The 133,503-nt window shown below is 44.6% G+C and overlaps 1 protein-coding gene across 4 annotated transcripts; it reads right to left on the bottom strand.

Annotated features, from left to right (window-relative positions):
* Positions 1-13,392: 13,392 nt before the first annotated feature.
* Positions 13,393-107,212, bottom strand: PAK3 (p21 (RAC1) activated kinase 3). 4 transcript variants are annotated; one of them, XM_009090330.4, is made up of 15 exons: positions 107,079-107,212; positions 42,136-42,332; positions 36,865-36,965; positions 32,131-32,284; positions 31,040-31,077; positions 29,683-29,814; positions 28,949-29,111; positions 24,498-24,561; positions 20,806-20,854; positions 19,040-19,152; positions 18,059-18,176; positions 17,599-17,698; positions 16,971-17,167; positions 15,193-15,330; positions 13,393-13,665 (listed from the first exon to the last, which is right to left on the bottom strand). In XM_009090330.4, the coding sequence occupies exons 2-15, from the start codon at positions 42,308-42,310 to the stop codon at positions 13,576-13,578; spliced, it is 1,632 nt and encodes a 543-aa protein (XP_009088578.1). In that variant the 5' UTR covers positions 42,311-42,332; positions 107,079-107,212; the 3' UTR covers positions 13,393-13,575. The 4 variants fall into 4 exon arrangements, with proteins under 4 accessions (XP_009088578.1, XP_050830359.1, XP_030084700.1 ...); XM_050974402.1 differs by lacking the exon at positions 107,079-107,212 and adding an exon at positions 95,035-95,056; XM_030228840.2 differs by lacking the exon at positions 107,079-107,212 and adding an exon at positions 73,956-74,023.
* Between the last annotated feature and the right edge of the window lie 26,291 nt (positions 107,213-133,503).

Here is a 133,503-nt window from a genome sequence, read left to right as displayed (position 1 = left end):
GGCAGGAAGCACCTGCAGAAAAATATTCCCGGTGACAGCAGTGAAGGATAAAGGGGGTGGCTTCTCACTGGCAGAGGACAGGGGTAGATTAGAAAGTAGGAAGAAATTCTTTCTTGTGAGGGTGGTGAGCCACTGGAACAGGTTACCCAGAGAAGCTGTGGCTGCCCTATCCCTAGAAGTGTTCCAGGCCAGGTTGGATGGGGCTCTGAGTAATCTGGACAAGTGGAAGGTGTCCCTGCCCATGGCAGGAGGGTTGGATCAAGATGATCTCTAAGATCCCTTCCAAGCCAAACCATTTTTCGACAATTCAATGATTATGATGATGATGATGATAATGATATGTTTCCACCAGTAATTTCTCTGATCAGAGAAGAATGGGAAAGTTGTTACTAATTTCCTGACCTCTAAAATTTTCCATAGAAAAAGCTATTAATAGATCAGTTTTATCTCACGTGTGTGTGTGTAACAAACCAGTAAAAGGTAAAACTGATAGCAGGTAAAAGGACTTGTGATAAAGGATGAGGAAGGAGTCATCATTAGGGGAGTTTTTTGTTCTTTGTTCCTTCTCAGAAACTTTAAATTACCTGATTTCCTGTACATCTGGACTTTGCCCAGAACAAACTACTTCACTGTTGTAAGGCTAAGTGGGTGTGATATGACCTGAAAACATACATAGTGTTGCGCTGTTGTATCAGAAAATAAGGTGGGCTGGAAAGTTCTGCTGATTTTATGGTAAAGTCAGCAGGAAGGGAGGAGGTTGGAGAGAAACTGTGATCAAGGCCTGAAGACCTAACACACAGCCAAAGTGCTGTGGTCCCTGTAGCCCACAGGGTAGCAGAGAGTATAGATAATGGCCCAAGGTGTCAGGTCTGGCTCCAGCCAAGAGTCATCTGATAACCTTGGAGGCTGCTGCTCCTGCTTTCCTCAGGAGCCCTCAGACTGCTGTCAGCAGCACAGATTTTTCTCTTATGGCTCTGCCAGCATGGCATCTCATATGCAAAGATCTCCTACACAAATGGCAGAGAGGATTAACCACCAAGTCTCCTCAGACCTCTCTGGGAGATGCCACCAGAGCAGATTCCAGCCAAGCAGGAGTCTTCCTTCCTCAGCCCTGTGATCAGCTCTGCTGTTTCTGCATCCCCAAGTACTCTTGGCTCTTAACACTGGGCTGCAATGGCCACCTCTCTTCCAGGCTTTCCCAGTTCTGCCTAAAGGACATACAGCTCCACACTGTGTCCTGAGGAAATAGAGACAGGATGCTCCTCTATGCTTACTAGATGAAAAACTCATCTCTCTGAAGTATTTTGCTCTGTGTATAACACAGGTGACTGATTTATAAATCTTCTTTGCCACCAAATAAATCATACTACCCACTAGGGTCCTACAACACAACTATGGGAAACAGTCTTACAAAAATCATAACTGTCTTTGAGAAAACTAAATTAATTAAGAAAGATGGGATTTCATTCATGTCTCATGAAGTACACTAACTCTCAGGTGATACATCTCTGGCTTTCTGGATTTAAAATATCCTTTTAGTTCTGGGAAAAAAGCCCCAAACAAACGTGAAAAGTCGGGGTCTGTTTTCAAAGCTCATGTAGTTATCTTCTCTCTGGAGTCTGGTCTAATGGCTGAGGTGGTGACATCATAGTCACCAAGCAATCCATCCCCAGGTCCCAATTCCCTTTTCCTCAGCTGACCTCCAGAAGAACTGGCTACCCTGCTGCCTTCACCTTGGGCCAGCTGGGGCCACCACTGATTGCAACAATTGCAGCTGGCATCACTTTTGCAGCTACATAAACCCAGTACAATTCTTTATTCATCCAGAGTTAGTAAACTCCAAAACCAAATTTAAAAAGCAAGTTAATCTGAATTGTGGTGTGCCAGCTGCTGTAGTCAAAATCACTTTCTCTAGAGGTAGAGCAAAAGCTTTGGTTCCTTTGCTACACATTTCCAGTAGCACATTTAAGCACCAGGTGCAAGCACTGGCTCTGCCATGGCATCAAGAGGGTCCAGGCCATTGTTGTACAGCAAGCCATTGCACTGCCAGTACTCCACAGCTCATTTTTTATTGTGTTCTGTAATACCTGTCAGGAAAACAAGCCTTAAGCTAAAGGATTCCAAATGCAGCTGCACCAAAGTACAGTTCAAGGAACTAGCAAAGTAGACATGAACTTTGTACTAAAGCACTCAGTAGACAGGTTGTCCTAGGGGAACTCACAGAAATAAAAGCTAAGCAATACAGTATCAGAGTAAGGTTCTCAGATGTGTGCTGAAGCTGTGTGAAAGTGATTGTGCTGGTAATCAGGTTTTACTGGGAAGATGGAAGGTCAGTGAACGCTTCCTGTCCCTGCACATCTCTCAGTCTGAACTGAACTGGAAACAGCTTGCTGTAACGATGGTCTCTGCCACCTTGAGAGAACGTGAGGATGCTCTAGATACAGTTGAGAGGGAAAGTGCACCTCTCCAGGGAGCTGGATGCAGTGCAGTGGGTGCACATTACATGTTAAGACACTGATCACAGAAAAGGTTGAAAAAAAGAGGCTGGGCTAGAATTGTCTTTTCTTTTGCAGCCTACAAACTGCAGAGCCAACAGTGAAACGATTCCTCCTTCTTCTCCGCTGGATGCAGGATCACTTTCTCTCAGTGCCCAGGAGCCAGGGGCCAGGACAGCGCTGGGCTTCGTCCTGGGCACTGTCAGCTCATCACAACAACCACACGAGGGTGGTGTCGGCTTGCCAAAGAAACGCACCGAGCCCAGCTCGAAACCACCCCCAGGACACAGCCAAGTCGGAAACGTCCCTGCTCCCAAATCAACGGTGTCAGGACAAAAAGATTTCCCCAATCTTCCCCTCCCAAGTGCAAAGCCTTCTTTGCACCCCACTCAAAGAGCGACACGAACTCCTTTGCCCTAACAAAGCTTTGCACTCTCCCAGAGTCCAGCCACCAACTTGAAAACAGAGCTCATGGAGAAAGCTGCCAGCTGAGAAAGCTCTTGCTGCCAACTTCAGCTGCATCCACCAATTTACCAGCACACATCCTGCTGTCAGCACTTTCCTTCTCAGCTCTAGGTACCATATGAAGCCTTCAGTCTCCCAGAGTCTGGATCCAAAGAGAACGGCAGCAGGAACTGCTCACACACTGAAGGTCCCAGGACAGAAAGCTCAAGAGCCTGGTGTTTGCATTCCCCCTGGCAGCTGAACAGCTCTAACCCAGAGAACTGCCTACTGGGAAAAGCCTCTAAATTCACTAAGAACATCCAATGTGTAGCTCCAAACTTGCTTTCCTTGCCAAAGAGAGGAACTACAAGCCCATCTCAAAAGAAACTGCATTCCCCCCTCTAAACTACAAAACATCCAGGGACTGATCCCATTCAGAAGTGCTGGAGCACTGGCACAGGGCATTACCCACCCAGGGTGCCAGATCAGCTGCACACCCAGGCTCCACGTCGCTGCTTACCTTGTCCCAAAGATGTGTGCTGCCAGAATTTCAGAAGGCCACCTCTGAGAAGTGGAAGCCACATGCCAAATTCCATCTTTCAGGAGACCACCTTCCTAAGATGGACACCAACTCCTTAGTTGTACAAACTGAGGCAGAGTTTCCACACTGACTATGCCAGGACAGCTCTCTCACTGCTGAGTTCCCACTCCGTTTCCTCATCCTTCCAGCAGGATGAGCTCTGTGAATCCCCTTCACCCTCCCCACTCTTCCCAGCCCACCCACCTACCTCAGTTAGGCTTAGGCTGAAGTCTCTGTCTCCTCTGGCAAACCAGTCCAGCCCCCTCTGCAGAGAGCCCCAGAGCAGAGAGCAGTCCAGACCTGGACCAGCTCCCTCCACCCATGGCATGGGTATTTGTGGCAGCTGAATGCTCCCTGTCTCCAGCTGTCCCTACAGGATGGCCCCAGGGCAGAGCCCAGCCAGGCTCCCACTGCAGCTCCTGGAGCTGGGGGCAGACAGTGCTCCCAGAGCTGAGGTTCATGGGGAACACCATTAACTTGCCATATAGTCAGTGCTGGCAAGTGTTGCGTTCTCATTTCCTGCAGCCTGTGGGGAAAACAGCTTGTGCTGCCAGGCCAGTGCTGCCCCTCTGGGCAGGGACAAGGCTGAAGGGCTTTCCCATTGCAGAGGAGCCAGCCCTGAGCCTTGGCAGGGCCTGGCAGGGCTGGAGATGGGTCTCGCCTGTTGCCTGGGACTCGCTGCCCACCAAATGCCCCCACGTGCCATGCTCTGCTCTACAGGGACAGAAGGGTCTGTGTGTGCAAGGGGCCCTTGGATGTCCCTGTATCCATGGACTGAAGGGTCTGTGTGTGCAAGGGGCCCTTGGATGTCCCTGTATCCATGGACAGAAGGGTCTGTCAGGGTTTCCATAATGTTGTTGTACCCATGGGTATGGAACGAACATGGAGACTGAAAGTGTCAGTCACGTTGCTTGCACACTCCTTCCTTTGTATACAAGACAAATCCATGCACACCCCCACGTATAGATATATTAAAAGGATAGGGATGGATAGAGATTTCCCCTAGATCTCTAACTTTGGCATAACTCACCTTGTGAGCAGGCAGCCACGGGATTTTCTTCCCAGCTCTGTGTGAGGTGTCCAAGAGCTGAAGGAGCAGCATTCAGCAGCAGGTTCAGGATTTCTAGGCAGGAAGTGGAGCTGATGCCCATCCACGTAACTCACTGTAGTCATCGGGATGGGCTGCTGGTTCCTTAGGAATGCGGCACGATGGAGACACGAGACTTGGAAAGATCCCAGCTCTCTGTGGATTTGAGCAAAGGGGGAGCAGCAGAAACAATCTGTGTCTGCTTTGGGGCAAAAGGTCCAAGGGGCTGGGGCGGGAGAGGGTGACCTGGGCTGGTAGCAGGTCAAGTCCTGTATCATGACAACATAGAATGGCACAGAACAAAACTAAAAGCAAGCACAACCACACTGATGAAGACTTTCTGATGCTGCACATCCTATAGGAAAAGCTGCTGTCACACAATCTGTTGGAATTTATAACTTTTATTTGCAATACTTTAGGTCCAAGTTTCAAACTGCAATATTTTTACACTCAAGACACAGTCATGCACAATCCATATTTCAATTTCCTATTGCTTCAACCACAATTTAAAATAACTTAATATTGGAAACAAAACCCAAAATCTTTAAAAAAAGGATGCTGAGGTCAATAAGATGGATCCATGCCATCAGCACATTTACAAAGTAAATAACTTAGTTCTCCTTTTAAAAAGATCAGTTACCTCTTAATCCAAAGTTACAGAAGATTTTTCACTACACATTTGTTTTTTGTTTTTCTCTTTCATATTTTTTCTATTTTTTCTTTTTTCTTTTTTTTTAAACAGATAACACGTCCTAAAAAAGGAATGTACAGCAAAATGAGATACATTTCTGATAAACAATGAAAATGTAGGCTCCTCCTCTGTTTAATTTTGTCTGGATACCCTGAAGAAAAAAATCTAGCACACACCAGCATAGGTGTAAACTGGTTGCTTTGGACTAAACAAGTTTAGCACTGGTGACATCCTGATCCAGTCAAGAGTTGCAGAATTCCTTTGCAGATCTCAAACCCTGTGTTTGCAGGCACAGCACCTGCAGTGCTGACGCACCAGTGCACGAGAATAACTCTGCTAATGTTCCCCCACAGAATTTGGGCTCTGCCCAAGAAGGAGGTGCTGCAGTCCTTAGCTCCTGGCTCCCGTGTGGAGCAGCTCCCTTCCTGCTGGCTGAGCTGCTCAGGCAGCTCCTGGCCCTGCAGGGCTGAGGCCTTTCCCCCTGGCTGTGCTACAGACGGATTTAGCAGCATTGATTAACGTGGGGATACACAGAGGGACCAAAAGCAGTTGCCTTAGTACAGCTTAAGCTCAAAGGTCAAAAATCTCAAAAGACAAGGTGAAGAGACTCCCAGGCTGCCTGTTTGCTGTGCTGACCCACTTGTGACCAGCACAGTTTTGTGTGAGGCAGAGTGAGAAAAAGGGGCAGCTCCCACTCACCCAGGGAGCCAAGGGACCCATCCAGCCCAGGGCTTGGGGCACTGTCAGCACCGGCTGCTTCAGCAACCAGTTCAGCTGTCACTGAAAGCAACAACCAAATTCTCACTGGCTCCAGAGGGAGCAGCAGCAGTGCTTGAATTTGATTCCTAAGCCTGGGGCAGGGCTGGACACACACAGCAGGCAGCAGCAAATGGACCTTTGCAAACCTCCTGCCATTATTCCCTCCCATCTGCAGCGGTGTCACACCAGCCTGAGGCATCTGGGAGCCCTCAATGCACTGACTTCAGATGGCAGGCCCTGGGCTCCTGGAGGTTTTGCAACAAAGAGAGGTGGGGGCTCCCTCCCCATACTGAGTTTCCAGATGGAAAGGCTGCTGAGACCAGGCAGCTCAAAGGACAGAGAAATGAGGGTCTCAACCACTTTATCTGCGCCAGTTACAGAGTCTTGAGTAGCAGCCACTGAGCACAGGGGGAGCAAAGGGCACAAAAAGAGGGACAAAACTGGTCAAGTGCTGAGACTGGAAAGAGTGAGACCTGGGAGAAGTAGCATGCTGCTTCATTCCACCCTTTGGAAAGCTCTTTCTTGCTTCAAGAAGGGCATGAAGGGCAGAGAGGCATGAAGGGCAGAGAGCAGGTTACACATAAATGATACTCATGTTTTCACACACTCACCCTGTCAGTGTTCTAGAAGAAATTGGATGAAATGTATTCTTCTCCCCGAGTCACCTTGTTTAGCATGAGCAGCTCAGCACTAGGAGCTAAAGGAGCTGAAGCCTTAGGGCACAAGAGCTGACCAAGAAGAAACTTTTTGATCAAAATAAAGTTGCCAACATGGACCTAGCTGAATCCAGAAGATAGGATCACAGAACTGTAGAACACTTTATGTTGGACAAGACCTCTGAATACCAGGGTCAGAACCTGTCCTAGTGGCTGGCATCCGTAAACCTGTACCACCAGGGAGTTGCGATTCAAAGGTGTGTGCACATGTGTCTGACAGCTCTTCTGATCTGCATTCATGACTGCCAACCCAGGCCATGGTGCCCAACCCTGCTCCTGCTGGCTCTGTACCGAAGCTGGGTGAGGCAAGTGCTGCGCACAAGCCTCCAGCAGCTGCAAAGATGGTGCCATAAAAGAGAGCAGAAGGTACCTTACACACAGGTGGTCTGCCTGGAAACTGTGCAGGGCAAAGTCACTGTGATCACAGGCTATTAAATCCATTAGCAGTTTTCAATATTATCAACTTCAACTAATGACACTGCCCCCAGTTTCCTCAGTCAGGGTCAGATTCTTACAGAACCCAAGTTCTGTGGGAGAATTGCTAAGCAGCAAGAACAAGGTTTGCAGGCTTTGCCCACGTGGCAGCCCAAAGGGCACTCATACAGAGCATTTGGGCATCCCTCCTCCTCTTTCCTGTAAGACCATTTTTTCTTTTGAGATAACTCTTGTAACCAAAGGTACATGCATCTGTTGGTAGGCTCAAGCCAGTGATGGTTTGCAGGCATGATGCACACCTAGGATTATGGCAATCAGCTCTAAACTGCATCCAAAGAGAGATGGATAAGTAAGATTCTTCAAGTTTCAGCGAGAAAAATAAAATTACCCTGTCAGCTCAAGGACAGACACAAGCAAAGAGAGGTTTTGAAGATCCCTGAAGTGCAAATGACACTCAAAAAAAGCTTGGATGGTTTCTCTTGAAAGACAAAGGTTATCCTTTTTCTGCTTCCTCAAACTTGGGATAAAATTGGAGATATTTACCTGGTATGGGGAGTGGAGAGGAAAAAAAAGGGGGATGAACACCTATATTTATAGGTCTTCATCAACCCATCATTAAGTTGCTGCACATCTGGGCATAAATGAACGGTCCAAGAGGAAGCAGGAACACCAGGAAGGTGTATGGACCACTGACTTGGCAGCACTTACCAAGGCAAAGCTGGCACTTGAGTGCATGTCCTGGGTGTCAAGCAAAGAAACACTGGCTCCTTCCTTTAATGGTAGATGTCACAGGGCTCTTTCTGGCTCTTTGCTCACTGGATTTGCTCAGGACTGGACTAAGAAATACAAATATTTACAAGCTCAGTGTGAGGAATAGTCAGTAGCCACACCAAGGATTACACACTGGTAATAACTGCTGTATGGACAATAGAGTACAGTGACATTTCCTACAACTAGAGGACAGGAGACAGGTACTTCCCTTCTCATGGTGACTGGAGTGTGCTTCATTTTTGGTGGCAGGACATAGGGAAGAACTGGCCAAAGTGCAGCCACAGGCTTCAAAGAAACTCAGCACAAACCCTTGAGTTCTTTTGTGTGTAGTTGAGTGGCCAATCATTAGCTAAAGATGAAGAATAAATATATTTACAAAAGCACTGGACACAAGAAGTGAGAATGTAACCCCGGTCCAAGTTTGGGATCCAACCCTGAGAGCACTGTAAGATCCACCCCTGTGCAGGTTCCCAGGAGTGCATGCAAGAGCTGAGTGAAATTTTACATAGGTATGGTTATATTTTTTTCTTTTTTCTTAAATAAATAAACTTTTCTGTGCTTCTCAAACTTCCCTGACTTTACTGCTACCATGCTTTTGTCCCAAAACACATTTAAACCACAGTGAGCTATTGGCTCATTTTCACATGTCTTCATTGCAGGGATGGGAATCATAATCAAGTTCTTGGTTAGGGTATTTCACTGCTTAATTTAAAAATGAAGACAATTAACCAATCTTTTAAAACTTTGGAATAAAAGTGTCTGAAACCCATTTTGCAACAGAAACAGACTATTTATAATACTTCAAAAATATAGATAACTAATTGCTTGATCTGAGGATAGCAGTCAGAAAACCCAAGGTGGCTCCAGAGATTTTACAGTATTTGTCTCTTTCTTTTCTGCAAGGCCAATGCTCTTGTCAGTCCTAATATACTCTGTGAGCCTGTAAATAATGCACAAGACTTGACCCCCCTCAGGACTGGATTTTTGTGGGTTTGTGTTGTTGGTTTTTTTAAAAATACTTGTGTCTTTTCTACATTTATTATCCAGGCTGGGAGGATACAAACAGAGCTGCCATCTTTCACTATCAGTGAGTGTGAATCAGCACCAGAGACTGTCCCAAGCACGGAGCCACAGGGATACTGCAGGTACATTTCCTACCTGTCACACAGTCTCAGCTGGGCAGGTACAGTCCATGCTCTAAACAGCCACAGCAGAGATTATTTCTGCTGAATCTTGTCTGCCTCCCAGGAACTGGTTTCAAAAGAAAAATCTCTAGATTTGCTGATGCAAATAAAAAGGAATATAGTATTTAATAAAATTAAGAGTAAGGCCTCTTAGGACAGCAGCTGTCTTTAAAAAGTCAGTGCCAACAATATTCTGTATGCTGAGGCATACACTGATTAGAAAAAAAAAGCTACCATTTGATTTCCTTATTTTTCATACCTGCTGTCTTCTGGAAAGTCGTGGTGGTGGGGTTTTTTTTTGAAGTAGAGATGCTGAAATACTTATAGGTAAAGGAAAAAAAAATAGGAAATTCCCCCCTTCCCCAATCAAATAGAATAGTTTGTCAACAGAAATATTTAGACTGTATGTCCAGCAAACATGTGCCATTACAAAGTGCTTTCCTTTTAAAGGATGGTTGTCTGTTCTTTTGTGGATAGGAAAAAAATAAAATACATACTGGTAACAGAAACTGTCACTCATTTCTTCACTTCTTACAGGAATACAAACATATTTCATCCTGCTGAATGCTTTACACATTGAGAGCAGCCCATCTCCAGCCCAAATTACTCTTTCGCAAGGAAGCTTCTCCTACAGACGCAGATCTTGAGCTGACAGACAAAAATGGGACCTCACAAGAGAGACAAAGTCTTCTTCTGAACAGAACAGAATCATTCATGTTGGAAAAGACTTCTGAGCTCATGGAGTCCAACCATCAACCCAGCACTGCCAAACCCACCACTAAACCTGTGCCCAAGTGCCCTATCTACAAATCTTTTTAAATCCCTCCAGAGATGATGACTCAACCTCTGCCCTGCACAGCCTGTTCCAATGTTTGACCATCCTCTGGGTGAAGAGATTTTTTCCTATATCCAATCTAAACCTTCCCTGGAGCAACTTGCAGCCATTTCCTCTTGTCCTATTGCTTGTTATCTGGGAAAAGAGACTGATTCCCTCATTGCTCCAACCTCTTTTCAGGTAGTGGTACACTTCTGGCTCATGTTCAGCTGCTCTCAACAAGCACTCCCAGGTCTTCTCCCATTAGGCACTTTCCAGCCACTTTCCCAAGCCAGGAGCTGCAGGGGGTTGTTGTGATCCAAGTGCAGGATCTGACACTCTGCCTTGTTGAACCTCATCCAACTGGCCTTGGACCAAAAATCCAGCCAGTCCAGATCCCTCTGCAGAGCCTTCCTGTCCTCCAGCAGATCAACACTCCAACCCAGCTTGGTGTTAGCTGAGGGTGCCCTTGATGCCCTCATCCAGATCACTGACACAGATATTGAACACAAGTGGCTCCAGCACCCAGCCCTGGTGCACCCCTACTGACAATCCCAGCTGAATGTCACTCCATTCCCCACGACTCTCTGGGCCCAGCCATGCATCCAGGTTTTTTTCCCAGAGAACAGTGTACCCATCCAAGCCATGAGCAGCCAGTTTCTCAAGGAGAAAACTGTGGGAAACACTGACACAGGGTTTATTAATTCCAGGGAGACACATCCATAGCCATTTCCCTCATGCCCTAGGCAGGTCATGCTGTTGTAAAAGGAGAGCAGGCAGGTCAGGCAGCACCTGCCTCTCACAAACCCACACTAGATGGGCCTGATCCCGTGGTTGTTCTTTATGTGCCATGTGATGGCACTCCAGATGATCTGCTCCATGACTTTTCCCAGCACTGAGGTCAGGGTGACAGACCTGTAATTCCCAAGATCCTCCTTCCAGGTCTTCGTGTAGATCAATTTGTGTAAATCATGTAAATCAATTTGCCACAGTCCAATCACATGGGATCTCGTCCTTAGCCAGGACCGCTGGTAAATGACGGAAAGGGGCTCAGTGAGCTCGGATACTCCTGCCCCTATTTACCTCCTGCTGTAGCTCTGGCCCAAAGTGGAGGAGCTCCTCTCGCTGGGCACATGTCCCACAGCTGTACTCATGCTGCTGCCACCAGGACTGGCCTAAGAGCAGGGCACAGCCTGCAGCTGACACCTGGCTGGCAGCCCAATCCCACCAGAGCTCTGTCTGGGTCGCTGCATGGTTTGTGGTGGGTGCAGGACTTACAAAAGCCATGGCTTTCTGTTGGGTGGACACCATTGCTCCCTGGTCAAGCTGGCAGGGCTTCAGCACCTTCCTGCACACCTTTCTGCACCATCTGCTGTGCCATCTGGCCTGTTAGCCTGTCCTGGCCACTCTCACTCCCCAAGGGCTTCTTCTATGTGGGGAAAGTTTGTCTGCCATTTATCCAGCTCCTGTCAACCACTGTTGCTCCAGCCGTGGGCTCCTGGTGGCTTCCTCAGCTCCTCCTGACGTTCCCCCAGTCCAGGAAACCAGAGCTGCTTGTCTCGGTGTGTTGTTTGGCCATCTGAAAAACTGGACCTGTTGTGCTCCCCAGGAAATGAAGAAAAGTTAGTTTCTACTTAGCTGTGGTAACTCAGGGAGGGCTGCCTCTGCCAAGGACACTGCGGTGGCCAGCGGGAGCAAGGGGAGCAGCAGTAAGGACACTTGTGACACTTGCGAGCGACACAAAGACTGCAACTAAACAGGATGCCAAAGCTAGACATGCTCCTGGCCTGATTCAAGAGCAGCCCAAGCATCCTTCATCCTGCTGGCCAGACACGAAGGCGGTGAGCACCTTAAAGGCTACTTAACCATTGGCAGGACCAGGCCAACGTGAAGATCTATAGCAGAAAGCTGTTTTACTGTGGGGGTTTTTTTGCTCACTGGGTGCATGTCGCTTCAGTTGCTGTTTTGAAGGTCTTGTATGAGTTGTACTCCTAAAATACAGCAACAAATATGCCATGCAAATGCTTTTACTGAGTGAAGCCACACTATGTCTTTCAGAAACAAATAAATAAAACACAAATTGCATACTGAAAGTATTTTGCTCCCTTCCAAATCTGCTGACTAGTCAAACACAATCCTCAGGCACATCCCCAATTCCATCTCTTGCAGGAATTCAAGAGCTTCATTGCGGAGTGCTTGCCATACGCAGGACAGCAGAAAGCAGGCTGGCCTGGTGCCTCCAAGTAATTCTGCAATTAATTCCACTTTGCATTTCACACCTTTGTTTTTGCTCAGTGCACAGCTCCAGGTTTTAAGGCGCTTTCTTCCAGAGCTGGCTGCTGCACTGGCTCCTGCAGATCTGAACTATGCAGGTTGTTCCCTGTGTCAGCCTCAGTTCCCAGGGCAGAACTCCTGTGCCTAAAGGATGCTCACCTTTGCAGGAGCCTGCAGAGCAGCCTGGTCCCCTCCCTCTCTGCTGAGAATTCCGCAGACACTAGGAACCCTTCCCAGGAGCTACAAGACAGCTGGGAGAAGAACAGGCACCCTCAGAAGCAACACCACCGCTCTGCCCTGTTTGCTCTTCTCTACTCCTGCAGAGACTCAGGATGGCCAATCCCACCAGGCTGTGCATTTCTCAGCATGGCCATGATTTCCCTGGAGAACAGCCCCCACCCAGTTTGGTTCTGAGACAGGAGGATTAGTCCTTCCCAGGAAGAGGCACCCACAGCCAGGCTGCTCCCTCTTGTAGTTACCAGTGCCTCTTCCAGCCTGGCTCTGCTGATGCTCAGGTTGCTCTGGGCTCTGCCAGGGCTGTGCTGGGGCTCAGCCCCAGGCACGGCTGGGCCCACTCTCCCCTCACATTGCTCTGACAGCTTTGCATCAGACAAACCTGTTCCAAGCACACCGACTGATCCTTCTACTGTTTCAGTTGAGTAAGACTCTCACCCAGGCAAAGAGATTGCAGTCAGGGGTATAAATGCAATTGGCAAGAACCAAACCACTACCCAGTCCCAGCTGAACGCCTTATCTCCACAGGATGGTTTGTCTGTCCCATCTTCATTCCTTTTTGGTTGGAAATGCAATTGCACTTTCTTCCTCATGTAGAAGTACCACAACTGGGCAAAAACTGGCAAGTGGGCCGTATTCAAAAGGCAGTCTGGAGTTGATGAATGAAGAATTGCCCTTCTCCAATTCTAAACCATACCAAAAACCCCATAAACACGACTTTACATCGTTAAGAAAGAACTGACAATTTAAAAGTGAATGTACAGCTTATTCACAGGGTGAGAAGGAAGGGAATCTTCCAACTGAATTTGCTTTACCTTGGAAATGATTGAGGCAGCAAAGCATTTTCTGTCATTACCTCTCTGTCCTTAGCCCCGATTCATCTTAAAAATAAATTAAGGAGCCAGAAAGCAGGAAGAAGACAAATTATAATTTTTTACTCCTTGAGGAACTGGGGTGGTCCTACCACCATGACTGTGACCGTTGGTTTGTTCATCCATCCATCTGTCCCGCAGCATGAGAGTTGAGGTTTTACAGAGTTTGTGTTCTCAGTCCTGCTCTGAGCTGGCAGGGCAGAAAGCCGACCTGCAGTGCTAGCGGCTGCTGTTCTTAATTGCTTCCTTCGCTGCAATGATCAGAGGAGTCAGGCTCGAGAGCGGCTTGGCTAATTTTAAAAATGGATGCTGCCCAAAGGGAAAGAAACAAGAAAGGTACCATTACTTTCCAAACTCAGTTCCTCACAGGCTCAACCGGGATTCCACTTGTTACCAGAAACACTCAGAAACAAGACTGCGGGGACCATCTGCACTTCCACCTTCATGTCCAGGACATTGCTATCACAGGCAAACAGGGCCCACACACCTATCAATCCATTTTTCCAGGTGTCTTCAGCTTGCTGGGATTTTTGCCCTGCCAGCGCTCTGGGAATGCTGCTTGCTGCTCCAGAGCTTTGTTCCTTTCTGGAAACTCAAAAGGCTCAGGTTCCCCCTTCCTAAAGACACAGACTGTGTTAATTGTCAAAAAGGATGTGTGTAAGTCCAATAGGAAACTCCAATACCTCTAAGAAATGTGTAACCCAGTAGGATTTAGGCTCATGTGTTTTCTGAAGACCTGTACTGAGGTACAGGTTTGCAGCAGCAAGTCAAGAGCAGGGACACAAGTGGCAGAGTGCTGATGGACTCAGCTCTGGCTCACAGGGAGAGCAGTGCCTACCTTTCCATCCCCTGGCCCTTCTGTGCTGGCTGGCACCTTCCTTCCCAGCAGGGACAGTCAAGTGGCATATTCTGCAGCTCTCTCTCTGCCATAAAACCTGGCAGCAAACCTCAAGCATCTTGACTGTGCCAGGAAGCAAACAGGGCTGGGACAAGTCCTGTTCAGCTTTACCTGTTTTGGGTGGCAGAAACCTTTAAAACTGGAGCTTAGTGGCAGAGACCTCTACGACAGGAACAGGAGGGACAAGCTGGGGCCCCTCTGAGGCTCACGGTGATCTCCCCACAGCCTCTTCCTTCCCACAGCCAAATCTCTGTCAGCTTGGCTGGGACTGCTTTTACTGAGTTCTTCTCCCACCAACATCATATCAGGCCTCTGTAGCTGGTATCATTCTACTTCAGTTCTTTTATCAAAAATTAAAACTGAATTTACTCCCAAAAGTACAAAACAGGGCCACAGAAATGACCAGGAGACAGAAAATATCTCCTCTGAGGAAAGGCTGAGAGGGCTTGTTCAGCCTGTAGAAGGGCAGTCCTGGGAAGACCTCACCTTGCAACTCTCTAATACTTCAAGGGGGCTTTTAAGAAAGTTGAGGACACATTTTTTAGGAGGGCATGTTGCAACAGATCAAGAGGGACTGGTTTTTGACCCAAAGACGATCAATTTAGATTTGATCTAATTAAGAAATTGTTTACAAGGAGAGTGGTGAAACACTGGTACAGGTTGCCCAGGGATGTTGTAGGTGGAAGTCCATCTCTGCAAGTGTTCAAGGTCAGGTCAGATGGGGCTCTGAGCAACATGACCTAGTTTAAGAGATCCCAGCTCAGTCAGACTAGAGGTCTTAAAGGTCTCTTCCAACCCAAACCATTATAGGACTCAGTTTTCATTTGAAAGCACCAAGACTGGCATTAATATGTGGGGGAGCCACTTGATGCCTTTATTTGCTGAGAAAAACTGATCCTTTGGACATCTGTTTCAGCTGCAGTTGCTCCCCATCATACCTGCAGGAGCTCCTTGGCAGACCCTCGCCTGTCCACGTCCATCTCCAGGCAGCAGTTAAGGAAGTCTCGGAACACGGCCGAGAGTCGCTCTGGGTTCTGCAGCTCCGGTGTCCCGTTTGTAGCTATCAGATACAGTGCCTGCAGATAAAGCAAACAGAAGACTGTTTCATTCATACCCAGAAATACTCACACACCCCCCATTTTTAAGTTCCAATCTCCACTGGAAGTTTCTTTCCTCACAGAGGGCTGGAGATGACTTTCATATATCAAGAACAACAACAAAAAAACCCCAAAAAACCCTGACGCAGTCACAGCTATTCCAGCATCAAAATGATCTTGCCTTGACAGCTGATTTCATTGCCTGTCTTGGTTAGTAGAACTACATCTGCACATTTTACTTCTCCAAGTGTTGACACAGCTTTACAGGCCATTTTTAATAGTCAGTGTGGTCTAAATATATTATTTCAAAGGATTATTACACAAAATGCATCTGTGCAGTGCTCACTGGTCCCTAAAGTATGGCTTCCATAAAGCAAAATTAATAATGTTTTTTGCTCTGTTCTTGATAAAAAATGGTTACTGGATGAAAAAGAAAAAGAAATCCATCAGCTTATCCTTTGGACAAAAAACCATAAATATTTGCAGTCTCATGTTCAACAGACATGTCAAGTTGCATGCACAAATATATTATGATGAAAAGGCATAACTGGGCAGACAGGACTCACCTTCAACTATCTTTCAGTAGTCTCTAAATTCGGAACCAGCTTCACTTATGTGGTAAAACTTTTAAAAGTCTCATCAGAAAAAGGAGTAATTCCATCCCTATGGTAACCCTCCACTAATTTTAATACTCAAGTAAATGCATTAATGACATCCCCATCCCAGAAACTGCCAGGCAGGAAATAGGAGGTTTTGGCAGCTGGACTACTGAAGGCTTAGTGACATGGAGAAAGTGGCCTGGGCTAGGAAAGAAAAATGTTCACTATATATTACAAGAAATCCAACAACTAGTGTGCGCTATCAGCTAAAAATTTTTGCTGTAAAAAGCAGTCTTGCTTTATAAGCTCTTCTGTTTGGAGGCAGCTGAGACCTCTTACTCAGATCTCAAGTATATCTGACTGTGAATTTGGTCAGAAATAGGAAATCCAGTTATCTTTTCAACAGCTGACCTGAGGCTTCTTGAGGAGTCCTAATCAACATTTCAGATTAAGGAAGCAGGGAATTTTCTGCATCCAGATCAACAATGCTGATTCTTTTCACCTGCTTTTACTGCCTTATACAAGGCAACTGCATTTTTTGCAAGTGAAATATGGGTTCACAGGAAACAGAAGCAAAACTGTGATGTGCAAAGGTCTCTGCTGGTACAGTGTGCAACACTCCACATGTGTGCCTGGAACCAAAAACCCCAGGCCACCTGTGCCTGCAGGTACAGCTCCAATGTCTATCATAAAAATTCCCCAACTGGAGAAGAATGGCACCTAAAAATTTTTGTCATTTGGAGATACAGCTCAAAGAGAGTTCCAAAAGGGCATGAGAAATTTCAAGCATCGCTGAAGGCCCAAGTGGCAAGTTTCTGCAACAGGTACATGTCACTTTGCCTCTGAGCTTCTCACAGTGATGCAATCAAAGCTACAGCAGATGCTGATGTGCTGTAGGAACATTTTTAGAAGTGGGCCTTTGTAGAACTAGTTCAAGCTGATGTGAACGGCATTTTATCTCATGGAAGACAAAGCATGACACGAATTCAAAAGACAACAGTATCTGATATTTCACCCTACCCTGAGAGGATTTTCGTTAAGGTAAGGAGGTTCTCCTTCCACCATTTCTATTGCCATGATCCCAAGTGACCAGATGTCCACCTTGGGGCCATATGCCTTTCTTGTTACAACTTCTGGTGCCATCCAGTAAGGAGTCCCCACCATTGTGCTCCGTTTACTCTGCTCAGGGGTGATCTGAGCACAGAAGCCAAAATCAGCTGAGGAGAAAAACAAATACCGTTAAAGCCAGCTTGAATTACAAAACCAAGCAAAAGAACCCCCCCTTTAAGTCTGAGAGTGCACTGTGGAATCTAGCTGGAAAAGCACCCATGCTGCATTTCCTCAGGGCTGTAGCCAAGGTAACGTGGAGTTGGCCACTTAAAGAAACCCTCATGTTTCATCCACTGGTTTTTACTTAATCACTTGAAGCTTTAGACTGTAAGTTCCTCCACTCTGGAAGGGCCATACACAAAGCAAAGCCACTCTTGACACCCTGTTTCTCTCTGGACCTCTCTGCACATTGCAGCTGTGCCCTCACAGCAGGGGTCCAGGTGCTCCCACCAGCACCACCTTTGGAGAACTGGCTGTCACTCAAAAGGAATCCCCCACCCCACATCCAGGAATGCTGCATGTGACCAAGAATACCTACTCAATTTGACAGATCCGTCCATCCCAAGAAGAATATTGTCACTTTTGATGTCTCTGTGGATCACTTGGTTGGAATGAAGGAAATCCAGGGCTTGCAGGCACTGATAAGAGAAAAAAGGAATGTAATGGTAAAAATTCATGACCTGATTTCATCACACGAGACAGGAAATGGTTTTAAGAGATTTCCCTTCTAGGGGAATGATGAGGAATGGCAGAACACAGTGCAGCCAAGGGAAGAGCTTGCTGCTCCAACATGTTACAGCCATGTCTTCCTAGGGAAGGCACATACTAGCTTTTGAAAGGGAAACATCAATTGTTGCTACAGGCTGTCCCCTGCAAACACAGACAGAATGACTGCTGCTGCAGTGCATCTGCTCTTTCTTTTCCATATAATGGCAACACCACAGAAGCAGAAGCATCACCTTGTCCACGCAAACAGAAGCCCAAGTGGGATCCCTCACCTCCCGACAGACAGCAGCAATCTGTCCTTCATCCATACAGGTCTCGGTGACAACATCGGTTAAAGAGCCTCCAGCCAAGTACTCCATCACCACCCACAGCTCATCACCAACAAGGTAGCTGGAAGGAGAAAACAATGCTGTGGAGATGCATGTGCATAGCCCAACTAATGAATAATCATAACCTACAACTGATTCTTGTCTCCAGGTCACTTGCAAATGAAGACAGAATAAAGTGAAAAGGACATTCCTTCTAGGCTACAGAGCTCTTGGAATCTGCACAGTGGGAAAAGGAGGTATCTTAGGTGACAAGCAAGGGAAAAATGTACTTTAGTAAGATAAGCAAGCAAAGATAAATCTGGAATCAGGACACATGCCACCAGCTAGCTCCTCATCTTAACTCATGAATTCCACCACTAAGCCCAGGAATGAGGCAACATAACTATCAAAGTTATCCATGGGAAGAGGGTGTGCACCTCTGAGGACAGAAGTTGGTCCAATGTTTGGAAAACCTTGCAAAACATACATTCAGAAACAGCAAAGGCCATTAAAAAACTGTCAAATTAGGTGTTTCTGGAAACAAGAACTTAGTCTTCCTGGCATCTCCAGCAATAGAAAATACTAGAAATCACCCAAAGGAAAGAATTTCTAGGAAAGAATTTCTTTGTCAGCACTTTGCACAAGACAGAAAATCTGATCAACTTTGAAAAAAACAAACACCAGAACAACAAAACATGGAAATACTTGGAACATGGAGCTGACAGACTGCTGTTTTAGTAAGATGTGGCTGGCTTTGAAAACAGTCTTCAAACTATGTGTGCCAGAAAAGACTAATGCAGAGCCAATGCAATATCCTCCCATCCACTGGATATGAGTACAGAAAGAATAAAGACCTCCATGATCTGCAGTGATCAAAGGTTTTTTTTAACCATTGGCCTGCAGTGCATAAACAAACATTCACATGATAATACCAGAACAACTTACCTGTCTAAATAGTTAACAATATTGGGATTCTTATTTTCCCTCATGACCAGGATTTCATTGATAATTAGTTCCTTTTTGGGCTGCTGTTGGAGATTCATTTGCTTTATGGCCACCTAAAATGACATTAAAAACCATTAACCTGAGTAGTCTGTTGCACAAGATCAGACTGAACATGCAGTGGACAGTTACATTTTTGATTGTATCACCTGCTATTCTTGATTACATAACAAAGCAAACACAGACATACATTACAGATGCTATTCCACAAGAAAAATAACAATCCTAGCATTTCCCAACTTCTGTAATTTTCATTTGCTCCTCTAAAGAACACTCTTGAACACAGTTTGCAGTTATTGTCAGGGTCTAAAAAGAAATAACCCATGCACTGGTATTTTATGGATATGCCCAGGGTTATAAGGAAGATTTAGAACATTTAGACCCCTTGATGACCCCAATTTAACTGTGGTTACCAAATGCAGCATGGCAGGTGTATAAGGAACCACCAGTAAGATTCAGATCTGAATCTCTTCTCAGAGCCAGAGAAGAGATCAGGTATCTGAAGCTGGATCTCCAAAGAGCAGCAGGATTCTCTTGAGACATGAACTAATCTGTTTTTCACTAATATGATCACTGTAATGGGCTGTCACTGAGACCAGACCAAAATACAACTGACTGCAGCAGGACTGAAAAACAAAACTGAGTCCAATACATGATTTCTCCTTAATTATGTCTTGCATTATACTTTATGACCATACACATGATGGAACAAAGGGCAAATCCTACAACTGTCTGAACCTGGGATCGAGACAAACAGGGCCTGAATGATGGCAGTTGCCTTCAGCTCATGGATGCCTTAACAGATTTAGTAATTATGAGTGAGACCATGTCCTTCTCAGACAGATACCACTGCCCTCCTTTTTTCTGGCAGTTCTATGAACAAATTCTTTCAGAAATCAAGCAATGTAACAAAGTTATTTATTCCTCACAGCAACAGGAGAATGTGACCACCTCCAGCGTTCTCCCAAGGCCTCTAATCACAACAGATCTTTTGATTTTACAAGCTGCATTGCTAACCAGTCTGTGGCACATGCACAGGCAGATTTTATGGTATAAAGGTACAGAGTTAAATTGTATGTCTAGACCAACATTCTCTGAAAGGCACAACTTTATGCCCAATGGGGAACAGAGACAGAACAATTTCTAAACCAATACATTTATACTGGCAATAAAAATTATCTACTTTTTATTGGCACAAAAGCTTGTTAGGATTTCTTAGCAGATTTCTCTCCATTTAAAAAAACATTCAGGGATAATGTAACATGGTACCAGGGTGGGATCAACAATACTGTGGAGAGCACCAACCTGTTCTGAAGACGGAGCAAGTAAAAAAATTCATCTCTTAAAATTGGACTTAAAAGCTATGGGTGAAGCATCCAGCCAAGCACAGAGAGTACCAAGGCTCTTATTGATTCTAGGAATCCACAGGCACCTTTTCAGGCATTTTTGAAAACCTCAGATCCAGTGTTGCTGGAAAGCATATGGCCACAGTAAGTGTTCAGTTCTGAGGCACAGAACCACACTGCCCTTAAAGACCTTTCACTGAAAAGCTGAAAACAGCAATGATGGATTTTGCCAGTTGACATTCATCCATGCTTCAGAGGAACAGCCTTTGCAGGAAAGCTCTACTGGCCACCCAAAGCTCCAGCCACAGCAGAGGGGAAAGCACTCAAGAGCTGCAGCATCTGATGGGATTTTTTGACACTCACCTCTTGTCCTGTGGCGATGTCAATCGCTGTATAAACAGTTCCTGAAGCCCTAGAAACAAAACAGCACGAGAAACTGAGAAACACTTTAGTCCCTGGAAGTGAAAGCCAGCCCAGACAGGAGAACTCTGTTGCCTGGAGTGTTTATAAGGGCTCACCCACTCCTCAGCCAACAGCATGGCAGCCCACCAGCCCTCTGCTATGCAGAGAAAACTGAGGTCCAACATGAAGAAGAGCTGGTGCAAATGTCCAGTGTACATGTCACATTATTCTAATTCAAAACCTAAGTGGGAGTGTCTACAAAAACTGGAAAATAGTATGTTCAATTCTTATCCATTTTGCTGTGGTGAATTTAGTTTTTTCCCCCTTTTCCTTTGTGTGTCTGTGAGTGTGTTTTTTCCATGAAATGTAACACACAATCCAGTTGGGCCTTCTCACACCTTTAAATTGAATCCATCTGCCAAACTCAGGCAATGTCACACAGTCACTCTGAGAACCCTGAACATATGACAGCCATTGGAGGAAAAGATCTAAATACAGCTTTCTGCAGCATGCAAGTAAACAATTTTCCAGCCATCCTGCAAGTTCACAGCTAGAGCAGGTTAAGGCATCTATTATTTCACACACAAATTGAGGACTCAGAACAGAAGATACTTGGAGAGCTTTTTTGTGTGTCAAGAACCGTAGGCAGCTGCTTCTGTTGAGTGCACCTAACATGGGAAGGACTCTTCATGGTGTCCATGTGTTGCTTCTGTGGCACACACAGGTTGTGCTCTAGAGCCACCAGAAATAAATAGTGTGCTGACCTGCAGACTAGACAGGGTAGGGTTTGGTTTGCCATCTGCCTCTCCTTCAAAGATGTTCTTCCCCATAATGACATAAAGGGCTGAAAATGCCCCAGTCAGAGGAAATTCCTTTGGGTTTCAAAGCATCTAGGGGCTTGAAAAGCCTTCCTTCTGAGCTAAACCACAGCTTTACACTGCCATCACTAAAGAAGCCCATGTCTGCAGGAACAGTGAGGCACTGGAGAGCCAGGGAGGGAATTCTCACAAGCAGGAATGTGCATCCTGCAAGTGTCCCAGTGATTGAAAGTGCCAAAATGTGTTTGCTTCTTCTCACATGATCCCCTGGCTTGCTTGTTTACCTGCAGGCTGAAATATTTCAGAAGCAGTTTAATTCAACAGAGACCTTATGTCTGCATTGAGAGCAATATTCTCATTGGGCATGCTATGCATTCTTTTAATATAAAGGCAAATGCATTTTCCTATGACTAATTGACAAGATTAATCCAATTTGTTTTTATAAGAAGTCAACAACATTTATTCAGAATTGCTAACACTGTGATGATTCTCCTGAGCAAAGTTGTATCAGGCTTTATTTCAAAACAGCTCCTGAAATGAGAATGCTTTTGGAATGCTCCAGGCATCCTACTTGTGAGGAGTTTAGATAAAGGTAATTTAAGTAAAGCTGTGAATTAATTGCAAAGGCTTTGCGAGTCTGCATCACAAACTTTTACTTCTAAGTAACTCATTTCTGACCAGTAACTTTTAATCTGTTCTGCAGCCTGGTGTTTACTGCAGTTAGGCAAGTGCCAGGACTCACCATTAGATCTGTGTCACTGTGATGCAGTGCAGGACTCACCAGGCTGCTCATGGCTCCATACTAATTTGTCTTGCTACAAGAGCTAACACTGCTTGAGCAAACACAACCTCTTTATCAAGTGCTAGTTAAAACTAAGTTTCCTCTGGTGTCAGCAACATTTTCAGTCCTCAGCTGGAGACAGAGGACAAAACAGGGACTCGGCACTCACCTGTTCTGCAGCACAGGCCTGCTGACTACTGTTCACTGCAAAGTGGCTGTAAAACCATCACAGTCTTTATTAACTTCCCAGCTGTATGAAACCATGAAGTGCAATGTGCTGGCCAGTTGCTTTTCCTCACATAAGCAGCTGCTCTCTACCTGCAGTTCTCTGAGCAGCCACACCTCTCCCTGCCTCGCTCTCACTAGCAGCTACTAAAAACCTGCTCACTTCCAACACCACAACACTTGCCTTTGGCAAAGCTGTACCCAACTCACTGCAGAGGGGGCAGCTCAGGAACTGGCACCTCATTAACTCAGCAAATCACCTGCCAAGGGAGTGCCACAGCCCAGCACTGCTGCAGACACCCAAACCCCAGCCATGTAGCACTTTAGGTGCTCCTGATCATCCTGTTTGATTACCTTTCTGATAATCTTTCTCTTTAGGATCTTTTCCTAATACGGTAAGTTGGCCTGCAGTGTTAGAGGCATGAGTTAGTTATGGCAGCACACTCCTCTCCAAGGAGGCTATGCAATCTTCAGGCTGTACTGAAAGCTCCAGGAAATCCATTTAGATACCCTTTCAGGCCACATACCAGCCACTTGTCTTTCCACCAGTTGTCAAGGCACCTTTGTACAAGCTCACTCCCAGGTGAGGGTGATGGTCACATTCTCACAGTGACAGCAATAATCTGCTACACACACATGTTTATTCTGCTCTCACTTGTTCAGCTGACACCCCTTTTCTAAGAGACAGGCACAGCTTGAAGTTTCCACTGACATTTTACAAATGACAGTAAGAACTTCAGCTTCGGATAGGAACAAAGTAGGAATTTGAGAAAGGATTTTTATACCATGAATGGAGCATAAAAACCTTCCCACAAGGGCCCTACCAAATCATAGAAATCTAAGATAAAACCTGCCAGAGAAAGGGCAGAGAAAGGGTGTGTCAGCCTTATTGCAGTACATTAACTATTCCAGGTTAGCAACAGGCTACTCTGAGCTCAGACCTCACAAACAGTTAAGGCAGAAAAACATCTCCTGATGCCAGCAAACAGCTTCTGTCCTACACTGCCAGCAGTGTCCTGGTGTTACACAGATGGTGCCAGTCCTCCTGGAAAAACACTGCCAAGGAAACACCAATGGTGCAGGCAGTCCACATTTGAAATGCAAGTCAGACACCTAATTTTGAGGTAAGTTCTTTTGTTCTTGCTTCCTCACACAGGAAATATTTCAAATTGATCCAATTTACAGTTACCAAAGCTGGATTTCAAAAGGGAATGGTTTGGGTGATTATTTTCAATAAATTCCTAGAACCTGCAGGATCCACAAGGGATCTGCCATGAGGCAGATGATGTATTTTCCTCTGAAGTGTATTAGCACTGTGTCTATTACTGAATTTTTGGGTTTTACAACCCCTGTTAAAAAAAAAAGCTTATTATTTAATCTCTGGTTTCAATTTCAATAACCACCAAATGTGGTTATAAGCCTGACCAGTGAATATTGTTAAAAGTAAATATTTGAAATAAATATTACTGAGAGCCATCAGCTGACAGCTATCAGGTGGTAAGTTACTCTTTTAGGTAATAATGTTTTTTCTCCGTTCTTCAGCACAGTCATATTATTTTGAGACATACAAAAATGATTTCTCCTAAGAGAATAAGCAAACAAGAGCCACACACTTGAGAGACAAGAGATCTTTCAGGCCTTTCTCCTTGCTGCAGATGAGATTCTGTCAGCATCAAGCTGCCTTTCAATTACTTTTGACCACAATTACAAATTCTGATCAGTACTGAGAGACAGGAGGATCTAAACCTGGTCATATCTGAACATGTCTGGAGGTTGCCTATCTTCATGCCGGCCCATGGTTTTGCACAAGTAACTGGGATATGACTTACCCTTGGCCAATTTTTTCAAATCGAGTGTATTTCTTCTTGGGATCTCCCACACTTACAATGCTCCCTGAAAGAAACAAAATGCAAGATTCTCACTTCAAACCAGAGATTCCACCTCCCAGCAGACCCAAAATGCAGCCCCACTGTCTGGGGCTTTGAGCCATTTGTGGTCAGTTGGGTAACAAGAACAGCAATACCAGAGGCAGCTCCACAGCACAGATGGCCTCCATAAACACTGATTTGCTACAGTCCTTTAGGGTTACCCTGACAAGAAACTAAACACAAGGAGAAACATTCAGAACAGACAGAGATCAGAAAACAAGAGGCACAAATGCAAGTGTTTGTTCTCTACAAACATTAAGGAAAGCTGGAACATCAGTGCCTGTATTTTCTTGGGAATAAACACACTGTGATTCAACAAAAGGTTTACTACTTCTGAAGATTAAATGTACCTTGTGTTCACCTTTTTATGAACAGGTGCCATTTTTGGAACAGGAAGAGTATTGCAAGTGCTTCCAGGAGAGGAGGAGATCATCTCAACCTTTCAGCAGTTTGTCAAAAAAATGTCTTAATGTTTGCAGTGAGCAGCATCTCATTTTACCATCAAGAATGCTGGGGTTTCAGAACCAGAGCCCCAATCACTGGTTTCCAGGCTAAGTTCTGAGGACATCCCTGCCCTGCACCATTTCAAGAACCACACTGCTGGTTTTCAATGTGACACAGCCCCACCCCTCACACTGGAGTCGCCCTCTCACCACCAGACACTCACTATGCTCATGTTCTCCTGAAACCAGCAGGGTGGGTAACAAGGACAGCAGTGCTCCTGGGGCACAGGTGTGACACAGACAGCTGTCCAAAGGGATGCTGATCCTGAGCCCAGCTGATATGATGCAGAAGACAGATCAAACAAGGGGCTGCTGCCTCCCAGAAGCTCCATGCTGCAGCAGTGGGATGGTCAAGTTCCACATTGTGAGCAGGTTTACACCTTCTCATCTCCTACCCCTCCTTCTAGTCAGCTAGAAGGGAGCCCCAGAGTCCTCTAGTCATGTTCTTCTCTACTGAAGAGTTATTTTGTAGTGAAGACCTGCTCTAGAGAAGCAGAATGAGCTTTTCTTTATGCCATGTGTTTCAGTGAGATGAAACTATGAAAAGTTCACCAGGTTCTGAAGGTTCCTCACTTGGGCTCCCAACACACCAATCCACCTGACTCTTGCTGGTTGGCACAGCAGGACAGGACCACTTCAGGGCACTTGAGACTGTGTGGGCATCCCAGGCAGTAGGCAGGCTCACCCTGCCATCAGCCTCCGGTGTTCCCAGAGCACTGAGCAAGTGGAGTGGGCATGTGGAGCAAAGGAAACCTCTTCTCCTGCAGTTCCCATCAACACTCTTGCCAAGGGCTGCAATATTGCTTTAGCAGGGAGTGTACCAGATGGGGCTGCCCTGTCTTCCTACTGTGCTGGCAGGCAGGATTCCTGGCTAGGCATCCAGTCAGATGCCTATCTGGATGCTGAAGACCTCTCTGTTCCATACAAATGGCCTGGACAGGAGGAAGAGGAGTTTGTGACTAAGTGGGAATGGTGCATCATCTAGTTTTGTTTTGGATGCACAGGTAAACAAATATGTGTCTGTATTTGTAATACAGGGATACAGCCAGATCAGTCAAAGGAAATAAGTTGCAGATCACTGAAGTCTTTTCTTCTGAACTCGTCTTCTTAAACTATTTCTGTAATGTATGTTCCAAGCTTAGAAGACATTTGCACTGAGCCACCACCTCAGGCTTCATTGTTTGCATTCTATCAAGGAAACTACCAGACCAGAAAAACCAGTACTGCTTATTTAATTAAGCCTTTCGATTTGTTTGAGTCTATCAGATTTTGGCTCCTTCATTAGACACACACAAAATATCCTAATTACTGCTTTTTTTCCTTCCCATCAGATTCCTGGCATCTCCAAATGTGCAAGGTGTCAAGTAGGGCAAGGTTTATCTCCAGCTGTCAGCAGCATGAAGTCCACAACGGGTGACGGGGCCACTCTGTCCCACATCGGACTGTCTCACACCCTGTGGCTCACAACCCCGTGAGCTCTGCAGCAGTAAATCAAACACTGCTCTAATTCTGTGCTGGACAACAGGGAAAACACTGTGCTGCCAGTGCCTGGCTAGGTGCTATTTTCAGCAAGTTAATGGAACGGTGTATCTACTAGAACAGATATCAGAAGTTCATGGAAGTTCATTCACTTCAGAAAAGAATATAGAAAAGGATTGAAGAAGAAAGATTTTTAAAAATTATTTTCCAAATTTGTCACTAATTTTGAAGTTCAGATTTCTAGAGTTTTTCCTCAAGACTTGAGAAGCTGCTTTTCCAAGGTAGTTGTTTGTGGCTGGTTCCCTGTACGTAAGCCAATGTACATCAAACATTACAGCATTAATATCAACAAAGTGACAGGTACACAGCTCCTACTCAGACAAGCACTCCCTGCTCTGGACAAAAGATAAACCTATCAGCTATTTTGATGTCTTTAAGCACTTTCCTTTATCAAGTCCTAAATTAAGTGGATAAGAAAGCTGAATTGGGCCAGTTCTGTTTTATAGTTATCAGTGGAACATAGTCATGATTTCATTACAGACAGGATTTTATTTGATCTTATCTCAATATTACAGTCTTTACTCACTAATAAAACTCTAAAAGCTCTAAAAGAACTCAAGCTATTTCAAGCAGAAAAGAATTATGAAAGCAATTTTAGATAAAAGAGGGCAGAGGACATCTTCCTAAAAGTAGCATAGAAAGAGTTGTGAGGGAAGTAGGCAAGGTGGAGCAGTCATGTGAGTTAAAATAGAACAAGCACCACACTGCTTAAATATAATTAGTTCAAGACCCTAATAAAAAAGCATCATGCCTGTTTTCAGATAGCTTCATAAAAGCACAAAAATATTTTCATTGCCCACATCACAATTTGCCTAAGGCAGACATTCAGACCTTGCTCACTTGGTAGCAAATTGTTAAGAAAGAAAAAGCATGAAAGCATGTAACATTTTAAAGATATAACTCCCCAAAACTCCAGAGCTCAATCCCAACCTGGCATATACAGCAGCTTGAATAAATGATAGACATACTTGAGCTCATGGATGCAGGGTACCTGTAGATCTAAGGGGGGGAAGCCTGCAGCATCAGCTGAAGAAGCAGAATTCCTCTCTCTATAAGCTGACATATCTGCAGGTAACCACCTGCTCTGGAATTTATTTCACTGTGCCCTCAGCTAAAGCTATTGAATTTATCCCTTGGATACTCCCTAATGTCAGTGAGATTCATGTCAACCTGGTAAGGATGCAGGAAACTCTGTGAGCAGCTGAAATCTCACAGCTAAGGAAGGCTCCAGCCTGTGCCTTCACAGCAGCCATCAGTGGCAGGGCAAGTATGACAAGAAGGTTGGGCAAAGGCAACCACTGAGGAAAAACCACAGCCACACAGCACTCTATTACAAGCAGTTGCCTCCATAAAAGACACATTATTGGCTTTGTGATCTGACAGAAGGAGGTGTAGATCAATCTGCTTTTTTTACTAACAATTAATGGTAGACACAGAATAACCTGGCTCTGCTCTGAACCCAACCATTTAATCTGAGAACACTGCACTGGCAGCTATCACATGCAAGAAGCAAATTAAATTGGTTGCACTGCAGAATCAGGAAGGGCTTGATGTGCTTCAGTAGAGTATGATGTGCACAGGGGTTGGAGCCAACAGTCAGGATTCTGACAGTATTAACTGGCTGGGAATTAGCTACGAAAAAGTGCCATGTTATCTGAGGAATATATAGCAGATGCTCCTTCCAAAAGAGAGCTCACTGAAAAAACTGTAAAATTCTTATAAAAACAAACTGCAGAATTAGGAGAAGCAATAACAGTTATGAAAAGGACAGCAAGAGAATACCTGGAAAATGTGTAACTGTCTCAAAAAAAGCTCACTGAGGCTGAAGGCACCAGCTTAGTGCTGCAGTTGTCTACTGGTAAAAAATCACACACCAGTAAAAAACCTCCCACAAACAAAAACCCAAAAACCCAAAAGATTTTTGCAAAGTATTTTGACTCCAATGAACCATGAGAACTTAGGAGTCTAGAGAGAATTTAGGAACCCAAGCATTCTGGTTCTTTTGGCCATTAGTACACAGGAGTTCCCTATGTCATTCACTAGGTCACAGTCTTTTCCTCAACCAGAAACAATCTCTGCTTTTGCCTTAAGCACAGAAGGAAGCTCAGGCAAACCCAACCCAGTCCCAGCTGCCCTCAGAGGCAGCAGGAACACCCCAAGTGTTCTCTTGCTGCCTTAGAGCACAACAGTTTCTGTAGGGAGTTGTAAATGACTCTGTGACACTAAACTGCGAGAAACATTTGGTACAGCTAATGCTGACACATGCAGCAAATACACTGCTCTGGCAGACTCAAAACACCCAATACATACTCAGTTTCTCTAGGATCTCCTCATCTGTCATCTTGGATTTTTTTCGCTGCCGGTCTGTGTTTCTGTACAGGGTGTTTGTGTTGGAGTTTTCAGGCTGGGGAGTGGTGGCTTCTTTAGCTGGTGCTGGTGCAGCGGCAGGTTCGATAACAGAGCGTGTGTAGATCTGTGAGGAGAAATTATTTTGTGTCAGAAAAGTGGCTGGCAAAAATCCCCCTTAGGAAGATCGTGTCAGCCACATCCAGGACTCTAAAACTGCTTTTGCTGTCCACTTCTCAAACTGAACAAGCAAAAATGAAAGGTTACGAGTTCATGGCCAGTTTCACGTTCAATTTTCATGGACTTGCTGATATAGTCCATGGAGATGGCCAGATACCTCCAGAGGACAGTGTGTCCTATGTATTCTGGCAGGCTATGAACTGCATCTTTGGACTGCTATCACTGCTGACAGGGAGCCTGCAGAGCTGGACAAAGTGGCTCATTTTCACACCTGTAGCATTAAAGGACATGATGGTACCTCTTACCTGATATAAGAAGAAAGCCATGGCCCTCACCAGAATCCCAGGAAAATGACATGAGAATATGAAAGTTCAAACCCGATTTTCCCAGTGTCAGTGGCTGGAGTGAAGCTCTGTGTCATGACAGGACTTCCACCCAAGCACCTTCAGTGCTGTCTGATCACAAACTTGCAGCTCTGCACTGCACCAAACACAGACCTAACCAAAGCTGGCACTTACTGATTTTGTGTGTTCAGGCCGTGGGGCGATAACAGGTGGAGGTTCATTGTCATCTTCCTCCTCTTCATCATCTTCATCCTCTTCTTCAGACACAGAGGGAGCCAGAGGAGGTTCTGATGCTGTTTTTGTGCTCTGTGGACAGACAGTGCTGTGAGTGACAGTCTCTATCCTGGCACTTTGAAGCTCTGATAGCTACCTCCACCCTCAGTCTTCCTAGACATCAGAGGCCAATCTAGACACGCACATGCTCTTATGGGCCTAAGTTCAACTCAGCACAACACTTAAAGGTATAGGTGCATTGAACTCCACCAGTCCTACCTGCTGCTCAGAGGCAGGGGGTTATACCACATCATCCCAAATTTGCTGGTGAAACAAAAAAATGAAAATGCACCTTCTGAATTTTTCACCACCTGCTTTAAAGCTGGCTACAACAGGCCACTTGGAGAACTGACACAAAGGCATCATTCAAGATATTCACATCTGACTGTCACTCTCTTTAAAATGCCATCCCCTTGGTCCAGTAGAAATACCAGTAAGGGAAGCCCAGAGCAAACAGGGAGAGCTGAGTCTATAATTTTGGAAAGCTGTCATGCCGACTGTCTCACTACTGCCTCTGTCTGCTAGACAAAAATACTACAGCATCTGCCAAGGCATCCATATCCACTGGAAGAGCTACTGAGAAGGCTTCCTCTGCCCTGGTGAACAGCACACTTCCTCTGAGAAGTGTGTTTTATTAAAGATAAGGGAAATGGCATTGATTGAAAATCTGAAGTGTGAATATTCAAAGATGATTTTCATTTCATTATACACAGTTGGCTGTGTGATCACAAACCTCACATGAAGCTGCTTAGCACTTTAAAATAAAAGCCAAATCCCCATTCAGTCACTTGCTATTTAATTCACTAACAATAACCCTAATAAATTTGGTCATGATTTGGTATTAATGTATATGTCACTCCTACGTCTCTGGGATTGCTATTGCAATCCTGCATTAATTAGAGTGGACGGTTGTTTAAAACTTTCCTTCAATGGTTCCAGTTAGTTACATATCAATTATTACCTTATTTATATTCAGTTATATATCCGGCTGTACTAAGGAGAAATCATGAAACTCAATAGAAATGGCATTCTAAATTTTTAAAACGAAATTAAAATGGGCTCATTGGGTGGTGCTGCATATTGTTGTGAATGATATACACCATGGCTAAACCAGCCAGCAATCTTCTGTCTGCTAAATAAGACTTTCACCTTTTCAAAAAGAACTCAAATGGAAAATGATAAATCAGCCAGGGAAAGCTCATGGCTTGCTCCACAGTTCTTAAACATTAAGAACATCAAAGGTTACTTTCCCACTCACCGAGGGATGGGCTTCTATGTATCCATGGGCGCTTTTATCTGCAATGAGCAAAAGAGAATGAACCAGATGCTGTTCAGAAAAAATCCCTGCCTGCTTTGGGGAATCCCACAGAACAAGTGAACCCAAACAGAGATCATTTTTCTTTCACACCATCCCTTCAGGAACAACAGCAAGGAAGAGAACAGCACAAAATTCCAGACTGTGTCTATTTTTTGGCCTGTTTGCCAGTAAATAAAGTAAATAGAAAATTGGTCAAGAAAATGCAAGTTGTTCTTTAACTGTCAATGCTTTTGTTCCATCCAAGAGCTAAAGCAGTTTTCTCTCCTTTTTTTTTCTCCTTTTCTTCCAGTGGTCTTTTTTTTTCCCCCAATTAATTGCATGCATTCATTCTCATTAGCTTGCTGACAACATTTCCACAGAAAAGCTTCCTCAAAACCCCCCTTAGCCATGGCAGCTCTATTCTGACAAAGCATGAGTACAGCTCCTGGGTTCAGGAGCACACATGAACTGTTATGACATCTGAATTTCACCAAAAGGGAATTGCTATTTTAGCACACAGTAAGTATCAAATTAGTCAAATCCTTTAATTATGAAATTTGGGGGAAAAAAGATGCTTTCTCTCAATCCTGGAGATAAGTGCAGTTTTTAGAAAGACTTCTGAGAAGGTTCTACATTTTGGAAGTTGTCTCGGTTGAACCTTCAAACTGAGGAAATGACAGACTCCACTGCCACAGACCATCCTGTGGAGGAAATGGAACCCCAGCAGGTGACACTCCAAATGCTGTCTGCACCCTGCTGGCTACTGACACCCCCTTTTTTAGCTGAACTGTTGACAGGCACTCTACCAAACTAATGCCATCTTAATGGCATTTTTTTTACAAAATCATGGTTAGTTCTGAAAACCTGCAACAAAGCAAGGTTACCATCTTAATGACCTTTGTAGGGGGGGGGGGAAAGGAGAAATGGAATTAATTTCCAGACTATCCCGCAATGAAGAATTGGTTCAGGTTGCCTCCTGACAACTTGAATGTTGAACTTTGCTCTGACTAATTTTGGAGCCTGACCTCCTCTGTTGGGAGACATCAACTTACCTCCTGATGTAAAGCTCATGTATTTCTGGTTGTTAACTGTTTCTTTTGAATCATAAAATTTGAGAACATCTAGAACAGCCTGTGGGTTCTTCTTCTGCTCCAGTTTTGTTATGTTGGAGGTCTGTAGTAGCCTGGCCCACTGCTCTGGAATGCCCTGTAGACGTCAAGTGGAAACAAAGTGGGTTTAGAGTATTTAAAATCTGCACCCTCACAGTTCTTTACTAAGATCCCATGCTTGCTGTAAGATTACTTGCAGAAATTTTGATTGACACCTTACAATTAAAATTAGATGCAATCATTTCTTCTCTATCAAAAATCTAGCTAAAACCAGGACCCAACTTTATAAAAATAAAGTAATGACTGTGAAAGGAAAAAAAGGGAATGAAACTTCTCTGGAAATCAACTCTGCTCTTCCATGGAATAATGATTTAAGGCTTAAGCTTGTTTGCCTGGTGATTCAGGGCTGACATAACAAGACTATTCTCTATTGGTGCACAACACAGTGGTTTTTAGGAGCTTTACACTGGACTTTTCATGCTTAGGAATGCAAACACATTTTGCTGAAATGATCACTGCTATCTGATTAAAAGGTAAACCCCACCCTGATACAACTAACTTTCAGTATACCAGGGAACACTGCAGGGTAAAGAATCTGCCTTTCAGCTCTCAAAATCATGACACTGAGGTATACCACAGCTGCAAAGGATGCCTCTAGATTCTCTACTGCAAACATACAGAAACCAGGGATTCATAAAACAGGCTGAGAGTTCATCCAAAGCTTTGGATGAATTCTTGGACATCTTATGGGTGAGGTGGAATTTGAAAATCGATCCAATCACTAAAAGCCCCAGCTCTACACTGAAATTCTATTGATGAGAACTTGCTTCAGTTATCCAGGATAATTCCAGCATGTCATTTCCCCCTTTACTGCACAGCTGACATTGACCAGCGAATTGTAGGGCTCACTGAAGGAAAAATGTGCCACCCCAATCTACTTCCATATAGCTTCTTGTCAGAAATTGTCCACAAAACAATGTGTGACATGGGCCTCCAAAGTTTAGGATTGATGAAAAAAAAGTGGGAAAAGCCAAGCAACAAATCTACTGCACACACATCAACCTGCTGCTGCAGTGCTATGACATCTCAAAGAAGCACTTGGGGCCTGTGACGCACCTCTGGGAGCTTCCCTGGGCACATCTGTGAGCCATAGAGATCTGGCTGCAATGGACGTAAATAAAGAAAGAAAAGAAAGTTAAAACAGGATGTGGGAAAACTTAGAAGGTGGCAGGAGGAGGAAACCAATGGGCCAGAATGGGCAAGTCCCATCTCAAATCAAATGGGAGTTAGGAAGTGGATACCAAATAGATCAAGTGGTAGACAGGCTACAGGAAGGCAGATTTAGGAAAACAGAAAAATCACAACTGTTCCAAAGTTTGGAAGCATCATTCCCCCTCCTTTCGCTTTTAAACAGTTTTTCTCTCCTCATAAAAATACATTCCTGAGAATGAATGGCAATTGCCTAGAAAAATTGCATGTGCTTTCCCCTGTCAATTTAAAACAAAAAAAGAAAAAGAAAAAAAAAAAAAGAGAAGGATCTGGGCTTTGCTGTTTGACTAGTTTTGAAGCCAGATTACCATTTTTGAATGGCTCTATGAAAATTTTTTCCAGGCCTGGGTGTTCTCCAGCCCTGAGATCACCATTTGACCAGTGAAGAGAGCAGATGGTCAAAGTCAGATTGTGAAATCTGGGAGGCTGTGAATTGCCACAACACAAACAATCTGTGTGTGTCAGACTGAAAATCAGGACAATTGTAAAGAAATGCTTGATTAAATTAGGAACGTGCAACTTCTTTGGATCTACAGCCACAACTTTTCCCACTTACTAATGTCATCATCTAGATGCTTTAAAAGTTTGGTGCATAACCACATTTTCTTCAAGGCTGGGGATGAGGAAATGGTTTCAAACATGCATGCCTTAAAAAAACACGCCCCAAAGGCCTGCTAACCACGCTGCCCTTCATTCAGAAAATGCAAATCCTTTTTCAAATAAAGGAACATAGAGCTCTAGCAACATGCTCCCACCCAACAGTTCCAACCAATTTTATTCTCTGCTTTAAAAGCCCTATTTCTTAGCAAATGTGGTCGCTCCAAGCACAGTGAAATGGAGATGTAACATTTTTTCATGAGGGACAACACAGGTTGGTGCTGAAGCCTGAAAGCCAGAACTCAGGAGCCCATGCAACTGTGCATTAGGATGCATCTAACAGCAATCAGGGGATGCAGCTGGGGGCAATGGTTTGGTGTCAGAAAATGGCCCAATGCATTGCATATAACCAGGAGAGCAGGCACTGCTGGCATGACAGCTGCAGAAATTCAAAATAAAAAAACCCCGTACGTTTGCACATTGACTGGACACTCCCATGGCACTTCCAAACTTTTGAAAGAGGCAGACAGTGTGACCACTAGACAGTGGGAATATCAGAACATGGTATGGGCTAGTGGCAGTCCCTTTGCAGGAGGTACTAACCACATGACTACCCAGCTGATACACAGGTTCTAACCAGGTTGGGACAAACCAAACATGCCTAATGTACTGTGTAATGTAATGCCTGCATCTGGAATTAGCTGGGACCAATGTCTAGTTCTTAATGGTGCAAAAATTCCCTTCCTTTGATTGATGTTGGACTCCACTGAGGACTACAGCATTAAGCTCTGTGCTGGCAAGCTGTGCATGGGAAGTCACCTGTCCCTTTGGTTAGTTTTGAACTGGTTACAGCTTTCTCAGACTGCAGCACTGCACTTCCACACTTCAGGAACAAGTGTAATTGCAAACCAGCACACATCTCATGTCCACTGTTTGGAAAAAGGTATTTAAAAAGAAACTGTGCTACAGCAACAAAGCTGGATCTATTTAGTCATGTAGAATTGATTTGCTCTGTGTTGGTGGCACCTGACAGTGAGAAAACCCAAAAGGTCTCTAACGCTAGTGGCTGTTTTGAAACACTGGTAGATAATAACAACATTCAAAATTATCCAAACCTTGGTCCTGAAATGCAGATAGTGAGTGCTTGTGCTTAAAACTGAAGTGTGTTAAGCCTGATGTCTCTTTCTGTTCCAGCTGGCAGGGACATAAACTAACCAGGACCCTGACCACCAGATTATGAGAGAAAATGAGTATGACCCATTGTGTTTGCCTGGAGTCAGAAGGAAAAACTCTCAAACACAGGATAGGAATAAAGGTAGAAGGCTGAAAGGAAGAAGAGATATAGAATAAGAACAGCTGAACATCCAGTTGGAAGAAAAAGGAAAGTGGGAAGGTGAAGATGGACAAGAAGTGATGCAAACACAAAAAGGAGAGAAACAAAAGCATAAAGTAACATAATATGATATGAAGATAAGGAGAATTGCACTGAAGATTAATCTGAACAATAAAGTGGCTACAGGGAAAGAAAGAGAGGAAAAAAATGAAAAATCAGGATAGACAGCAGGGAAAACACAATTTTAAAAGCTTTATGCAAAGCTTTTGATCAAAAATGACCACATCTGGGCTTTTAAAGATGCATTTAGTCAAGCCCTAGGGTTTGGCACAGGATAAAATTTGAAGTAAGATTTTATGACATCTATTTTAAAAATCCTAATTAACTAGTCCACTTATTTTAAATGTAGCTGTACTTCCTAATTACTAAGGATAATTCAATTTCACTACTCCTTTGAAGAAATGCTGTAATTAAATGTGTCTTTTTTTCTTCTACTGTTATTCCTATTGTTGCAACTGCTACTGTAGGACACAAAATTTCCAGCTTTTTGAAACATCTTTGTGAAACAAAAGTAGCAATCAAAGTAGAAAAATATGAATAAATCACATTTAGGGCTCAAATTCTGAAAATTAGCCATCCTTTGTCCAGGCAAATGATTTGTCCCATCCTATTTGGTGTATGCAGCCAGTCAGCACTAGCACAGTCCACAATGGTGATTGCTCAGTCTGACCACTCAGCCCATGGGGCACTACTGGTGGCAGCAGAGTTGCTGATGCTCCCTCTCACCTCCACAGCTTAACAAAAGGTAAGGTCACTGCCATCTCAGCTTCAAGGAACAATGGTTTCAGTACCCTACTAGTAATCAGAGAAAAAATGCTCTGAAGCCCCCTTCACACTTCAAAGAGCTTCCATCAGAATTGTTTTCCCCAACATTTTGTTGATATTCAAGAAGCAAAAGCTGACAGCTATTTTATTAATACATAAAGGCTAGAAACACTGATCATCTAGTATATAAAGATATTTTGAAGGATACTAAATTAAAATGAATAGACTTCCACAGTGCTGCAGCTTTCTGAGTGTTTCCAAGGGTTACCTGCAGAGCAGCTGGACTTTGCACTTGAGACTGGTTGTCTACTATGCATGGTGGGGGGGGAGGCTTTTTATGCCTTCCCAAAGACACTGAATAACCAACCCCTGTAGCAGCTTGGGGGACTGGTAAAAGCATACACCTACATTCTTCCTAATTTTCATTTCCCACAGACACTCTGCTGACAATTCTTGGAGGGAAAAAAAAAAAAAAAAAAAAAAAAAAGGCAGCCTGAAACACAAGTTAAACACTTCAAATCCTAAGCCCAACAAATAAAAGTCTCTTTCTTCACAGCCTGGCTGCTGTGATCTGATGTTTCTGGCAATAAGAGGTTATTTTACCATCAAGAAACTAGAAGTTCTGGTAAGCATGAAATACAGCAGTTACTTACTGTGAATTCTCCAGTGACGGCATCAAATCCCACATGAATGGTGTGTTCAAAGTCTGAAGGAAGAGAGATCTCAGGACGTTCCTTCTCTTTCTTCTTGTTGGCTGGAGGCAAAAATGTTAACAAGCACTTATTTTCTGAACAGCTTTTCATTTAAAACCTTTAATAATCAGGTGTGCTCAAAACCGTGCTTTAAAAGTGAAAAACAAATCAATTAACATCCATCCAACTTGAGAAACAGACCTAGGTTAACACAATACCAGCCTGACAACCCCTGTTAGGGAAAGTCTACAAGGTCCTATTTTATTTTGGTTTTTTTTCAGTCAATGTGACTGCTGTCAAAGCAAGCTATTAATGCAGTAGTCTTCTTAGGCTATCTCTAAACCAGTATGATTTCTATTTTCAGTTCTTTTTTTCAATGAGTTTTCATACCTAGAAACTAACTCCTATTTGACTTTGAGAAGTAAGTCACACAGGACACACCATGTGTGTCTGCTCACCAACATGGTTTGAGTCCATTTCAAAATCAGCCAAATCAGAGGAGAGGCTTTTTTAGATAACCATCTTTTTCCTACAGGTTCTGTGAAAACCAGCAGCTCATGTGGTGACTCCTCTTCCAACTAAAAGGCTGAAACAGCAACTCTGTTTCAGGAAAGACAGAATCTGCCCAGCAACAGAATCCCATAAATGTCTTTGAAAAAGCTTTGAGCTCTCAATTAACTAAGACATATGATCATAAAATGCAGATTTTATTAGTATCCAGATTTTTTTTTTTTTAATCACTCCACCAGTATTCCCAGAGTGTGGAGTATCTTACTAAAGCAGGCAGACTTGAAATCAGTCAACCTGCATTTGCTTCTCATCTCCCTCCCTCTTTACAACCTTTTGAAAGTAACATTCCAGGTGGATCCATCTCCTGCACTTCTGACTACTGACAAATGTCACTTCAGCCCAGTTTTACTGACCCTGATAAAGAATGAGTGGAATAAAGGTGCAGGGAAGCTGTCTTCACTTTCCTGCAGTGTTTTAATATTATGTTTGCTAGCTCCATAGTTCATCTAGGGGTCTCACCCAAGGCTGGACTCACTATGTATCAGCAGCCCTCCAGTTCAAGTTTGTCTTTGCTCAGACAGTAGCTCCATGAGGCCTCGATTTGCATATTTCTTATTCTACCTTACAGCCTCCTTTAAGACAAAGATGCTCTGCTCTTTGTACTTACAGTCTATCTGGAATGCTTCTCTGTGTTGCTGCATTTAATCCTCATTAAATAATTGTCACCTTTTATCTGTGCTGCACACCATTACACATTGTTCACCAATGAAATATTTTCATTTAGCATTCAGTAAAGATGACAGCAATATATAAAATACAAATGCAAAGGCCTTCCCCTTCTTTTATCACTAAGATGATGTTTAATTTTCAGGACACACGCCAGTTAGAAGATTTCATCTATGTGTAAATAACAAAACTGGCTTCTTCTACCTCATCATTTGCAAGATATTGCAGGAAAAATTACATTTAAGGACTATCAAATTCAGTTCAAAACAGCAGTCAAATCTAGAAGTGAAATAAAGGATTATATAAAAATGTTCCACCAAAAGCAGCATTTGTCCATTCTAGGATTGTCCTGCTGGAGGACAAGTGACCCAGCTCATTCCCCAAGATCTGGTTCATTTGCTTCATGGACCTGTGATATAACACCTATGGCCAAATGAATACACTATAAATGAATTTAATTTATAAATGAATTAAACATCTCTTTACTACACCCTCACCTCTTCCCAGTATAAAAACATTGATGTTTCTGTCTGGGCTCTGCAAATCATATCATTCCTATTTCACACAAGCTGGCAAAATGATATGAGAAGACATGACTTTTTTGAAGCACCTGACTTCACTGGATGCAAGAGGTTTGTACTGAACATTCCTATTTGATTTTCTTGTAAATGCCCTCCACAATATACTCCTGCTGCACAAAGTTAGCCATGAGGTATGGCCTCCACACCACCTCAGCACCTATTACAGGTTAAAACAGAACAAAGAAAGATTGTTCTGTTTTCCACAGTCTGCATCACCATCAACACCAATATGTTAAAAGAGCAGTTGCTTGGGAGAAAAATGTGATTCAGCTAAGTAGCAGTTTTTCTCCTGCTACTTAGAGGAAAGAGGAAGTGTTTGACCTCAGGTTTATGCCTTCCTGTTTGCTCACCTCCTCTTCAACTCACTTTGCTTTTTCCTCCATTCCCTCTTTCTTCCACTGCCTCTCACACTTGTCCTCCCATCCTCCTTCCTAACCTGCTCCTCCTGAAGCCTTGTCCTCTTTTCTTGCTCCATTGATCTTTACTCTGCTGAGTTTTCCTCCTTCCCTCTTTTCTGTTTTTTCTGTACAGGAGGTGACCAGTTGCCTAAAGGCCAGACTCTGCTCCCCTCTGCAGCCAAATCTAAAGCAGCTTCAATAGAAGTGGCATCATTCACCCAGGAACTCAACATGGCTGGACACCTGAGCTGTGCAGGTCAGCTTCCTCCTGACTTCTTTAGGCTGAATGCTCTACAGTGCCCTCATGGAGTCCTCAGTGCACACAAAGTGAATTTATTTCACAGCATCACAGGGGGTTTAATGAAAGAACAAGCCTGTATCACACAACTGGAAGAACCAAGTCATTTCTGCTGAGGTAACACCTCTGCTGAATGAAGCACTACTGCTGTCACTCCACTGTGGCTCCCAACACCATGATGACCTCTGAGGCAGGAAGACCAATTTCACAGCTCCAGCAGAACAAGTTCAGCTCCTTATTCCACACAAATTGCCTGCATGATACTGGAAACTGATTTCAGCTGTCTGTCTTGGCTTCCTGTCCTCAGGAACTGGGCTACCTTAGCCCAGAGATGAGAGTGAGAGGAGCTATGCAAGGAACATGAGGAGGTCAGGTGTTAGGGGAAGGGGCAGGACACTACTGCCTAAATGGTTTATTTCAACTGCAGATCCACAGAAGGGCTCCACAGTGCCATCACTGGCTTGCCAAAACAAGGTTTTAAACAGAAGTGCTCAAACTCTAACTGAAAATGCTGCACTCCAGCAGGGGAGGGACTGCAAAAGATTTCTGGTGCCCAGGCACAGCAGTCCTGACACATGCCACAGCCTTGGAGAGAACACACTGTACCATATCCATCCTCACATCCCTCCTGTCTGGGAGCAAATGAAAGACAACAAAGCTTCTGCAGGTTCAAGCAGAAATAACCTGCCATGGTGTTTTTGTCACATTCTAGTGACTTGCACCAGTGATGAACTATGGATTTAACATAGTGATGCTGCAAAGCACTGTACTAGATGAGAACAGACATATCAATCACCTTCTGTTTTATAAGCAGGAGTCTCAAAAATGTGTCATGGAGTCTATGAAGCACACACAGGCCAGCTGATACCCTGACCCACAAACCAACCCTGCAGTGAAACTACCTCAAGGGACTTGGCCAGTCAAGCTAAACTTCCTCCATTTATTATTTCACCCTACAAAATTAAGCTATAAATCTTACCTGACTTTTCCTCACGGTCACATTTAAAATCGTGACACTTGTATGTTTCCTAAGATTGCTCTGACTGGTAGTTAATTACATTTTTAATGTCACTGATCATTTCCAGGAGGAGTTCTGTCTAGGTCTCCCCTTCTCTGCATGCATTTTACACAGCATCTCCTCATTAAGAAATGCTTCCTTGGAAAGGGATAATAGCATCCTGCTAGCACTCAGGAGAAGAAGTGATCCAAGTCTTTCCAGGAATTAAGCAAGCTGGGAGAAATCTTCATTTTGGCCTTTAAAAAGGATCAATTGAAAATTAATTTTGTTCTCTGAAGGGGACATTTGGGGAAACAATCTGTAGAGTGAACCAGCCAGGTCTGCCTAAGAAAAGGGCCCATCCAGTTACAGCCCTCACATCAGAAAAGCCGTCAGGATTGCCCATGGCTGAGGGGAGGAACGGGACTGCCACTGTGCCTTCTACTGCCTGGGAGGAGTTTTGAATGCCAGACTATCTCCAGCTGCTCCACACAACCTCATGAATCCTCATGAACGGGGCAGCAGGGGTAAAATGGAGCTCCAAGGGAATGACCACAGTTCCATAGTTCTGAGCTCTCCTTGGAGGGACACTGAAGACAGAATCACTCCCGAAATCCAGCTGGACTTCATGCTGCTGACCACAACCTCTGAGTCCAGCATTTCAGCCAGTTTTCAGTCTACCTCACTGTACATTTATCTATACTGTACCTCACCAGTCTGTCTGTGAGGATACTGTGAGAAGCTCTGCTGAACACCTCACTAAAGCAAAAGTAACAACCACTGCTCTCCCTTCACCACCAAGCCTGTCACTTCAAGGTAAAAGGATGGTTCAGCATGAATTCCCCTCCACAAATCCATGTTGACTATTCCTGACCATGTTCTTATCCTTCAATTGCATAGAGTTGGTTTCCAGGAAGATCTTCTCTACCACCTTCCCAAGGACCAAGTGAGACTACTGGCCTCCTTATTAAAGACAGATTGACATTTGCTTTGTTTCCATCATCAGAAACATCCCCCAGTGACCCCCAACACTAAAAGATTATCAAGAGTGGCCTTGCAGTGACATCAGCCTTACAGGTGCAGCCCATCAGTTCCCACGGCACTAGAAATAAAGATCACTTCCCTTAAACCTGCAAATAAGCTAACTCAAAACACACTCCTTTCCACAAATGCATTTCAAAGAATGCAACTGAAACGCTGTTTACTGCATGTTTAAAAGACTCTCTTGCTGCATCCACACCTAGCAGGTTATAAACCAAGCCATTCCGTATCCACTTTCACTGCAAAAGGAACAAGCAAGAAGAGCTTTGTTCCTGTTCTTGGAATGTAAGTGCATTAAAAAAATCCCAAAGTGTCAGGCATATTGCTCTGTCACTTCTGTGAATGTATTTTCACAAGGACACATCCTCATCTCTGTATTTACTGCTAATGCAAAACAAAACCCAAAGGAAAGGATTCCCCAGTATAACTATAAAGTTATTTTTAAAAGGCAAGTTGCACAATGTGTGCACATTTTAGTGTCTTTTCATAGACAAGAAAGTAACTGACTGAACACCTCCTCCTCTTTTGAAATGTGTTTCTAGAGTAATTGGAACAGAAGGCTTTGGTACCATGGCCTGCAACCGAAACAGAAAGAAAACAGTGGCAGAAAATAAACACGAAAACCAATGACCAGCAGAAAGCCCAGAGAAGGAGCCCCCATCTGCAGTGCTGATACTTTACTTTTATCCCCTCCTCCTGGGAAGATGGAGCGCAGCCTGGCTTTCTTGTTCTTCTCCTCGGGGGCCATGGGGAGCGGTTTGGAGCTGTGGTTTAACGCTGAAGAATCGCGATTGTTGCTGTTCATTCTCAACGGTGGAGCTGGAGGTTTCTCTTCAATATCCAGACTATCTGACATCTTCAGCAGCCCTCACAGCCTCCTGCAAAGCACAACACAAAACATGCCTGTCAAGGGAGGATGCTAAGGCTGGTGACTTGGGCAGGAAAAGCTTTCTAGTGGGATGAGAAAATCTGTTAGAAGTCTGCTCTGAATAAGGTTGCTGCTGGTAAATAAACTGACTGGCTAATTCCTAAAAAGAAAGGTATTACCACTAAAATACAGATTTTTCTTTATCCCTGTGATACATTTTTGCAGTTTTTATTTATAACTATTTCCCTGGAGTTGTTTGCAATCCAAATTTTCCTCTCCAACAGACTTCCAAAGTAAAAGTTAAATGACTTACTGAAACTACCTGGCATTGTACTCAATCATTTTTTATTACGTAAGAAACAATATCCTCGTTGAGGGGATATGGGCAGCCAGCCACACTTCATAAAATTAACTGTTTTAAGACCCAAAAATAGAGTATAATTTCAGACAGATCAGAAGTAATGTGGGCTATACTGCACCTTTTTAAAGGTTATGATTCTACAGGCACCTTGTCTTCCATCCCCTAAAATCAATGTGGCTCCTTTTATGGAAGGCACATGCACATCACTGTGAATGTGTTCTGGATCTCTACTCATGCTGATTCACAAGTAACACAAGCTATTGCCCCCATCAGCTACTCTCTTACATTTACAGGGAAGAAACTTGGTTTTTCAGCTATGGAAGATGTAGGGTTTTTTCCAGAACTATCAACCAAGCATGGTGACTGTCACACAGAGGTCCTGAAGCTCCAGCTGCTCTTTCTTTGGTCAGGTAAAGCTATCATAGTTGAGAGTTTTTGGGGTTCTGTGGTTGGTCTTGGGTTGCTTTGGTTTTTTTTACTAGAACAGAGATTAACATTTTCAACAAACACATTTATTTTGATATAACTGTAACTTTGCCAGATTTATGGGTGGTACATTAATAAGAAATAATGAAATCCACATTGCCTTAACTAATGTTACAAGTAAAAGCTAAATGATCAACTGAAACTTTTAGAGACGTTCACTTCAGACTGTTTTTCATGACATGGGTATTTTAGTCTTTGTTACCATTTTTAAATTTTCACACATAAAATGATCACTTTTTAAAATTACTCGACTTACATTTTTAATTTCATCTAAATTAAATCCCAAAAAAAGTCAGAAAAAAAAAAGTCAGATTTGAGATTCAAAGCACCAGTCCAGTGAAAAGAACAACAAATGAAATAGACCATCACACCTCTAGTTTGCATCTGTCCCCAAATATCTACATCTCCATGGGATCCCACGGACCTGTCCCAAGGTCACACAGGTGAAAACTCTAGCAACAGCTGGGTCCCAGTCTTCTCCCTAGAACAGACAGCATGAAGCAGTGATCCTGGAGACCCTGATTCACAAACACACACTTGAAGCTGCTACTAACCCCAGCTGTTCACCTCCATCGGGGGAGCAGTTTGAATGAGCACCTTCCCAGCTGCCTTCCACTGGTTTGTGTTAAATCAGTGACTTGACCTTCTCCAGCAACCTTCCCTACAGCAAATTAGGGAGACTTCAAACAATTGCTCTGGTGGTAGATCAATGGGTGTTCACCATCCAAAGAGGATGTCTATCATAGGCTCACCCTGTGTCAACTGCCAGACCTCCACTACACCATGGGGCTGCTCATCTCCACCTGTAACTGCAGGTAACACTGAACCACAGGCAGCCATTGACCAGGTTGGCTCTCTAGGGCTTTGCCTTCAGGTCTAAAAGCCTGGAAAAGATCACACACTTGCGACTAATGGAGTAATGTATTGGAGGCAGCTGTCAGAGAGAATGATGTGTCTGTCATTTGAACCACACCATCTGGGAAAGAAAAGTGATCCTTCAGAAAAGCCATGGTCCCCAGCATGTGTCTGGTTCCCAGGAGAAGGCCCTGCTCACACAGTCCCACTGTCCAGGTAAAGATGTGCTCTGGTGATGGAGGAACGCAGCTCACCCTCCTGTAGAAGCACATACAGAGGCAGTAAAGTGCTTTCTATCACCCAGAAACAGCTGTAATTGTGCCCAGACCAGAGCCTGTGCCAGTGTAGTTTTCAAGTACAGACTAGCCTACTTACCTAGAGAACTAAATGCTTTTGTAGATTGAGGTCAAACAGTTAATATTCCTAATCTTTGTGATGTCCATCCTGAAATGCAGAAGGTTTTCTAGTAAGGAACGTGTTGGGGGGGGGGGGGGGGGCCAGTAATGAAAACAACTGTATGGTACCAGGGAGATCCACATGTGCTGTGGTTGTTATCCTGCTGAAGGGAAGGTCCGTGCTGCCCAGGTTTCTGTGCAGGGTTCCTAGCTTATGAAGCCCAGCAGAGACATCTGGACACAGCTCCCTGTATCTCCAACAATTCTCAAAGACAGGAGCTTCTGCAAGCAAGGCTTTTATTTTCTCTTTAAGCCACCTACAAATAGTTTTCCAGCGCCAAATACAGCCTTCCCTCCCAGGATGATCAGTGTGAAGCTGACCACAGGAGCACCAAGGCACATTTTCAGCTTGTTATCAAAAGTAAGTCAGTTATGTTGAGAAGCCCATTATAGGCCACAGTTTCAGCTGTCCCTCAGAATGGGATAACTGAAACTGTCACTGCATCTATTTGTAAACAATGCCAGTATGCTGAAATAGGTCCTCCCATGAGATTTCATCCCACAAAGAATACTATTAACAGTTTCTGGCCCAATTTGCCTATGATGTAATTATTTCCAAGATTTTGAAAGGAACACTATATTTTGTTCAGAGCTGTTTCAGGCTCAGTTTCAAGAACTGTACAAAGCTCTTTTATGCACTTCTAAACCAGGAAAAAAAAAAAAAAGCAGGGGAAGATAGCCTAGAAGGTTTAACAGCTGATACTAACTTTCTAAAGCTGGTCTAAATCAAGACTAAAGCAAACCACAAAGCAATACACACCAAAAGAGTTAAGATGTCAGAGGAATTTATCTGCTATTCCATTAATTCTAATTTTGAGATTTTTCATGTACCACTGCATCATGACAAAAGAACATTCACTATCATGTAAAACTTCAGATTTTAAGTGTTTTGTACTGATTTACTCCAACTCAAACTTAGAGAAAACCTGTAATGTATGGAGGGGCACTAAGATCTATTCAGCTGAGAAAACTCTCAGATCTACATTGCAGAGAAAAGTCAACTACAGATAGCTCAAGTTATACTCTATTCTTGGGCCAGGTTTCCCTGTCACTATAACAAGTCTTCGGTCCTGCTAGTCTACTTCTGACTAACTCCATCAAAACACACTTTCTGTCTATTGGAAATTACTATGGCATATCCATATATTCACTCCATCAAATTATGGCGTTATTTCTCTTTTTTCTTCAGGCATTTTTTAAAATTGTTTGGGAGTTTTGGGGTGTGGAGTTTTTTTGGTAGGTTTGTGCTGGTTTTTAAGCTGAAACAACACAGCTACCAGAGCACTTGACCCACCAGGGCCATGAGAGCCACCCAGGCTGTCAGCAGGGACAGTGTCTGGAGAGGCCAGCTGGTGCTCACCAAGAGAATGGAGTGCACAATCAACAGATTTTCCTCATCTCAGTCCTCAAGGACCCCATTAGTGCAACTAAGGCAGTGCTGGTAACCCTTTTAAAAGGAATTTGTAAGATAATCACACTTGTGCAACAAAGAGGACAGGTGACCAACAACTACCTACTTCCAGAGAAAAATCTTGTCACTGCCCTTTGGCCTTAAGGAAGCATTTAAAGAGACAGAGAGTTGTACCAAAATACAACAGTGTATTTGAGTGTGTTAGCTAGAGATTCCCAGCCAAATGGCAAAAGCTAAAATTAAATTCTCAGCCAGGTCACTTGATGACCCAACATCCATTTCCTTCCTCCTTACCTCTTCTAATCATCAGTTTTGTTAAGTGAGAAGACAAACATTGACTTTAAATATATGGCATTCAGTTTCTCTGTGACTCAATTCCCCCTTTGCAAAAGCCTGTCTCATAATATTTCTGCATCCAGTCCTTGACAAGCTAGGGAGGAGAGGAAGGAAGATATTTGAAGCACTCAAATGACTTCAAAACATAATATACACACAAAAGATTTGTTCAATTCAGTTCAAGTTCAGAGCAGAATCTCATGCTGGGCCTTGATCTCAGTAAGCTCTTCACCCCTGTGTATCTGGGGAGCACTGTGGATAGATCTTGAATAGCTTTCTTAGGTTGGCCCTGCTATTTCAAAGTCTGCATCCTTCAAACATGACTGGTTCCAATTAAAACTCACAAACAGTATCCTGTTTGCAGAGACACTGGTGTTCCTTTCCAAAGCTTCAGAGATACTACTGCTGCTTGTGATACAGCAAAACTGTCTCCAAGATCACTTGACTGGAAGGAACCATGCCAATTTTCAGGCAGCAGCTTTGCAAATGTAACCTGAAGATCCAAGGCTCACTCTTTGTTTATAAATATACTTCCTGCAAAAAGATATTTATTACTTAGTTGTATGGGCCAAATTTTGCTCCCAGTGATACTTATCCATTTCCAAAAATCAATGGTGATGTAACTGAGAAGGATTCTCTCCAGATATTGAGTACTGAGGCACTCTGTTCAGGTATTTACAGAGCATTTCCCAGTCCAGTTCAGCCCTGTATCTGCTCTCCTACATCTGCATGTTCACTTGCAGTTTTCTTACAGCTCATTCAAAGAGCAGATGGTGAGCTGGACAGAACAGACAGTCATGATTTCATTACTTTTGTGGAAGTTGTTTACTGTCTTCTCTGTAAAACTAGGATAAGTTAAAATACAATTCTGAGACCTTTTTGATAAAAAATGGCCACATTCAGCATCAGCTGAAGCAGAGACAATTCTGTCTGGGTACTCAGGGCAGTCTGTGCTCAGTTGCTTCCATCCTCAGGTGCCTGCAGACTGTGCAGGTGTGTGGGGCTGGCTCTGCAGGCAGGGCACACACAGCCAGGGTGCCCTCTGAATTGAAGACATCTTTTGTAGGACCTCCCCCACATGCACGTGGTCCAAAACAACCACTGCATCCCTTCTTCACACAACCCTGAAGAAAAGGCTGCATTCACACAAACTACAGAAGGAATTATAACCCTAGAAACAACAAAAACGCTTCCCTTTCATAGAGCCTTTCATACAACTGTCTCAAAGCACAATACAAACATTTGCCAATTAAACTTTCCCATTCCCCTCACAGCCAGGTAAACATGCTCTGAGCTGAACAAATTATTCAAACTGAGTAATTTCTTTGATGAATGTACTCTCTGTTCCTGTTTGCAAACACCCTGTAAGCAGCTTATGACTCCCTCCAATATATTCATTTATTCAGAAGTTATCCTCTGTACTTGCTACAAGCAACTTTTGGCCTCTGAACTAGCTGTTCATAAGAAGCTCTCTGTGTGGAGGGCACATTTTGAATTCAGGTTGTATCCCAGTAGAACTACCTTGGTCCCAAGTACTTGAAATGGAAACATCCATTCTGAGATGGGATGAACAAACTTCTGTTAGGAACTGCAGCCTTAAGAGTTTTACATAGTGACTTACTAATATTGGTTTAAAATTCCCTCTTGACAGTGTACTTGTAGCAATAATGAATACAGAATGTCAGTGAATACAGAAAGAATATTCATGCAGTAGCTGTGAATGTAATGCTTTTAACTAAACATTTATTCTAATTTAAATTATTATGTCCTTTGTCTGGACCTTGAATCACCCAGTTTAATTGCTAAGAGCTGGGAATTAAACAGTGGAGCTTGTCACAACTGATGGAAATAACCTGAAAATATACTTTCCCCCTTGCTCAATTAGCATTTGACAGCATTTTCAGTTCATGGCCTTCAAGGATCCATCTCCCCTCTTCAAACACATAACCTACCTAACTACATTTCCTTCCACAACTCTTCAACTCTTTTTCTGCATACTGCCAATGCAACCACAGGCAACACTTTACAGAACACATCTGGCTTTCATCTCTGAACCCCCCTCAGCACACCCATTCATGTGCTTCTTCCCACTGCTGAAGGTGCTGCTCTGCAGACTCCCAGCACCCTGGACCTGCTCCCACTGCAAAGGCTTCACAGCTCCTCACACAGCTCCACTCTCCCAAGTGCAATAGAACTGAGACTTGCCCAGTTTTCTCACTTTCCTGTACAAAGCTGTGGCTGTTCAGGCCATGGCCCCAAAAAAGCAAAACAGAATTACTTTTGCATAGTAAAGCCAGCAATGTTTAAAGTTAGGTGTATATTTAAGGGCTGTGCTTAACCAGTGCCTAATGTGAGATAACATGAACAAGGGTGCTGAGGCTTCAGCATAGCTGCAGGACAGGATGAAAGAAAAACTGGAGAAAATTCCTCTCCACCCTGCTGGAGAACACCCCTAGCCCAAAATATTTTCTTTGTGGGTGTTTTTTGATCACATCAAAACAAAAGCAATCCATTCAAATTGTGCTCCTGCTGGAATCCTGGCCACTTACTAAAATGATTGAGCTTTGGGATGGTTACATGACCTGGGAGGGGAAGAAGTGTGTGTACAGAGGGTGAGCAGCAGGGAAACAGCTTTCCCCATTAAAGCTTGTCCAGGCATTCAGTAATGACACACCATCACAGCACAGCAAGGAAAGGAAGTACATTCCTACAGGTTACAGAAGTGAGCACCTCACAGCATTGTAAACTGGTGACTATTTTGATAGAAAAAGTAACTTTACTTCGTATGACAAAGGCTATGGATATACTGTGATGATGCAGAAAAGCCAGCTGGATGCTTCTGCCCCTGAATGCCTTGGGAAGAGCCACCAACACCTCTATGCACTCATACCTAAACCCAGACAGCTACATGGGTATTTTTGTCACGTGTTTTTGAATCATGGTTTGACACAAAAAGGTTGTGCTCTAAGTTACTGAATCTGGAGACATGCCAAGACTGACAGAGCAATGGGCACTCCAGAAGCAGCTAAAGGAAAAAACAGTGAAGAATACCACAGACCAGTTTTTTTCTAATGTAGTAGGGAACATTTCTCTGGGATAGATAAGAAACTATGAAAAAGTACCTAGAAAAGGTATTTATATGCAAGGAAAAAAAAAAACCTAAACCCACTCCCTGTTTTGCTTTTTATTTACACAGCTGAAGGGCTCCACAAAGCTGGAAGAGATGTCTCAAAATCAACTGTGCCTCTCAAATATCCCACATTCCACAGGATTGAATCCTTTGCCCTTGTCTACACATGAAAGAGACTGTGTGAAATGAAATGTGGATTTAAACCATTGCAGATAGACTGAAGTAATTCTCCATATGGACATTATTATTTCTAGTTCAGAGCTGAGGCCTCAGGTTCACTTTTGTTCTCCAGGAGGACTCAAATGTAGACAAAGAAAAGCTACTCAACAGAGACACCAACATCACAACTGCCTCAATAAAAATTTCATTAACTTAATTCAGATTAAAAATGACCAAGACAAATGGCTTGAGTTTTAATTTGAATCAGCAATTTGGAGCTAATCTTGAAGCACTGTCCAAGATCAGGTATGAGATGCCATCCCTTACTGTAAGCTACAGACAATTAAAATGCACCAGTCTGATTCCAACCCACCTGACAGGCAGCAATCCCTCACCCCAGGAAGGCTCTGTAACAAACTGCTGGATCTTTGACAGGTTCAAGCTGAACACTTGTGGCTCACTTGGTTGATCAAAGCCCCAAAGTGGTCCAGTAACCCCAAATTTGGGCCTGGTCCTGGAAACAGTTAAGAGTGCAATAGTACCTTTAATTATTGATCTGCCAGGGTTAGAACAATACTCATATATATATATATATATATATATATATATATATATATATATATATATGGTGGGATGCAGACTCTCATTACATTCAAAGATCCCAACTGTTGCAACTCAGGACAAAAATTTTACCCCTTCTCTCATCTTATCTTTAAAGGCATGTTGAAGGTAAATCAACATTAGCCTAGACAGCTAGCAGGCTCCCCCACATGCTCCACCTATATGTGAGAAATGCCCAGGAAAAACCATGCTGTGATATTGCAATCCTTTGCTTTTACACACCCTGCATGCCCCTTTCTGCAGAAGATACAAAGCTCCATTACACCGATGCATCTGGAACCACATAAGGGCTATGTCATCACTTCCTGCTGTCAGGAATACTCTGCTTTCTTCTGTCAACACAGCTTCAGCATGTGCAGGTTGAACTGTTAGTTCTTCTGCTGGTCTTTGACAGCTTGTGAGTCTCTCTACCATGTTCTCCTACCTCCTATTTGCTCTTCCCCACCTCCTGTGCCTCCCTGGTGTGGATCCCTTTGGGTGTAGGGTTTATCTCCCAAGTTCCATGCACAGGACCCCACAGTGGGCTCTGTCTACAGTCTCAGCAGAGCAACATTCACCCACCAACCTCACAGAATCATCTTAAAATGGACCCAAAACATCCCAAGGCAGACACCTCATGTTTTATTCACACAGCCTGTCCTGTTGCAGCACAGGAAAGGCTCACAGCACTACAAACCACCAGCACAGGAGCTTGAATTTGGCCACTCTCAACCAGAGTTTTGATCCACAGCTACACTCATGCTAAAAACCAGCAATCAGGGCAAAGCAATCAGAGAGCCTGGCAGATGTAAGCTTGCTCCCATCACTATTCTCTCTCTTTTCTTATAAAAGGTATCAAAGGAAGGCTCTTTTTGCTTGGACTTCCATAATCAAAATTAGATATATAAAAAAGTCTTTTGGTTAATATTTTTGGGCAGCCTAAACTCCTACTGAACTCCAGCTGGTGCACTAAGGCTGCTTTTAATAAACCACTAGTCATCTTGCCTATTATGTTCTTAATTTTGTTTACATTAACAAAAAAAAAAAAAAAATCAGAAGTTTGGAAGAAGAAGGAAGAGTAAAAAAAAATAAAGGACCAGTTTCCCTGGTTTCTCTGCAGGTGCTGTTGCTTTCTCTGCTTTTCCACAGTTTATTCTCTGCCTGACACACTTCCAGAAGGTGTGCCATGATAAACACGACCCTCTGAACTCCCAGCCTCTCACCACTCCAGCCCACACTCACAGTGCTCAGCAGGGAAAGAGCCAGGGCCCTGTTCCCTGCAATGGTCCCCACAGGCAGGGCAGGAGCTGCTTTTGCCTCGAGAGGTGTGCAGCTCTCCAGGAAGGCAACAAGAGAGAAGGCAGCCTGTCCTGACTACAACTACCTGCTGATAATCCACTGGCGCATGGCTCAGCAGACCCATGCAGGCCAAGCCAACAATTACCACAGAACTCTGGAAGAGACAAGGAAGCAGCAATATAATGCAATAATTGAAACTTATAGACAGTTGCCATTTCTAGCACATTCTAGTCACCATTTAGCTCATTTTGCCTTTGCAAACATTAGCTGAGAAACTTGCTGTAGTAAAGAACACCAAACCCATGTACCAGAGGATGTATCTGACATGTAAAAGACTGAACTCAAGGCCACCCCAGGAGTGCTACGCAGAGTTGGGAGACAAATCACAAGAAGCAAGAAGCAAAAATAAAAAAACAGGGAATCCTCTGGGTAACAACCACCAATAAGAAGAGCACAGGATGGACTTGAAACCTCCAAATCCCACAAGCAGAGACATAGACCAACACCACACAAGGAGATTTGCTGTACCAATCTTCTCAAGGCATTATGGTATGTTTGGAAGGACACAGCTCATGCCTCCAGAAAGGAAAAGGCAAAGCCCAGGCTGTCACACGCCTTTCATGTGGGAGGTGAATATGGTCCAGATCTTGCATCAACTCTTTAGGGCACTAGGGCAGGAAGGCATCATATCCTAATTTACTTCCTCAGGGACAACATTTTGCCTTTTATTCTTTGCCAGGCCTTTTATTTACAGCTGACTAACTTCATATATCTAATATTCACCTGCTACGTTAGTGATCTTATTGTGCATAATGGCCTATCTACCTTGGGGGTATCATGGATCTGGAGCAGGCAGGGGGGAAATGGAGCAGTCACTGCATGCACTCACTCATTTCTAGTTGCCAGCAAGACCTTGCTTCAGAGCAGCAGGATAGGAAGATCAGGAGAACAAATATAAAAATGCTATTCTTAAATAGGTCAGGAAAGAAATGACACCTATATGCAGAAAGCAAAACAAGATTCACACACAGAATCTGTTATTTTCTCAGCTACCACAATGGTATGGCATTTTTAAACTGCTTAAACAGGGATTCAGCATTTAACGCTTCATTGATCAAAAAAATCATCTTCTGCTTCAGAGTGGAGCAGTGGAGATTCCTTCCTGCCTCACTTCACATTACAACAGGAAAACAGTTCACTGTCCTCTTATGACCTAAATTAAAAAAATAAAGGTGTTTGGGGATCTAGCCACAATTCCTCTGCACTTGTCCATAGCCTCCTGAAGAGAGTCTGCAACCACCAAGGTAAGGACTTGGAGTGGGAAAAAAAGCCCCCAAAGGTGGTGGCATCCAGGACACCTCAGCCTCAGTCCCTGTATGGGGGAGTACTTGAGCCAGCAGGGAGGGACTACTCTGATTTTGGAAATCACACATGCTACAAACACAGTTAGAGCAACCATCAGGGATTCACACTTCTGGGATTCACTCCTGTTCCAGCAAATTTTTGCCAGGACAAACCACTGACCTTCTCTTTACACCCGCAGATGCCTTGTCTACAGAACATGGGAGCACTTTTCCAAGTCACTGGTGCAAAAGGACCCAAAGCTTTTTAAATAAGCAGACAAGAGCCAAGATATTTCCACTCCCAACACACCAGGGTACTCTCATCTCAAGATCTCTGTCCAAAATGTGTAGAGCTATCTGCAACAGCTCCTGTAAAAGGGAACTGCCTCCATTGCTCAGTAAATGCTTCTAAAGCAGCCTTAGATCCTACTGCAAATCTGTACAAAAGTACCAACTCCCAGAGCAGCAGCTGACACTAATGCAATCTTGTATCAGGTCAAAGGTGGCCAAAATAAGAAACCATCAAAACGCACAGAAACAAGTAAACAAATAAAAGAGCAAGGGAAGAGGAAAGAGAACAACAATAGGACCCAAAATAGATTCCTTGTGTCACACACATCAGATCTATGGCATAAAAGCTTTGCAAAGAAACTTGTTCTTAAAAGAGTGCATCAACACTTACTCTGCTGCTGGCTGAAGTCTGCTACTGTCTGACACCCCTACTTACTATTTCCAACTTCAGGCTTTAAAGAAAACTGAAGTACATTAATTGAGGTTTTTTTGAGGCACAAAATGACAGCTGCATTGTTACATGCTGTAGGCTGAGAAATGGGGAGGACATCAGAGAAGCAGCACCCAAGAAGAGAAGCTGCCCAAGAGAACTTTAACAGCTCTTCTGCCCGTCTTTATTCCTCAGTCAATACAAACAAGGGAAAGGGTCTGGAGGTGCACTGCTGTCCCAGGCACAGATCCCAGGAGGGACACACAGCCTGCTGAGCCTGTGTGAGGGCACTGACACAGCCACAGAGGACCAATCCAGCTGCAGTGACACAGCACTGATGGCTCGTGACCTCCAGCTTGGCCAGCAAACACAGGATGAGAGGTCTCCAGGCTTGCTTCTTACAGAACCACAGCTGGAACCTTCAACAGGCCTGTGCCCCAACATGTCCCCCTCCCATGACAAACTCCAACTGATTTTTGGAACTGTAAAGAGCATTTCCATGAGGACAGAGACAGCAGCAAATCTGCTGCTCCTCAGCAAAAACTGCCACTTCAAATGGGTACCTGGCTACAAGATGCCCACACCCACAGTGAACAGCACAGGCATATTTCTTTCCAGACCCCACTCCAGAAGCAACAGTAGAAGCAATGGGAAGATGGGACACACTGCCAACCTCCAGGCTCACAGCACCCTCAGCTCTGCCTCATGACAGACCAGTGCCTGGAGCTAGTCTTCACCAAGGGACAGGAGCAGGGATCTACCTCTTGTTTTGTTTCCTTGCAAAACATATTGATAGGCAGACCATGTGCTGAGGGTACAAGCATGGGACACCTGCCACAGACTTCACAAATAACCTCAGACAAGTTACTCACTGTCTTTGTGTGTTCTTTGTGGTTCTGTGAGGAACTTGGCTCTTCCCCTTGCTGTTAATGTAGATAAGAGGTTGCTTCTATTTTGCCACATCTATCAGACTTTAAAGAATCTAATAAAGAGCCAGGTTAGTTTCAGAAACCTGAAAGCAATAATGTTCTTAGTCAGCACACAGTACATGTAATATAGAGTCAACAAACTGGATAGCAAGTGAAGAAGAGAACAAGAAAATCAAAATGCCTCCAATGAGCTGAGAAAACAGGAAGTACTGGGGGGATACCAAACCTCTGGAAATGCTAGATTGCTAGGAATAAAAGGTTAACAGACATGAGAACAGAGCCTTTACACTGATCTATCCTTGAGGAGGAAAAGACAAAAAAACTAGAGGTAAAATAATTTTACTAAGTGGCAGAAAATGATGAAAAATGAGCAAGACGCTGTTGCCAGGGTCAGTATCTAAAAAAAACCCAACCCAGAACAGCTGACATATTGTCTGATCTCAGACAAAATGAACCTGTCTAAAGGCACTATTGTTTAGGCAAAATCACAAAGCAAAGATTAAATGCTCTGGTTACAAAGCTGTGCATCACCATGTCTGTGTGTGACTGAAGGGATACCAGAGGTCCCCCAGTGAAATGGGTGACAGCCCCAGACATGCACTGTAAGAATGTGACTAAAGCAACCCAGGGCAAAAGGAGAGGCTGCCTGAAAACCCAGGCTCTGTGGTCTGCAGAAAGCACAGTACAGAGAGATATGCAAAAAGAGCAAGGCTCAGCTCAGAGCAATGGGGTAAACACACACAGGAAACAGAATGCCTTCACAATGCAGTTTATCCAGAATGTGAATAACAAGAGTGAAGGCAGTGCCTGAGGATGATCCTGTAGAAAGAAGGATCTCTGCAATAAAACCTCAGGAGACTCTCAATAGTCAGGCTCTGCACAAGACGCTGCCAGCCCTTCTACAGCTACATTTGCTGCTCTGCCATTAAATCAAAGATGATTCTGATTCCAGCTGGATTGTAGAGCCAGCTGCAGTGATAAGAGGCAATCTTAGATGGGAGAAATGCCACTGAATGCTGAAGATGTAGAATAAAAAAAATGTTCTGAGATCAGTGGGCAAATACAAGCTGTTGATAAAAAAGCCCCTCACAAAATCAGAGGTATTATGTATTATCACTTCAGCTTGACAGAAAGTGACAGAACCACGCACTGCTTGGTAGCAGGACTGTGCAAACATGAAATGATAAACACATTTGATAAAGAAATATTATCATTGTTATAGAAACTTGTGTCCCTGAAAGGCCTTAAAAAAAAAGAGGTTTCGATTAAAAAACTGTAACAGAAAAGGAAGACCACAGAATGGTCTAAACCAATTAAAAGCCACACTAAATTACAGGCCACAAAGACCAACCACGATCTAAGAATCATCACTGAGTGAACTTCTTCTCAGTGAGGTTAATTCCTAGCCTGCATATTTACATCTGAGGCCTTTAAAGAAAGTCTTGGAGCCAAAGATGTGATGAGCATCTTGAGCTGCAGCAGCTCTGCAGACTCTGAAGTCTGGGAACATCCGAGGCCACCAGCACACACTGCAGTGCTCAGAGCCAAGCACCTTCATCCCAAGGGCTTCTCTACAGCAGTGGGTGGGGTCAGGGCCACTGCAGGGACCTGGCCAGACATGGGTCCCTCCCCAGCCAAAGGGCTGCTCATCACCCCTCTGTCTCTCCTAAGCAGGGCAAGGCTGGAGGCAGCCACAGCCAGGAGCGGGGGACACAGCACAGCCCCAGGGCCTCTCCCTGAGCTGGAGACCTTCATCAGCCCTCGTCCTTCAGCCACTCAGAGAGGCTGCTGTACAAGAAGCTGTTCTGCTACTGGTTTGACTCTGTCAGCTCCTCCCTAATTTACAGCCTTGGGCAGATGCTTGCTTTTCCTTGCCCAGCCCTGAGGTAGTAAAGTTCTACATACAGCAGCTCACAGCAACACCAAGATGCCTCAGCAGCAAACCTAAGGAGAGCAAGTATGGAAAGCCAGTGTCCCATTCCATTTACCAGCTGATGCCTTACAGCTCACAAAGGGCAATTGCTCAGACAGAAAAGGAGCCAGGAGCTACATTCCCTGCAATGTGACATGTCCATGCACATCTTACTAGTCACCAGCACTGTCTGGGTCACAAGCCAGGAGAAAGGACCATGAAAACAACCCCATGAAGTACTTCCAAGGGATAATTGCCCCTGTTCTTCAAGAGCATCAACCTTCCTGGTGGTCACTAATAACAACAAAGACATGCAGAAAGGGCAACTTTACAGAATGAAATGCCCATGTGCCAGTGGAAGAGAGTGCATTAATACACTAAATTATCACCTAATTATAATGGGAGACTCCAAGTGAGTTCAGAGTGTCACAGACAGTAATGCAATACCACTGCCTTGATAGGCCAGGTCTCTGCCTTCTCTTTGCAAGACTACACGTCATGATACACCAGCCAGCACCATCCTCAGAACTTCTGTCAACAACATGCACCATTAGAGTGACCCTGTCCCCAGTAAAACAAGCTACAGAAAGAAAAAGTTACTCTTACTCCCCAGTCTTTGCTAGGACTATTTGACAGATTAGAGATCCACCCCACCACAGAGATACACAGACCTAGGATAGGAGAAAGCTAGAGTGGAAAACCAGCCAAGGATCTACTACTGTAAACGTTCAGAGTTTTGTTTCCCCCTTGTGATAAATTTCAGAGGGAAACTTAAGAGCAGACTCCAGGAAAGAGAATGACCACCCACCCTGTTTGCTTAGTCTTTATACCTGAATGAAAGTATCCACTCAATTTTAAGAGGTGAACAGTTTTTTAAAAATTAGTAACTTCTGGCACATCAAACAGCTTTTATTTTACTTGTCATCAGAAACAAAATAAACCAATAAAACCTTAATGTACTAGAAGAGAGAAAATATTTACCTTGCATTAAGTAAACTTTTCCCATGGTGCAGGCACAACTGTAAACAGGAGGAAATGTTAAGAAGAGACATGGCAGAAGCTGCTTGCAACTACACACTTCAAAGCCAAAAGGGATAAGAAACTGGATCTCCTTCCTTCAGGAGTAAAGAAAAATTGTCACAAAGAACCACAAATTATTTACTAAAGAGAGTATGGTACCACAGGGAAACAAAACAAAACCTGAAATAATCTAGATGCAGACACTTCTAGAGATTCAAGAGAAACCAAGTAACAGTACAGGGAAGACAGGTCTCTCCTTTATTATATTTAATTCAATTCTGCTTATGAGCATCGTCATTACAGCTAAAAGTGCAAAGATTTAGCACATTTCAAGTCTTATTCAATTTCCACCAAAGTATCTGAATAGACTCCAGTAACGTTGTATCAGATTTCTACGGGCCCTTCCAATCTGCGAGCTAAACACTCCTTTAAGGACTAAATGAATTCAGCTTCCTCGCCTCTGGCTGCCTGCCCTCTCTATGACTCAGACACACTTGGCCCAGCCATGAGAAGGGCTGCATTCCCTCTGCTCCCACCGAAGTCAAGGGCATCTCTCAGGCTCTGCATGCTGAAAACCAGGCTGCCTGCCACAGGAGCCAAAGCCAAGCTGCCAGCTAATAAATGCACAAACCCTGGGAGGACAGAAAGCGTGAAGGCAAAGCCTGTGGCTCAGAAGAGGCAGCCCTGTATCATTTTCTGGGCATGCCAGGCACATGAAGTCCTGCTGTAGCAGTGGGCACACTTCTCCATCTCATCCTGGGACCTGCAAGTCTAATCTGGGCTAACACAGGATGGTGCACATGGAACGAGCCTCTGCTGGAAAATGTGGGCCATCACATCACGGTTTATTACTATTTCACTATCTTCAGATCCTGCTCAGCCTGCAACAGCTCTTACATAAATTCAACATTTTACAGATCTTGTTCTGGTACTACTTCCCATGTTTTAAAATATTTTTATTCCATTGTCTAGAAAATATTTTTATAGAATGCTAACATTTTTGGCAACTAAAGTGTGATTTATTTCAGGTTTATGAAGCCCTTCACCAGGTACAATTAAGTAATTCCAGTAGTCTCAAAGGACTTCTGGAGTAATCAGTGAATTCTTACTAGACAAATCACACACTTGTCTGTAGAGCAAGGGCCAGAATCCTGGGCTTTCCACCTCTGAAAGTCTCGGCCTTTTAGCCTAAATGAGAAAAGGTACTAAGGGCAGGCTGTACACACAGCCCGTGCCACACAGAGCTCACCCTCAGCATTAGAAGCTGAATGAAGCTGACCCGAGCCAGCCAGAGCACAGGTACCAGTCTGCAAAGAGCTTACAAATTAGGAAATCAATGCAGAGAGATCAAATTACCATTACAAATGGCCCTAATAACTCTATGGATGCAAAAATTATATAAATTAACAAACAAGCCATCACCTCTCCCTGATACACACCTCGAGAGCCCAAACTCCTCCCCTTGCAACCCAGCATTCACCACCAGCAGTTTTAAGGTCCCCAGCTAAGAAATGCAACTGAAGTGCCCTGGTTCTGCCCCCTGCACACACAGCACCTAAGACATCAAATTTATATTCTGAATTAAATTGTACAAAGCATCTCCTGTACTCCATGGAATAGCAATCGCTGTCAGCTGAAAACAATGACAGCAAAATCATCTTTTGCCCTAGTGTACTGCTGCACATGTTCACCTTCATATTCTGACATTTAAGTACTTGCCTACAGGTCTAGGAGCAAGAGCAGCTGGTCACATTCCTAACTGAATACTCTCCTGCTATGTACATTGCTCACATCCCCTCTGCAGGTTTGCAGACCCTGACATCCCGTCCCCCAATCTTCAGCTACATCTCTTTGTGGCTGATTTCTTTAAAGAAATTAATTCCCCTATTGACATCCTCATAATTTCTTAATGGGAGCTAGGGCCTTTCAAACAGCCTTCAGTATCCAAACCAAATCCAAAAACCAGAAGGACTTTTCCCATCCTGCCTCCCTGTGCAGGAGCACAAGAGGAAATGCCAAGAATCAGATGTTCTCCTCTGCTCTGTAACTGACTTACCATGGGGACTCTGGCCAATTGCATAATTACAATGTGCCTATAGCCCCTCATTTCTCAGTGGCTACAATTATGCTGTAACAAATCCCTGGTAACCTGGGACTGATCCTGTGCTTCAGATTCTGCCTCCCTGAAGGCATCTGACAGGAACAAGCCATGCTCATGGGATAGGCAAAGCCTCTGACAGGAACTGGTCATTAATTTTTCAGCAAGTTACATGTCAGTGGCTTGAAAGAGAATCTTTTCATGGGAATACACCACTGTTTGGGAAGGCTTCATCAGAAGGATGTGTCTCTGGAGAAAACAGAGAAGGAAGAGCATTTTTGTTCTCTTAAAGAGCTGCTGAAGAAAGCCCAGAATTGGGGCTGGGAAACCTGGGTTCAGTGCAGGCACCAGCACTGTAGGTACAAGGCAGGAGATCCAGATTCCCCAGAATGATTTTTCCAGTCCTCCATGAAATCTTAATAGCATTTCTTTTCTCAAAAGCTTTAAAGGATCCTAGTTCCAAAGACAAAACTATTTCCTACCTGGCCCCACAACGAGGAGAGCTCAGATTCCACTTAGCTGTGAGAGATGCTGTGTATCCACAGATGTGTATCACAAGATGAGCTGTCAAGAGTCCAAGGATGTCAGATCTCCACTCTACTTCCCTCCAACAAAAAACCAACCTGCTGGCCACCTCCCAGGGATTCTGTGCAGATTATTAATTCATTAATGACTGGTGAGTGCTTAGAAAAGGTAGAAGGTGAGGGACTGCTGTTATTTCCCATTGTTATGATGGCGATCTCACATACATGCCACAGGCAGCTTGGATCTATCCTTTGTAGGAACCTGTGATGCTGGACTCAACACGAATCAGTTTATCCAAGCACAACATGTGAGTTATAACAAATGAATGATGATCTTGGCCTAGAACCTTTTAAAAGAGCTCTGGAGATGGGCACAGGGCCACACACTCTAAACATGCAAAGGCAGCCGTGTGACATTGCTGTGCCCTGTGAGATTCTTTGAAGCAGCCCTTCTGCCAAAAGCTCCTGTTCACTGGCAGATAGGAAGATGTCTCTGTACTAAACCATTTCTGTGTAGCATCTGCTGACTTAACTTAGAGTGCCACCAAAGGGATTTGGGATAACTTTCCTACTCCACAGCAACAAATGCTGAGGCAGACATTCTTGCAACTTGGCTCTAAGGATGAGAACTCCCACCAGAGGGGAGGGGAGGACCACCAGGACTTTGATCTACTGGAACTCATCAGCATTTCCTTCACCTCTTTCACCCAGCTGACAACATGGAACACACTGGCCAGACTCTCCCTAGAAAATTATTTATAATAATCTAAACTGCAATGCAAACACATCTAAACTCTATCCTAACTCTTTCAGCAGCCAGCACTACTTAGTTTGACAATCCAATTGCACAAAACAGATCAAGGCAAAGGCTGGAATTTGCACAAGCATGTTTACACTGGCTGTCTACACCACTCAAAGCAGGGGATTTATAAGCGAAACAGTCAGACTGCTCCCATTTTTCTGACAGCCCAGAACTTCCTTCCAGTACTTAAATGGGTTACAAGTCTTTGCAGAAGGTTTGTTTGCCCTCAAAATCAAGTTTCCATTCTTCCAAAGGCTGCATAGAGCAGAACCATGTATTCTTTCCACTGTCTATAAGAAAGCATCTCCAAGGTTGAAGCCCTTTTCTGAGTAACTGCCCTATGCCTGTGGTGATCTGAAAAACGTCTGTCCCAAGTACTCTTGAGAAATGAAATCTTGTGAGAGGGAAAGGACTTTGAAGGTAGCTACAGAAAGGAAGAATGTGTACTGGAAAACGGTAGAAATCCTGAGACCATGTTGTGATTGCAAATGCCATCTAGGATGCTACATCAACGTAAGAATTGATGTGTTATTAAACACAACTATTTTATAAACCCCAATTCTGTAAATTAAATGAAAAGCTGAGGTCAGACCACATAATTGAAGGCAGAATTTGCCCAATGATCATTATTTTTCATAAGGACTGTCCTCTAGGCTAGAAGGTGTGTCATGAGGCCCCAAGGGGGTTAACTAGACTAAGAAAACAGTACTGACAGACTATTTTTTTGCTGACAGTAATCTCCGTCAGGTCCTCTCTGTGAGAGCTCTGACATGGGCTTGGAAGTCCATTCAGATCCCGGAAGTTTAATTGCAAAACAATTCAACATAGGGCAAGATACACATCCTCTCTATCTAAGACTTAGCTGGGATGATGCCTAAAGTTTGTTTATTTTCACCTGCTCTCTCAATTCTAGCCTGGTTATATGCCTAGAAATTAAACCTAAAGGGCAGAGAGACAATGTTTTTCCCAACATGACAGGAAAAAAACCCACAGAAAACCTGGCTTCCTCTGAAGTATCAGGTCCGACTTGCAATTGCGTTTTCACTTGTTTTACTAGACCCATAAAACACCACTTGTGCAGAATGGGTGCAGGGGGAGACATCCCAAATACTGCTCAAAGTTAACAAGAGCATGGGTGAGCCCTTGAGTTGAGGGGAACCAGCCTTCTGGAATGTCACCAGCACAAGCACAGTGTGGCAGTAATTCAGGCCCTACCTTCTCTCTTCAGAGTGTGAGGCTCAGACATTAACACAGAAATGCAGCTCCACAGGCTGTGGGATTCTGGGTACCAGAAATTCTGCTCAGGCAAAGCACAGGGAAGGGAGAGCCCAGAGGAAGAGTCTCTGAGATGTGGTTCCAGCATCCACAGTTGGCCTAAATTTTACTCCATGCCAGGAAGCAGCTCCTTTCTCACAGATGGCTGCTGTTACAGAGCACTGACATCCACCACGGAGCAACTGGGCATGCAATATTAATGGCATCAATGAGAAAATTAGGAACCCACATCAAAGCACTGAAGAGTTGTTTTTATAATATTTGGCTTTAAAACTAAGTGCAAAAGGAAAGGTGTTACATTCAGCTAAGCATGTTTAGAAGACTTTGCTTTTAAGATGTGATTCTGCAACTTTTAAATACACACGCATATGCAGAATGTCCCATTAAAGATCAGGAAAACCTCCTGTCACCTGTAACTAACCAAATTACAAGTTACATGAAGAAACCAAAATCAATGCTACTCTGAAATTTAGCCTAGCATGGAAAAAAAGGTCAAAACTACCATAACAATTGGCTGCTGAAAAACAGCACTTCCCAGTCAATGGAAAGAGCTGCTTTGGCCATGGTTCTTCTCAAACATGGTCATTACCTTGGAATTTGAGTCCAAACATTCTCATCTGCACTACACTGAATACAACAGACTCAAAACAATAATCCAAACAAATTAGTACATATTTATTTGCTATAATTTTTCTAGTAACAGAAAATTATAAAAGAAGATAATCAATTAATCTAATTTAGAAATCTTCCCTTCTCCATTAAAACATTGATATTGGACCAAACTATACAGAGCCTACCTGCATCAACAGTCATAGATTAGTAGAGACAAAACATGGATGCAAATACTGTCAGCCATGTAATCTCCATAAGGAGACTCTTGCATTTGGGGATTTAAAAAATTGAGGACAAGTACAAAGCATAGAAATGTTATCTTGAGGATATAGTGGTTATTACTGGTGTCCCTTATGACTGGAGCAGGGACTGCTCAGCCCATAGCTAAGTCTCCACAGATGGGCACAGCCTGATCTGAGCTCTCTGCCTGCACTCTAAGAAAGCTGATGCACGTTGCTGCTCTGAGAGCTGCAAAAGCATGTAGTGCATCACTGTGCCCACACCAGCACAACCTGCAAGGGGTCCATCATAGTCCTGTCCTGCTGACAGCTATGGGTGTCTATCACCTCCAGCCTGGAAGACACATGCTCTAGCACTGCCATAAACCTGGCATGATGCTAACAGTCAAGTCTTCATGTGATTTTAGATATGTTTCTCTAATAGTTCTGCCACTTTAGCATCCACCCACAGAGAGGACCTGACATCTTTTTAAGTAGTTTGTTGAGACACTACAACTTGATGACTCAACTTAGTTATTTGTCTTAATCTGCAACAGACTCAGAGCTGTTCATTAAAATAAGCATGGGCTATTTCCCCCCCGAGCAGGTGGCAGATGGAGTCAACAACTAATACACCTGCTCTACTTTGCTCAGTTACCTGGTTTCATTTTGAAACAATCCCTGTCTATCTTCTGCTTCAGCCTGTCTTACACATGTGCAGCCTCCCTGCCTTCACTGGTGCTCAGGCCAGACAGTCTGAAATTACATCACTGGCACCTTGCTGCAGCTTAGATGGCATCACCTCAGGTTACACAGGACTGGGAGAGACCCACTGGGTCACCAACTACAGGCCCTGCTGTCCAGGCAACCATGTTACCTAATCCCTTTGCAAGTGAATCAAAAATAGTTATGAACCATATCTCACTGGGCACACCCCAGGCTAGCCATAAATGACATATTGTGGTGTAAACTGACTTGGGAAAAAGTACACAGACACATCCAAGACAAATTAGAAACTGCAACAAGCAGGAAGGCAGCTTAGTCTAATGGCCAGGGAATGAGACAGGCAGCAAGATGGTTGGGTCCTTCTGCTGGCTCCTGTTCTTCCCTGTTCCACCCATAGTGCCATTACTCCATCCCCCAGCTTCCTCTGGGCTTAGACCAAGATAACAACATTGTCTCCTTCAGAGATTGCTTTGAGCATCATGACAAAAAGAGGGGCACAAAAACGAAATATTTTTTTCCACTTAATCTCCCCAGCAGGTTTTTAAACCCCATTTTAAAGCCATCCTTTGCAATTCAGTCTGTGGATAATTTGCTACCTGCATCTCCATAAAGTTTAACCTGTCATAGCCTGACAAAGGTGTAATTTCATCCCCAGGCTCTTGACTTGAGACTGCGGAGCTTCTCTTTGTGGATAAAGTATCAAAGCAATAGCTCTGAGACAAGAGCCCTTTGCATTTCACAACCCACGTATTATTCTCCCTAAACACAGTTTAACTGGCCAGAATCTAAACTTTTTCTCTCCCCTCGTGCCTCCTCCCCACCGTGCACACAAACATAGATAAAAGCAGCAGACAGAGACACAGAGAGAGCATGGTTTATCCCACAGACAGGATTACTGCATCATGATGTAATGACCTTGTTCAGGAAAGAAAAAGGTTAGTTATATATCAGCCTGAGCTGTAAAAATACAGTTCCTTTTCAAAACGAGGTAAAATAATGTCCATTTAAAGTTATTCTTAAGAAAACATGAAACACTTGTCCAGCGAACTGGAGAGAGAAGGAGAGAGGAGGTTATCCCAAGTGGCCTCGGGATAACCCCTCTGCAGTCACATGTAACACATTGAATCAAACAAGTAGGAGTGTCCTCTGCTAAGTATGCATGGAAAGGAGTGTGCTGCTTTCTACCTGTTTGTATCTTCAAACATCCAAGAGTTCTTTCTGTACCCTACAAAGGTACATGGCAAAAAGAGCCATTTCTGTTTCACTGCAGGTGCAAAATGCTACAGAGCCAACTCTTTCATTTGCTCCTTGTGAAGACTTTACATTTGTACTTGTTTTCTTCCACCTCAGAACAACTGGAGGGAGGAAGGCCATATGCTGCCTTCATATGAAGCAATCCCATGAAGGAATAATTCAAGTCCATTATTCTTTCTTTTTAGACAACATTTAGTGAAGCTTTGGCCATGACTAAAACTCCAAGGCTGAGATAATCACAATTGTGACTACAGATTCCTCAAAGGGACTCATTTCTAATGAATTTTCAAATGCTTTGAAAATAATGTACAGTATTTACCATCGAAAACAGTAAAAGAACACTGCTGCTACTGCCCCACTACAGTACGCTTATTTCACTGCACTGTTGATATTCTGCTGGAGTGAAGTGCATGAAGTGAAATATTGCATAAAGCCAATATTTACCAACAGATACTACAGTTGTGAAAGTAATATAGTCCTTCGACATAAAAATAGGCTTCCAACAGGAAATACAAGGCATTTGGCAAGTCTTAGCCTGCCAAGGGCAACTGCTCCATGTCCTGTTTCCAGGACAAGAAACCCCTCCAGTTACTCCAGATTCTTCCAGTGGTGAATGCTGAGCTTGTCTGGTAAGTTTTCTGAGCCCAGTGGAAATCCTAGGGCAGACACAGAAAGCTCTGAGTCTGAACTGGCACCAGATACTTTAGAAAACAAGTGATTTTCATTTTGTTACAGGAATATGAGAAGGCCAAAATGCTCTATTTGTCAGCACACGAACAACAACTCATCTAAGAGCATGAATATTCTGTTGAAGTTGATATAAAATCAGACTCTTCCAAGGAAACCCTGCACTGAGTAACAGTGCCATGTGCCAACTTACAGTGCTCTCTACACGTGTATGAGACAGGAAATGTATTTTCTATAGCAGATGAACAGCAATGACAGCCTTCAGACTAGAGTATGGAATATCATTTGCATCAAATTCCAACCTCACAAGGAGCAGCCTACAGTATCTCCCTACTAGCTCAAAGACTCCATACAAAGACCAACTCAACATCATACATCTACTGCAGTGTATCTTCTCAATTAACTAAGGAAAAGTGTATTAGGCATACATCAAAACTGCATTGCAGCTAGAGCTGCCAATTACTTATGGCAACAGGGAGGCTGATTCATCTGACTGTATGTGGGCCTCGGCTGGAGTTTTCCCAAAACGCAACAAGAAAAGAAGAAAACCTCAGTGAACCTCCCCCCCATTCCCACTCCTTCCTCCCCCACAAATCATAGTCAAGAGGCCTGTGCTTGCAAAAGCAGCATTTCCTGGAGGATTCTTTCTTCAAATCCCTCCTTTTATAAATTCAGACAAAACACACAACTCAAAATCCATTTGCATATGGTATATAGGCATACAACGACACCTCTCCCAAACACAAGCAGAAGGCAATGCAAAGGGTCTAAAGCACCTTTAAATCCCCAGTACCCAGGGATCCCCTCATCTTCCACTCCAAATCTCACAGCATCCCGAGGCCACCTGTGTAGAGTGCAATGGCTACGTGACAACACTTGGCTTGGCACCAGCTTGCAACAGCTGAGCAGGGGCTGGGGGGCCTTGTCTTTCTGCTCACAGCAATCACAGAACAGAACATTTCTGCTAAGCACAAGCACATCCTGATTCCAGACCTTTTCACAAGTTTCCTGTGTCAGATGCATTTAATACCTAACATATCACAAGAAGCAATTCTCCATCCAACATGTCCCTCCTTCACTTTGTGTGTCTCAAATCAGCCATGTGGCCTCAGGAGTGCCAGAGCTCTTCTCTTCCTGGCACTGCTGGATGGAAATTGTTCTTATTAGTTGCCCTGGACCCATTTAGGCACCTACTAGCCTAGGTTTTCAAGGTTCCTGGCCACACCAACACCACTATTCCCCCACAGTGAGTTCAGGACACAAAACTTCAATCATGTTTACTTCTAACTGCTATCTTTCATTGCTCTGACAGCATCCTACTGATGACCTTGGGCATCTGACTTCATCCTTTTGTTTCCAGTGTGTTTGACATGAGTCAACCTGGCACCCAGACCCCCTGGAGCAGTCAGACCCTGCCGTAACACATCTCTGCATTTTTTCCAGGCCTGACTTTTAGACATTTGTTGTAGATCTTTAAAATAGTTTTCACAGAAAATATGCTTCGAGATCCTCAGAGTGCAGAATAATACTAGACACGTGCACCTACTGCTCACGGCCTTCTGGCACCAACATTCAAAATTCCAGTGAGCACAGAAGGGAGTCTGGGCTGCCTCTTCCATGGCAAGGGGGATCAGGAGTCAGACAAAGCCAGCTCCATAGATCACAACACAATGCCTCACCAGCACTGCAGGGCAAACCAGTGCAAGGTGTCTTCTGCCTAATGACCCCACCAACCAAAGCCATCAGTCTGACGAGAACTTGTGCTTTAGAGGCTGCTGGATTACGCAAGAGCACAACTTTTTCCTCTCCTTGCCCGAAAGCCAGTCCTATTATGGGCTGATTTTGGGATTATGTTTACCAGACTGCTTGTGGGTATACTGGCAGCTATGTGTAATTCCTGTTTCAATACACAAGCAATTACAGTCAGGATAGATGCAATCCTCAAACAGAGTCACATGTGTTCAGGTATACCCATGAGGGCAGACTCTGCCATCCTGTGGAGATCAGCAATGCAACCAACATGAAAAGCAGCTCAAAAAGTACTCAAGAATCAGGTATCAGACCTCCTGTGTCACGTGTGGGCCTGGGAACTTCATCCACATCCTGCTGTGGTCAGTAATGGAGAGGAAAGAGAACTCACCAAACCAAGGACTTAGAACTGGAAAGCTACCTTGTAACCAGATTCCTATTACTACATGAAGAAGACTGGCATTCACCTTGAGTGTCCAGAGTGCTCCACAGACCATGGGAGAAGACAGAGCATGTCCTGAAGATCAGGTTGTTCGAAAGCTCTGTTCCCACTACAAGTTATGGCATAGAAGTGCCCCCTAATTAGAGATGCTTTGTTGACAATTTACTTCAGAAACACACAAAGAGAGCAGAAGTTCCAGCATTTCAGTATCACAATAGATTTCAACAACAGTCCAGGACACAACCTCTGTGTGTGAACTGTCAATATACCGCAGAAAAGAATAAGACTCCACTCTCAGCTTATTCCTCCTGAAATGCTAACCATTATCCATTAGTGCCCCTAAAGAGAGGGATTCTGCATTCCCCTAGTGCAAGAAGAAGTGGAGAGAAATTAAAGGAGAAGACTATCTCCACAGATTGCCACTCTAGATACTTCCAGATATTACCCCACCTCTTTCTGGTCCGTGCATCCTACAAAGTACAAGGCACCTTCCTCAAAAATAAACAAATCAGGGAGCAAATTCTGTCTGTTTTAGTCTTTTGCTAGAAATCTCACTTCTTCCCAGCCTGAATTCTCTGGAATAAAGAGAGGAGAGTCATAGCACAGCACAGCTGTTGTACCCCACATCTGTAGGAAATGCCACCCTGAGCTGGCTAGGCTTGCTAAAGAGATCAAACGTGGTAAGCAGCTCTTTTCTGGAGCAGGCATCGTTTCAGTTGTTAAAATATTCATGTGCCAACAGGAGCTGTGGTATCAATGTCTGTCCCTGATACAAACAAACCTGAGCTTAAAGCCTGACAATCTGTGTTATGCAGAGTGGAATCACAATTAAAAGCATTTCCCAAGCCTCCATTTCTGCAAACACACATATGACAGCTTTTCTGGTGACACATCAAGAGCAACCCAAATCCAAGTCCACAATCTTCTGCCTGTGAGGGCAGGAGACGTTAAAAACAGCTTTAGCAAATGCCCAGAATTTTAATTGTGTGCCTTCAGTTTTTCCCTCTCAGGTTTACCATGCACCAGCAGCCCTGTGGTTCATCCTGGGGAGTGGCTGGATGCACCTGATAAATATGAGCTGGCATCTGGGCACTGCAGGTTGAATCAAGACTCTCTGCAGGGAAGCGCCTAGAAAATTTCTGATCTGGAGGATTTTCTCGTTCACAATAGGGAATAGAGAAGTAGCAGACAGAAAATGGAAAACATTAGGCCTTTCACTCCCCTCAAGAGACACAGAGAAGTACTTTCCAGTGCCCTTTCTAAATAGGGAAACTGATTTTTTGATGCTAGCAAATGGACAGAGGCTGGGGGGGGTGGGGGGGGGTTCACCTGCTGCCCCTTCCACAATACTGTCTGAAGAAATGAGTCCACCCAGGTGACATGGCAAGAAAATGCTTTAGTACTGTCCCCATCACATGCAGCGAACCGTGCAAACACCCTGCAGAGCAACACTGAGCCTGCTAGGGTGCCAGAGCATTTTCAACACTTGAGGATTAGGAAGGAAATGAGAATGGTTTGGCTCTGGAGTCTGTGCTGTACTGCAATGTTGAAATGGCAGTTTCTATCAGGCTTATGGGCATCTATGGCTGGACAAAAGTGACAATGCAGTACCTTGAGTTGTGGCAAAGTGAAGCAGTGCATGAGCAGCAAGCTGGACCACAGCACTGAGCTCAGTGGTCCACATGCCAGGTGTCACTTTCAGAAGTCAAAGGGTCACATCCAAATCTTTGTTTCCATTCCCTGAGAAAGTACACTTTTACCACCAGGACAATAAACAAACATGAAATTACCCAAAGATTCTTTGAGTATGTTTTGGATCCAAACTGCCTTAATGTGTACTTCCTTATTGTCTGATGGCAATAAGACAGTACATATGACCAGAGCAGAGCAAAGGATGTGTCCCCAACCTTACCTTTGCCATTCCCCAACTTTGACCCTTACAGTGCTGTATCAGAGCACCACACCAAGCCCCAAACCCAGCACATGGAGGCACTGAATACTATTCCAACTGTAGAACTGGCAGCACAGACTCCAGGGCAGAGACATGCTTTGCTCTGCATCACTCAAGACTCAGTCACATCTGTCGGTACACTACTAGATAAGCAACTGACAATAAAACTAATGTCGGGAAATGAGCACACTGAATATATAACAACACAATTTTACCCTTGAACACTTAATACACACAGCCATAACAGTAAGCCTTTAGAGCAAAACAAAGCAAAGCAACATTCATAGCAAAGGTTTCCTAACTGAGCAGGATATGCCCCTATTTAGGAGGGACATGATTTCCAAGACTGCCTCTGGAAGGAATGATACAAGACAGGACATCTGAGTACCTGGAGGTGCACCTAGCCCTGTGCTCCAAGAGCCAGACTTGCAGGTAGGGCTGGTGCCATATGCTGACAAAAGATCCTCCCAACCCAGAAGCCAACGACCTGGAGCACTTGCAGGCCTGTCTGTCCCCTGCTCAGGGCTTCCTGGATCAAGAGCTCCAGAAAAGGGGGAAATTAGACTGCATCAACAACATCACAGGCTTCCTGGATGCCTATCAGTGGGACTGCCAGGGCGGATGCCATGGTGCTTGCCCAGAGCAAGGTGCACCCAACCTGTCACATCCCACACCACCTGAGGCAGTGAGTGCCACCTTGCAGCCCGATTCCCTGTCTCAGAAAACCTAGGAAGCCAACATATAAACAGTGCGCTGTCAGAGCTAAGTTGGAGCAGTGCAACTGAACAGTCAAAATGAGAAGTCCTTTGGCAATCTCCAACAAAGCACAGTGAAACTCTTGCTGTTCACTGCATACCAGCCACAGCTGCTGATGTGCACCTGGAAACAACCTCCAGAACTCCAAGCACTGAGACTATCCACTAGCAAACCACACAATTTTATCATATTTTTCCATTATAAAATTACTGCTAGGAGCAGGAAAAAAGCAGTGACAGCAGGTCTGAGAGAAGGCACTCACATCAGTGTCTCTACCTGTGCTGACCCCAGCCCAGTGAAACCTACTAATTACCACTCGGCCTAATGCCATTCTTCAAGTAACAAAAAAATCAAAGCCAACATAAGGGAAGACCCACAAGCTCAACTATTTGTGTCTGAAAGGTAAAAGGCAAAATAGAACTACAGGGAGAAAATGCTAGCTAAATACAAAATAGCACTAGTGAATGAAAAAGTTTATTTCTGCAGGTGAAATTCATGTTCTTCTCTCTCCTTTCTACCACAGCCCTCCCCATTAGGTCCTTAGAGAAAAGCTTCAAGCACCTTTGGCATGAGCTAAGGATGGTAATGAAAGAGGAAGATCACAGTGAGCTTCTGTCTGCCCACTGTGCAGCACAGCAAGAACAGAAATCAGTACTCAAACCAGAGAAGCACAAAGTGACAGCACTGTTAATGTCCCAAAGTCAAAGGGAGTCCAAGCAGAGCAGCAGCGAAAGCCAAATCTGGCAACATCTCCCTGTGACCGGTTCTGTGCAGGCATGGCTAAAATGAAGGAGGAGCTGCAGGCAGATCTGAAAGACCTTCAGATTCCCAGCTGGTTTTGCTCCCAGAACACAGGCAGCTCCAGGGACACTTGGATCCACAGTCACAATTAAAGTATTAAAAAAAAAAAAGAGAAGAAAGCTTCAGGCAAAGGGAACAGGAACTGAAAATGGGACTATCCCCACAAACCAGCTCTCCTCTAGGAGCAAATGCTGCCAGGCCAAGAGATGGCTAACACAAGAGCTGGATTTGCTACGGCCAACAACACGTTGCAGAGTTGAATGTGTCTGATCTATCCCTGGAATTGTATGTACAAAACTTGCAAAGAAATACAGCGGGTTGGAGAAAGACAACCTCTTGTGCCCAATTTTGTTTTTCTAGACCTTGTGAGTCAGCTCAAGACACACAGGACAACCTAGACTCCAACTACTACATTTTTTCTGAGTTTTGGTCAGATCCTTACAGAGGAATTGCCCTGTCAACAGTCTGCCTGGAAAGGTAAAGTTATCTTCCCTGTAGTCAGCAGTAAAATGCTCTCCAACTTCTGGGAAACCCTCCTACACAGTCTTGCTGGGCCTGTTAGCTCAGAAGGCACAAAGCCCCCATCGGTCCCTACAAAAAGGCAGCACGTTTGTGCTAGAGCCCTGAGGTGAATGAGGCCCAAGCCCAGGGCCTGTGACAACCAAAGCAGCTCACCCTGGGTATTGCCTCCTGCAGCACTGCTGCCACAGCTGTTCTCAAACTGTTGCTGCTGCAAGTGGTAGCCCATGAGGCCTGAAACTTAATCCTGTAACAGGAGCTCCTGAGACTTACTTTTAGTTATCTGGAGTCACTCAGTGAAGAAATGCCATCCATGCACATCTTGGTTCTGAGTACAACCTCCTCTGCAGCTCAGAGGCAGCTGCTTGCAGCCCCCCACCTATGAAGCCAGCCAGTCCCCAGCCCCAGCACCGTGCCTGCCACCAACTCCTCTGCCCAGTTCCACACTCAGGGAATGCAGCTCCAACCCATGCAGCTCCAAACAGCCACAAGCATCACCCTCTCTCACCAGCCTATGCTCACCGCACAACACCGGCTCAGGGCAATCCTTCCCCTCCATGCACATGACCTGCCATGGCAACCTTCACCGCCGGGCCTGGAACATCGCACCATTCCATGTCCCAGACCTACAACTCATTACCCCTGACCCCTAATTTACTCCGCATTCTGCTCACATCGTTTGGTAACCTGTGACTGGAAGGCCGAGGCTCCTCTGCAGCCATGTGCCACATTTCCACTTCCCCCGGCACAGCGTCCTCCTCCCGGGTGGCTCCGGAGCTGTGCCCGAGCCCCTCCGCCCCGCCTGACAGCCACAGAGAAGGTGGATTCACACCAGAGGAGCCAGGGAAGCCATCACCCCTCCCTCCCGCTCGGGCAGGCAGGCAGCAGCCTGGCTCCGGCCCTCCCGACAGCCCGTCCTCCTTCCCCTCCTCCTCTCTCCGAGGCGGTCCATGTCAGCTCGAGAGTCGCTCAGCAAAGCCCCTGCTGATCTCCGGCTTCCAGGTTCCCTGGGCAGGCATCCCCGACCGTGCCCAGAAAGACAAGAGAAAGCAGCGTCCCCTCTCGGGCAGCCCCGGCGCCGGGTGCGATCCGGGCAGGTGGGGCATCAGCAGCACGGAGCCTTTAAGGGGGTTTGCCAAGCCCTGCACACAGGCACCCAGGCTGTTCACTGCTGGCACACGCTGTGCCCACCCCGCAAAGGGAAGGGCGCGGGGCTGGAGGCAAAATCCAGCCCCTCAATACCCCTCGGACTGCAGGGCCCCAAACAAACCCGCTCTTCCCAGCCTGGGCCCACCATCTCTTTCAGATGCTGCTCGCTTTGAAGCCATGGCTTCTCCTGCCTGAATTCCCTCAGCCTTCCACGTTAAACACCTCGCTGTGTTTAAAACAAGGCTGAAAACTGCCTCAATGACCAGCAAAAGGGGCCACTCGTGCCCAGTGCACCCCCCCGCCGGAGGAGGGAAGCCTGGAGCGGCCAGACATCACGCTGGAGCACTTCCTCGGCTGGCTGCTGTACAAGTCTGGGACAAAGGGACAACCCAGCACGGGGACCAGCTCCAGTGTGGCATCAGGCACCACCATGCACGCACAGAGAGAGACCACCCTTCCCCGAAGGGATTTCGGGAAAAACTTGGCAGGTGCCAAGGTCAATCGGATGCGCGTTGCCAATAACGAGTATTAAAAAAAGAAAAAAAAAAAAAAAAAAAAGAAAAAAAAAGGCGGGGTTATTTATAGCCCAGAATTTCTCACTCCTCTGCAGAAGCGCAGCCCAGAGGCGGCATTGTTGGGAGATGGGGAACACACGCACCGCAGCCGCGTTAATGGCCGGTGCCGGCGCTGACACAACTTCAGCTGCGGCTCTGCGGCTCCGGGAACCCTTCCCGCAGGACACCGGGCTCCGGCCACCGTCGACTGCCCGGCAACACACGTGTCACTGACGGCAGCGACATCCCGGAGACTCAAGAGACAACCCCGCCACCGGCGCACCCCGGCCCTACCCGCGGCGTCATCCTCCCATCGTCGGGAGGACACGGGGCGCCGCAGACGCGGCCACAGGCACCGCGCTTCGCCGGCGGCCGCAGGGCCCGGCCGGGGTTATCTGGAACCGCCCCGGCCGAGGTTACCTGGAACTGCGGTCGCTCATTGCTGCGCGGCCGGGGCTACCTGGAGCCGCGGTGTTCATTGCCGCCCAGCCGGGGTTACCTGGAGCCGCCGTCGCTCATCGCCGCCCCGCCCGTCCCCCGCCGCCGCCGAGCGCCCCCCGGGCGCGGCCCGTCCCCCCGCGCCGCCAATCGCCGCGCGCGCGCCCGCCCGCCCCGCGCGTCGCGGGGCCGCCGCAGCGGCGCTGGCGCAGCCAATGGGCGCGGCGGGCGGCCGGTGACGACACACGGGCCGGGGCTGGGGCTGGGGGCAAATCTCGTGTTTCAAGGCAGCGCGCAGGGAAAGCGCGGCGCGGGGGGGTGCTCGCCCTCCGAGCCCCTTCCCCGGGTGCCCCCTCGGAGGGGTGCGGAAACCTGGGAGGCGGGACCAGCGTCGGCCGGCGATGCAAGGGGTCCTGAAAGGCATCATCACGCTCCCTGGTCTTCGTCCGCTGGGAATAGGAAATGCACCGTGAAATTCGGGGCTCCCCTGGATGACGTCCGCGTGTGACAGCCTGTGGCTTCTCCTGTCCGCATCCAAACGTGGGAGAAGCCCAGCGGGAGTGAGGCTGGAGCAACCAGCTCCGGCCACTCCTGCGACAAAGAGGGCACTTCCTTGCAAACATCTCCCGACGCACCAAAAGAAAAAATCTTATTGACGGTCTGTGTTTTCCATTCTCCTTGATTCTTTTCGAATTATGCTTCCCTAGGCAATGTGTGGTCCTTCTCCTTCTGAATCCAGGAGTTCAGCTCCTCCATGAAACGTATCAAAAGTAGAAACAGACTCAGCTTTGAGGATGATGATCTTACATTTACAATATTACCAGGAAAAAAAAAAAGTGCCAATAAACATGACCAATTTTACAATCTCTGCAGCAGAGCCCGCGGGGCCCTGGAGCAGTGCGGGGCTGGGAGCACCAGCCATGCTCTGAGCTTGGGGCTGTGCCCGGTCCCAGGGCTGGCAGGAAGCTCTACCAGCTCCAAGTGCCACCGATGGAAAGGGCTATGCTGTTACATACCAAAGTGACCATTATTTTGTTTGATTTGTTGGGGATTTTTTCCTGATGGAGATGCACAGAGTATGTGTAATTATGGAACAGCTGTAATTATGGAGCAGCTGCATTATGGAGCAGCCAAGGACAAGCAATGAAGACTTACCTTCTGCTGGTGCTACTGTCAAAGGTAAGGCAGGCCACATGTATCCAAGAGGAGATAACAAACTGGCCCAGCCCCACCACAGGACATGTGATCTTCTCTGACCACGAGTGATCAGGCTGCTGCCTTACAGCTCGTTCAAAGGACCGGTTCTCCAGAAGCAAGAACTCACTGAGTCACCCAGTCCACACTGACGTGACAAGCAGCCCTGACTGAATCACTACCATCCCCTCCTGCTGTAAGCCGAAGTCTCACCAAGGTTTTCTTTCCCAGTGTGAGTCAAATCTGTCACTTAGCTGGCTGGTTCTGCAGTGATTACAGTCAAGCCATAGAGCAAACTGTCAGTGTTCTTTCCACTCCCACAGAGAATTACTCCTGCGGATAGATGACTTTCAGGATCTTCTAAGGTAACCAGGAATTGTGAAAATCTGTCCCTCAACAATGGAAGAGGACTTCCATTTTCTGCTGCATGTAGTGTCTATGCCGGTGACAGCACTGCATCCAGGAGGGCTGGGACAAGCAGTGGGGTAACTCCTGCAGAGGACACATTCTTTCTTGTTGAGGCAAAGGGGGTTAGTTAGCAGAGAGTGAAGGTGTTGGCCTTTGGCTCTTCTCCTGTCAAAGTCCATGTAAAGCTTTTGGAAGAATGTCCCATAACTGCAGCAAGGAAGGGAACACAGCTGCAGGAGCTGTCAGGGTCCCTGCAGGCTCACCCAGCCCTGCAAACCATACCGGCTGCTGCAAACTGCTGTTTACAACAGCCCAGAGCTGGAAAGGACTGAGCAGATTGGGGACCAGCCACCTTCAGAGTAAAAATCATTCCCAATGGCTTTGGAAAGACTGGTGGGTCATTTACCAGCCCCACACCCTGGAGTACCACAAGCTGTGGGAAGTGCAAGTCCTGCTCACGGGCTTCCAAAAGAGGGAGGCAGCTCAAGGAAAAGCTGCAGTTAGAGCATGAAATCAGGCAATTACAGTTGTTAGGACTGAATCTGTGAGTGAATCACTTCTATTCCTTTTAAAAAGTCTGACTAAAATCTAGTTTTAGAATAAACTTTTAGCAGAACTGCTCATAGGAGCACCGTAAGAAAACTGCAGGCTCTCTGAAGCGCCCAGGTCAGGCTGCCCTTTGCCAAAGGCTGGGCAACAACAGATGAAGGAAGAGTTTCAGTTTCCTTTCCCCTGTGAAAGAACAGAAACTTGACTCTGTGACTGCATGCAGTAAAAAAGCAGATCAGATCTCTTACGCTCAGTCCTGTCCAAAGCTACAACTCTCATGGGAGCCAAAGAAACCTTGCAAGCACTGACTGTGCACAGTGGAGTTTTGCTTGAAAATTACAGAGGGTTTTTAAATGTGCTTTTCAGGTTGGCCTTTGGAGACCACAAAGCCCTTGAAGCTGTGCATTTCAGCCTTCTGGGGTTCTCCAGCTATCTTTAAGCTGTTAAATGGAAGCCAGCTATCCCATACCTGATAGAAAGCTGACTTTGCATGCCTTCCCATGCCTTCCTGGCACAGGAGACAAAGAGTGGCAGCAAAAGGCCACAAAGGGGAAATTGCCCAAACTGCAGAGCTCCCTTGCTCCTCATGCCACCTGTAATGAGGCTGACCCTGTTGGAGCTGAAGGGCTCTGCTGCACACTATAAGCAGCTGCATATGCTGACAATGGGCACATTGCTCAAGAACGTTGCTGGGAGAGGGGAAAAAAGAAAAAATGAATGACTGCATGATCAAGGCACCAGCTTGCACTGCTGAGTCCCAGGGTGCCGGGCTCAGCAGTGCAAGCTGGACTTGCTCCATGGACTCCCAGGTGGACTTGCTCCACCTGGGATGGTCTGGGCTGTGCCTGACCTGCAGAGTGTGGCTGGGCCTGACCTGGCCCAGACATGGACATGGTGATGGCTTTGTCCTCACAGGGCATAGGAAAGCAGGTCAGTCCCTGCTAGACATCAGTTCCGTGTGACTGTCACATGCATGTCCCAGCGAGTGGGAAATGCTTCAAGAGTCCACACACCCATCCACAAGGTCCAGCCTCCAAGACCTGCAGGGCCTGCCCAAACCCTGTTTTTTCAGGAGCCATATGGTCTCTGAGCTAGAATCTCATCCTGCAGAAATAACTTTGGAAGCTCTCCTAATTTGAGCCCCAATGCTTTAGGTGTCTGAGAAGCAGGAGGAAGGACCTGGCTGGACCATGTGCATCACCAACCCCAACAGCTCCTTTACTTGTGTACTAAAATAGGCATTGATTTGCTATATCACAACCATCTGTGCTGCAGTGTCTCTGTGATGGACTGTACACAAGCTTCCCAGCCCTTCCTTGGGGTGTTCCCAGCCAGGAGTGGCTCAAGGGCAACTCCTTCCTGAAGATGCAGCCCCATGGAAATTCAGGGCCAGGTAGCCAACGCCTAGCAAAGCAAGAGAAAGAAATTTTAGCTCTGAGCAACAAATAGCCTTCTTGTAGCCTCCAAAACATGCCTGAGGACTTCAAAAGCCCAGTGCCAGGTAACCTCACCTCTTAAATATAATCAGATAGAACCTCCCAAACCGACTGCAGAGCTGCAGACTTGCACTGCCTGACCAGCAACCTTACCTGTGCCAGAGGGGTGTGCAAGGCTGAATGTCTCAGCAAAGGACACCAAGCACCAGATTTTCAGAAATCAAAAGTACACTTAGCTGGGATGGCCAGTGAGTTAACAAAGTTTTTCTTGAGTAAAAAGGGGAATCCTTTCAAAGAGCTGCCTGATTCTGCTTTCACAGGGAATGCACTCAAGCAGGGCAGGAGTTCAGGAAAGCTCTGCAGATTTACATCTGCAGGAAACCTTGTTCAGTGCTACGTAGGATGTAACCTTAATGGGACACATGGTTCCAGAGGTGGCTCAGACATGCCCTAGTGAAGGCACAAGGGCACAGAGTAAACCCCTCTGCTTCAGCAGGGCAGGAAGGTGGACAGCCTTCATCAACACCAGAACTGGTCCTGCCATGTTTATCACACCTTGCTGGCAAATATGACACAGTCTGAGCAGTAAGTGTGACTGCTGATGGGGTGTCAGTAGGTTTTCATGAGAAGAGGTTATCCCATTAAGGACCCCAATAACCTCCCACACTCAGTGGTAGCTGCCAGAGAGTTCATTTTACAGATAAAATTAACTCTGACCATCAATCCATCCCCATCAGCAAAACCCCAATAAGAAGCAACCTATTCTGTCCCCTAAGAGCTGTGGGTATTCCAGTCCCCTGCAGTTTTCCCCCATGCCAGGCTGCTGAGGCGCCAGCACTTAGCCCCACGGTCCCACTCCTCCCCAAGGCTGCATTACATGGGGGACTGTGGGAGCCCCTCTGCCAGCCCTGCAGAGACCAGGCAGCTCCAGGGGGGTCTGGAGTGGCACAACAGCAGCACTTGATTAACTGTGCCAGGGGCTGATGTGGAGAGCACTGGGGGGAGGGGACACAGAGGGACGCTGAAAGCTGACAATTAAATTTGGAGGCCTGCTTGGCCCATGATGTCATGGCTTCCCAGCGCCCCGGCGATTGGCTGTGGGTGAGCATCTGCTGGGAGCTGGGGATGGTTATTTGCCTGAGGTTCAGACCTTTCCCAGCGGCTCTGAATCAAGCTGGTTGTCCTGACAACCTGGATAGTGGCAGCTTCTGATAACCACGTAATAAGGTTGTCACAAAAAGGAGCCCCTCCATCAGAGAGCTTTAGGGATCATTAATGTTTCCGAGGGAGTGTGAGAGAAGAAGAGGTAAGGGGACCATCTGGCGATGCTGGAGCACGTCAACAGCCTCCCTTGGAAAGGAGCTTCATTAGACAGGAACCACCTACCGACACGTAGCGATGGGAACAGGCAGGCAGCCTGCCAGCAGCCAAGGGTCCCAACTGCTCAGCTGGGCAACACTGACATCCAGGCAAAGACAGAGCATGGAGGACACACAGGTACTGCCTGGGAATGATTCAAGTTGCTGAGCAGTGGGAACAGGACAGTAACAGCCTGGGACAAGTGACACAGTGAGGCTGGCACAGAGGCCTTCCCACGGTGCTGCAGCTCTCACGTGCTGCCTCTTGGAGGGTAAGGCACTGACAGACTCTGTGCCTGACTTTACCCCATTTGCAGGTAGCTTCTGTGAATGGTTACACTACTTCCCACTCCTGTCCTGCAGTCTTGCTCAGGGCAGGGCACAGCCTTAGAGCAATGCAGCTCATTCAAAGAGAATTCGTGCATGACTCTGCTGTCCTGAGGATCCCTCTCGGCTCCAGTGCAAGATGTCCCCCAAAAACTGAACCTGTGGGATCATGCAAGGCACCAAACACCGTGTCTTCCCCTGGGATCTTCTCAATCCAGGAAACTCTTTGTCCTTTACCATATCCTTGTGAAACAGGGATTTCATTCACCCTGTACTCAAACCTGCAAGGTACCTCCTGTGGCTGCAATAACAGCGGGTTGAGGTGCTGCAGTGTGAAACCTTTGTGGATGGCAATAACACCATAGCTTGGAGAAGCTCAGGTGCCAAACTACTGATCCCCAGGACCAACTTCCTGGAGAAGAATGCCCACCTTCATGTTAAACAATACACTTTTTAAAAAAATTTGCCTGTAAAATGATGAAGTCTGAATCTTTCCTAACAGGAGACAGAAATTACCTACATAGATAAGTCCTTATAAATCTTCCAGCAACAATTGACAGAATGTGTCTTTTATGTAATTTTAATCTGTTTTAAAATATCTACTAAGTGTAAACACTTGCTAAAGTCAATATAAGACTTTATTAATACACTTAACACTTTATTTGGTTATAAAGTTTTTATATTAAAAACTGCTGTACTTTTAGTACATATTTTTACCTCAAACCTTGATTTCCCTATTCAAAATTAGTGCTTCAACTGTGGATTTAACTGAACTCTAATAGGACTATTAACACATGTCAATTAAATTCCAATCAACTACTTAAGACTGCATTTAATAGATACATTTCTTAATATACTACTGTTATCCCTCATTAAAATTGTGTTGAATCTTCACAACTGTTGTAAACATTCAAGTGGGATATAATCCACCTCCAGGAGCTAGTAAAACTGAATGTAGTGCTCTCCTACTCTGGGGAGGTGTGTGACATAAAATTCAAAGTTAAGACAAAGACCCAGCTGATTACACATAACAGAAGCACTCTCAGATTAATAGTAGGCATCAGGTTCCCAAATCCTGCCTCTCTCAGAAAGGACAAGAATGTCTGCAAGGAGATCCCCAACCTGGAAGAGTGTTTTGCCAGACAGAAACAACAGGAGCTGATACTGCTCATACTGGTGCTCTGCAATCCTATCTGAGCTGTCTTTAGTGATTCTTCCCACAGCATTGCTCCTCCAGTTTTGGCAGAGGGGAAGCTGAGGCAAAGAGCAGCTTAGGCTGGGCAGCAGCTCAGTGGCAGCTGTACAGTAGCTTTGCCTCCCATGGATCCCCAGTGTCACTCCCAGCCCCCTTTTTGTTTTGTGAATTGCAATTTAAATCACCTTCCAACAGGAGTAGCAGGATTAGCTTGAATGTATCAAGCCCTACCTTAACACAGCTTGTAAACAGAAAACACCACAGCTTCCTTCAGAAACACCAGCGGGATCCAGAATTTTTCAGGAGAATCCCTGTCAAGTCCATCCTGTCTGGCTTGCACTTAAACACCAACCATGCTCCTTCATGGGGAACATCCTGTTAGACTGAACACAAGCAAAGATGACCCACCTTCCTGCAGAATTTTATCTGCTCAAGATGCTGAATTCAGTCTGGTCTCAGGACTGAGAAAGCCAAGATCCACCCTATCTATCCAAACAGAACAGAATGGTTGCCAGTCCTTCCTGGCACCAGAGAATAAGATTCTTCACCCAGAGGAGTGTGGGCAAGCTGTCACAGCCCAGCACAAACACCAGATTTCCCAATACATGACCATGCCCCTGCACCAGAGAATCTCAGCAGAGGTGAGGGATCCCTTCCCCTGTAGGAACATCTATACATGACTATGGTACAGTACACCTTAAAGGCACAATCTGACAGTAAAACCACCACTGCAAGATGGGCAACTGCAGCAAATTTATCTTCTCCAAAAATAGTCATTCAACAGTGATTCTTCATTGGAACAGCCACACATCACCATGCCTCTGTTTTCAGCTTGCAAAATGTCTAGAGGTGGGTGAGACATAGAAAAATATTCTCCAGGCTGTTTATCTTTGTTTTAATATGAAAAGCATTTGCCAGCATACTGGATTTTTACACAAGTCATTCTCCATTTTCTCCCCAGCTACTTGTGAGCAGGAATTATACCAATCTTTGTGCCTGCCAAGAGACATCAAAACAGAGAGGCTTAAGAGGTGAAATGCCACCATTTTACAGGCTGCCACACTGTGGCAGTTCAGGCTTGACCATCCTATGGCAGTGTCTGTATCTGGGGTTTTAATTTACATTCACCTCGATGTAATCGTTAAGACTAATTAATGAAGCACTGAGGAGGAGCAAGTGTGAAGCTGCCCTGCCTGCACAGCCCTCAGCTTTTGATAGCTGAGCTCAACTCTGTCACTGGGAGACCTGCTGAGCTCCCACCTTGATGTACAGAATTGAAAAGGGTAAACCATTGGAGGTACCTGGCATTCTAGAGTTTTAGAAATGCTGAATATGAAGGCCAGTATTTAATCTGTGACTGTCCAGAGCATCTCAACATCCCAGACCAAAACCACATGAGGGTAACATCCAATGCAAAGGTATGAAAATGAACTGATTCAAGCAAATCAGGCTGATAGGAAATGAAATGGAATTAACAGTTGGGACCACTGTTGAATCTTTTTTAAATGCCTGTTTCTTGGCCAGACATGTCTGCAATAAAAAATCTTGCTCTCTGGCTCTTTTCCACTGAATGCAGTTATGCTTCAGGAGCAGAAAGGGCTTAGGCAGGGATTCAGAGCTCCTTTTTGCACTCCATCATCAGAAGATTTCACGTGGGGATGATTCTGGCCTGAAGATACTAGAGTGCTGTTTGCTGTGGAAGGGAAGCAGTGTTGAACAGCTGCTAGGAAAACTTTGCCATACCTCATCTCCTGCTGCCTTCAGGGTATTCTGGTGCAAGCAGAAAAGTCTGATGCCACTGAAGTCCATGATTTCCCTATGAGTCCTGAGACAAGCTCCATAGGAGCAGGAAGGGAGCCAACCTGTGAAGGAAGCAGCAAGGCACTACAAAACAGGGTGGAGATACAGACTCATATCCAGAAACCAACAAGCTGAAGAGGAAAGACTTTGCTTTATATTCAGTACATCATCCCATAATAACCCAGTCAGAAAGACTCCAGGCCTAGGTTGAGTTACCTTTGGCTGGCCTGTAGCCCAGACAAACTCATAAAAGGTTTGCACCCTTCACAGACCCTAGACCTTCAGCTATGGTATCACAGGGGAGGGTCTGAGTTAATCCTTCAAAGAAGATGAGACACCTGAGGCTGTTTTCATCTCTAGTGGTTCCTTCTCCTTCCACACATGAAAGTGGATCCGTATGTCCATGTGCCTCCTCCTGTTCATTCAGCTCTCCCTTGAAAATCTACTGTTTCCACAACAAATGTTGTGAGTCTAAGCATTACCCTCACCCTAGATCAGTATGAACTCTGATTTCACAGCTCCACAGGTGTCATGGGTGAATGTGAACAAAGGGGCAAACACACAGCTCTGCAGGATGGCTTGTGCGGGCTGGAGAATGTGGGTTCCCAGCATGCTGCACTGCAAAGGTACCATAGGCATCAGGATAACATCAGCCCACAGGGCCTGAAGAAGAAAAAGGTCTTTATGTGGTTCCCTTTCCACAAAGGAAGGCTTCATTGCCTGGAGAATATCCCATGACAGTTAGAGTTTACTACCAGGCTGGCTCAGGGCAGTGCTCTCCCAGCACTAGAAGACCAGAGACAAGGGTTGTCTGTGCACTTCCACACCAGCCTGAAAGATTGAAGCCTTACAATTAGAAAAAGCATGATAGAGAATGCCTGTCTTAGAGAATACCCTTCCCAAGCTCACTGGGGTTGTGACCTGGAAAATTAAAATGCAAGAAACTCTCCATCTGCTGACCAGGCAAAGTGGTTGGTATTGGATTAAAGATTCTGGGCTCTCTGCTGTAGCACACAGGCACCAACTGCACTGGCTGAAGTGCCCCTCTCTTCTTTAGTGTGCCCAATACCAGCTACAGCAGCAGGACTGAGACTGTCTTTATGATACGAGCAATTTGCAACAGCTGAAGAGAAAGATTCCTCTGAAACCTGATTAAGTGAGACACTTCAAGCAACATTTCAGAAAGCTGGCCCAGAGGAAGGACTATTGACTTAGCAAGACTGACCACATCATCATGGTGGTAAATGGAGAGTGTGCCAAAAAGCAAACTTACATGTACAGATCACCTCAGTGCACTTCTTTAGTGGAGACTATCTCCTTCTTCTCTCCACTGTGAACCCTCTAGCCCCTTCCTTCCCTTTCTCCCCTGCACACACTTGCAGCTCACTTTACATCAGGACACAGCCAGTAAAATGTGCAAGATTTGTTCATGCCAAGCAGTATTTCTACTGCTTGTCTCCAAACCCTTGGTTTTGTTTGGCCACAAAGGGAACTCCATAAGCAATAGTGAAGGCTAAGCAGTGTGCAGTACAAACACCAAGGAGAAGTTCATTCCATAGCTTTATCTTCCATGACATTGGGGCAGCTACAGTCTGTTTTGACATAGCATAGATGGAACCAAATATTATTTGAAGACAGAAGGCCACTATCCCTGAAATAATCCTTTTATCATAATTTCAGAGTCCAGAAAGCAGTGCAGCATAAGTTTTCTGACAAAAGAGTGTTTTTTTTATTTCTCATGATGATTGAATTATGCATTTCAGTGTACAAAACAACAAGTCTGTGAAAGTTTTATTCTCCATCCAATATGGATCAACATCAAACGTAGTAAGAAAAAAAATCTCAAGAATTGTAAGTATGACCTTTTGGCCAGCTTGAGTCAAATGTATAAAACATGACAGTACATTTCAACCCTCACCTCTGACTGTGAAAGTCAGGTGTTTAGAGAATACAGTCAGTCTTATTAATCTGGTGCTCAAAGATGTTACCTAATCAAGAGCTGGGATCAGGAAGAAATCCTCAGCTGGCATTAAAATGTTAAATGCAATGGACTGAATCCAATTATTATTTCTATTGCAATTGCTAATATATGAGATGGGGCTGGAAGGTCTGATTACCAAGATAAACAGGTGCCATCAATGGCACTGAAACTGATTGAAGCTTGGCCTTGTTCTGCTCTGCAGTGCCAGGTCAGACTCCCCTTCCACCCCAGGCCTGCTGATACCTGAGAATCCAGTAAGCTCCCATGGGCTCAGAGAATCCCTGTCCCAGAGATGGTGTCTGGGTGCTCTCATGCATCACAAAGGCTACAAACCTGCATGGTTGCCCAACTATCCTGCTAACCTCCATGTTCCATGAGACATTTTCTTCTTTTGGTACTCATATCAAAGTTCAGAGATTTATGATCCCTGGTAAGCCCAGCATATAAACAGAGAAACCATCTTTCATGATCAAGTTAATTTCTCTTATATTAGATCCCACATCAAGCCTTCATCTCTTCAGCCAAGGTACCAAGACAGCCTTCCTTGTCATGGAAGTGCCTTTGCAGTCAGCTGGTAAGTCTCCCTGCCAGTCTGAGCTCTTCAATGCAAAGATATGTCATAAACCTTCCTCCCAAAATATCATTCACTGAATGAGAGGAAAACGACTGGGGTACATTGACAGCTTTCAACTATCTGAAATGGCTTTGTGAAGTTTTATAGGGACCCAACCCAGCCAAGAACAATCACCCTTAAAACAGAAATTAAAATTAAATATCTTTATTTTTTCATGAAGGAAAAAGCAGCATGTTCCACTGGAGCACCCACTCCACCTCTGTGTCACTGTGACACCTCGACTGACAGTCACACTTAGCTTCTGCCAGAGCCCCATGGAGCCCACCAGGATGGGGCATCACACTCAGTACTCACCTCCCAGTATTGTATGGAGCAGGTAATGATTCCACACAAACAGTCTTTTCAATAACAGGTCCCATCCCATATGGAGGCCACTGTCAGAGAGGAACAGAGCCAGAGGCCAGTGCTGGATTTGGTGGTAACCCACCTTCTCTCCTGATCCCATGCATCCACACTGCACTCCAGCCAGCAGGATGCAGCCAAATGTAACAGGTGATTCCATGGCATTACTTCAGCTCACACCAGTGTAAGTAAGACTGGGCTCCTGCCCTCCCTTTCCTGTGCTACCAGTGAGGCTTTATTGTGCAGCTGCAGTCTGAATGCCAATCCACTCTGCCTCTGGCTTTCTGCAGGACCCAGACTCTCACGCTTCAGTGTATCCTTGCAGTTGAAAGAAAATGTTTGGTCATACATATTTTTAATCCTGTTGCTACCCTGGCTCCTCGTTAGTGGCCTTGCACAGCCATTGGTTCCACACCAGGGGAATGGCCCAATTATCTTGCACAACTCAGGGGAGAGCCACTGCTCCAAGAGGAGAGGGGTGCTTGCCCCAGTGGGAACAGCTGCTGTCCCATGGTGAGGGGAGGAAATCCCAGAAGATCAGAGTCTCAAAAAGGCAAGGGAGGAAATGCCAGATAAATTCCTCATCACCAGAGGAAGAGAAACACCATCCTTCTGGCACATACTGTCTTTGTTACATCTCAGAGGGCTGTGCAGGCAAGGAGTGATTTCTGAACTGAGCAGCTCCCTGGGCAGAGCTCCGGGAGTAATGTGGGCTGGGCAACTCCAGGGCACATTCACTCTTTACAGGGCAAAATGACACACAGTCACAGACTCAGAGCTGGCCAGTAGAGACATATATTGCTGAACAGGATGGGCTTACTCATCACCAATATTTCAGCTTTTGTTGACTTGGACTGAAGCTCAGTCCAAGCCCAGTCACACTGACCAGTGTCCCCTTGGAGCTGACACCTCCAGGTCAAGCTACAGTCAGGGCTACCAGCAGACAGCCTCATCCCATTCTCCCTGTGCACAGGGCAGACATTTCAAGCCTGGGCTGCAATATGAGGCACAGAAGAAGGTAAGACAAGCATTATGCATTTCAGCTAAGCCAAAATCTCTCTGTTCACTTCTCCACACAGACATCACCACAGAGACCCAGCGCTGCTCCTTCAAGCTTGTCATCATGAGACATGGGCTCCACCTCCCGTAAGAGATCTCATCTGTCAGCTCAGGCTGAGGCACGTGAAACCCAGCTCCTTCTCCTCCAAGGAGACAAGTGACTGTACAGCCTTAGCTACACTTACTGGCCTCTGTAGTGAGGGAAGAGGGGGCTGACTCACCCTTTGGAGGTCCAGTCCCTTTGCCACCTGCCTTCCCCAAGCTCTGCACCAGCAAAATGGATTTTCACTCTCAGTCCTGCACACAGTCTTGGGCAATCCCACGTGATTTTGTGTGGCAGCCATGCTCTTTTTGAAATACTGCATGGTCCAGAACAGATTGACTGCACAGCAAGGTGAATCACAGCTGTGAACAAAATGTCTGGACAATTGCTATGGCAAAAAGACTGGCAATGCTTCATACTACTGCTGCCAATTATCTCCTGGTTGTACAATGAATCCCTTATCACCTTCTCTCACCAGTGCTGGGCAGGAGGAGCTTTACAGCCTTTGCTTTTGCCTCACTAATCTTTGCTGGACTGACAAGTCCCATGGACCAAGAACAGACTGCTCTTCTGGCTCAGAAACAGAGCCCATACATTGCCTTCACTGACTGTTGAAAATGTGCATTCAGCTGTCCTGGGGTGCCCTTTTTGTCTTCTAATGAAAGCTGAATGTCACTGCTCACCCCATCAGGAACAAATGCCAGCAGCATGAAGCCCCAATTCTGGCCACTTTTTGCACCAGACAGCAGTTGGACTGACTGTCCCAGGAGAGGGCACTGGGCAGGAATGTGCCACCCCATCTGATGCCAGCATGCCTGGTGCCATGTAGGCCATCCTGTAGTCAAAAAACCCCAAATTTTGGTGGTGACACCAGTCATCACTGAACTAGCAGGGCTGCATCACTGCACCCCTGCAGTGCCCTTGTTCCCACCAGGCCTAGAAGGATGAGCTGCTCTGAATGGAAACAGGGTGTACCCAGCCCCAGACTCTGCTTACTACAGCACTGGCCACCTGCCCTACAGCAGGTGAATGCTGGCTGCCCTATTCTGCACCTCTTGCCACACGTGCCAGAAGTGATTGGGGCCCCTGAGACAATGTTGTGAATTCATGAGTGCCATCTGCTGGCACCTTCTCCATTAACCTTTCCAAAGCCACTCAGTGGAGTGTGGAGCTCTCCAGACCCAGAGCACACAGGTAGCACTGGCTCCTGTCCCCTTCCTAGCAGGGAAAAATTCTGTGCCTTTTCCACTATCCCAAACTTTCTGGTCTTATCAGCTACTGGAAATAAATCAGGTAAATCCATTCTATAATATTCTACACTAATTGTTTAAGTAAAATGAACATGTTTCCCTGGTAGGGTTAAACACAAGAGTTAAGGAAACACTTGAGACCTCAAGAGATTCTAAGTGATGCTTCCACTATCTGGATAGCAAGACATCAACACAAAAAATGTCCACCCAACATATAGGTGTACTGGCTTCTTCCTCAAAAAGACTGTCTGGCCCTCTGGAACCTCAGTGTCTAAGGATTGCAGGTGCAAAGAGAACCTTGAGACTCAGAAAGCCAGGAATCTTGCAGAGTGTGCTGAGGGCCAGAAAGAATGGCTCTGCCATGAGTGACTTACAGCTTCTGCATCCCCACTAGATGTCTGTCTAAATGACCTGCTCTAATCTAAGCAGAAATAATGAGCTTGAAGTAGAAATCTTTGGATAGAAGTTTGCGATCCATTTTGCATGGCAGGTCAGACTACCTGGTCAAAACTGTCCCATTCTCTTGTGACCAGGGCCATGATGGGAGAGCTGGAATCTGAGAACTGGCAGCAAAGAACAGTAGGATACTCTACAAGTTTCCCTTTACCTGGGATCACATTAAATCGTTACTTTAGGAGGGAAAATATTAGTATTTCCTACCCAGATTTTTCTCAAGCAGTAATGAAAAGTTAAGGAGATATATAGAATGACTGATATGGACTGTGTGCAGTAAACAAATAATGAAAATAAACTAATAGAATATGCAGTGTGGGAACTCCTGTACCATATGTGCTATTATTTATTAATTATATTCCCATAGCAATATACATCTGCAGCACCCTGTAGTCTAAAGCCCCTTCCTTTTTTCCAAGTGTAAATTAGGGCTCAAAATCAATGCTGAGAAGTGAGGGAAGTGTGTTAGTTTCTCTCCTATGTTTGTAAAGCCCCAGAAGCAAAATCCAAACAGACTTGCACAAAGTCACAAGTGAAGCAATACACTGCCATAAACAGAGCTCAAAACTCTTGGATTCCAGTTTCTTCCCACAGAGAGACAAAGATTGGTAACAAATCCCCAAAGAGGTGGGAATGAGCAAAAAAAATCACAGTGTGCAGTCTGCCTGTTTTCACACAAGTTAATTAGATTGCAGCCTAATTAAAATACAGCCTTTGCATCTTGCCTTTCTTCCTAGATGTGGTTGGCAGCAGGTATAGGTTGTCCATAGGTTTTTTTTTTTTCCAAGCTGCAAGCTAGGAAACACCTCCTAACCATGGAGAGAGTGGAACATCCCAGTGGTGAGGCTGGAAACCCAGTGACTGCACTATGGCACCAAATGTGCTCATGGAAAGCACCACTGGATATAGATCCCTGCAAGGCAGAGGGAGAGAGATGAAAATACAAAAGGCTCCTTCTCCTAATGCTTCCTTCCACAGTAAACTTGGTTTTAGAAGCACCAAACATTTGCCATTTCAAATTAAGTTCCCAGGTGTTTGGCATCTCTAGAAAGCAGCTCCTGCACCTTAGCAATTAAAACCAACACGAGTTTAATGCTTTTAGGGGCTGCAATTAAAGACTACATCTGCCAAAAACTGCAAAAACATTTGGCAATCATGTATCTCTGTATCATAGGGAAGCTGGAAAAATGAGGGCATTACTTGTATTATGGTATCTCTCCTCCCTTTCTGCCAGGAACATGGTAGGAATGGAATGGACACAATTTCAAAAGGCCACAGAAATGAAACATTAACCAAAGATTTGACCTCCACACACAACACACACAACACCTCACAAATGGGACAGCTCTACCACAATGAAAAAAGGGGGCTTTGTCTACAGATTGTTTATAGAGGACCATGGTCTGGTCAATGAAAAAAACCTGGATTTAACTTGCTCAATCTCCAGCAAAGTCTGATCAGGAACTCACTGGAAAAACCCAACTGTTGCCACCATTGTGCAGAGGCAGATGTGTCACAACACAGGCTGTCACTGCTGGGGGAAGGAGGTGTTCAGGTACCAAAGGAAGCTCAGGTTCTCCAGTTCATGTCAGGATGAACTGTTACAAAATAAAATAGCAAAATCTCCCACTACAGAATCAATTCATGAATGACCAGAGGTAGAATGCTAAAACCAATACAAATGTGTGGAAGAGCTGAGCCACAGAGCCAGAGCACTCAGGACACGACCAAGGCAGCTTCAGCCAGGCTACATGTCCAACATAATTCCGTGCCCAGACACAAACTCCAGATGCAGACAGTGCTGGAAAGTGTAAGTATTTGGCAGATGAAAAGGGAAAAAACATCTGTAAGCTCCAAAGGTAAAAGACATTACTCTCGCCCCTAATAACTCACAGATGTATTTTTCCCTGTCTTGTCTGCAAACATTTCAAACCAGCATTGCATTTCCTACTGAACTATGATGCCCACAGAAGGGAACTCAAGTGAGACGATACAGTACATTGAAAATGAAGTTTCCAAAAGCATTTGAGATAATGGAAGAGAAAAGAAGGGATCAGAAGCAGTAATGAATAAACACAGAGACAGGATTTTGCTGTACATCAGAACTCTGAGCTTGAAAATCACATGGAAATCCCAGCTTTCCTAGTTGTAACAGGAAATAGCTCAGGAGATCGACTGAAGGCTCTGAGGCAATTCATTTTTCAACAAGACAATGCTGTCTGCAGCCAGAGCATCACACTGCAGTCATGCTGCCTGTTACTCAGTGTGAAAAAAGATCAAAGAACAAACAGGAAATAATCCAACAAGGCGCAGTAAGAAGCTGCAGCCACATCACTGTTCTCTCACAGCTCACCTCCCTGAACACAGGGAGTGTCTGCATTTAGAGAAGAAGCTGGTAATGCCAAGCAACCCCTTTTCCTGCTTGCTGCAGTGCTCTGCATACACTTGCTCAGAGCCCCCCACAGTCCAGCCCAGCAGCACTGCTGGGCAACTCCAGCACAGCAGGGTCAAAAGGGCCACAACTCCAGAAGGGTCTGGCTGGGAAAAAAAAAAAAAAAAAAGCCAAGGAAGTACATGTCTTTATGAACTTTGATCAGCTTCCATTCCCTTTTCTCTTCTGTTTTGCTCTCTCCTATCATTAAAATTAAATAACATTTGGTCTTGTTGCCATGTTAACCAAGAGACACTAAAGACTCAGAAAGTCAAACTCAGTCCACCCTACTGGATACTCCTGGTACACTTGATGGAAAAGCACAGCATAAGATGGAAAAAACAGGGGATTAATTCCTGAAAATATAAATGCCTGATGCCTACCCAACTCATAAAAGAAATATTGCAAAGGGGATGGGGACACATTAGATTTATAATTAGGATGATTCTATGCAGGTGTATCAGTAGCTACTGTTAAACAGTGTGAAAAAACCTGATTCACAGATCCACAAAGGATCTGGGACACAGAGCAGCAGCAGCACAATGTAATGCCCAGAGCTCACCCACTGCCTTTACAACGAGCAGTCAATATTCCTGCAAAGGTACCTGATTATGTTTCACATCTGTGTTATCTTCCATGCCCATTTCAGTCCTGATCTCAAAAAAGTGCTGTTCATCTCTTCTTCCCAAACATCACCTACCAAGTTTTGCACAGCCATGAGTTGATCATGTATTTCCTTGCCTTGAGAAGTCAGGATAAGGACACTCCAAAACCCAAATTAAAATAAAACAGTGCTGGATTCTCCTCAGATCATCAAAAACACAGGGCAGCACCGTAGCATGGACACAAAGCTTTCTGCTAGTGAGACAGCATTTTAGGAGGATTTCTGGTTTTCTTCTCTCTTCCTGATGCTTCCTTACAAATCAGGCTCTCTCTCTGCCTAGGTCTCCTGTGCTAGAAGTCTCATTACAGCTGCAGGGAAAGACAAGCCATTTTGCTTGCATGGCTGTCTCTGCATTTCAAGCTGATTTCTATGAGACACTGCCACCCAGCATGATTTGCATACATACCAAAATGTGAGACCTGCACAAAATGAAGCAGGAAAACCATTTGTCTCTCCTCTCGGAAAAGGTTATGGATTCTTTGCAAATGTTTACTATTAAGTGATTCCTAAGCCTCTGAGCTATAGAATTTGTACATAAAAGGGGGTTCACCCTCTTCCCCCAGTCCCACAATCCTATTTGCTTCAGATTAACATGAATGACCTCTACTTCACTTGAGCTTATTCACTGCCCACAGAGCAGGGCCTGGTTGTACTGAATTATTTCCTTGCCATCATGAAATGTTATTCAGCAGCATAGGAGGGGACAAGGCTGCAGATGAAGGTGTTAGGTTTCTAGAGCATTAACTGTTCAACACCCAGACAAGACTCCTATTTAAGCCTTACTCAGATCAGAAGGGCTGCAGAAAACTATGACATAAGCATGAGGTACCTGAACTTAACACAGCAGAACACTAGGCCCAAACGTGATAAAGAAAACAGGGGTGAACTACAGCCTGGTAATTACATGTGATCACACGTGTAGGGGACAAAGCAGCCCTGCCATGAAATGCTTCATCTCAGCTCCTCCTGCTGCTCCCTCCCTCTCTGTCCTCAACTGTGTCAGTCACTCAATGTGCCCCACACTTGCTGTCTTAAGAGTGCATCAGAGGCTCTGGGGTGGGTGCTCTTTGAAATGCCTTAATTTAAATTGACATATGAAGTATCATCTCCAAATTAAGCCAGGCTGAAGAAAGCCCTTCAGAACCTTTATGTCCCTTTTCTCTCTCTCTCTCTTCCTTCCCCTCTCATGCTACTTTAAGAGAGCTTGCTAATCCTTCACCATTCTGGTCACCAGAGGAAAACAACTTCTACCTGAAAGGTGTCTTCAGGTGCATACTCTAAGGGCAGGGAGGATATGTCCTCATTTCCCCAGTCCTCCAAGAATAACTGCCCAGACTGAAGTCCCTCCACAAGTCAGATATCCTGTCAGACACAAACCCAAATTATTCTGGCACATAAGCACAGATCTGTGCTGAAAGAATGGCCACTGGGCAATTAAAATCTGTTTTGTTCCTTTGTTCTCCAGGCAGGCTGCCTGACTGACTGGACCCTTTTACTTGGGAAAACAAATATTAGGCGAAACGTACAGCTAGCAGAAAGCCACACGGTGCCATCAATTCCTCTCTTACTCTGACTGAAATTTTGACCTATGGCTTACAACTACATTGAAGTTCTTAGTTCCTACCTGCACCTCCCATACTTTCAGATGGAGTGTGTATACTCCCCTCACTAATTTTTGCAGACCAGGGACTGATTTCTCAGACCTCAGTGCACAGGCTCACAGTGGTCACCCTGTGCATCATCTGGGCTGTCTGGCAAAACTTACTCTGATATGGACTTTATTGCAATGGGTTTGGGAGCTTTTGTGGTGATTTGCAAATAATCACAGAGTTCACACACAACCAGTAACTACTGTATTTAAACGTTCCATTTATCACTACAAAACAGGATCCTGACTAGAAAAGCAGAGACTGCAACTTAAAGTAGAGCAGACAAGTGTAAAGGACTGATGGCAATAACTGTCCTGCTCTCACAGAGCAAGTCAATCAAACTATTTAAATACTTTCAGCACCTGGACTGTCCCAGCAAAAATTTCCTCAAACTCACTGAAGAATTACACACCATTCCTTAGTCTGCACAGGCAAGAATTTGCTTTTGCATTCAGTGAATGGCGGTTGGGGCTTTGGTTTAAAAAACAAAAACATGTATTTACAGAAAATCACATGTGACTCTTGTGATGAGCAAAGGCATTTAAAGCAGTGAGAAGCTGGGGGAACCAGCCAGGACACAGAGGGTGTTGTGGGGGCCCCTCTTCAGCACACACATACTGATCCTCAGTACGTGTGTGCTGTAAAAAAAGCCAGAGTCTGACGAAGACTGGTAGGATAATCAGAATAAGGCACATTCCTCTCAGAGAGAGCAGAGTAGCCAGCTTTTTTTAGCTTAACCAAACAGAGGCTAAGAAGGGTCATCACTGCAAACCAGAAATAACTAAAAAGCAAACACCAAGGAAGAAAAATAGCTAGTCAAGATCAGTGACTAGAAATAACCAAAGAAGAATAAAAAGGCCATGAGTAAATTTGAACTGGAAATTGTAATGTTTCTATGACCAGAAGGATGAAGCAGAAGCTACTTTTCAATAGAAATAATGGGGGAAAGAAACATTTACCCATCTTTGGGCATTTATAAAGCAGACTCTAGGCATGATACCTGCCATCAGTAGAACTGAACCTGACACCCTTGAGCTTCCTCACACCAGTGTGTGCTCAGCTCAAATCCAAAGAAGAAAAAAAAATTAGAGAAAAATGTCAACATTCACAACTATTGTCAAAAATCTCTCATTAAAACTAGGCCACAAAAACAGCAAGCTGTGCAAGGAGGAATGCCTAGAGGAGAAAAATGGCATCTTGCTGAATTCAGGCTCTCTGATAATTTGTGCCTCTCCATCACAGACACTTGCCCCACACTTGCTCTCCAGCATGAATTGCCAGTTGGAATTTTCCTGTAGCATATCTAAAGGGAGGCATCAGAAAACTCTGTAAATGCTGGGAATAACTACCCAAAAGCCCTCTCCTGCAGTGAAACAACTGTTGGAGAGGAAAAGGAGAAGGATTATATGCTGGATTGTCTGATGGCTCATGCAGACATTCTCATTAAAGAAATTATAATCTCTGCCTGTAGATCTCTCCTCCTCTGAAAGCCTGGCAGTGCCACTGAAAGACTATTTATCATGATCCAAACACTAGAGAACTCATCCTTGTCTCCTTGCAGGCATGGAGCTTGTGATGACCTCCTTACTTGCTTCATAAGGTAGACATATAAAAGGAAAATGAAAGGAGAGAAGGAAATCAAGAAAGTGGATAAAACATTTGTAGGGGGAGACACAGCTGAAAGGAACCCACTGTTAAAGCACACTGGTCAGTAATGGAACAGAGCCTCTTAAAGCATCTGTGGCTCATTCCTACTACTATCACCCCAAGAAGGAATTAATCAATATATTTTTTCCAGGCACTTGCTGAGGGATCATAGCACCATTCTGTGTGGACAAGCAGGAAAGATGCCTGCCCCTGTCCTCCACCACTTGCAACCCCAGTGACTGGCAGCATTCCCATAAAGGAGATGAAAGCACAGAGAGCTGAAGCAATGCAGAGCAGAAACTCAGCCTCAGTTGCTGTCTGCCTGATGCCAGGCAAGTGCAACCTGCCTGCTTCCCAGCTGAGAGGGGTTTCAAGGAAATGTCAAAGAAAAACAAGTATGGTGGTTACCTCATCAACTCATATTTGGTGAAGTTTTCAGAGGCACAGTGATGTGACCAGAGAATCAGTAAGAGGGTTTCTTGGGACTGACAGAGCAAAAATAATGCTAAACAGCTTCACCCAGTCATAGGTGAGACTGCTTGGAAGATGCTGCCTGGTGAAGAGCTCTAAAGACTGAATTCTCAGTTGAAGGAGACAGCTTTCAAAGAGCAGAAGCCAAAAGCTGTCCAAAAATATGATCAACATCCATTTTAGTTTAATCACAGGAGCAAACTCAATTAACATGGCTGGTATAGTAGAAAGTTGTGCAAAATAACTTACTGGATTTCTCTTTCTTCTTTCCCACAGAAAAAAAAGTTGTTTGTCAGTCCCATCGGAATGCCTTTGATGTCAAAACTGATCTAAGCAAAAAAAAAAAACAAGAAGAAATCAAAGAAAAAAAATTTAAAAAGCTCTCTGTAAGAGAGCATCCATCTTCTCTCCACACACTGCTTTGCCTCTGCCTCCCCAGGCACGAGCAGGTGACTCCTGAGAGCTGGCAAGGTGCAATGCAGAGAACAGCCTCACACCTCCCAATGGGGCCCAGACACTTTTGAAAGGCTCTGCCAGATCCACCATTCTGCTCTGGTTTTGCTAGGTATGTTAGTACAGTGATAAAGGTTTATTGTGCTGTAGTTACATTTAACATAGTCACACATAGTGCTCCTCTTAACAGCATTCTCCCTCTTTAACTCCCAGAAGTAGGGAAGCACAGTCCATACAGTTTAAGGATCTTCTGTACATTGAATTTTGAAGCCATCATGCTAGATTAACTGAACTGGCTAAACAAATTATCAGCCCTCCAGAGCTTGCAGAAGGTCAGGGGCTGCCAGGCAGAGAAACCTAAAATTCAAGAAAGGCTGTCTGTGTGTTAGATCTTAATTTAGGCATGATTTGGGAATTTCAGCACTTTCTGAAGGTTAGGTACGCAAATCCTCATCCTGAAGTCACAGGAGCTGTTAGTGAGCTCAGAAGTTAAACACACATTAAGCATCTCCTGACTTGTGGCCAGGACCATAATGTCTGGGGAGCAGTCTGCCTTGTGCAGCCCTTTCTTTACAAGATGATCTTATCTGCTCAGGGATCTAACAACCACTGTATAATAATTATTCAGTTTAAATTACATCAGTTGACATCAGATTAGACTTATTTTGGCTTTTCCAGGAAAAACCTGAAAGCATCCACAGACGCACATTGCCTCTTCTGATGTCAGCAAAAATGTTGCTATTGATTTCAGGAGAACTGGGATTTCATTGCAACATTTAGTGCTGAGTGTCACTAAGCAAAAATGGGACTGCCCCAGATTTCCCTACAGTTGTTAAACAAGAGAGCTAGCAGTTCTAAAGACAAAAGCAGAATTGTAAACAGTGCTACTTACAGTGATGATGATAATTGGAGGGAAAAAAAGGAGAATTAATATTTTTCTGTGGCACTGGATGTTCCTAATAAATGCTAGAAATTGCAACAGTGTTCAGTGAAAGACATAGTTTATTGTTCACAGAAGTCTTTCTCACAATCACAATTTTTTTACCTCTACAGCATTTAATTACCAAACTTTCTGTCTGGGTTTGCACTGGCCCTCTGCAATCTGGAAGCTGTTCAGGTGATCACACTGCAGCAGAGAGCCTGAACACTAACCCTGAGACCTGGGAAAGGTCTTAGTCTGTCGAAACCTGTTGCTACAGAGAGCCCAGCAAACCTCCTCCATGGCAGGGTTGCCATGCCTGGCTGGTGCAGGAGCAAGCACCAAGTCCAAGAAACAGGCAGAAAGTTTGTGATCCTTTTGGGAAGAATACTCTTATAATTCCTATAGACTCAACAGGAATTAGAACATTCCTATTGAAGGGAATGGAAAGTTCATCTACAGTCACTCCCAATGAAGGGCTGTACAGCCACCCCACCTGCTGAGCATCACACACCCAGGATCAAAGCAAACCACTGACACTGGACTGGTAAATCAGAGAAACTCAGTCAACCTGTCCAGTTTTGGGTGTCAGGAGAACATTCAATTCAGAGAGCTTCCTCAGGCCCCCTGAAGCTCTGTTTATGACTGATTAATCTAGACATACAGCAATGATAGTAACTTGATAAATCTCCATGTGCAGGAGATTTATTTTTATTTTTGTTTTATTCATTTTTAAAGCATCATTATGTGCATTATAAAGCTTTAACACTCATGACACTATAATTATAATCAAGCCTCATCGAGCATTACCTAGCACTGGGGAAGAGTGTGGTGGGGGACAGTTTGCTTTAATTCCCAATCTAATTAAAATTCTCTTTTGTTCCAGTAGCCAAAGCCATCTTCCTTTTTAAAAGCATAGCAATGCCTACCTGCAATTACGAAATAAGTAATTTCATTTAAAAGCAACTGCTACATAAAAGAAACTCCAGCACCTTGGATGTCCTGGTGGAAAAACTTGAATTACACATCTTTATCACAGAGATGGCCATTTATAGCTCCCTTTAGCCCAGTATTACTGCAAAATAAAAATTTATAAAGATGGAAAGCTCATAGCTTTGCAGGGCAAAACCACAGCTGTATTTCATACCTCACAAAACCTACTCGGTGCAGCTCAGACCTGAAAGAATTTTTTTGCCTTAAGGCTAGGGGAGGATGCTTGGTTCTCTGTACAGCCGGCAGGTTCAGTTACGAAGCTATCACCCTCAGTGTGAGAATTACAAGGCAAAACACCACATCTTGAATAATTCAGGAAGCCAGCTTGAAGGACAGTAGCAATTCCTCCTTACTTTAAATCCTGTCCCCCTCTTCCCCACTCTGATCTCCTGGGACTCCACTAAACATAAAGCAGCAGGCAATAAACGAACCAGCAATTACCACAGACAGATGCATAAAGCCCTGCCCCCCCCTTCTCCCCACATATGCCCATCAGAAAGGACTCTCCCATGTCTCTTCTTTCTGCTGACTTAGGAGTGAGAAAGGGAAAGCAAAAGATTATTTATCTGAGCTCCAAATTCAAAAGTGCAGAGCATTCCCAGGCTCCGAGAGAAGAAATCCTTGGTAGGGTCATGTCAATAGTGTCCTCTGCCTGGAAATACTTCTCACAGCTGACAGAACTTTCAAGGTGCCCAACATCAAAGCTACAGGGTGAAGTCAGAAACTCTGACTGGGTTTATAAATCCCAGTTTAACACATGCCCACTGCGATTTATGGAACATGGTACATTAATGGCTGGGCTCAGCATCACTAAATCAGTCCCTCCTGCTACCAGTAAGCTGGATAAATCAGACAATTTCATTTAGGGTGATTTATATTGCAGATAAATCAACATTCATCTATGAGTGATTTGTTAACACATTGCAAGATCTTCCAATCACTTTCTGGCTTTCCATCAATCAAAACTTTTGGGAATTACATCACTAAATCCCACACTAGAGGGGCAAGGGCCATGAATCAAGTATTGCAGGCAGAACCAAGCAGGCTTACAGTGTGGAGTGATGGTTTGGTTAGGCTGGGCTGGTTAGAACTCCCTGCACAAACTGGAACCCAAACTTTGCCTGAAATCTGCTCTCCTGTCTTGTTCCACAATTCCTCAGTCCCATGCTTCCATGCACAAAAATGAGGTGAGAGCACATACCCCTGAGGGTTGGATCATGAGAAAAAACACCTTCAGAAGAGCACAGTGTGTTCAACACTACTCATGTCTACACTGCAAGGCTAGCAAGAGATGTCAGAGGGAATGTTCCAGAGAGGGGAATGGCCCAGCCAGCACAGAACAGGCAGCATCAGCCCTATTCCCAAGCTAGGCACAGCTCCCTCCTGCAGCCAAGAGGGATGCATTCCTCTGTGCCAGACAGACCCAGAGCTCATGGCACACCCCGGGCAGTGACAAGGGCACAACTACCCCCTCTGCTGCCCTCACAAAAGCATCCCTGTTCCCTTCCTCACCTGCCCAGACTGGGAGAAATACAACTGCCACTCAACAGTGCTCTGACTGTTGTAAAATTTATATAAGCATACACACAAATACACATTTATATATGCGCATATGTGTACATTGTGTTCATACATTCGTGTACACATACATACACACACATAGAGAGATAGAGAGGTTCTGGACATCAGTAGGAACTGCAAGAGCTCATGGTCAAGTGCTTTAGTCAGAGACTTTTCCAAACCCAGAGTGCGTGGCTGTTCCTCCCCCTACTCCCAAAGCCTGAGCCTCTGTAGTCTGGAACAGCCCCCTTCAATTCCGTAATTAATTTAACAATTTGGCAATCCAGCTGGATTTCGCCACTTTCATTACGATTTTATGATCCAGAGATGCTGCTGAGGACAAAGCAGAGCCATTTTAAATACAGTTGATTAGGTAACTTGTGCCTTTTAAGTGGACTGCATGACTGTCTGCACATGAAACACCCCAGTACTGATGAACTCTGGTGAGACTTATGCCTTGCATTACCGGCACGAGCTGCAAGCCCAGAACCAGTGTGCTTTGGCTCCTGGCTACAGGGCAGATTCAAAACCTTAGCTAGAACAGTTATAGCACCTTATTTGTGTAGTCTGGCTCCCACACAGGGGACTTGAGATCTACCCTTCAAATATTTACACACACACACTTCACACACCAGACTAGACACTGTGGAAGCAGAGCTGCAGATATGCATAATACACCTTTTTTTCCCTATGATATTGTTATGAAGTAGGAGGTGAGATTATTCATATATTAGGCCTTCAGTCTCCAGGGAACTGCCTGTGATTTCTATATTTATACCTTCAGTGTTGTCATAGAAAACATTGCAAGAGATTTTGATCTTGAATACCAATGCAAATTATAAAGAAAAAGTCTGGCATTTAAACCTCATCCCCAAAGCTCAGGAAGACACAGGCTCTCAGATTTTCTCTCTCCTCTTTCTTAAAAAAAAAGGACAGAGTAAAGCAGCAGGAGGCCATCACACAAATGGCAATCATAAATTGATCAAGCTATCAAACAGCTGTCATCATGAAGCAGAAAACAGATTAATGAGCATTCATTATTGACTGGTCAAGTAACCTGGCAACAACTTCACTTCAAAAGCTGACAACAGCAGGACTCTCTAATCACTTCTAAGCAGGACAGGACCTTTCCTATGCCACTGGGCAGCACAGCTCTGGCCTTTTGCTCTTCAGCATGTGGGGGATATTAAACAGGACTTAGATATAATACTGGCTGCTAAGCAGAAATATCCCAAAATTTGAATTCCCAGTCATGTAAGCATGAAGACAAATGTGCACATCTAGATCAAGAGATGCATAAGTAACTATCTTCAATAACGTATCACAGGTTGCTGCCTAACACCGATAATAAAGTTTTGAAGATGAGCAACAAAGAAGTGGTAAGAAAATGTAAACAGGGTGGACATTTATGTCCCTGCATTGTCACTGCCATTGTGGTCAACGTAACTGTTCAAGCTGGCTCAATGTTATTATAAGGAAAAGGTTTGTAGGCTGGGCAGACTCTGAGAATATTCCTGCTTTCCAGCACAATGCCCAGGTCTCTTGTACGAGTCTGGGCTATGAACTACCCAAAATTTACATAGAGCCCAGTGTCTGTAGCATACATGCAGATTACCTGTTCTGTATCTGCCCAGTTCAGATAGGATACAAACACATCCCAGGTCATCAATCCACATGCTTGTGGCTCACTCCTGGTCAAAACAGCCCAGCTCCAAAGACCTTCCAGCCACAGAGCAGAGGATATTTATGTTATCAAGTTTCTGAACAAGTTCAAAAACATTTTCCAAGGGGCAATGAAAGGGGTGGAAAGCACCTTATGTCAGCAGTTGGCTCAAGACACATGGAGTTGATGGATTGAATGCTGCCAACACTGGGATGGTGTTGCTCTTGTGCAGCAGATGAACTGCAGCCTTGCATACAACGGGTACTAGTGGCTATGTTAAGAATATTCTGCAGCAGCAAATGAAAAGTGGGTGGCTTTTTTGTTTGCTTGCGAGACTGCTTCAATCAGGTAAAAAGAGACTCCTATGCACAGTGACACCACAGACTCATGTGACTCCACCGCATGTGTTATATGTCCGACTCCTCAGGTACAAAACAGGAAAAATGAGTGTCAGAAGGTTAGTGTGGTCCTCCATAAACCTCTCTGTCCTCTCCCCAGCGCTGCTGCCCCTCTCCTGGAGGAACTGAAATACACAGCAGAAGCAGTTGGCACTAATATATACAAAAATTCATTAAAATCCTGCTTTGCCTTCATGGGGATCCACTTCTTCGCCCCTGCCCCACATTTCCTTGTTTCATTAGTCAGCAAGACCTGTGAGGGACAACAGCACTAGTGGTGCAGGTTCCACACAGTAAGAAGTAAGAAGTTCCCTGTGCCCCCATTTTTCAGGTCACTTTTGCCTTAGGGAGATGTTTCATGAGCTGTCCTCCAGTGCCAATGTCAAACAATTACAAAGGGATGCAGGGCACTTCTGTCCGTTTGTACCATTGAAAGATCTACCTTGTGGGTCACATTTACTCAGTAATTTTACTGAGGTGATCTGAAATATGGGTCTGTATTTAATGTCCCTTAATATTAAAGAGATTGATTGTAGCAAGGGGAAATTAACAGTGCAAAACATGCAAGTGTTATGCAACAACAGCAAGTGCCTTTTCCAAAAGAGCTGAGATGCTGCTGCACAGAAGGAACCAGAATTTAGCCAAGTGTCCATAATAACTGAAGAATTCTCTGCCTTTGTCAGCCAACTCTAAAATAAACCTTATCACCAGTATTTCAGAGGGGCCTGCAAGACCCAACTTCAGGGCCAGGACTGACGGCCAAATGAGGACAAGCAACCTTCCCCAAAGACCATGAAGGAAACATGGGTACAGCTAAGGATGCATAAAAAATAACAGGAGGGTTTGGATCAGACATGGAAACAGTGCTGCCCGCTGTCAAAAGGAGCTAAAGAAAATTCTTTAATAAGTGCTGCTGTAGAACACAGAGTTTTGAGGCAGGATAAGAAGGAAGAAAACAAATTCTGCTGGGGATCTTGGAAGAACAGCTTCCCCATTAGAGTCAAAGTCCACTGGTCAGTGGTCAAAAACCCCCAACAAACTAAACAGCCTTTACGGTTAGTTCAAGTGTGATAATGGGAATGAAGGAGTGAAGTGGCTCCTCACTGATTCCCAGCTGCCACTGCCTTCCAGAGGGGATGAGCTACTGCCTAGTGCTGGGCAGGGTGGCTGGAAGCAGCTTCAGGAGAGTGCACAGGTAAGAATCAGGGAAAGGAAGATGAGCAGTTGATGTCTGACAGAAGGGAGACGGTGGAGAGATCTTCAGAGAGGAGGAAATGCAGCCATCAGTCTGGAGAGGTGACGTCTGCACTACCAAGGGAAGTGAGGTAAAATGAGATTTGACAATTTTCACTTCTTTCTGGGAAGGATGATACAGGGAGCTGAGAGAGAGATAGTGGGGACCTGGCTGGGAGAGCTTTACTTGTACCTCACCTTGAAAAAAAATCCAAACAAACCAAATCAAACAAGCAGCAGCCTCTCCATATACTCTGGATGCATTTGAGACAAACATCAAACTAAAAAAGCATCTGAAGAAAATTCAAGCACAGATCATAATTTAATCTAAGCCAATATCAACTATTCAGGTAACTCCAAAGCTCTGTCTTCAGTGAGATAAAACACCATTATTAGCACAGAAAATTAAAGCCATTTACTTTGAGATCAGAGCATGTGAGGAGATTGAGCTCTGCTATCTCCTTTTAATACCATGTATTTCCTAAACTAATCAATCTTCATGCTGCAAACCACTGTTTTCTGCAAAGGGGGCAAACACCCTCTCTTCATCAGTTCAGTACATCCTCCCTGCATCTTTCTTACCAGCAGCATATTTTTTCCTAAACTTTTAAAAGTAGAGGTAAAAATACCACTATCAAAAAGAAACCCAGTCAAACTTAAACAGAAAATCCCAGCTGCCACAATGAATCACTCCCAAAGGGAAGACGTTCTGCAAATCTGGTATTTCAGTGTTATGAAGTTCTGTCTGGGACCAATTTGAGAATAACTTTTCACCAAAGATCCAAAAAATGCCTCAGGATAACCTTTAGCCCAAATTATTATTTGAGGTCCCAATAGCTTTCACACACAGAGTAACCTCTTTCCCTGCCAATACCCTTCTGTTTCTGGCTTCAGATTTCCACAGAGAAAAAATTAAAAAACTCAATCCCCACGAGCCATTTTATTTATTAATGGGCAAAATTCTCTCAATTCCTTCACTTCTTTTCCCATAGCTACTAGACAATGTTCAGACACCCTTCTGCTTGGATTATCTATGTACCACTAAATTACATTTAATTCAATTATAAGTGAAAGCTACAGGAAGCCAATATGACAACTCCATTAGATAATCTTCCACTTCTCTGCCACAATTTCATCTATAAGGTCTTTTTCTCATTTTATTTCAGGATTCCTGGCTGCCTCAAAGTCTGATTTGTTTATTTTAAGACAAAAGCAATAAGGTCTTTTTGGTCACATCAGAGATTTTTAATGTAAGTAGAGATAAATGAAGCCTTGAGACATTACCTTTCTTAAATAGTAAAACAATTCCTTTTTATACTGTTAAATTTGAAAAAGGAAATGGTTAATTTTCAGCCACTAACAGAGATGCATGCACAAAAATCACTGTGCATTGCCAAAAATATAAATAACTAAAATAAAATAAAGCTATTTAATTATATGGCATTTTAATGAGATTTTATAATTATATTGCATTTTAATGGCATTTGGACAATTAACTCCCTTCAGCTCTTTGCAAATCTCTTCCTTAGGCAATGACCCCGTGCCAATGTCCACCCCAAAGCAATGTGTAAAGCAAAGTCCAGGGTAACTTATGTCACTGCTGAGGTACAGTGGCCTCCAGAATGAAAGCAGCCACTGTGGCCAGCACACAGCAGTGTGCTCCCTTTAGCCATGAGCCAGTGGGGATTTTGCTACACAAGATGGAGCAATGGGAGCCTGGGACAAGTAGTTGCATCCCATCCATCTTCCTCTGCTCCACAGGCCAGCAAGGCTGACAGGGAGGGGCATCATTTCAGCAGACTTCAGTGAATATGGAGGGGGATGTTGTCTCTGGAATCTCCCTAGTGAATATTAACCTGCGCCAACCTGTCTCTCTTTTAGCAGCTGGGAAGGAAGGAAAAGTTCACAGATGCAAACTTAGGAACTTACGGGTCAGGAAATCTAAGTTCTCCCTGGGAACTGCATTTTTAAATAAAACCCATCCTTTCAGCGCAGTGCTATTTATAAGAGCTGCAAGTTTATACTGCTCATTCCCCATTTAGTTTAGCCTTTCTCTAATATTCATTATCTCACTCTCGACTTCTCACTGTCTGCATATCCATTGTCACCTCTCATTTAGGAGTGACTCATTCTTAAAAGGATTTAGTCAGCTGTGAACAGCCAAGCTGAGCACTGTGCATGGCATAGCCAGGGAAAGAGAAACTCTAGAAATGTCTGGACAGATCTATTCAGATAACCTCCTCTGCAAACAGAGCAAGGCAGCCCAAAATAACCCACCTTGAGTCTTTGGGAATTTTACTCCAGAATTTAGGGTCAAATTATTGCTGCTGTCATGCTGACTTTAGATGGGTAAAGGAGCCTTCTCCTCCACTTCTTCACTGCCCATCACACCCTTCCAAAGCAGCAGCTATTTATCTCACTGTCCCCTGCATGCAGGAAGCAAACCAGAACATTTTACCATCTGTCCAGCAGCAGTGTTCAAGAGCACAGATTTGACCCACAATCCTGTTCTTCTACATGCCATAAAAAGCTTTCCCTGAGGAGGTGACCACCTCTGTCCCTTGTTGGGAACTGCTGGGACAGAGCTGCCTCTAGTGGGACTCATCTGAACACATGTCTCCGGTAGATCCCATCCCCAGCTTACAGCACCTCCTCCCCTGATGAACTGGCTGGGTTGGTGGCTCACAGGTCTGCAGGGGAACTGGGTGGGTGGCTTGCAGGTCCACTCAGGAAGCTGCTTATGACACAGGAGATGAAGAGAAGTGAGCAGCTGCTGTTGGGGCTTGAGGGAAGGGCACCCTGTGGCAACCCTTACATCTGTGGGAAATGACAAAGCAGCCTCAGAGGCCAAGATAGATAGGTACTGTACTGTACTTACTTGGGAAAGTAAAAGTAAGCCCTATATTAAATGAGAATTTACTTTCAGGTTTATGAGTATGGCTGAAGATCACAGAGGTGTCCAAAATGCTGTGCTAGCAAAATGCATCCAGCTTCCTCTTCAAATGAGCCTAATAAACTGGGAAAACCCTGTCAGTGTGAATATACTGGAAGTTAGTGAGGCGCACATTTAGATCCTGACAAGGCTGATTTCCATGGTGCAGTCATGTGCAGCTCAACCAAAGAGGATGACAAGTTATCCCAAGACCTCACCTCTCTGTGGCAAAAGTGCTCCTGCTTTGTCTCATCCTGCTTTTGGGGTTTTGTTCAAAAGGACAAAGTCCACCTCTTTTCTTCATCACCCACACCCCCTGTGCCTGCGTGGGCTGGCCATGCACACAGCTCAGCTCTGTCACAACAGAACAGCTTTCTGCAGCCATGGCCATTACAAGGTCAGCTTGCCCTGGGATTCTTCTGCCAATTCCTGGGACAGAAAAGTCAACCCTGCTTTTCAAATTCTGATCTGCAAAACAAAGCCATGCCAGAAAAAAACAAAACAAAAACAAAAGAGAGATAAAGGGCTGAAAACAACAAATATTCACCCTGTTCTTCCATCCTTCTTACCAGAAAAGAACAAAAATCAGAACTGGTTTTGCTCAAGGCCCTGTGGCTGAAAGTACTACATTTGAGGGAAGGAAAAGACAGGCAGGATAAATGGTTCTAATTTTGGCATATCCTGCTTACAAATGCACCACACAGTATATCACCCCGACCAAAGCAGACACAGAACTGGTATCACAAGAGCAATGCTGAATCCAGAGCCTGGTTTCAGTACCCACACCAGTACCCTGCCTGGGCTATGCTCATGCCCCTTTCACCTTCCCCTTGCTCATGTTTCCTGGCAAATTATATTCCTCACCAAAAAAAACCCAGCCTACTGAAACCAGAAAACTGGAATGTTTGCTGAAACCAGATTGTAAAACAATCAGAGAGTAAGTGTTGCATCTGCAGAACTAATTCCAGCAGCCAATTTCGTTCTATTAACAGGGTGAAACAAACTGCTGCTAGGCCAAAGGAATCTGGCTAGCCAATCTATTTGAACCTTGTTTCTGCAGCTTTCAGTGTAAGAAGCGGCAACATGGGTTCTCTTTCCTGAAATCAGTAGGATCAAACAAGAAATAGCCTCTTATGGGACATAACCACACATGATGGCAACTGTTACTATCCAAATAACACAGAACTGGACAAATACAGTCAAGCAGATCATGAAACTAAACCTGCTTTTAAAAAATGGGTTTTGTTGCAATCCTGTTCAGATTACAAATCCTTAAGAATTTGTCACAAGGTTTAGCTCCATCACACTTAAAAAAAAATTGAAACAGGAAAACCAAACAAAAAAGACAATGGAGAACTAATTTCTTAAATAATAAGAGTTCCCCAAGACATGTTGAGCTTACTCACTTGCTCCAGTAACAGCTTAGTATGTGACAGGCAAATCTTGCTGATAAGCAATGGACAGAACCTAGATCAACCATTCTTGTTCTTCCTATTTAAATAAATTTACTTTCTACATCATAAGTATGCTAAATTGAAAAACACTGGCCAGGATGCTCAGCAGGGAGCCCCCATCCTGCTAGTGCTTTTCCTGCTACAATTTGTAAAGGCCTAGGAGAGTCCCAAAAGAGATGACAAATCTCTTCTCACTAACCTATGCATTATAAGGAAATGCTTAACAGTCTGGGATGTATGTGCTGTAGATCATATCACAAAATACAGCAAGAGCTTGCAAGAGGAGAGCTGTGACTCCCCATGGTGGTTGTTTCTTAATGCTGGGCTGAAGCAAATTCATTTGCACTGATCTCTTGCAAAGTTGGAACATTTAGATGAGTATCTCTCTGGCACCAAGCAATCCAGTTGCATCTTGAACCCTTCCCACATCTTGCAACAGTGAACAAACAGCCCTAAGCAGCAGGGACTTTTGTTCCTAGAGAAACTCTTCACCCCTCCACCCTGTAACGATACAGAGAGTCTGAAAAATAAGCCTTGTAATTAGCAACCCAGTCAAATTAGATTCACATTGTTTCTCCTTCAGCTGAACTAGCCTGCAATGCTCTCTTCAGCTCCAGTTAACCACTGCTTGTCAGTCAGGCCCAGCACTCAGATGAAATCCCAGCAGCCTCTTCCCCAGTGGCATTACCAGCCTGGATGCTCTGCTTCCCCTCGGTGCTGCTGGAGGAGTCAAGGCAGGAGCACACAGCAAACTTCTTTCCCAGGAGACAAAAACACCCAAGGTGCTTCTCATTAGAGCTTTCTGAAACTCACACCCTTCTCTTGTCTTGCAGCCTTCCTCCCTGAAAGCATCCAGAATACAAAACATATGAAAAGCACATGGGGAGACAGGAGGAGGAAGGGGAGTGGAAGTTAACATTGCTATAATGAAAATGTCTCAAAGTTCCTTCTTTTTTCTGTTCCTAGATGCAGAAAATAGGAGTAAGGAGATTGATTTTCTTGGTTTTCATTGTCCTCCCCTTTTCATTTTCTACCTTTCCGAGCCCCTCTAATTTTGGCAAAGTTACAGAGTAACAAAATTACACAGCTGCCTCCTTCTTCTCAGTTTCACTTTGGAAATTTTACACAGAATGGGTTTCTTTGGTTTAAGGTTTTTTTTTTCCACAAAGAGTGGGGAAAGGAAAATGCTAAAGAAAATGCGCCTTAAATTATTCCAAGCTTTATTATTTAAGCTTTATGCAATTGTACTAGGAGTTCAAAAATGCTGAGGGTGGGGGAAAGAAGCATTCAAGAAAACCCAAAGTAGGAAAAAAAAAAGTCAGACACAAAAGAAATGCTTTCTTTATAAATAAAACTGGGGTTTTGATTGCTTTATACCTGTCTATCAAAGAACAGGCAAGTATTTTTTTTTCAATTATGCATAATTTTCCACCAAAACCTTCTGGGGGGTAATAAAAAGTCATTTTCATTCTGTTTTGCCAAAGCACAGCTGCTTGACATGCCTCATGAAAGGTGCCTGGTGTGCCATTGCCAAGGCTGTCTGCTGTGCTGAATGTCTGTCCAGTGCACTCCTGGCTAGAGGGTACCTCCAGTTTTCCTGTATCTTGTGAAAATTATGGGACTAACAAACTGCAAACATCCCTGTCTTTCTCAGTCATACAGATGATGAGACTGATCAGTGAGATTACCACACACAGTAAAAACACTGCAAGGGCATTAACAGCCTTCCCCTGAGTCCCTGGATTCCAGTTAAATAACCAGTAAGTTCTGCACTGGACTGCTGTGCACACAGGTTCTATCAGACTTTGTAACCAAGTCAAGATTTTCAAACAACCCAGGGAGCCATTATGGAAGCCAAAAAGCAGATTGAACTTTTAGATCAAAAAGTCCTGTTCTACACAGGAAAAATTTTATTACAAACATACTCACTTTCCTAAAGGAGCCCACACATGCCCTAACAGTTCACCTTGAGTTAGGAAATTCCCTTTCACCAGCACTCTGAGCACACGTGCTGCTTGCTTTCATCAGAAGAAAATTCAGCAGCCAGGAAAGGAGGGGGAAAGGTATCGGTGGTAGGGGAGTTTGTCAGCTGCAGAATCAGAGAATAATTTCTAAAACCCTCAACACTTCATCAAGAAATGTGTATTCCCCAGGAGGTGGAGGTCCTGTCATGGCCTCTCCATCAGCGAGGAGGCAAAACCAGGCCTGCAGAAGGACAACCAGGAATGGGAATTCACCTGGCAGAGTGCACAAAACACAGCAGCTGAACAAAACTTGGTATGGAGACATGCTGTGATTCATGTCATAACCTGGGCACACACTCACCCCCCAGCAGCGAGGGGCAGGGCAGGACTGGCCCCACACTTGGGTCACATCCCAGACCTTCCAAGCAAAACAATCTGGTGCAGGAAACCTCCCAACAGCACTCACCGAGGGCAAGGTACAAAATCCAAAGCTTTGCCAAGTGAAGTGTCCAACAGGGAGAGCTGGAAATGGAAACCAAAAGCCAGATTTCCAATGAGCATTTGTTTGCAATGTGGCAAGACCAAGGCAACCCTCACCCCCTCACAGCTCCCCCTGGTCACATACCTCACCTCTCTCCAGGTGCCTCTTTCCTGGAAGAGGATGGATTGAAGAGTGAAAACACCCCTGCTCTTCCTGCCTCTGCTACAGCACAACAGCCTCCAGAGATGCAGCAGAGGATCCAGCAGAAAGAAATGACCTTTAGTTTGCCCCAGTACTCACTGCCAGCATCTCCTGTAGCTTCACACTCCACCCCTGGGCTGATCCAAAGTACCCACTGCCTCAGCCAAACCCCCTTGGCTCTGGGAGCAGCCTGCAGCTCCATCCTCAGGGAGTTTTGAACTAAAGGTCTGATCCAAGTGCCCTTCTGCACAGGCAAATTCAGACCCAAATGAACTCCCAAAGTCAGGCCCCACACCCTGTGCTGGTGTGACAGGAGCTGTTTGGGCCCAGGCTGTCTTTGCAGCTCTTCTGATGCCATGAGTAAGAAGTCCATAATCTGAGGAGTTGGTCTGAGAACTTCCCTTCACCTCACTGACCAGAGGGGGTTTGCAGGAGGTTAAGTGGCCAGAAAACAAGGACCTGGACAAATGAAAATGATAATCAAATGGCAGTGAAACATAGAAAGATGAGAAGAAGGGAGACATGGGATGCATGATGAGCATTTTATTGTCTCCACCTCAGTTTGCTGTCCCCAAAACCCTTCAATATGGCAACAAAGCATTTATGGCCCACTCCAAAGCTACCATGAGCAGTGGGAGTCCTCTCACTGGGTTGGCAGGGCTCAGGTTTACAAGGCAGCTCACAGATAGGTTTCCCTGAGGGTGTGGGCAGGATTGCTGCCAGATCTCAGAACTTCACCTCTTTCCCTGCTGGAGGGCTGGGGCCAGCACTCCCCACCAGAAGCCTCATTATAAGATTCTCCTGGGAATGGCAGATCTTTCCCTGTGGATGCCCAGGAGCATGGACCATCCTCCTGATAACAAAGCCATGTCTTTCTGCTTGAGACATCCTAGGCATTTCCCAGAAATCCCTGTGTGGCTCAGAGCAGTTACCTTTCAAAGTAGTATCTTTTTAATTTGCTCAAGGACACTTCATGGTGCCATTAAAGTTTCTCTCCAGCAAACATGCTATTATACAGCTTGGAAACTTAATTAATTAAACAACATGTATAATTTCTTTCAACAGCTAATGCAGCACAGAGGAAGAGATCTGCCATGCTCTTGGTTACTTCAGTGCCACTTCCAAGAAGCTCTGAAGTCTCTGGGCAGACAAAAACAGCCCTGTCCTGCCCCCCTACTACACCTCTTATCACCATGCAGAGCAGTTCTATGCAAAAGGAGATCCTCTCAAATAGCAGATGCTGCAGCCAACAAGCCTCAAGCTTCTGCAGCCAACTTACTGCCCTCCATATTATCTTTGCTTCAGAGCTGCCAAAGCTGTCAGCACTGGTAAAATTTTACTGTGTCCTCAAATCCCATTATGTGGTATTCCTTGAAAATGCCTCTTGGCAGACAATTCTTGTAGTCCAGCCCCTTGTATGCAATAAGGTCTTCCCATTGTTACTCATGGCACACTTTTCAGTTTAAATTTCCCTTTTCTTTCTTAAGATAAAATAGAGAAGGAAAGAACTGATCAGGTTTTCTAATGAGATTCTTCAGACCTCCTCTATTTCTCTGCAAGCTTTAAAAGTAGGCAATGAAAATATGAAAAATTGGCAAACTGTAGTGAATTTGCTACAATTTTCTGAGACTCTAAATGCCAATTTCCATTTTATCCTCATTTGGATTTCTCATATCATTACTAAAAACAAAGGGTTAAACTAAGTCACAGTTAAATCCATTCCCAATTATATTGCTTAAATGAGCAAAAAAAAAGGTCAGTCTTGGTGGGGGATCAATGCTTTACTTCCACACCACAAACAACTCCACTCAGCAGTTTGCTAATTTATCATCATTCATTTAAAAAGAAGCTTTATTGGAAGTGCAATACCTTTTGTTTCCCTGGAAATGCAGGGTTTGCCTTTCCTCTCCTACACAGAGTGAGAGAGGAGAGAGAGCAAATCCACCCAAAGTGATCTGACAGCTCTCAGTGTTTCTAATAATACTTTAATACAAGCAGCTCCCTGATTGTATCACCAGAAGTCACTGATAAAGCACACCAAGAGGCAATATCCCCTGTGGAGATTGGGAGCATCAGGTAAATTCCTTCATTCTGCTCTTAAGTGCCATGGGCTTATCAGCAGGGCTGTGAGGACTGTGCTACCTTGTCAGGAAAGAGTCTGGACCAGCTAGGGCAAAAGACAAGTGAATCATCAGAACTGAGCTGAGTAAGTAATTTAACAGAAGCCCAGTTATTTGCACTACATTAGTCATACAGGAGGTTTTCCTCTCACTCCTGGAGCTGGTGGAGAGCACAGCTATGGAGGATCTCTGCTGGGATCACACAGCTGGACACCCCCACTACAGACAACCAGCAAGGCAGATGTATTTAGTAGTTACACACCTGACGAGATGAATCCAAAGAAAGAATCTTATGGACTTTAAACTTATCTCTCCCAGAATCCTCCCCCAAGTTTAAACAATGCTGTAGTTCAGCAAAACGTTCAGCACTGGTTTGACACAAACCCTGTCTGCAATGAGCAGGAGCAGCTTCTCTCCACCCTTCTGCCATGGCCAAACCTCACCTGAGCCCCATGGAAACCCTCTCGTGCAGGGAGCAGTCCCCAGCTGTCCTCCCCACCCCTTGGAGGGGCTGGGAAAGCAGGAAATCTTCCTTGCTCTTCTTTCAACAAGCACTCTCACACAAACCCATATTCCAAGGACCAGGGGGAGCACTAATTAAAGGAACAAATATGCCCTGGTTTTGAATGTGCAGGCGGCTCAGGGACACAGCCTGCATTTCCAACCAGCTGGCTCCTTGTGGGGCAAACAGCTGCTTGATTTTTCAGGCTTCATTGCCTGTCCAGCCCAGCACCCTGAAAGAGACTTCCACCAACACATGCAAGACGTGAACTTCTCCCTCAAGCAGGCACATAAGCCATCCCTTTGAATGGGGTCAGTGTTAATTAACCCACTTTAAGGCCCTTTATGCAGAAAAAATAATACTTTTCCCTTTCTGTGGACACACAGTTTCATCTGCCAGCTACCACTACCTTGTACAGAACAGCTCTCTTCTTTCACTTGCAGGGAGAGGGGGTTTGTGTACCCTCCACATTCAGGAAGATCCCCAGCAAACAAAAGAACACATAGGTGGAACTATCAGCTTATTTATTCACTGGAAAGCATGAGTACAATTGTGGAAGGGAAGGCACTTATTCAGAGTACTCTGTAAGTAAGGTTTTGGCTTGGCACTGTTCACAGAGGGCCTTTTGGGTTTGGTGTATATACATTAATTAGAAAAATGAGCAGGTAGAACATACAACATGCACCCACAGTAAGGATTCCCTTCACTGCCATTTACACACACACATTTCTATTGTCTTCACTCAAAAAACAAGTCATCTTTTTTACCCATCAAAGACCTGAAAAGTGAAATACTGGAAAAAATGTTTCTATTAGCATCTTTTAAATATAAAAAGTAACTCAAAGCAAAGAGTGAGCATGTGACTTACTGATTTGTTGCCAAAAACTCAAACATAGATCCACATTTCACAACAGGCTTACCTGTAAAAAAATACAAAGAAACAAAATATACAGATTCCCAAAAATTTATGCTGGGAAACTTCTCCCCTTTTACTTCTGTTTTACGATTTTAGCTTATTTTAAAACTACAGAACATTCAAAGCTTTGAGTGCTTCTATTATCTCTGGTTATTTGCTGGCCTTGAACCTGAACTTTCAAAAAATCCTGCCTTCACTGTAAAAAGACCAAGAAGTCTAATTACAGGGTAAGTGTTATCCTTAGATTAAAGTGCAGCAGAGATGCAGCACTGCCATCCCAGCCTTGAGTGTGCTCAATGAGGCAAACTGCACTGGGAAGAGTACAGTGACCTTGAGATAAAAACTGGAATATCACTAACCAAAGCCACTTGAACATCAAGAGTCAGGATTAAAAATAAATACAGCAGTCTTGGGGTTGGGGAAGAGAGAAAGGTGTCTCCTCTTTGGTTCAAATTTCCACTTACTCTTCCATGGATGGGGAGCACAGGAAATTACTTCTTTATGGATGCTGAGAGATACCCCTGAATCCGAGAGTTGGACCTTGAGGAAAAACTCAAACCAGCAACATTTGTAATAAAATAACACTTCAAGATGCAAAATTAAGACTTTGCACAAGTATCCACACACCCCCTTTTCCAAACAAAGACAGAATTCCCAATTTCCTCAGCTTTACTTCAGAATATTCCCAGAGAAAGATCCTTTCTGACTTCCCTATCATGCTGTTTTCCTCTGCTTCCCCCCCTTTTCACCTAATTTGTTCTTTAGATGTAAATCTCAGCTCTGCTGATTTCATAAGCAGTTCATAGTAATTTTACATTAATGCTTTACATTATCAAAGACTGTGAAGAAACCTCTACTGTTATTTCTTGTTTCTGCCTAAGAGACAACAACGTTGCTTAGCACAGTGCACATTTACCACACTATGGGGCAGGTATGGTAAGCTCTGCATGTGCCCCATATCTGCATTTCTTCTCTCCACCCCCAGCTGTGGATGTCTGACTGCTGGACCCCAGGCATGATTTTAATGGGTGATTTTTACAGGTGTGACAGCTGGAGTAAAGTACTTAGCACTTGAGAAAAGCAGGTCTCTTGGCTCCAAAGCCAACCTGGGCATTCAAAAATCATTACTCAGATCCTAAAAAATAATGAGATTGGCTTAGCAATAAAGATGGGTTTAGATATTAAAGGTTTTATTTGCCTTATGGTGTTTCTGCCTTTTGCATCCTCTAACCTTTTTTTTTCCCTTTTTCCTTTCTCAGCAAGGAGAATTAGAAATTGTCTTTTAAATGAAAACAGAGATTCTTCCCATAAATCACCTGATTTCTGGAGCTAGTATCTCAGGAAAAATATTCAGCCTCATCAGATTGATGGTTCACAGAAGTGATTAGCAGTGCATATCCTCATTAGAAGCACATTTTCTTGTACAGGTTCCTTCCAGGTAAAAAAGGTATCAGAATTGTCTTCTCCCCTTGTGAATACTGTTACCCAGTCTTTTAGAGTTATCACAAAGGGGACACCTACATTCAAATAAACAGGCACATTTGCATTTGGACTTACAGACCTACACAAAATATATTTCAGAGGGAACCTCTTATATCATCAGAATTGTCACACTCACTTCATGCAGCCTGAGATATTAGAGGATATCTGTGCCCTTTGGCTGTATGAGAGAAACATCAAGGCTCTCCTAAATGCACATTGCCCAGGTTCTGGATGCAATGATCATCAAGGATTCTGAAGCCTGGCTCAGTTCATGAGGCCTTGATCTAAAAATTTCCAAAGCTCTGGGGAAAGTCTAAGGCAAGATTTGGCTTTGTGTCTTACACATTTTGAGGGTGGGAGATGAGGGAGTAGAACATTAACTGTATGTATCCCAACCCATCAGCAAGTATAAACCAACTTCATCCTCCCACAGAAAGCAGAACAAACCAGACCTAAGCTGATAAAAGCCTGCCAGACATCAGAGAGGCTGATAAATGGCACACTATGGAAGGACTTGCAAGCTCTCTTTGGAATTAAAAATGCAAATTATTCTAGAGAGAGGGGAAGATTTTAACATACACTAATATATTTCAGACTTGCCACATTCTTTGACTTCTGTTGTTGAATTTTTTTTTTTGGGAGAAGGAGGATGGCAAGGTGACCTATTGGTATAAATAATCAAATTTAGGCTTGGTATGAGGCAAGACTTCATCCCCACTCTCAGGATCTCAAACTGGAAGGAAGGTCACATTTCCATCTCCTCCCTTATCCTGTGCTCTGCCCTGCTTAGTAGTAGCCTGGCCAAATGGCAAGATTTGATGCTGCCACATCACCCTGGAATGAGCACTCAACAGGTAACTAACCTGAAAGCTTTCAGTAGCCACCATGGCTGTTTCTAAGCCATTCTTCCAAATCTACCCCCTCTTCCAAGAAGTTTTCCAAGAAGTAGAACAGCCAATATACCATTACCATGATGATGCAGAGGCCCACAGGCACTTGGAAGCCCTTTCTTGATGCTTCACTTCCAAAACTATAACCAGAGTCAGTTTTGGCTGGAGGTGGTTCAGCTAAGGACTTCTTAAGTTCCTACTGAAGTTAATGGAAGTTAATTTCCCCATCATTTTCACCTGCGTTGAATAACTTAAGGACATTCAACTATCAGTGCAATCAGTGATGGAGTCATACAAAGGTGGAGAAAATGGGACGCACAGCCACTCTGAAAGAAAAAATCAGGGGCAAAGATCATCCCAATCCATCCTGCTTAAGATAATTTGAGAGGCCTCCTTTTATGTAACCTGGTTTGGGAAGAGACATACTTACTTGGGAAGGCACACTTACTGCCTTCTTTTCCTCCCTGCAAAAACCCCATGCTGCTCTAACAAGAGTCCCCTAACAAACTAAACACACACAGCTTTTCAAAGAAGGCATCAATGCCCTAAAATAAATAATCCTTTAAACGCTTGTGCATTGCATCACTTGCTGGGCCTTAGGCAGGGAGAAAACAAGACAAACTGCAGCTGTGAAATATGAAGTAGGACAGGAATAAGAAAACATTCCTTTCTCCTGAGGAAGCAAGTGTTTTGATCTACCAGTTTAAATGAGGCCTTGCAAATTGAGAGCCTCTCACACCCCCAGAGGAGGAAGAGCTCTTGCTGAGCTCCTGCAGTACGGAGCTGCCAGCGGAAGGTGTCCCAGCAGCACCAGGAGATGAACAGAACCAGCAGGAGGGGAACAGCAGTCCTGCTCTAACCAGCTCCTCTGCTGTTGCTGTTTCATTCAGCTTTCCTTCTTGCCTGTATTCTGCTATGATCTTTTCTGCTTAGAAAGGAACCATGATTGTGCACAAGTGCAAGAACATAAATCATGTTACAAGATGTTTCTTAAGGTTTAAATATATTTTAATCTGCAGGTATAGGGTGAGTACTCACAAAAATTCTGGGAAAAGAGAAGCTGGTGACTTGAGAGCACATATTGTAGCTCTCATTTTCCAGCCAACTCATCCCAACATGGCCAGGCACACTCAGCTCAGGTGCTTTATTGGAAGCACTGGTTTTGCAAGGTAGGAGGAAGGCACTGCCACTGCTGTTACAATTAGTAGCTTCTAAAGCCACCCACTGTATTTAACTCTATGTGATATCTGAAAAGGGGTGCAAGAACAAGATCCAACTTTCTAGTGCCAGTTCCAGGTTAACCATGAGGCTTTGAGTCCCAGCTGGAACACTCCACCAAGCAGCAGCAAATGTCACTGTGATAGGAGAGAAGGACCATTTTTCAAAATATTTGTGATATCTCACTGATATCTCAACAAAATACCTATGTAGGAACCAAGTATTTGTTCAGCTTAGATCAAGTCAGAGATACAAAAACAATTGTAAGCAAAACTGAGCCACTGTCAGCATTCAGTGTCTCTGAGAGCCATTCCTGTCCTCTGGCCTCCCCAGCTGTCCTTCCTATAACAAGGGGAACAGAAGACAACCTGTATCTGCTGACAAGGGGACAAATGGAATATACTTGGCAATAAGTTAACTCAGCTTGAAGGAACCGATATTAAGCATTCCAAAAGCAAATCATTAGACTCTCTCAACTAAAGTTGTCACTCTAGAGAGTCTTGCATAGAAGAATGAAGACTTGCTCACTGTCATCCTGTCATCTCTGAATGCATCTCTTCACAATTTATTTTTAACTTCTTTAGACACAAACTTTCCCTTGCTGTTTGTCTCCAAGTATAAACAGGGTCTTTTTGAAGATGAAGACTTCCAGGCTGTGATAAAGGCTTGGAAGGTTGTCTAGCACTGCTGCAGTCTCTCCAAGAGCTTATGCAGAGTCCTTTGCAGAGATGTTATTTCACAACTTCTCAAAGCACCTCAATTGATTTTGACAGATATTCCTACACCTCATGTAAGCACCAGAATGCTAGCAGGACTGTTTTACCTACCCAGTCAACAATGAAAACATTAGGAACACTGCACTGACATGTGCAGACACCAGCTCCTAATTTCTAACAATAGCTGCTTCTGGTCATTTCTGATTTCCCTCACCCATCAGAACGAAGTTGTTGCTGTCACTTATCTTCCAATGGAGTGGCACATATTATTTCTAGGGAAGAAACTAAAGACATATTTCAAAAGTGTTCAATCAACCCTGTCAGTATCATTTCTGTCAAGAGAAGAACCAAGTAAGAACACCAGAACTTGAAAGGTTTACTGTTTCACACCATGTACTGCTGTAATTACCAGAATGTACAGGCAAGGTACAAGCAGAACAGAATTTTTTTGCCAATCACTAAAAGAGACTGGCATCCCAGATGATAAACATTTCTTTAAGTCCTCTCTCCTCTGCATTTCCACATGCCCTGCAGGTAATCTTCAGTCCCAGCCTGTGTGACCTGAAGCTACTACATACCAGACTTGATAAGAAGACAACTATTTTGCTTCATGGCAGTTTATAAAGCTTCAGTAATTCAGTGCCTTTTATAGTGAAAACAGACCTATTCTGGTATTTTAATGCAGCAAAATCATTCTGAAGCATCATCCACATTTAAATGGGAATCTTTCCAATCAGGACAGGCAAACCCAGAGATTATTGTACTAAGCTGAAATGTGACAGATTCTAACACTTGTCCCTGATGTGAGATGAAATTGTCCTGACAGATGAGGTACTCTGAACCTGTCACACCTGGTTCAATGCTTGCACTAGCTCTGCATGACTCTATAGGACCCCATTCAAAAGCAGATGCACCTACATGCTGAACAACTTCCATGTGTGCAGCTGGCAGAGCAGCAGCCCCTGTAACAGCCTGGCAACACTCCTCTGGTCAGGAAGGGCTCTACTCCACAAGGATTTGATTATCCTCAATCACTGGGAAACTGAAAAGTAGCCAGATATCTGGAAGCACATCTTATGTACTCAGATCTCTGCCCAAGTTCAGCACTTCAAATGAGAAGAGCCAAAGGGGACATTGTTGTCAGCGTTCCCCCCACTATTCTGTAGAATGCCACATCTCCCCTTTCTTCACCACTGTTTTAAACCAGCATTCCACTAAGCCAGTGTCCCAAACAAGAACTCAGAAAGTAAGGAAGATGGATTCTGTGATTCCATATCCTAATGTTCTCCTTCATCCTCGAGATACAAATATTTTTTCCTCTATGTGTGTCTCAGGGACTTCCTTCTAGATTTTACAGCAAAAACTATTGAAATACAGATTCACCCAGAAACTTCATGGAGTGCAAACACACACTGTTTCTCTCCTTTCTAAACTATACACATAATATGAGATCCACCTCTGCTGAGATGAATTTCACTTGATCTTGGCACAAGGTACACAAATGATGACACCAAAAAGAAACCTACTCCTCATTGTCTTCATTTAAGGGAAAGAGGTTCAGCTTTGTATTTCCACTGCTTCCAAAATAAGCAAAGGATAGTACTGAAGAACTTACTGAAGAACTTTGCTGGCTCTGCTGTACTCCAAAGCACCTGAGACAAGGATGGGAAAGAACCAGCACTGTGCAACAATCCCATTCCACAGAGTAATTAACTCTTATTTTCCCTGGCCCTGGAGTGCTTGTCTCCTTCAGCCATAACTGAAAGAAACAACAGAAAGCTCTGGAGGCAAGGGAGGGGACAAAAGTAGCTGCTGAAAGTTGTTCTCCCTGTTGGCTGTATTGCTTATTAGGCAACTGGCTAATTTTTTTCATCACAGAGGTCATCATAAATAAATCCTGCATACAGATCAAGTTGAAACAGAGCAATTAGGAGTCAGGAGAGTCAGCCCCCAAATTTACACTCTCACTTGATTACCCAACAGCCTTGGGGACCTGTTCCATGTCCATTCTGCCATAAAATGCTCTTTTAGTGGGATACCACAAAAAGCCTGACATCAGCTGAGACCACAGCCTGTCACATTGCTCACACGGCCTCGCTGCCTCCCCACACCCTGAACACCTCCAGCTCCCCCTGCACCCCAGTGTGGGCAGTTTGGGGCTGAATCTGGCACAGCCCCAATGCTTCAAGTGCTGGTGCAGGCTTGGGGACACAGGGCACAGCATTAGCCATGCCCCACTTCCCTCACCTGGAAAATGGAAGGAAGCCATGATTCTATTTCCTAGGGAAGGCTGTGGACTGGTGTCAACTCAGGAACTGCCCTGCACCCCTGACAGGGATAAAGCAGGAGATGTGCAGGTTCTGAGCTTTGTGTGCTCTGCACCTTTCCAGACTGCAGGCCCAAGAAGCAGGGCAGGAGCACGTGGCTTGCTGGCCACCAGTTCAATTATCCTGACTTGTACCTGGGGAACTTCACAACAAGCAATGTAAAGAATTGTTTTCTAATTAGCCATGCACACCAAAGGAAGAACCATATAGCTAATAAGCACAAACAGAATCACCATTCCATGAGACTTTATTAAGTACTTACAACTGAGATTGTAGCCATTTGTCCTGACAATAAGCTTAGGCAAAACTGATGCATGGTGTCCTTTAAATCTCAACTGGTTTAATTAGACTTGATAACCCAGCCCTTTAGCCCCTCTAAAAATAATCCCATTGTATGTCCTATTTATTAATTTTTATTTATACCAAGATACTATTTTTTCTCTAGGGGGCATTTGCAAAAGTTAAAATGCAGAGCCAGACAATCCATCCAGTACCTAATAAATCCATCCAGTACCTAATGAAATGACCTTCCAAGGAAGTAAAACCCCATCACCCTGAAAAGCCAGAGAGGCCTTTGTTGAATTTGCTGAAGGTAACTTCAGCTTGAAAGATGGCATCTCTGCCTGAGAGGTTGGAAAAAGTGGTGGCTATCATGTTTGAGTGAATTATTAAAAGTGACAGTTATCTCTGTATGCTTACAATTGGAACTTTTGATTTCACAGACTATAACAAATGCACTGCTGCTGTTCTGAATGGCCTAGCATTAACAAAGCAAACCAATTTTGAGTGCCCAAGGCCGGAACCCAGGGACAGCAGATGGTGACCAGGACACCCATTCTCACATTAGCATAAGAACAGTATGGAGAGGGTCACAGATTGCCTTTAAGCAAGCTTTCAGTTGTCTACACAGTCTCTGCTTCCTACCAAATGAGACAACACCATTGTTTGGGATTTCTAATTTAGGTAATCGGTGCCTGATGACACAAAATGTATTTCACAAACAAGGCAAGCAATAAAGAAATCTATCTCTTTTGTAACTACTTGCACTCCATAAGCACCTTTTTTAAACTTTGCACATGCAACAAAAGGAAATTAACAGTCCTTGTTCACATATGCTAAAACACTTTGGACAAATTACTTAAGAGCTCCTAAAATTTTACTAAAACTCCTTTTAATTTTGTGAGCAATTACAACTGTAAATTCTTGTAAGCACAAATGGCATATACATTGATTTCCAAACCGCTCTCATTGAGAATCAGAGCAAATCCCAAATAGAAAATTGGAAACTGTGCCTCAAATTCTTTGAAGACTATGAAACCCATATGCTTACCTGGATTCAAAATTAAGACTGTCCTGATTTAAAAAGAGGCAAAACTTCACCCCATCCCTAATTTAAGCCTCAGAGTTAAGTAAAATGCAGCTGAGGACTGGACTCTCCAGAAAGAACTTCAGAGTGAGACTCAGGATATCATATGCAAACTTTTATAAGATATTTTGTCCTTTCTAGAAAACACAGGTAAGCTCCACTTTAAATAAAGTCTCACAGAATATGTGTTTGATATCTTAACATCAGTAATGAACAAAGCCTTTTGTGTTTACATGTCTGTCTTCTTGGCTGCGTTAACTCAGATTTCTGAATTAATAAATTAATAATTAAGCTCAGATTTCTGAAAATTTGACTCCGTATTCCTCGTATTTTGTGCTCCTTGGACAGAGATCCTCAAGGGATCCTGAATTTGTTTCCTGCTGTTTGAAGAGAATGCTTCAAGTCTACTCATTATATGCATCAGTCAAATCAGATCTGGAAAACCTTGAGGAAGAACCCCATTTTTGAAAAAACAGAAAGCACATTAATTGAGAGATTCCCTACTACCTCACAAGCTCTCTGCAAGAAAGAGAGAAGGGCAAAATAATTTCTTTTTTTTTCCCCTCCATCTGAGAAACAGGAAGGAAAAAAAAGGGGGTGTTACTTCCACTCCCAAGGATTAAACATGAGTTAAAACAATCCACACACATAGTGAGTGCCCACATACCTCCTCCTTAGCACTGCACTTACTCTAGAAAATTGCAGTCATGGCTTCACCTGCCTGGATCCCCTTTGAAATCCCCATGATGGGAACTTTTGAAGCAAAGACTGGTATTAAAAATCTGCAGGGTGTCCATTAGATGGTCAACCTCATTCCAAGTCAGAAGTGCAAAGCTCCAGTGGTGACAGTGCCATGGATTCCCTAGAATGGATCTCGACAAGCTCAGCCAGACTCCAGCTTCCCAAGCTGTACTCCAAAGGGAGCCCAACGAGGAGCTAGCAAAGGCAAGTCACTCCACACCACAGGCACACCCCAGATTCCAGACATGGTTGATGGTAAAGCAGCTGAGAATTACAGATTTACACACAACACAGACTGGCACAAGGAACAGACGAAAATCTTTTGTTGATGTTGCTGTTCTTGCTTCTCATGTAACACAGTTTTCATTCCCTAAAGCCAATGTATTAATTGCCAAGTGAAAATAAGTCATCTCATCATCTTACTTGAATAAATACCAGTAATTCTGGAGCTTGACTGGAAAATTCAAGAAGCCATATCTGAACAGTTAAAGCAAATAATTATTCCTGTATCTTGATCAGCACATTTCCTTCTCTATGAACTACTTGAAAATGATGAATTCTCTAGAAACTTCATGGAATTAAGGAAAACTTTTGAATAAACTGGAAGATATTTTGGGTCACATGATCACTGGACTCCACTGAATTATGAGGGTCCCTTCCTGGATGAGGTGTTCAGAAGGTGCCTGAGGATTTTGTAGTTGATAGATGAACTATGAAAAAACACCAAGGGGAGGGACTAAAAGCTGGTTACTTATGTAATCTTGAGCAGAGCTGCTTAAGGCTTAATTTTCTGAATTGTTTGGCTTCAAGAATTTCAACTTTCATTGAACTTTCTTCCAGATACTTCTGGGGATGGAATTTCTAAAAACCATACCAAATGAGAATTTACAATCTTGCCACTGGAACTTGGCCCCCTGAAAAGACCCTCTGCTTAACACTAATTGTTATTTAACAGAGAAAAAATGTAAATCTAATAGCATTTCTTGACTCTACCTTTGGGGGAAGAACTTTCCACTGCTGCAGGTATCTCCCTGGTGGCTCTAGAAGGAGAGAGGTAGAAGAAGAATGATTGTAACTTGTGCAGGAGAGGAAGTGTCATCCTGTCCTGCCAGTGCTAAGACTTCTTACACACATCACAGAGTGAGAATGAGTGAAAGAAGGAAGACAAACATAAAAATTACAGTAAAACACTAAAGAAATATTTTACATTGCTTTCATGATGTATATTTATAGCCAGAGTAGGGATGTGACTGTAAAAGTATTATTTTTAAATGTTCTCTAATATCTAATTTATTCTTCTCAATCATTTGGGTGGTCTACAGAAAAAATCCACACTGTAGCCAAAGCACTGCAGGCAAGTACTGGATGTTCTGTAAAAACATTAACAGTTTTTTGCCTGCAAATCTGCTCTCCATCATATTTCTCATCTTCCACTCCTCAGCTCACAAGATAATAGAATTTCCTCAGCTCTGTGGTTACCTAGAGTTTTCTCATGGAGACAAGCCTCTAACACATAATGAAGAAAACAAACAACTATCAAAAATCCCCCAGAAACAACCTTTTAGCTTATTATTCCCTTATTCTTCCTGCGCAGGCTCAGAGCCAAAGACACTCCAGCCATCACTGGGGAGATGAGTGGTAAACATCATTAGCTGTTAGCAGAGGAAAAATCTTAAAATAAACAGGTCTTCAAGGTATAATTTTTCCTCTGATAAACATTAAAGAGGAGCAAACCAGCAGACCTCTTTGTCTCCCCTCTTCATTAATTAATAATATAAGCACTAATCTGAAAATGAAAAGGACAGTTTCTTTGATCCTATGGGAAAGCCCCACAAAATAACCAAAAGGCTTCTACCGCATTTGTCACATGGCTGCCACGATTTGCAGGTGGTATGGCAGAAATGAAATCCCACACTGATGAAACCTCACGTGGGTATGTGCTCCCCCAGTGCACTCTGTGCTGGACAATGGCCTGGGCAGACACCTGTCTGAAGTGCCTTTCTGAATATGCAAGAGGAGGATATTCCATTTCAGTTCTTTCTTTCTTACTCCCCCAAAATCTTCAGCAGTGAAGATGCTGCATCCTCCCTAGATAGCCTGTTGTGGAATTTACTATAACTGCTGCTGGAAAGCATCCTTAAATTGATAAGGATAAGGATAATTGATAATAAGATACAATGTGGGGAAATGAACTGACCAGCAAGTTCCTGTTGTATGGTCTTTATGCTGTCACCTGAGCCACAGAGGACAAGTCATACCAGGCTAGAACAGCAGAGGAGGTGACCTTCAGACCTAGTCAAATACTGTAGTCCTTATGCTACCATGAAAATAAAACATTCACACCAACTGCCAGACAGCAGGTCAGTTTTTCCAGCTGATCTTCTGTCTTATTATGTAAGAGACATTGTTTGATTATTGCTCTCTGCTAACCTCTGCATAAATCAGCCATTACAGACTAGAACAGAAATTGTTACTGAAAATTCAATCAGTGTTTCACTGACTTTTTAATACACCACCACTGTGTACATCAAAGTGCATTAACCTGCTTGAGCCTATCAGAAAAGGTTTTGTTAATGAACTCCATACTACCTAACAACAACGTTAAGAGAAAGGAGCAGTGGTCCAGGACATGGGAGGGATGGCAAAAGTTAAATACAAATTTCTCAACTTCAGAACTCATAAATGGTGTATTTAGGAGAGGGCATTATCCTTTATTTCACCTACAAAGGTGTTTTTATCTCCTACATAATTTAATTTCTGTTTTGCTTTGTCTGACATATGTTCATAGAATCACAGAACCACAGAACATCCTGAGTTGAAAGGAACCCACAAGGGTCATCAAGTCCAACTGGCCCTGCCCAGAACAACCCCAGTAATCCCACCACGTGTCTGAGAACGTTGTGCAAACTGAACGTTGCCTTCTTGAGCTCTGTCAGGCTGGTGCTGTGACCACCTCCCTGAGGAACCTGTTCCAGTGCCCAGCTCCCTGGTGAAGAACCTCTTCCTAATATCCAGCCTAAACCTCTTCTGACACAGCTTCATGCTGTTTCAAAGCCCTTGTCTATGAGACCTAGTGACATGTGAGGTCAGCACAGATGATCCATACCTTCCATTTCTCTTTCCTTTTCCCTTTCCCTTTTTCTTTCCCTTTCCCTTTCCCACAGAAATTTATAACTCCACAGTGTTTGATGCTCATAGGCACAAACTGCCTTGCAAATAATGCTGCCACTTGATGGTATCCAAGGTTTAAAATTTGGGAAACTGCTGACACTGGTCAGTGACTTTGCTTGGGGCACACTTGGTGTCAGGGAAGGAAATGTCTTACACCATACAAATATGACAGGATGGATCCATCCCAAAATCAAATTAATCCCTTAGGGGAAAAAACATGCCAACAAATGGGTTTCATTACTGAAACTACAAGAAGCTCCTGGAAAACCCCACAGGTAGAAAAGGGGACACATTAATTCAGCACTTTATCCAGTCCAGAGACACAGTCCACAGTCTGTCATATCACTGCTGCATTCAAAGGCAGGATTTAGGAGACAGGTTCATTGCAAGGCTACAGCTGTGACCATCTTAACTTCACATCAGAGCAAACCACATGGAAGACCTTAGCCTTAGGAAAGCTGCCTGTAATGCAAAGCAGCTATGAAATGGCCCTTTTCACATTTTTTCTATCCTCACTCTCTCTATATATCAACCTATTTACGTATATACTTCTACCTACCAAGACGGTATAGAAGATGGAACCAGACTTTTCCAGGAGGTGTACAGAGAAAGGTAACAGACAAAACTGAACCATGGGGAATTCTGATTAGATTTTTTTTTCATGAGGATGGTCAAACACTGAAATTGCATCAGAGAGCTTGCAGGATATTTGTTTTTGGAGCTATTGCTAATTTAACTGAACCAAGCCCTGAGCAACCTGCTAAAAATTGGTCCTGCTTTCAGCAGCAGGTTGGACTATATCAACCCCATGTCACATTCATCCTAAATTATTGTGTGATTTTTCTTGGGTAAATTTGGAACCAGACCATAGGTCCTTAGTAAATATTAATGTAACTCTATAATACTTAAACTGACCCTCTGCACTGATCAAGAATGGAGACAGGCTGCCAGTACTCAGCTAAAAGAAATAATGGCACTACCCACAAAACACCCACAAGGGCCAGCACCCACACTGAAGAAATCTACACTCAGAAACCTCCTCCAGTGCACTCAATGAATACTTCATCCATCATGGACTCAACATGTCCAGGGAGATTCTATACATACCCTGCTGTGCTCAACAGACCTGTGACTACAGACCCCTGGTGCCATAGTGAAACCTTCTAGAATATGATGCACTGAAAGAAAGATTACTGGGGAGTTTTCAAAAAAAAGAAATCTTATAGGATCTCAAAACGTATTTTATTCTATCTAAAGGGTTAAGGCTTTAACTAGGAGGATAATTTCAAGGCACTCAAGAGAGCACTGTGAGAGACTGAGAGTATTTACATATACTGAATTAGTTATGATCTAGTGATATCTATTGATGCCCAAAGGTATTTTTGGGCCCATACTTTCTTCACTGACTGTTTTTATGTAGTTGTTTGCCAACCACTGACAATCTGTTTAGAAATATCAAGGAACAAGAAATCTGGAGGTGTATTAGTGTGTGAGCGTCCACTCCAAAACCTCTGTGAAAATAACCTTCAGGGATGGCAATCGGCCAGAGAAGCAGTTTGAAGCCAGCTAAGATAAGAATAAATATTCATGGCAGCTAAGGATTTTGCATTTAATACCATTCTGCTAATGCAGATAAATATTCAGATTTCCCTAGCTTCTAGAGAGTAAACCTGGTTTTAAAGAGAAATCCACACAACAGCATTCAAATAACATTACAACTGCTGGTAAGGGTTTTGGGTGACGTGGTACCCTAGTTTTTACAGACCAAATGAAATCTCAGCAATTTAAACATCTACATCAGACAACAGATGCAGGAAGATTCATGCTCTATATCACTGCTGCCTATGGCAGAGGGATGGCTCTACCTGTACCATCCTGTGCAACACCACGCCGCACTTCTACCTTTCAGAACTGTACTTCATTCACAGGGAAAGCACCTCTCATTACTTTTGACATCTTTGCATTGAATAGTAAAATCCAAAGTTAATATTTTACTACTTTTACTCCTACCCATTTGTCTCTATGCTAGGGCAAACATTTCTGTGGTATAAACCCCAAGCTCACATTTGAGTGTAACTGACTCTGAAGTGATGACTACCTTCACAAGACTCAGTTTACAGGGAAAATACATAGCTGAATTAGAGTTAACCATGCTATTGCAGCTGTCAATCAGGTTACAGCAGCAGATCTGCAGAACCTCGTAACCAGGTAACACTCTCCTCTCCAGCTGACCAAGAAGCCAGAGTTGCATCCTGTCCCCACCACAAAGTTACATCACATGCAGAAGAGAACTTAGAATAAATTATTCAAAGGGAAGCAGAATCAAAGAAGATTATTTCCCTTCCTCTGTAGATTCAGAAGTAAAATAATAAATTTGTTCTACAGCCCATTATTAAAACTCTTCACAACTAACCACACCACAAGACACTTGCACCCCAGCTGGATGCTACACGAGGCTGTGACTGAGGACCACTGAGAAGTCACTCCACTTTCTCACATATAAGTTAGGAGCTTAATTCAGAACATGATCTTTAAACTGTTTTCAATGCACCTTCAGACTTCATGAAAGAAATGAGCAAGATGACAGATGGACCAGTTGTTTTTTATTTTTTTCAGCTCTCAGACTGCTTTAGCTTATTCCTTCTCTGCAAAACTTTAATTTCTGGATGTCTCTTTAGAGTGAATCCTCACACTTCTCTTCCCTCTTCCCTCTAGTGACCATAGTTCCTGTAAAAGGTTCAGAAAGGAGGGCAAGTAGTGCCTAAACAATTCTAGGTGTCAGACTTCTGGCTGGTCTAAAAGGGGCAAGAGGAATGGAATTGGAAGGGAAAATGCAGGCACAAGGCAATGAGAGGGCAGGGTTTTTCTTCTCCAGGCTTTCACTAGCTTTAAGCAAATCACTTCCCTTACACATTGCTATACATTAAAGTAATATTAAATTGTTCAGACTTCTGGAAGGGTTCCAAAGTACAATGCTCAGCTACCAGTGTACAGGTTTGAGGCATCAAAGCACTCTGGAATTCAAGGTGTTCAGTGCTCTTAAGACATCAAGTCACAAATTTAAAAAAATAAAGATAAATATAAACAGAGCCAGCACATTTATAATTCCTAGTTAAGAAATTACCTTCAGCATCAGAGCTATTGGAATAGCCCTACCCATTCAGCTTGTCAGCCTCTCTACCTTTTAAAAGTATACCAGAGATCACAGCAGTCAATACATTTATTCTCTCATTTAACATATACTTATCCTAATCTGAATCTTTGCATGATCCTGAGACTTCTCACTCCAGTGAGAATGACTTGAAGACATACAGACCATGGGTTCCACCTTTGTGAAGAAAACTATTTACATGTAGGGGTGCAATAGTTTACTAGAGCAGCTACTTTTTAAAAAATAATGGCAAACAGTGTTCCAACTGCAAGTGTTCCATCCCTGCTGGGACTTCTGTCAGTGTTAGGGACTTTGCTGCAGCAAAGTTTTTACAGGATCTCAGTGCTCACTATCTCTGTTGGACAGAGTATGCCCAGAGTGTGCCAAGAGAGAAAACCTAAACACTGCACTGAAGTGACAGTAACAGGACTGGGGGGAGCTCCGCACCTGACCCAAGGGGAGGATGGATAACTCTAACCTCCTATCTTGTTTCAGAAGTCCACAATGCTCATCTCCACTTCTAATATTGTATTAACCATCACCAATCTCTTAACTGCTCAGCCAGCTGATGGTGATATCTTAAAACAGGGCATCAGATCCAAACTGAGAATGGCTAGACAGGTAGATGGATTATGTCACCTGCAAAATGAGAAGTTTTAGCCCGTGACTGGCTTCAAAGGCAGCCCATTCTAATTATGTCTTCATGTGAGTCTGGAAGTGACTTGTGTAAAGACACTCATGACCACCCCGCTGAGCCTCCAGACTAAAAATAAACAAGTTAAAAGCTGGGAAATGTTTAATATGTGAAAAGCAATGATCTTAAGATATTTGAATGGCAAGTCACTGAAGGTGCATCTGGCATGAGAAGGTGCAATCTATGGCGCTCAACTCGGCCCAGCGGGCAAGCAGCCCGGCTAGCCGGTGCCTCACTCGAGGAGCCGGCAGAGCCCTTGGCCTCCCCTCCCCTCCTGCCCCCCGCCAGGCTTCCTGTGCCTGCCTGCAACGCCAGCATCCCAGTCCCGCAGCATACCGGTCCCGCAGCATCCAGGCCCAAGCGGCACCGCCAGGCACATGCCAGAGCCCTTTCCATGGAGCCAGTTCTTCCTGAAGCCTCAAATAACCACACACCCAGCCCGAGGACAGGGGTCGGGGCGGTTAGAAGGCATAGATTTGGGAATTACCGAAGAGAGCCGTGTGCTGACAAAGAGCTCGGGGCTCTCCGCAGCCCCCCGCAAGCTGCAGCCCCGCACGGATCCCCGGCTGGGCTTTGATGCCCGGCTGGCTGCAGGGGGGCCGCGGGCTGCCAGGAGCCCGCCCAGGGCACAGCCTGTTGCCGAGCACGCTAGGTACAAAGGCAAAGCACAGACCTTCTCCCTGGCCTCTCCGCGGGGAGGCTGCGCTTGTCCTGCCGGCCGCGGCCGCGGTGCCGGCGGGGAGCTGGGGCCGGCCGCGGTGCCTCACCGGCTCCACATCGATCCGCCCGCCGGCAGCCTCGCTGCTCTGCTCTCCACCCGCTCCTTCCAGGGGGACAAAAACGGGGCTGGGGGGAGTACCTTTCTATTATTATTATTCTAATATATTCTGGGGGCTTGTGGTTCCTGCAGCCAGGCGGAAGTGAACCCGCTTTCGCCCCCCTCCTCCTTCCGCGATGCTCCGGGGCTGGATGCGGGCGGCCCCAACAGCCCGCGGTCCCGTACCGGGGCCCGCCTGCCCGCAGTCCCCGGGCGGCAGCAGCGTCCCGGTCCCTTGCTCCCCGGGCGGGGTGGGGAGGTGGTGCCGTGTCCGAGAGGCAGAGGTTACTTGGGAGGCAAAAAGGAGCGAATAATTTTCTCCACCTCAGTGATGGGCGGGCTGCCAGTGTCCGCCGGGGCGCGCTCGGCAGCCCCAGAGCCCGCTGAGGGCAGCGGTGCCCTCAGTGACGCGCGGTCACAGCACCAGAGGGAAGGGTACAAAAACCGCCGAAATATAAAGGTGTCCGCTGGCTCCGTAGTGACATCCCGTGGTGCGGGGACACTACTGCCGATGGCTGGCTGAGCCCGGGGCTTACCCACGCCCCTGGAGTTTGCGGGCTTACGCGCTGCCCGCCGCCTCCGTCCGGAGGAGCCGCGCACCCCGCCCGAAGCCGCGCCGGGGCGTTCCTGCAGTCCCAGTCACCATCCGTGGCTTGCTGTTAAATCAGCCTTGTGCTGCTGCTGCAGGGCTGCGCTGCTCTCGGGCACTGTGGGGCTTTTTGTGCCTTACAGACGTGTCGCATCTTCCACAGAACTCCGGAGAGCAACGAGGGCTCCGAGCTGAACTGTGCTGCTGGCCTCGCACCTAGGCTGAGGGGCAGAGTGAGAGACACCAAGTGAACATCCATCTAACTAAGGCAAATGGTAATTTCTTAATTCAGCATGTGCCATCATGTTGAATCAGATTTGCAGAATATCTCCCCTAGCCAAGAGGCACAATAGAGATGAGGTGGTGAAATTGTCCCCCCCTAAGCCTTAGCTACTCTAGAGAACTCTCCTATCCATCTTCCCAGTCACTCAGCACAATGGGATGTTCTGATGGCCTGTGGCAAAAGAGGCAAGAAGAGAAAAGACAGTGAAAAACACCTGAACTCAGGGACCAAACCACCACAACCTGTCTACAGTCAGGAGGAAGGCATGAAGCTGGCACTTAGGCACAGCTGAGCTGAATGGATTCCAGCTTACAGGATGCTACTTGTAATGAGGACATGGTGGCATCAACCTACAAAAGCCTTGGCAAGCTTGGTAAGATCCATGCCACCATGTGTACAAAGCTCAGATTGCCCAGACCAGAAGGATTAAGGCTAGCCTAGGCAGGCCTGAACACATAGCAACTGAAACTCCTGATAATTTTTCTGTGGCATATGGGTGCAGGGTTGTGTGAGTGTAGATGGGTTGTAAAAGGCTCTTCTGAACTCTGCTATAGGAGTAACTCACATCAGATGATGCATATGCTCACAAGAAATGACTGGGACTCTTTACTCATATCTCTGTTGTCCCCAGAAGTCAACTGCTCTCAGCACCATGGTGGAACTTAAACTCTATGAAATTCTGTCTTGTGGGAACAGGGAAATGGTCGATGAAGCTGATATCTTTTTAGTCCAATGTCTTGTTTAGGACCTGCCATTCTGAACTGTGCAGACTCACCTCTGTGCTCAGTTTCATGTTAAACATTTCCTTCAAATCCCAACAGTGGCAGTTTCTTAGTCTCTGCATCTGTCTCAGCCTCAGGGTGTTTGTGTCCTCCACATTGCCAGTGGCTGGCTAAACAACCATGTCAGCAGAAATGCCCTCTTCCAGGTGGGACTGGCCAGAAGATTGCACCTCATCCTAAGGAGTGCACGCCTGGACACACTGATGCATAAATTGTGTCTTGCAGCTTAATTACTGCAATTCTCTGTGCTTTGAAATAAACCACAGCAGGTGTAAAATACAGCAGATGTCTGCATAGCAAAGGAGAGCAGTGTGGTGCTTTGCTCACCCTAGATTCTTACCAAGTACAGACTTTGGTCTTGTTTTCTGATATTCAAAGCCTTTCATAATCTTCCATAGCCAGGTCCTGCTGGAGCACTGCCACCATTGACCAAGGGGTGAGAAAAGACTGTGGGAGTTCCACATTTCCCAGGCAGCACTTATGCACTGTGGAACTTAGTTTGCCTCACTGAGAGAGAAATAACCCAGATCTGAATGCAGCAGAGGCAAATGCAAAATTTCTCTCCTGAGCTTCATTTCTTCACACACAATCATGCATAGTAGCCAGCCCAACAAATCCAATCCCTACAGTCTAATCAAGCTATTCCTATTAGTGTCTAGATAGAAAGGTGAAGGAAAGGATTTTTTCTGTTTTAAAATACTTGGGAGGCACACAAGTCCTACAGAGATGGGCACCATCTAAATATATATAAAGACACAGTGAGATAAATTAACCCATCTGTTGTAATCTCGTAGTTAAATAAAACAAATTAAAAAAAAATCAACAGGTTCTGAAGCCACTAAAGCACTATTGATGTTTTCAAGTTTTTAAAGTTCTTCAAAGTGTATGAATGTAGGAAACCAAGCATCTCCTGTCAGATTCCTGAACTGCATGAGAAGGAACATCCATCCCAGGGATCTCAAAGCACCTCACAGATGGTGCTTAAATGAAGGCCTAAAACACCTCCATTCTTTTTCCACTATGAGCACAGAGATGTGCTCACCATCCAACAGGAAGTATTAAAATGACTGGAAAGATGCAAGTGTCCTATCTGCACATATGCCTTGCTCTTCCAACCAGATAGCACTTCCAGCACATCTCCTCATAATTAGAGAAAGTTGTTTCCTCAAAGACTGCCCTGAGCCACTGACAGCTTTACAGGCAAATCAGGGCACAGAAGCAGTGTTTTGCTACACCCCAATGGATGATGCCATTCAGTTCTGTGTCTGAAGAGCCACACAGCAGCTAGAGAGCAGCACTCAGTATACTGTGAATTCACACAAGCTTTTGTTGGTTTCGAATGCTCATCTTCTGGTACAGCCAGGTGACAGATCCAGGATACAGTCAAAGGTCATACATCAGGGAATCCTACAAAACATAAGGAAGAGAACATAAGTACCCAGTGTATCAGCCACCATCTCACAGGCATGCTGTGTGTGCTCTGAGATCTCCCAGCAAAGCAGGCTCATCTGGCAAGTGGGAAAACAAATGTGCACTGGCCAGAGACCTGTAGAAGGCCAGTGAAGTACCCTTAGAGGTGTTTTCCAATAAATGTGCAGGCAGATTGAGCTTCCTCTCTTCCCTTTCCTCTTCAACACATGCACACACCCAATCTCAGTGTGATTTATGTTGTCATATTTCTCTTGGTAAACCTCCATGCTCAGAGTACAGTTTGAGAGCAGGAGTCTGAGGAACAGGCAGCACTGGAGATTTGATTTGACAGTTCAGCCCTGAAAAATGTCCCCAATTAAATTACAGAAATACCCCACAGACCTCAAGAGGCTACCAAAACACACATCCATCAACACTGTCCACTAAAAAGGCACCAGCTGTGCTACTCACTGTGTTTGGTTACTGTCTTCCTGGAAGACAAGTGAAACTACCCAAAATGAGTCCCACAGCCCGTGAGCCAGCCCTGCCTTGGTGTGAGGGTATGTGTAGAGCATTACATATGGAATACCTTAGCTATGGGTACCATAGAACAAAAGAGAGAGTTGGCCATACCTGCTCACTTCTTGAGATTGTGTCTTGGTTACTTCTGTAACATCCTCTTCCATGCTCCTGGTTTTGTTTGAGTTTTTCTTCTAGAACTTGGTAACTGATGTCTCACTGTTATTATCAGTAATACTGCCATTGTCTATAAAAAGTGCATATTTCAACTGATAAATGCTACAGTATGAAGAAACAATGTGCTGTTAATAAAATGCAGATGAATTCTCAAAGGAAATGAATGGTCTTAAACCCCCCAAATCTGAGATAAAAATCCATTCTGCTGCATTTCAAGTAATTACAAGAGAAAAACGCTGAAAACTGTTTCTTCTCAAAACTTGGCAATTTTTATATTATGCTACTATATTCTTGTTGAAAAATGGTACTTTTATTCACTACCCCTTTTTTACTTTAACCAGTGCTGCAGCCAAACATCTGCCTGTTAATTTAGCAGAGTAAGTCAATGGTTAGTAACCCAGGAGTTTCCAGAGAAGATCCCCACAGATATTTCCTAAGGAAAATTCTCTCTAAAGCTTTGTAAGGATGCACTTAGGAGGGGAGAAGACTGAAGAAACAGAAAGATCCAGACAAAGCATCCATGTGATTGTTTGGATAAGTTGGGCTCTTCTCCTGAAAAGCCTCAGTGGAGGATTTGGGACAGGTTTTCAGCTGAA

This window comes from Serinus canaria, chromosome 4A, assembly GCF_022539315.1.
Source record: "Serinus canaria isolate serCan28SL12 chromosome 4A, serCan2020, whole genome shotgun sequence".
NCBI lineage: Eukaryota > Metazoa > Chordata > Aves > Passeriformes > Fringillidae > Serinus > Serinus canaria.
Note: the sequence above shows the minus strand (reverse complement) of the source record. Positions and strands in the feature narration are given on the sequence as shown.

Bases quoted from the DNA above. Each gene is read 5' to 3' on its own strand.
- PAK3 (XM_009090330.4), bottom strand. From the start codon at position 42,310: ATGTCAGATAGTCTGGATATTGAAGAGAAACCTCCAGCTCCACCGTTG. The intron at 17,699-18,058 runs GTGAGGGATCCC...TTCTCTTATCAG, and splicing joins TTGCTGCTGTCTGTCGGGAG to TGCCTGCAAGCCCTGGATTT. The intron at 13,666-15,192 runs GTATGATGGGGA...CCCTTTGGGCAG, and splicing joins CTGCCAAGGAGCTCCTGCAG to CATCCATTTTTAAAATTAGC.